The 144,179-nt window shown below is 35.0% G+C and overlaps 2 protein-coding genes and 1 long non-coding RNA gene across 10 annotated transcripts; 1 reads left to right on the top strand and 2 right to left on the bottom strand.

Annotated features, from left to right (window-relative positions):
* The first annotated feature begins 43,773 nt into the window (after positions 1–43,773).
* Positions 43,774–95,305, top strand: LOC131935683 (TELO2-interacting protein 1 homolog). Of its 4 annotated transcripts, none has more exons than XM_059292209.1 (26): positions 43,775–43,955; positions 62,227–62,436; positions 63,885–64,036; positions 64,751–64,829; positions 64,934–65,085; positions 65,512–65,630; positions 66,637–66,739; positions 68,671–68,860; positions 71,990–72,201; positions 72,409–72,465; positions 74,979–75,110; positions 75,585–75,710; positions 75,966–76,073; positions 81,183–81,240; positions 83,110–83,293; positions 85,215–85,351; positions 85,486–85,651; positions 85,821–85,934; positions 87,188–87,472; positions 89,376–89,481; positions 89,614–89,696; positions 89,816–89,931; positions 90,260–90,347; positions 93,086–93,172; positions 94,304–94,423; positions 94,635–95,305. In XM_059292209.1, the coding sequence occupies exons 2-26, from the start codon at positions 62,243–62,245 to the stop codon at positions 94,758–94,760; spliced, it is 3,294 nt and encodes a 1,097-aa protein (XP_059148192.1). In that variant the 5' UTR covers positions 43,775–43,955; positions 62,227–62,242; the 3' UTR covers positions 94,761–95,305. The 4 variants fall into 4 exon arrangements, 3 of the variants coding, with proteins under 3 accessions (XP_059148192.1, XP_059148194.1, XP_059148193.1); XM_059292211.1 differs by having other exon boundaries at positions 75,966–76,075; positions 81,191–81,240; XM_059292210.1 differs by having other exon boundaries at positions 43,775–43,971.
* Positions 74,263–76,984, bottom strand: LOC131935685 (uncharacterized). 2 transcript variants are annotated; one of them, XR_009385969.1, is made up of 3 exons: positions 76,819–76,984; positions 75,390–75,500; positions 74,263–74,635 (listed from the first exon to the last, which is right to left on the bottom strand). It is a non-coding gene; the product is annotated as an uncharacterized LOC131935685 (long non-coding RNA). The 2 variants fall into 2 exon arrangements; XR_009385970.1 differs by having other exon boundaries at positions 76,828–76,984.
* A 16,409-nt stretch (positions 95,306–111,714) lies between the features above and the next one.
* On the bottom strand, positions 111,715–138,804 carry LOC131935682 (synaptobrevin; the record flags this gene model as incomplete). Of its 4 annotated transcripts, none has more annotated exon segments than XM_059292207.1 (7): positions 112,890–113,060; positions 118,931–118,982; positions 122,421–122,472; positions 122,804–122,883; positions 130,521–130,599; positions 131,215–131,299; positions 138,763–138,804. In XM_059292207.1, coding segments are annotated over 7 exon segments (415 nt in total), but the record flags the coding sequence as incomplete, so codon positions are not given.
* Between the last annotated feature and the right edge of the window lie 5,375 nt (positions 138,805–144,179).

The following is a 144,179-nucleotide window of genomic DNA, read 5'->3' as shown; positions in this document are numbered from 1 at the left end:
CTATTCTATTTTAAAAAGTTTAAGTATTTAAAAATGGATTAAAAATCATAACTATATCCCGAATTCCCATCCCCTGTTGTTTTTATATAAGAACATTCGAGAAAGTTTAGGGGAGATCACTCCCGGTTTATTTTTTTACCATATTTGTACTATTTTTCAAAGTTTTATATAGTCTTATCTAATATCTAAAGCTCGTACGTATTATGTGACTCTGTATGTATGTATGTATGTGACAGCGGACCCTTGGCAAAAGAGGTAGGTCAATAAGGTAAAAAAAACTTGACTTAATCGCCATTGTGTAATATTTTAAAAGCGTTTAATTTATTATCTAATTGAGTGACTTAAAAAAATTAATATGGATAGTTTTGTAAAATAAAATGGTTCTTTTTTTTCAAACGTATCATTTTAATTAGCGTCAAGTTGAAAATTGAATAAACAAAGTAAAAGAAGACGTATCATCTTTTCCAAAAATTTAAACGGTCTAAAAATTACTTCACCTTATTCCTTTATTGCCGATTACATCCCTTGATAGATAACACACAATTGTTTAACTTCCTTTAAAAAAAACATCGGAGGAAAAAAAATACTTTTTATTAGTTTTGGTGATAGAAAAAAAAAATATATAATTAGCGTGGATTGATAAAGTGCAATGTCGTAGGTAAAACAAGGGTATTTTAAATACTGCCTTTTTTTTTATTACTTTCTCGTATATACGAAGTATAGAGAAAGTCTTGTAATCGTGCAAAAAAAAATCGAGATTTTTACAAATCTCGACGTTTTACACCTCACTGATACGGAAAAACATAATTTTGCAATCTTGTCCGTATGTCTGTGTGTCTGTCTGTGTGTCTGTCTGTCCGTGTGTAAACACGATAACTTGAGTACCGTTACTGCTAGGTTGATGAAATTTCATATATTAGTATTTTATCAAAATCGTAGATCCCTATCAACTTTTGAGCGATTTCCGATAACCGAAAGTGGTACTTTGTATTTTTCAAAAGCCTATAACTTGAGTACTATTTCAGATAGATAAATGAAATTTCACATGTAAGTAAAAGATCTAATTCTCTACCTTCTGTTAAATTTTGAGTAATTTCTGTCGACCGGAAGTAGTAATTTACGCTATTTCCGATTTCTCAAAAAACAAATGTAAATTTTTAAATTACTAATACTATTGCGCACTATTATGCACTTTTTTATTTGGCGTTCACTTGGTGTGCAATTAATTTGTCTACGAGATTTTATTCTATTTTTAAAACTTTAAGTATTTAAAATGGATTAAAAATCATGTCTATAGCCCGAGTTCCCATCCCCTGTTATTTTATATAAGAATATTCGAGAAAGTTTAGGGGAGATCACTCCCGGTTTATTTTATACACTGAACGTACTGTTTACGAATTATTATTTTTATGCAATAACAGTTAAGTAGCAGCTCCAAAATGATTACTTCTATCTTTCAATTTGCGGACAAGCTGCGGATATTAAAGTCGTTTACTAAATTGAATCACGCACGTCCGCCGGCATCCCGGCAGGGTACAATTGGCGCCCTGGGCTATCCTGTGAGCGCAGTGGCGTGCAGAGGGAGGGGGCGGAGGGGGCCCAGGCCCCGGGCATCCACATCCAATGGGGTAAAAAAATATTCTTAAAAATATATATATATATTTTTTTAGGAAAGTTAAAAGTTTTCTAAGGTTTGTCTACCTAGGCAGAATTATCAATTTGCCGAATTCACCGAAATGTGTATATACAATCAACAAATGGCATTGATATAGTCATCGTACAACGTTCAGGGAGAAAGGGGCATCGGTGAAGGGTAGTGGTGTAGTAGTTATTGATATTCCACGAATAAATGTATGCAGTCTTTCAATTAATAGAGTATCTGATTCTTAATTAGGTATAGTGTAGGTTGCGGCATCTTTTAGAGAACATGTCCATTATCATTTTATACACTTATGGTCATCCATAGAGTATTAAAGCCCATGATTATAATTTACACACTGTAGGGGCATCTTTAGTGTAATTTTGCTTATATTCATATTAATACCTTTGAAGGGCATCCAAACAGTAATTATGCCCTCATTCATTTTGTATATCGTCAGGGCATCTTTAAAGTAATTTACTTGTATTCACGTTTGTATTTATATAATTACAGCAATTATGCCCATATTCGTTTTATATATTATCGGATATTTATTATGCTTATATTCATTATTGAATGTCTGAAGGGCATCCCTACAGTAATTATGCCCTTGTTCGCTTTATATATTATCGGGGCATCTTTATTATGTTTCTATTCATTGCATAATGTTTGTAGGGCATTCGTAGAGTGATTGAGCACATAGCCTATTGTTTTTTTAAAATTCTAATGGTATCTTTATACTACTAAAACTCAAGTTTGTTTACATGTTTACATTTATTTGTTTGTTGTTTTTTTTTTGTTTGTCTGATTGGCTAATGGAGAGATTCTGCTGTGTGTATAGAACTGTAAAATAGTATGTAGGTAGAGAACATTTTTTGTTTTCAGACAGACTGTTAATCACAAATTTATTTTAAGAAGTTAATTAATTTATTGATTTATTCATTGGTAGATTGACCACATTTATTTTAAAAGTTTAGAAAAACGACTTTACTTTGAGTGAATAGTGACGTCACATGATTTGTTTACTTTTTAGTACAATAAATGGCGGCTCCAATACAAGATTTCGTATCTTATTCAGATCTTTAACGCGTTATAAAGCTAATTTTCTGTCGGCTATAACTTTAACAATACGTCCGTTTGCTGTTTTTATTACGTTCCAACACTTATATCAATTTTCAACTGTTTTTTTCCATTTAGTTTTACAATAAATTTCTCTAGCCCTACAATCTGTCTAAGAAAGTTATTTATAGATCTAGATCTAGGGCAAACCAAAGATTAACTAGTTAAAAATACAATCCATTTTGAAATAATAATACACTTTTAGTTTCTTTATTAAACTACTGAGTGTGTGGCTAAGCGAGGTCGGGTGTCACCCTGTGCGGCAATTAATGGTGTCATCCCGGGAAAAAATTTTAAATTTTAAATTGCACCCCCCCCCCCCCTCAAACTTTTGATTTGTACCCCCTAAACTTTTTCTCTATATAGTTTGCTCTTTTTTGCCTTGGTGTCACCCACCTAAATGGTGTCACCCGGTGCGGTCCGCACCCCCGCCCCCTCCCCCTCGCTACGCCTTAGACTTTAGTCCTTAAATACTTGATATCAATCTTTGTGATTTATCTATCTAGATCTAGAATAGGTCTAATCTAGATCTAGCAAGAGCTACGCAAAAACTAGACTTAAGCAAACCAGTCGTAGAATATAGACAATTCTATCTAGATTTAGATAATAATGAGTTTCTATATACTAAACTATTTCAGACCTTTATTATTTTATATAATCTTTGTTTATCTATGGAATTGGCTAATTTAAGATAAAATTTAATTTGAAAATTATTAGACTTAGATCTAGATAGGGCCTATGCGCGTAAATCAAGTTGCATGAGGAGACTCAAAGTATTATTATATAGCACAAAAAACATCAGTGACGTTACTAGTCTAGATAGCTAAGTTGTTAGTGTAATAGGCTTTCGTGCGGGTGGCACGGGTTCTACACACATCACGTCAAAGTTAAAAAAAAATTCAATTGACGTCAGTATATGAAGGGATAGTCTGGTCAGACCTATGCTCAGTCGAAATCGGTGTTTTTTAAAAATAAAAAACGTCTTTTTGAATGTGGGGGTCTGGTTATTTTGTGATGATAAGTGACGGACGTGATGTAATTTATGGATGACCCCCGAAACCCACAGTTATCCAAGGGATGACCGGGTAAGTCTAGTTCTTTATAATATTCATGGCCATTTGGATTTTTGTGTACGGTTAAATACAAACTTTAAAGTCCGTACTGTTTTAATACACTGGACCGAGTTAACTTCATTCTAAAATTGTCTCACACGTCTTAATTACCGGCATTCGCGGCCGCCTGGTCGTACCGTCGAGATACACATAAATAAGGTGCAGCTGGCTGTCACTTGGTTCCCTCCCTAACTTTAGGCACAAACCTCCTATTGTAAGACCGGTAATGTAATACCTGGACGCTCTATTGGTACGGTTAGAGATCCAGTAATGTAGTACTCGAATCTGGAAATTTTTTTTGGGTTTCCATCCCATAACCATAAATTTAAATGCACAGTCTGCGTGATCCTTTACCTCACCCCACCAACTTTCACCCACCCCAAAGCATCTACTGTCACCCACCCCTAAATCCCACCCTACCGAGCGTTCTTATTACATTTGAGAGACATTTCTCTTGGATTCTATAGCCGAAAACAGTGGTTTTTTTCCACAATTCGAGCTAAGTGTACAAATCTGTCAATGTTTTCCTATTTGTTTTAGTTTTAATCACTTCAATGCTTGTTGATACTGTAATTTGTCTAAAATTGTGTGCTTACTAACACTGTCTCTTTATTTAATATACTTAAACGCATGACTTTTATATTAACCACTGGCCATTGAACGAACAATTTAAACCACTTTATTGCCTCAGAGCGATTTTCGAAAAATTTTTTTTTATTTTTGCATGTGATTAAATTCTCTTTAGTGATTTGTTAACTTGCCAAAAGTGATGTAATATTTTAGTAAACAGCATATCACATTAAGTGAGAAGTTTCAACTTTGACGTAAATTATTAACAAAACAATAAAACTAATTACATCTTAATTTTTTAAGGTCCGCTACTTTTTTTTTAAAACAGTGTATTGGGGGACATATAAATAAGCAGGGAAATAGTATATAAGCTGCCCTAATTGCCGATAATTTGAGTTGACATAGATCTAGTAAATTTTAACAAAATTTAAGCAATATGAAGAAAGTACAACCGAGCGGAGCACAGAATAGAAAGAAAAAGAGGACCAGAGACGAAACTGAACACCTTCAAAGAGGCACATTAAATGCATGGATCAAAGAAGAAATGTTGATGTAGAAGTAAGAGGTGATGCGTGTTCAGGACAATCAACCTCACACGATTGTTCTGATATAAATCCTTGTCAGCCTGAACCAAATGCAGTCTCTAGCGCGAATAGTGACACTCGTGAGCGCGATGATACGGATCTGTGCATGTTTTTGAAAGAAAATGATTTTGGCCATTTGAGAAAGCATATTCCAGATCAGCTAAAGATGACAATAGTTGAATTTGGCCCAGAAAAATATCAGCGCAAAAATGATCCATTTCGCCCAACATGTGACAAAGATGACAGATCTTTTACCAAACAGTGGTTTGAGAAGCGCTCGACAAATGGCGAGGTTGTGCATAGAAAATGGCTGTTGTACTCTCCACATAAAAACATCTGTTATTGTTTTGTTTTTTGTTTTTTTTGTTTTCAAACGAGCAGTAGTCGTCAGCATCAAATTTAAGCCTAGAAAAAGGTTTCTCCACATGGAGAAAGCTGAATCCCCGTACACCGGATAACGAGAAAAGTCCATCTCATAGAGCGTACATGAGGGAATACTTAAACCTTGTTGTTCGACTTGTACCACAATAGATGCTAAGCTACAATAGCAAATATCTACAGAAAAGAAAAAAATGGGTAGCCATAAGTGAAAGGATTGTCGAAATAATTTCATTCATGACCAAACAGAACATGGCTTTTCGCGGACATCGAGGAGAAGGAATGTTGGCTTCAGCAAAGCTAGAAGAATCAATCAGTGAAAACACCCGGAATTTCCTAGCAGTAGTTAAGCTTATGTTGTTTTAGCTGATCACCTGCAGAGAGAGAAAGACAAGCTCTTATAAACTCCAATACATGTATGTATTATAAGTTATTATAACATATATATATATATATATATATATATATATATATATATATATATATATATATATATCCTTTCCTTTATATATATATATATATATATATATATATATATATATATATATATATATATATATATATATATATATATATCCTTTCCTTTATATATATATATATATATATATATATATATATATATATATATATATATATATCCTTTCCTTTAGTTGCCCCAGGCATCTACACACCTCTGTACGCCACTGTGTGAGCGTTATGGTGCAAAGATTCGTTTTAAAGAGTGCGATAGGCTGTGAATAAAAAGGGTTACTATCAGTGTTTCGGGGGGTCGGTAGACTTTACGGGGGTTGGGGGGGACACTGTTAAAAGTGCATGTTTTCTATATAATTTTCATTTCGTTCGGGGGGTGGGGGTAGACTTTCTTCGGAGGGGGGCGAAGAGATGCCTGGAAGAAAATCTGGTTACTATAGTCGTAGACTAAATCGAATCCAGGTTGTCATCTGGCGCCCCGACAGGGTGCTATTAGGCGCCCCGGGCGTTCCCGTGAAGGCTATGGCGCTTACGTTCGGTTTAGTGAGTTCACTAAACTATCGATAAGATGGGGTATTAAAGTCGTTTACTAAGTTGTATCAGGTGCAGGGCCGACGCTAACTATAAGGCGAACTAGGCGGCCGCCAAGGGCGCTACCCATAGGGGGCGGCGCAAAAATGTGTAGTCGCTATAATTAAAAAGTACCTAATAATTAATAACTTTGCGTTGCGATCTATTTCGGTGCTTAGGACGAACAATCAATTTGGCGCCCATCTTCAAATTAGGCCTATAAATAGTTATTCGCGTTGATAAAAATGCGCCCCTCCCCCATCCCAGTTCCCTTATTTGGACAGGCCGGGGCGCTTTTTACCAGTCACTTTGCCTTTTTAAAATTAAATTTTGGTGTCCCACAATTGATATAGAAAACAATTAAGTCCGAAATGCCAAGTAGCATTCAACATTCTTTATTTCGACTGTATATAATTCAGTAACGAGCTTTTTCATATTATTATCTACCACGTTTGGAGGCCGCGTGCAATTTTGATTTTTAATAGGGCTTGTAATTCTCGTTTTCACTCATCTTGAATTAGAAATCTCGTTAGCCAGGGAGAGATTTCGATTTTCAAACTAAATTAATTATTGGCACCACAAGATTTTAAACTGAATTTCAAAGTAGAATTCTACCACACTATCTTAGATGTGGGTATATAGTCTATTAAAGAGAGATTCCAACAATTAGAACATTATATTCTATTTGGCATCTTTTATGAAATATACAATGTCAACAAAAAGACACCTGCGGATATGCTTACTGACTGCAAATATTTTGAAACGTCGTTGACACATAACGCTAATAAAGATATTGAGCTTCAAATAGCAGCTTCATAAGCATGCAGTAACGACCTTAGGGGGCGCCAAAATGGTTGGAAAAATAAATTGAAAGGTTGAGGGGGTGCAAATCGAAAGTTTGAGGGGGGGGGTGCAAATCGAAAACTTTGTCCCCGGGCGCCGGGAAGGGTCGCTACGCCTCTGTAAGCATGTCACCATCAGATGTGCTTAACTATATAGTACAACTAAAATTGGAAGATTATTTACCAAAGTTTGTTTTCTTTGAGTTTACAATTAACACTTCCAGTGTCCGTTACTAGTGGAGATTGCAGTTTTCCACACAAAAAAAATAATTACATTGTAGGAACTACTAACAGACTTTTTTCTCCGGGGGTGCACTTGAATTTTTTTTGGGGGGGGGGGGGGCGCAGAGCGCAGACAACAATTGCCGCGGGGGCGAACTTTCTTCGGAGGGGGGGGGGGGGCAGAAATTAGTTTGAGCCTATCTCTATGTGGCTTGTTGTCTCATGGTGGATATATTTTGCAATGATAAAGGTTAAATAAAAGGTTTTATATATATATATATATATATATATATATATATATATATATATATATATATATATATATATATATATATATATATATATATATATATATATATATATATATATATATATATATTTATATATATAAAAGTTTTTTTTTGACGGGAAAAATGTCTTTTTGTTATCCTCCGAGGTTGGTCTACGACGTCACAAAATATTAGGGAGATCGTTCGTCAATTTATTTATATAGGCCTATATCTTATATAATGAGAATTTCAGTCGCGGTCACTTTTTAACCCTCGTCGAGTGCTTAGAGTCTGACCACCATTTTTTGCATAAATCCTAGTAATCTATAGAAGTGCATGCAAAAAATGGCCAGATAAATAGAGTTTGAGTATCCTAAAATTTATGTTGAAATTACCCTGTTTTGCCCATAAAATGCAAAGATTATAAAGGGAATTACGATTGGTCAGTTTTGACCCATTAGCAGATTTTTCCCGGACGTGGCGAGTTTTTTCTGACAACCCTAGTGTGGTGATGTAATGCGTATGAAAGGTGAATACGTGGAACGGATCACTGCGTGTGTGTATGTATCATGTAGTGAGACGCGAGGCCGGGTGTGTTGATGTGTATGTTGTTGTACGGAGTGAACGAGGGTACAAGGGAAGCGACTAGTCGGGTGACAGTGGCTGTGTTGTAAGCGAGAGAAAGGTGGTGTGTAGGGATGAATGCGGAGGACAGTTGAAGGTTGAGTGTCAAAGCAAGGAGGTGGATTTTGGGACTGGAGGCACGGGAGATAGAGAAATAAAGAATACTGTAATAGCCTCAATCGTGTTGTGCTTTCTTTGAGATTCAGACGCCCTCACAGACTTGGTGGAGCTGCGGCACCCACAGTTGGGTAATAGACGTTTATCTCTTGTCGAACCAACAGACCTCCTGTAAGTGGCACTTTTTGAATTTGTGAATTAAATAAATTATCTAACAGAATCATGGAGGAACCAGTTAGTTTAGCAGATATGTATAGCCTGGGCAGAAGCAACGGATACGAGAGGGAGAAGTTGGACGAGTGGGTGGAGAAAAGACTGAATGAGAATGAAGAAAGGAGGGACAGATGGTGCAGAAGGGAAAGAGAAAAGATGGAGACAGAAGCAAGGTTAGAGAATGAAAAAATGAAGATAGAACAAGAAAAAATGAAGATGTTGACAGAAGTGTAAGCCCTGCTGGGGGGGGGGGGATACCTAAAATCCCTCTAAACTGTCCGGGTCAGTGCAACCGTGGTGAAACCCACGGTGGTATATCTTATCCTTAGTCTAAATAAAAAACTACTAAAATAAAACAAAAACTTTAACAATTAATAAATTTTATTTACCAAAAATATGGAACCAATGAAAAATCACAAAAAAAAGAATAGATAAAAACTAAAGAAACTCAACGGGACAAAACAATATATATACAAAACAATTTAACGTAACAAAACATTACGTTCGACTATTTGATGGTGCTGCACCGACTTATGATGTCTAGGATGGTCCAGGCCCTGACACACAGAAACCTCCCTTCATCCATTCTCGACATCCAAAAGTCCACACCAAACAAAACACTACGTAAAACCACTACGTACAATACGTTACGTACAATCAGTAGCGTACGCAGGGGGGGAGCAGGGGGAGCGGCCGCTCCCCCTCTGGCCATTTTCAGCAAAGTGGCGCCTTTTTGGAAACTTTTTAAACTCAAAGTTTTAAACAATGATATTAGTTAAAAAAATATTTTTGGTCGGCACATCTATGTAAATCACAAGATTTCTTTTCATGCAGCAATTAAGCATTATTGTAATAGTCTAGTAGTGTCTACGTTTACAACACGTATTAACATCAGCATCAGTTTGCCATTCTAAAAATAACCATTACGATGCATTGCAATGTTTAAAAAACCTCTACGGGTAGTACCACTTGGCAAGAGGGGTGTTAAGTTTAAGGCAACTGTATAATGCATTTGCTTACGAATAATTGAATTAGAAAATGTTATAAATAAAACTTCACACATAATTACTGTATATATACAGTTTGAATCGTGTGATTAATTTTTTAAAAATTACAATACAGAAACAAATTATTGTCATAATACCACTGCTACTTATTTAAATCTATTTCTGTAATATATATTTGTGTAATATATATTTGTGTAATATATATGTATGTTTAGAACAGTCATCTAAAAACTGACGCTATGTTCACTCTGAGTTGGTTATCCCCCCCCCCCCCCCCCACACACACACACCTCACCACCACAATTGTGTAGAGCGACATTAATGTCACACCTAGGTATACACTGGGTGGGATAATTGTCCTAAAGTGACCGGACAGTGGTGAATGAAGTTAAACCTACCCCCCCCCAACCCACCCCAACTGATCTGTTAATTAGCTTTTTAAACGTAAAAATCTGTGAATATTGTTTTTGCAATTACCAGTAAAAAGGTGTGTGATCAATACAGTGATCTAACCCATACCTATCACTGTGTTAAAAAATGATCTTTAAAGAACACAAAGAAGCAGTAGTTAATTAAAAATATATGATGTAAACTGAAAAACAAATATTTTGTTAAATGTAGGCTGTTATTCTTAATTAATATATTTCTATATTATCGAAAAGTGTGGTTTTATACCAACTCTGATTTTAAAAACTTTCATTATGCTGTAATACTTTAGCATTTATGATGACAATATATTAAATTCTGATTATAGACAAAAACATTTTGTAAAAGCCAATAGAGCTAAACAATTTCATTATATCCTAAAGTAATTGTTTATTTTATTTGACATTTATAATTAAATGTGTAGATATATACATATTTATATTAAGAGAGTGATTATTTCCCCTATTCCACTTGTCTTAAATAATTTCCCAGGAATTATTATGTAAGAAATTTTTTTTACAAGAATTACAAAACAGATTGTGTTACGATCATTGATTTTGGTTGTAGTGTGTGTAAATATATATATTTATTTTTTTTGTTTAGATTGATACAATTTTTGTTTTGTCGGCCTACATTGTGTGTTTTTTCTTATTTCTTCAGAGTGCTACTTTCAATTTATTTTACTTCATAGCGAAGTAATGACATACAGCTAGTAATTATATATATATATATATATATATATATATATATATATATATATATATATATATATATATATATATATATATATATATATATATATAATAATACACGTATATAGAACGTGTTAAAAATTCGGCGCCTTTTTTTGCTCTTTTCGCTCCCCCTACAACGAAAACCTGGATACGCCTCTGCGTACAATACATTACGTAGAAAACAATACGTACACAACAAACTTTTTACACCAAACAAAACAATTCATATATAACAAAACACCCAGCCAAGTTGCTCAAGCAACCTCACTGGAAGGGGGGGGGGGGGGAAGAGAAAAAGAAAAGGAAAACATAAGAAAATGCATAGTAATGGCAGATATATACATAAATATATACACAAGTTCAAAATGCTACCTACTACTACTATCTAGCTAAAGCCTAGAGTAAAACTAATCCTTAATATACAATTCTAAAAGCAATGGAGGCGAGCGAGTTGACGAGATTCCTTCCATAATGTTGTTGTCATGGAATAAAAACGTGCTTTTTAGATTTAGACCGTAAAAAAAAATAAAAAATAAAAACTTAAGCCTAAAATTAATTTAGAAATTTTATATTCTTAGAATAAATGCTATAAAAGTTGCAAATCCAGAGAACTTGAAAATAATTTGTTGAGTTTAAGGCTACATTTCTATTTATTTTCATCAAGCCTAAGTTATAACCGGATGTTTCACTTTCGTAAGACAAATATTGATTGGCTGTACAGTAACTTAGTAATCGATAACTATTTGTTTACAAAACTTTGCAGATCAAGTTTTTAAATTACAATGCAAATTTAAAACCCCATAACCTAGTTTTCTATTTTTAGCTTACAATGTGTACAATAAAATCTATGGCAGCCTATCCAATAGCAGGATGCCATGTTTATGTCGCCATTACACGTGAAAACCAAATTGTTTTTGCTTTTTTTTAAATTTTTATTTAGTTACCGAAAATATTATAAACATCAAATACATCCAATCTTTAGTAAAGTCCGAAAAAAACCAGACAGGCAGGATTTTATAACCATATTAATTGTAAATACGCTGTGCATGATTTTTTAATGAATTTATACACCTCTCAAATACCTTTGAGACTTTTCTCGCTGGTGTCCATTCTCAAAAACAACTAACCACTGTCTAACCAAGAACTAGCAACTTAAAAATAACGTGTAAAACAAATTCATTGTAGAACCAATCTTTCCTACACAAGGAGCAGCCCGAAGCCATTGGTCTACCTAAACAATATCCATATTGATAACATTAAAGTTAACACACTCCGCTAAGGCCCCAAATGAAGGCAGACACAAAGCAAGCGATACTCAACATGACGTTGCACGAAACAGCACACACATTAATTTTAAACAACCTAAAACTCGAGGCAACTAAAATATGCTAATCTAATTACTGTCTAAAACAACTGACTATTGATTTGACAAATCCTAGTCATCGTGGGGAACCCACAATAACAACACATCATAATAAGGTAGAACAAGTAAATGCACACACGCATTCGCACCAGTTTAGGAAACATTCCTAAACACACTGACCTAAACCACGTGGTCCGAAAACACACGCCAAGGGTTTAGAAAATACACAAATACATTTTAAATCTTTCAAAATAACACACCACGTGCATCCCAGACATGCCGATGCTCAACTATCTCGTTTTAGACGAAAAAGAAATAAAACGAGAACACATCGGCAGTCGCATTCCTACAAATCACATAAAGATAAAGTATAAAAAACAAATACCTCCACGCGTGCGGTGCGCCACGCGCCCACACAGAAACCGACACTATCTAAATCTTGCCTCGGGTCAAAAGAAAGAAAATTTATCCGAGCGGTAAATTTATACTGACCGCTTCGGGCGGAAGGGGGACCCCGTGGCCGTTCCCCATTGGACCACCATGCACTCACAGATTCGCACCAAATAAATTAATACAAAATAAATAATCCATTCACCCGCTCACAGAAGCAAGGATAGAGAATGAAAAAATGAAGATGGAGACAGAAGCAAGGATAGAGAATGAAAAAATGAAGATAGAACAAGAAAAAATGAAGATGGAGACAGGAGCGAGAATAGAAGTAGAAAAAATGAAGGCGGAAGCAGCAATAAAACTTGAAAGGGTGAAGCAGGAGCAAGATATTGAAAAAGACAGGCAGGAATTCGAACTGGCACGAATGAAGCATGAAGGTATGTAAGACATACCACACATAGACATGAGCCATCAAAATATCCTATCAAAGTTGCCGAAATTTCAGGAAGATTCGGAAAACATAGATGCGTAAATCAGGAGATTCGAGACAGTGGCGAGGACGACAAGCTTGAGCGATACGCAGAGGGGAACTCAACTCCTTGTCTTAATAGGAGGGAAGGCATTGGATGCATGTCAGGGCCTGAGTGAGGATGACATGAAGGATTACAGAACATTAAAGGAAACCCTCCTTGAGTTCTTCTTACATAATGAAGACTCGTATAGGAAAAAATTCCACAATAGACTACCATCCACAGCTGAGGACTTCAAAACTACGTGCTGGATCTAAAAACCACGTTTATGAAGTGGCTAGAAACGGCTAGAGTGGAGATGAACGTGGAGAGTATAATTGAATTCATCTTGATTGATAAAATATCAAATTCAGTAGATAAGCAGTTACTAAGTTACATACAGGAAAGAAAGCCCACCACTCTAAAAGACCTTACTGACCACTGCCAAAAGTACATAATTGCACACACGGATAGACCAATAGCTAACAAAGAATCAGAGTATGAATCAATCTTCTATGCGAAGGCGACAGGCGATACAGCGGAGTACGTTGGGCTAGAGGCAGGAAACTACAGATATGACAATCTACGGCCAAGGAGATATGGAACGCAAACCAACGGCACAAGATACGTTGGGAGGTGTTTCAACTGCCAACAACCGGGTCACATGATTAGGAACTGTCCGCATAGAAATTCAAACGTTGGGGTCAATAACCAGGCTGTGGGTCAAGAATACCCCAGAGACACAAACACTCATGCGGCACACAGTTATTACAGCCAACAACATAGACCGAGGCAGGACGGAAATCATAACAATGATTACAACGACCACAACAGTAGCCCAGATAATGAGGGAGTAGAACAAGCACCGTTACTACAGATCGCACCGAAAATACCAACACTAATGGTGAATGTGGGAGCTCATACGGTAGAGGCGGTTAGAGACACGGGTTGCTCTACTATTGCTGTAAAAAGTAGCTACGTCGAACAGCACCAATACACGGGTGAATGGAAAATGGTAGAGGTGTTTGGTGGCACGGTCATACGCCTACTGATAGCACTGATAAACATTAAATCACCGTATGTGACGGGACAAGTCCGAGCCTTAGTATTCGAACTGGGATCATTCGACGCAATCATCGGGAACGATATCGGGAGAGAGACCATGCCACAAAACTATCATTCTAATGCAGTCTGGGACGGAGCACACAACAAGACGGCGGTGAGACAACACACGTGTAAGACATTTGGTTTACAATATACAGTATGTAGAATGGCGTCCTTCGACAAGTTGTACCGAAGGAGAGAAAAATCGACGTCGTATCCAAAGTTAAAAACAAGTACCGGTATCCTTTTGTTAAGTTTCTTTCGTATGTATGTTTACTGTGTTTATTGTTAATTCTTATATACGAGAAATATAAATGATGATGTTCTTGCAGAGACTGAAGGTGGATTGTACCCAACAAAAGTATGCTACTGGTGGTGCCGAGTCAACGATCGGTTGTCGTTTGTGTGTGATGTTTAAACATATTTCAAATGTTCTATACAGGGTTACTATGTTGCTATTCTCTGGAATGTAATATGTACATGATGCCCATGTCTTTGTACTAGGTGTGTTTTACAGAGTACAAGTTTGATATGGTGCGTCTGTTGGGTGTACTACAGACTTACGGAAAGTCATTGGAGGGATCACTCAACAGTCCCATTGCGGCTGTTAACATCGTAGTTATGTACATAGACATATTGCGTTGAGTATTGGTTTTCTTTGTTTTTTGTTAATTCCGCTGATTGCATCAGCTGAGGACAGATGGAGGGTATGTGGTGATGTAATGTGTATGAAAGGTGAATACGTGGAACGGATCACTGCGTGTGCGTATGTATCATGTAGTGAGACGCGAGGCCGGGTGTGTTGATGTGTATGTTGTTGTACGGAGTGAACGAGGGTACAAGGGAAGCGACTGGTCGGGTGACAGTGACTGTGTTGTGAGCGAGAGAAAGGTGGTGTGTAGGGATGAATGCGGAGGACAGTTGAAGGTTGAGTGTCAAAGCAAGGAAGTGGATTTTGGGACTGGAGGCACGAGAGATAGAGAAATAAAGAATACTGTAATAGCCTCAATCGTGTTGTGCTTTCTTTAAGATTCAGACGTCTCACACCTAGGTGTTCTCCTACCACCTCACAAAATATCAAGGGGGGTCGTCCGGCAAGAAATTTTTCGGTATATAGCTCAAACAAGGTGATTTTCACTCGCGGTCATCTTTTAGCCCTCGTCGAGGGCTTTGAGTCAAACCGACATTTTTCCCAAAAGGCCAAGCCATTTGCCTAGGAGATTGAAAAAAATTAGCCAGATATACTGAGTTTAAGTACCCTAAAATCCGCGTTGAAATGACTCTCTGTTTTCCCATAAAATACAAAGATTATATAGAAAAATACAACTGGTCAGTTTTGACCCCTTTACAAAGTTTTCCCAGATATGCCGAGTTTTTTGTGAAATCCCTGGGTGTTCTCCTACCACCTCACAAAATATTAAGGGGGTCGTTCGGCAAGAATGTTTTTCGTTATATAGCTTAAATAAGGAGTTTTTCACTCGCGGTCATGTTTTAGCCCTCGTCGAGGGCTTTGAGTCAAACCGACAGATTTCCCTAAAGGCCAAGTCATTTACCTAGGAGCATGCAAAAAATGAGCCAGACATACAAAAAGTAAGTGCACAAAAATCTTTGTTGAAATGACCCTCTGTTTTCCCCATAAAATACAAAGATTATATACGGAAATACGACTGGTCAGTTTTGACCCCTTTACGAAGTTTTTCGAGATATGCCGAGTTTTTTTGTGACATCCCTAGGCGATCTCCTACCACCTCACAAAATATCAAAGGGGTCGTTCGGCAAGAATTATTTTCATTATATAGCTCAAATATGGAGATTTTCACTCGCGGTCATTTTTTAGCCCTCCTCGATGGCTTTTAGTCAAACCGACAGTTTTCCCTAAAGGCCAAGTCATTTACCTAGGAGATTGAAAAACTAGCCAGATATACTGAGTTTAAGTACCCTAAAATCCGCGTTGAAATGACCCTCTGTTTTTCCCATAAAATACAAAAATTATATAGAGAAATACAACTGGTCAGTTTGACCACTTTACGAAGTTTTCCGAGATATGCCGAGTTTTTTTGTGACATCCCTAGGCGATCTCCTACCACCTCACAAAATACCAGGGGGGGGGTCGTTCGGCAAAAGATTTTTTCGTAATATAGCCCATATAAGGCGCCGGTCAGTCGAGGTCAGTTTTGACACCCTCTCCGAGGACGTTTCGGCCAACCGTCACCGGCTCTCGTGTTCTATCGTCCCAAGGCATCATCGTGCCAAATTTGACGCGCCTGCTGCGCCGGGAAGTGCCCTATCGGGCACTTGACCACTTTGCTTTATATATATACTAGCATACCCGTCCCCCGCGCGTTGCCGCGGGGATAGAAGAAAGTTTGACGAAATGTATTAGAAGGATTTCACCAACGCGTTACTAATCTCATATGTTCTTAGACGCGTGACCGTTATTTAAATGTAAACAATGCCTGCGCTTGGATCATAAATATCAGTACACGGGTTTACCTACACTACCGCATGAAAACATCGAGTGTACATTAATCACTCACCGAAATAATATGGTAGAACACACTTCGGTGACCGCCCATGTGTCAGAGACGTAGAGGGGCGCTCTCAGGGCCCCCACCCCCGATTACACTACCGCATAGGAGCGGCGTACGACCCCTGGCTCCTTAAACTAACAGGCGCCATCGTGCCAAATAGCATCCTGTAAATAATGATGCAGATTTCGTCATTCGCTAAAGTGACACAAATGAACAGGATTTTTTTCTTTAACACGTAAAAAAAGTGTTTGACGTGTTTTAGACATCAGTGTGACTTATGCAATATGCTAGCGTTACTAATGGTCTATTATTTGATGATCGATCTCAATTTCTGACTGGATTGTCTAATAATAGATGCTTATTGCATCATTCGCAAAGTGACAAAACTCTACAGTAGGCTCCTCATATTCAAAAAGTTATTTTTTCATTTTTGGCAAGGTACAGAAGGATTTTCTCGCGTTACAAAGCTATGCAACTTTGGGAAGTTGTTGTGAATATTCCTAGGGAGGTTTCTGCGGGAAAAAAAATTCGAATTCGCAGGGGTGGCGCCCCGGCAGGGCGCAATTTGTTTTTTCTATATTAAATACGGTATTTAAAAATGAAAGTCGATATTGGTTTGACATCGTTTATCCGATAGCCATGAGACTTTTTGGAGTTCATTATAACACTCTAGGGAACGGTTCTGTGAAAAAAATAATTTTTAATTTCGCAAGGGCGGCGCAACGGGAGGGTGCGATTTTTCTCTATATGGTATATAAAAAATAAAAGTGAATTGCAGTGACACCGTTCATCCGATAGGTATGAAACTTTGGGGAGTTCATTATAAAACTCTGGGGAAGGGTTCTGTAAAAAAAATATTTAATTTTGCAAGGGCGGCGCCACGGGAGGGTGCGATTTTTCTCTATATACGGTTTATAAAAATTAAAGTTGATTTTGGTGTGACACCGTTATCCGATAGCCATGAGATTAAAAATAAAAGTCGATTGCGGTCTCACAACGTTCATCCGATAGCTATCAAACTTCAGGGACTTGATTAGAACACTCCAGGGAAGGGTTCCGTAAAAAAATCATTTTTAATTTTGCTAGAGCGGCGCTATATACGGTATATTTTTTAAAAAGTTGATTGCGGTTTCACGGCGTTTATTCGATCGCCATCAAACTTTGGGGAGTTGATTAGAACACTCCAGGGAAGGTTTCTGTAAAAAAAAAGATTTTTTTTTATTTAGCAAGGGCGGCGCCACGGAATGGTGGGATTTTTCTCAATATACGGTATATAAAAATAAAAGTCGATTTTGGTTTGACACCATTTATCTGATCGCCATCAAACTTTGGGGAGTTCATTAGAACAATTTAGGGAAGGGTTCTGTAAAAAAAAAACTTTTTTAATTTTGCAAGGACGGCGCCACGGGAGAATGTGATGTTTCTTTATATACGGTTTAGAAAAATAAAAGTCTATTTCGGTTTCACACCGTTCATCCGTGTACCATGAAACTTTGGGGAGAAGATTAGATCACTCAATGGTAGGGTTCTGCAAAAAAAAATACTGTTTAATATTGCAAGGGCGGCGCCCCCCGGGGATGGGGAGCAATTTTTTTTTCTATACACGGTATATAAAAAATAAAACTCGGATGCGGTTCATCCGAGTGCCATGAAACTTTAGGGAGTAGATGAGAATACTCCCGAAAATATTTCTGCGAAAAAGAAAACTAAAGTTTCTTATGAGCGGCGCCATTTGGGTACAACTTTCGTCAATATACGGTTTGGCGCCCAGAGTTTTAGAGCGACTATGATGGCACTTGGCATCCGTTAATCGAGCGTCCTGTATAGCGAGTTAGGGGTACTACTATATTCAGCGGTAAAACGACAACAGGCTTCTAAAAATAACTTTGTACTTCTGTACAGTTTCGTCACCTTGCGAAAGATGAAAAAAAAATTTTTTTTGAATATGAGAAGCCTACTGTAGAGTTTCGTCACTTTGCGAATGATGCAATAAGCATCTATTATTAGACAATCCAGTCAGAAATTGAGATCGAGCATCTAATAATAGACCATTAGTAAGGCTAGCATATTGCATCCGTCACACTGATGTTTAAAACACGTCAAATAATTTTTTACGTGTTAAAGAAAAAAATCATGTTCATTTGTGTCACTTTATCGAATGACGAAATCTGCATCATTGTTAACAGGATGCTATTTGACACGCTGGGTTATCCTATGGGCACGATGGCGCCTGTTAGAATTATGGAGCCAGAGCCGTACGGTGCGCCTTTGCGGTAGTGTAATCGGGGGGGGGGGGGGGAGGGCGACTCCTGAGAGCGCCCCTCTACGTCCCTGACACATGGGTGGTCACCTAAGTGTGTTCTACCTCATTATTACGGTGAATGATTAATGTACACTCAAGGTTTTCATGCGGTAGTGTAGGAAAACCCGTGTCCCTATATTTATTATCCAAGCGCAGACATTGTTTACTTTTAAATAACTCACTTTTAGAAAACAAGGTCACGAGTCTAAGTATATAGGATTGGTAACGCATGGATGAAACCCTTCTTATATATTTCGTCGGACTTTCTTCTATTTCCGCGGCAACGCGCGGGGGCGTGTACGCTATGGTATATAAAAATAAAAGTCGATTGCGTTTCTCACCGTTCATCCGATCGCCATCAAACTTTGGGGAGTTCATTTGAAATGCAAGTACTTTGACGTTCATAATAGATTCTCTCAACACAAAAACAAATGAGATCAACATTGAGCGTTTGAATTGATGCTGGTTCGCTACAAATGCAATTGCTGGATTTGAAAACGACAGATTTTTCGAGCGGTAAGTTCACAGAACAAAAGAGCAAGTAAAAAGAGTTTTAGGTCCAGAAAAGCATGCACAAGTGGACAGTTCTAAAAGAAAAGCCACGAGTTTAGGCACTAATATTTGAACAGTTTTCCAGAATGCTACAGTGAGGTAAAGAAGTTGACATCTGGAGAGCTGACGATCTTTGGTCAACATATTCGTGCTGACAAGAGTTATTTTACATCAATATAATAAAAAGTTATGTAAGAAGCCAACTACAAATAAAAATCTAGAGGAGTGCTTGAAACTGAAACAACAAGTTATGAGCCAGATATGAACAATCTTTCATAAAGCATGCAAGGTCATTGCTTCCATGTAACTATGTAAATATTCAAAGATCATAGTTAGGCATATTATTTGGGATTAGCCCGTAGTGGCGAAACGAAAGTACAGATATTTTAAACTTGGCCGTACTGGCGAAAATCCCGCAAAAATATTTTAAAGTAATCGAACAGCTAGGATCGTTGCTTATTTTACTTAAATAATTTGCGATGCCGGAACTAAATCCAACAGAAAACATAATAAATCGATTTGGTGGGAAATATTAAGATCTTTTTGTAGGAAATAAAATAGATCTAGATCTACATCTTGGCACTGATTAGTAAATTACACAATAATTAGAATCTACATCCAGATTCTAGGACTAGATCTATAAGAGTAAAACTCCATTTTAACGTATTTTATTCCCAGAGGCGTAGCGACCCTTTCCGGCGCCCGGGGCGAACTTTTAGTTTGGCGGCCCCCCCCCACCCCTATATATATATGTGTGTGTGTGTGTGTGTGTGTGTGTGTGTGTGTGTGTGTGTGTGTGTGTGTGTGTGTGTGTGTGTGTGTGTGTGTGTGTGTGTATGTGCGTGCGACAGTCCGGAAAAAATTAATAATTAGCTGTATGATTGTCGTTCCCTAAAACTTTACCCCTTAAGATACTTTATCCTTAAAAAATGATGATTAGCAATGTCAGAAAAAATTTAAAAAATTGTAGCAGGTGCTAATTCTTTTGTGACAGTCTTTTTATGTGTTTTTCTTTGGAACAGTCTCTTTTATGATATAGTATATATTTGGATTATAAGTTTGTTAGATTAAGGTCATACAATTGACATACAATAGCAAATTATTGTACACATTGGAATACGATATGGGTATTTCGTTGACTGGTTGATTGTATAATGTAACAAGCTAGAGGAAACAAACTGGAATCAAACGGACACAACAGCTCGAAGTCTTGGATTTATTATATGTGCGCTGCCTTCTCGCACACAGTCAACAAAAAAATGCAGAACTAATTGTACTGATTGAAGAAGCCGTAATAACCGGTTTAATGATAATAGCTGGCGTCCATGACGTTCAGATTAGAATCAGCAGCGATAAAATGCGTATTAAGTTGGAGTCTTTGTAGAGGTGATGGATAATATTGCTGAATTTCAGAGGAGTTTCTTAGCGATTGAATGTGCAAATTTAATTTTTTCAATAGGTTGGCTTTCATGTAGAGATATTCTGCTATATATATATATATATATATATATATATATATATATATATATATATATATATATATATATATATATATGCATATATTTATGTTTGTGTGTGAAACTAAGGTGTAGTTACACACAGTCATATAAAATTAAAAACTTGTTAGATTAAGATGTGTATTAGAGATTGTCTGTAGCCATCAAATTTTTATTTATTCTGGAGGTTGTAGTTCACTCAATGTCATGTTACGGTATAAGTTTTAGTAGCCTGTTTGTGTACCTGTGGAAGGGCATTCATCTCACAGTGAAGTAAACATTTCTAGCATTTACTATGATTTACACTAGTATTAGTAAAAGTAATTCAAGAGAATTGCATATTTTTATGCATCTGTATTGGAAGATTAAAAAAATAAATAATTATGCACATTATCAAACTTCATATATATAGTTAACACATACATTAAAGTAAAGCAAAGCAGTGACGTCGCTAGTTCACGCCCTCGCTACGCCTCTGTAGCAAAGTATATATGATATATCCCACTGACAAGCTTTTAAAAATGTAGGATACCAGCACAGGCGACAATGTCTCAATCACTAGTAAATAGGCTTGAAAGTACTACATGGACTTGTACAACTAATTGAGCTGTAATCTGTTGCAAGATATGTATGGCTTGATGACACTGACAGGTGCTTAATAAAAAGCAATGGATTAATATACCCGTGTAGTTTTTATGTACGAGAAGTTTATGGGGGGTTAGGGCAAGTGTCTAATATCAGAAAGGGATGCTATTTGCGGCACTTCATGAACAACGAGAGCTTCATTTATGACAGGATTAATCAGGTTAATTTCAAACTTTTGCTGGGGCGGGGTGGGGGGGAGGGTGGATCACCTTTATTACAGAAGTAGGTGAGGATGTCAGATTTAGGGAATTTACAAGAGTACCCTAATGTTTGTTAGTAAACCGGTAATAAAATACTTTCTGGCTCTAACACTGATCTAGACTTCATGAACTTTATAAGTAGGTACTAGTTAGTTACACGTCAAGTACATTACTCGTTAACTAAAATAGTGTTGTACATGTTCACCCCCGCAATCTATTTGCGGCTCTAAAAGAATGAGTTACTCCAATGCCAACTTTCTCAAGTACATCCACTCTGGATTTAGCATTCATTCTGATCTAGAAGACGTACTTCTGATGCAAGGTGAGATACAAGAAACTGACGAAGAAAAAGTTTACTCGTGACCCAGAGAAAAACAAAATTTCACCTGGTCAGCCTCATTCACAAATATTGACAAACTTTAAGCGATTAGCCCCAGAATCCACGATGACAATAGTACAGAAAACAATACCAACGTAAGTCAAAGCTCGGCAAGGTGGGATGCGACTTCTTTATGATGGTTTAATCAATTTCAGAGAGAACAAATACAAGAACAAAGTTTCTTCCAGACAGAGTTTCTTCCAGGCAGAGTTTTTTCCAGGCATCTCATTCACCCCCCCCCCCCCGAACAAAGTGGAATTTATATAGAAAATATATACTTTCGACAGTGTCCGCCCCCCCCCCCCCCCAAAAAAAAAATCAAGTGCAACCCCGGAGAATAAAGTCTGGAAGAAACACTGCTTCCAGGCATCTCCCCCCCCCCGAAGAAAGTCTACCGCTCCCCCCCCCCCTTGAATGAAACGGATTTATATAGAAAACATACTTTTACCAGTGTCCGCCCCCCCCCCCCTCCCCGAAAATATCAAGTGGCCTCCTTGAGAAATAAACCGGGAGTGATCTCCCCTAAACTTTCTCGAATATTCTTATTCTATATAATAGTTTCGCTGTCTGTGTATCTATCTATCTATGTATCTATCTGACAAGAACGCTTTAGAGAAAACATAAGCAATTTAAAAACTTACACAGTGAAACGAAAACGAAATATGGCGTCATTTAGCATATAGAAGAAAATAATCTCAAGAGTGCACACCGTAATATGACGTCATTGATTCTCGAGTAAACATTGAATTTAAAAAGGCAATTTGGTCTAATCTTAAAAGTGGTTTGCGTGAAGAGTTTCATTCATACAATTCTTCGGGTCTAAGCCGCCCCCCCCCCCCCTCCCCCAATTAAAAAGAAATGTCGTTATTGATACTCTATAATAAAATTACCGCCTAATTAATGTGTCTAATCTAAAAAGTGGTTTTCTTGCAATTTCTTTAATGCGATTCTTCGGGTAGTGGCTAAGCGCGACACCAGTGTTTCTTTCAGACTTTTTCCTCTCCGTAGGGGGGAACTTTTTCTAATCTAAAAAGTGTTTAGCGTGCAGTTTTTTTTTCCAAGCATCTCTTCCGGTAGGGGTGAAGCCCCGCCCAGATTCTTTCTTTAGTTTGTATTATCTACAAATGCGACCAGTGTTTCTTTCAGACATTTTCCTCCCCGGAGAGGGGTGGGGTACTTGAAATTTTCGGGGGCGGGGGTAGAATTTTCTGGGAGGGGGTGGACACTGGAAAAAGTATATAATTATATTTCGTTAAATGGGACGGTAGACATGTTTTGGAGTGTGAGCGTGGTGGGGGGGGGGGGGAAGGGGGGGGGGGAGGGGGGGGGGCGAAGCCCCCTCCTCCCAAGTAGAGTTGCCTGAAAGAAACTCTTAATGCGACTTTTGTCATTGAGATTAGGTGCATGTTTTAGGGATATGCCTGTGACTATATTTTGAATAAATTAAAGTACCGAGAAAATAGACGGCACTATCAACCTAGCGCCCGTTGTATCCTCCCTCAACGGGCCATTTTTCTCGTCTATAATAATAGTTTCGCTGTCTGTGTATCTATGTATCTATCTATGTATCTATCTATGTATCTATCTGACAAGAACGCTCTAGAGAAAACACAAGCAAATTAAAAACACGCATAGTAATTCGAAAAACGAAGTATGACGTCGTATAGTAGAAAATAATATCAAGTCGGAGAGTGCACACAGTAATATGACGTCATTGATTCTCGAGTAAACATTGAATAAAAAGGCAATTTTGTCTAATCTAAGTGGTTTGCGTGAAGAGTTTCTTTCATACAATTCTTCGGGTAGGGGCGAAGCCCCACCCCCGCGTAAGAACGTCCCAACTCCCCAACTCAAAAGAAATTTCTTCGTCGATACTCTATAATAAAATTACCGCCTAATTAATGTGTTTAATCTAAAAAGCACTATCTACCTAGCGCCCGTTGTATTCTTCCTCAACGGGCCATTTTTCTCGTATAAAATAACAGGGGATGGGAACTCGGGCTATAGACATGATTTTTAATCCATTTTAAATACTTAAAGTTTTAAAAATAGAATAAAATCTCGTAGACAAAAGAATTGCACACCAAGTGAACGCTAAATAAAAAAGTGCATAATTGTGCGCAATATTATTAGTACTTTATAAATTTACATTAGTTTTTTGAGAAATCGGAAGTAGCGTAAATTACTACTTCCGGTCAACGGAAATGACTCAAAATTTAACAGAAGGTAGAGAATTAGATCTTTTACTTACATGTGAAATTTCATTTATCTGTCTTAAATAGTACTTAAGTTATTATTTTGAAAATTTCAAAGTCGGAAAAGTACTACTTCCGATTATCGGAAATCGCTCAAAAGTTGATACAGATCTACGATTTTGTTAAAATACTTATATATGAATTTTCATCAACCAGACAAGAACGCTCTAGAGAAAACACAAGCAAATTAAAAACATGCATAGTAATTCGAAAAACGAAGTATGACGTCGTATAGTAGAAAATAATATCAAGCCGGAGAGTGCACACAGTAATATGACGTCATTGATTCTCGAGTAAACATTGAATAAAAAGGCAATTTTGTCTAATCTAAGTGGTTTGCGTGAAGAGTTTCTTTCATACAATTCTTCGGGTAGAGGCGAAGCCCCACCCCCGCGTAAGAACGTCCCAACTCCCCAACTCAAAAGAAATTTCTTCGTCGATACTCTATAATAAAATTACTGCCTAATTAATGTGTCTAATCTAAAAAGCACTATCTACCTAGCGCCCGTTGTATTCTTCCTCAACGGGCCATTTTTCTCGTATAAAATAACAGGGGATGGGAACTCGGGCTATAGACATGATTTTAATCCATTTTAAATACTTAAAGTTTTAAAAATAGAATAAAATCTCGTAGACAAAAGAATTGCACACCAAGTGAACGCTAAATAAAAAAGTGCATAATTGTGCGCAATATTATTAGTACTTTATAAATTTACATTAGTTTTTTGAGAAATCGGAAGTAGCGTAAATTACTACTTCCGGTCAACGGAAATGACTCAAAATTTAACAGAAGGTAGAGAATTAGATCTTTTACTTACATGTGAAATTTCATTTATCTGTCTTAAATAGTACTTAAGTTATTATTTTGAAAATTTCAAAGTCGGAAAAGTACTACTTCCGATTATCGGAAATCGCTCAAAAGTTGATACAGATCTACGATTTTGTTAAAATACTTATATATGAATTTTCATCAACCAGACAAGAACGCTCTAGAGAAAACACAAGCAAATTAAAAACATGCATAGTAATTCGAAAAACGAAGTATGACGTCGTATAGTAGAAAATAATATCAAGCCGGAGAGTGCACACAGTAATATGACGTCATTGATTCTCGAGTAAACATTGAATAAAAAGGCAATTTTGTCTAATCTAAGTGGTTTGCGTGAAGAGTTTCTTTCATACAATTCTTCGGGTAGAGGCGAAGCCCCACCCCCGCGTAAGAACGTCCCAACTCCCCAACTCAAAAGAAATTTCTTCGTCGATACTCTATAATAAAATTACTGCCTAATTAATGTGTCTAATCTAAAAAGCACTATCTACCTAGCGCCCGTTGTATTCTTCCTCAACGGGCCATTTTTCTCGTATAAAATAACAGGGGATGGGAACTCGGGCTATAGACATGATTTTAATCCATTTTAAATACTTAAAGTTTTAAAAATAGAATAAAATCTCGTAGACAAAAGAATTGCACACCAAGTGAACGCTAAATAAAAAAGTGCATAATTGTGCGCAATATTATTAGTACTTTATAAATTTACATTAGTTTTTTGAGAAATCGGAAGTAGCGTAAATTACTACTTCCGGTCAACGGAAATGACTCAAAATTTAACAGAAGGTAGAGAATTAGATCTTTTACTTACATGTGAAATTTCATTTATCTGTCTTAAATAGTACTTAAGTTATTATTTTGAAAATTTCAAAGTCGGAAAAGTACCACTTCCGATTATCGGAAACCGCTCAAAAGTTGATACAGATCTACGATTTTGTTAAAATACTTATATATGAAATTTCATCAACCTGACAAGAACGCTCTAGAGAAAACACAAGCAAATTAAAAACATGCATAGTAATTCGAAAAACGAAGTATGACGTCGTATAGTAGAAAATAATATCAAGCCGGAGAGTGCACACAGTAATATGACGTCATTGATTCTCGAGTAAACATTGAATAAAAAGGCAATTTTGTCTAATCTAAGTGGTTTGCGTGAAGAGTTTCTTTCATACAATTCTTCGGGTAGGGGCGAAGCCCCACCCCCGCGTTAGAACGTCCCAACTCCCCAACTCAAAAGAAATTTCTTCGTCGATACTCTATAATAAAATTACCGCCTAATTAATGTGTCTAATCTAAAAAGCGGTTTTCTTGCAATTTCTTTAATGCAATTCTTCGGGTAGTGGCTAAGCGCGACACCGGTGTTTCTTTCAGACTTTTTCCACCCCGGAGGGGGGAACTTTTTCTAATCCTAAAAGTGTTTAGCGTGCAGTTTTTTTTTCAAGCATCTCTTCCGGTAGGGGCGAAGCCCCGCCCAGATTCTTCCTTTAGTCTGTATGATCTATACATGCGACCAGTGTTTCTTTCAGACTTTTTCCTCCCCGGAGAGGGGTTGGGGTACTTGAAATTTTCGGGGGCGGGGGTAGAATTTTCTGGGAGGGGGCAGACACTGGAAAAAGTATATAATTATATTTCGTTGAATGGGACGGTAGACATGTTTTGGAGTGTGTGTGTGGGGGGGGGGGACGAGGACGAAGCCCCCTCCTCCCAAGTAGCGTTGCCTGAAAGAAACTCTTAATGCGACTTTTGTCATGAATGAGATTAGGTGCATGTTTTAGGGATATGCCTATGACTATATTTTGAATAATTTAAAGTACCGAGAAAATAGACAGCACTATCTACCTAGCGCCCGTTGTATCCTTCCTCAACGGGCCATTTTTCTCGTATAAAATAACAGGGGATGGGAACTCGGGCTATAGACAAGATTTTTAATCCATTTTAAATACTTAAAGTTTTAAAAATAGAATAAAATCTCGTAGACAAAAGAATTGCACACCAAGTGAACGCTAAATAAAAAAGTGCATAATTGTGCGCAATATTATTAGTACTTTATAAATTTACATTAGTTTTTTGAGAAATCGGAAGTAGCGTAAATTACTACTTCCGGTCAACGGAAATGACTCAAAATTTAACAGAAATAGTACTTAAGTTATTATTTTGAAAATTTCAAAGTCGGAAAAGTACCACTTCCGATTATCGGAAATCGCTCAAAAGTTGATACAGATCTACGATTTTGATAAAATACTTATATATGAAATTTCATCAACCTAGCTGTAACGGTACTCAAGTTATCGTGTTTACAAACGGACACACACACACACACAGAGACATACGGGCAAGATTGCAAAATTATGTTTTTCCGTATCAGTGAGATGTAACACGTCGAGATTTGCAAAAATCTCGATTTTTTTTTTTTTTGCACGCTTACATGACTTTCTCTATACTTCGTATATACGAGAAAGTAAAAATGAGTACCGGTAACAAATTTTCTCTCAGGGAAAGAGTAAACAGGTTCTTAGCCAAATACCGCACAACTCCTCATATAACAACAGGTGTTGCACCATGCGAATTGTTATGTGGTAGGAAAATTAAAACTCACCTTGACCTACTATATCCAACTGCTCAAAGGTCTGTTTCCCAACATCAACATACACAAAAAGTAAATCATGACAAAACATCCATTGAGAGAGAATTTGGAGTTAATGATAATGTGTATCTGAGAAATTATGGGAGAGGGGGAAAATGGATGCCAGGTCAAATTGTTCAATGTACAGGACCTGTGTCTTATAAAGTAAAAACAAATGATGGACTTATTGTCCGTAGACATGCAGACCAGTTAAAAATAACTTGTGCAGATAATAAGTGTGAATCTATCAATCCCACCAAACCTGAACAGTTCACACCAACTCAGTTTGTTCCACAACCAAGTTCTGTTGATATGAGTGAACCAAGTAGTCTAGAGTCAGAAAATATAAATTCTGGAATTAATGATTTAGATCCTGGACTTCCTGAGCTAGAGAGTCCAGATGGTCAGAATCTTGAGTCACCATATCAAAAGCCACTGAGAAGGTCAAACAGGACAATCAAAGTCCCAGATAAGTTAGACCTATGATTTTAAAGGTCAAGAGGACTTTGACATCATTGTTTTGTATTTTAATTATGTTGTAGCATATTTTGCATTTGTTTGTAAGGGTGTAATCTACCAAATGATTCAAATCATATAATGTTCATGTTACAATATATTTGGTGATTTTAGGATACTATCATTTGTTCTATTGAGAGCTGTGTTTTGTTTACTAAGGGTAAAGGGATGTAATATATTGAGAATTGTGAAGTCAAGGGAACTCACTCTTCTTGTATTAGTCTTATATTTATAATGTTGTTTTGAGTGATGTCCCCTGGTTTTGTCATGTGTCTTCCGGTTTCGAATAAAGCTAGATATAAATCAACGTGGCTCTATCGTCCAGTGTGTAATAATAAAAACATCAATCCATTACAAAGGGCCTAGATATAAGCGAAATACTTAATAAATGGATGACGAAATAAAATAATTTTTTGCTCATTTTGTTTCTAACTCGTATGTGTTTCAATGAATTCATAAGTTACATTTTTAACAACTGGCAAAAAGTCTTTTTCCCGCTCTTTAAGCTAAAGGTAAACGAGATTCGCAGGCGCTTAAATTTGTAGCTCTTCGGGGAAACCTGCCATTGAGTATGCTCAAAATTCACATATTTTTTCATTTCATGTCGATCGGATGAAAGGTGTAATAATGCATAAAGGACCCCCCCCCCCCCTCACACACACAGACATTTTGTTGTTCACTTAATTTTGTGACCAAATATCGACCTAAGCCAAATCATGCATAAACGTGAAAAAAAAAAAACAATAAATTAAATTATCTCAATCGTTTTCTGAAACTAAGAGAAACTAAACGACTTAGGGGTCATCCATAAATAACGTCACGCTTTTTTTGACGACTTTTACCCCTCCCCCTCCACCACAGGCGTCACAAAAAGCCAGACCTCCACCCCCCTAAAATGACGCCACTCCTCAGCCTACAACCCCCTTCATAATTGCTGTTGAATTTTTCTTAAAACATCGATATTTTTCCAAACTCTTGTAGAACTCTGTCAACATAGAGTATTTTGATCAATTCCTATTACAATTTATTAAAACAGTTTTCTAAAATACGAAATAACGGCTAAAACTCGTTTTCTATAATTGCTTTTTTTATAATGCAAAAAGGTGACGTCACAAAATTACGGCCCCCTCCCCCCTACGAGTGTGACGTCATTTATGGACGACCCCCCCCTTATACAACGTTGAAAGCAAAACCAACCCATACTTTAAATTTACTAAACAATGCTTACAATCAACACCTTAACTAACCTAACTTTTCACCCAAAGCATAATCTAACACAACTCCAAGCTAATATATCAACGCGTATGATTATAATAAACATAATTAACTAAACTAAACTGAACTGAACTAAACTTAACTGAACTAAACTGAATTAAATTAGAATATGTAATCTATAGTAATGTATAGAATGCCTCTAACACACGATTAGAATAGTTGTAACTCTAAGCGAACCCTAACCCTAACACAACACCAACAGAGATTTTAACTGTAATATTTCACAAATCGTCACCCAACTTCAAATTAGGATTTCCCCACCCCTCACGCTCAAAGTGCTACATCACTTAGAATCACTTACAGATTTCCCTTCTTTTCCTTTTACACATTATATTTTAGTGGTCATCCATAAATGACGTCACACTCGTAGGGGGGAGGGGGGCAGTAATTTTGTGACGGTGTGTGATGAGGGGGAGGGGGGTGTTCAAATGGTGTGACGTCACACTTTTGCATTATAAAAAAAAGCACTGTTAGAAAACGAGTTTTAGCCATTATTTCGCGTTTTGCAAAACGATTCTTAATAAATTGTGGTAGAATTTATCAAAATACTCTATGTTGACATACATCTAGTTCTGACAAGATTTTGGAAAAATATCGATGTTATGAGAAAAATTCTACAGCAATTTTGAGGGGGGGGGGGGGGTTGTAGACTGAGGTGTGACGTCATTTAGGGGGGTGTCTTGATTTTTGTGACAATGTGTGACGGAGGGAAGGGGGGAAGCGTGAGGTCATTTATGGATGACCCCTTATTTTAAAATTGTAATAGATTGAGATAATTGTGAGGTCAAGGGAACTCACTCTTCTGTATTAGTATTATATTTATATTGTTATCTTGAGTGATGTCCCTTGTGCATTGTATTTCCGTCCTCTCTGTGTGGTACCGTCATGTAGTTAGACCCAATAAATGTTATATACAACCACATGCTTCTATCGTCAATCGATTATATCTGGCGACGAGGATGAAAATCTACTAGAAAGAGCACCTACTTACGCAAAAAAGAGGTTTGCTAGAGCTTATTGGCTAAGTATTTCTAGAATAATGGCGCTGTATGGCCAAATAAAACAATTTGATTCGAATGATGAAATCATTCAGGATTACCTAGATAGGTTAAGCTTTTACCTAGAAGCTAACGACGTGACGATAGAAGCCAAAAAGAGAGCTGTTTTGTTAACAGTCATAGGGCCTCAACAATTTAGGCTACTAAAGGACTTATGCGCACCAGCTAGTCTAACTACCAAGAGCTTTAACGAGCTGAGCAAATTGCTAACAGACCACCATGCGCCTACCCCATCAAAGTTTCTATGTCGAGCTAGATTTGACAGTAGGACTCGTCAACCAAACGAGTCAATATCAGAATATGTTGCTGCTTTACGTCATTTAAGTGAATTTTGTGAATTCGGCGATACGCTGTCTGACAGACTATGTGAAAAGTTTGTGACAGGTGTAAACAGCCCTGATATTCAAAGAAAGTTGCTGCTCGAGTCAGATCTAAAATTAGAAAAAGCAATACAACTTGCAACTTCATTCCAGCAGTCATCAGATGCGGCAAAATCTCTAGCACCTTCAGAGATCCATGCAGTAAACAGCAGGTTAGTCAATAAACATCAACCCCATCAGAGCATTCCAACTTATGCTAAACAGCCTGCTCGTTCAAATCCTAGATCTAAATCTAGTAATAATTATCAAAAATGTCATCGATGCAAAGGTCCCCATGCATCTCATCGGTGCAAGTTCAAGTTTGCAACTTGTTATAAGTGCAGTAGGCAAGGTCACATTGCCAAGGCCTGCTTTGCAAAGTCTTCGTCTGTTGCTAAATCTAGCCAGTCAAGACAGTACCGCAACCAAAAGCAGCACTATGTTAACTCTCACCAAGACTACCTAACCCAACCAATGAACCACTCTACCTGTGAAAATGCTCAAACTGATTCGCAGCCGGATTTCAACCTATTCTCTGTGAAATCAATAAGTCATGCTCCCATCAATGTACCAGTTTATATCAACGGTAAGAGCATCAGCTTCCAACTTGACACTGGAGCATCTCTAACAGTCATAACAAAGAAAGATTTTGACGCTGTCACAGGAGGATCAGTGCCTCTACAGCCATGTCACAAGTGTCTAACAACATACACTGGTGACAATGTTCCGGTAATAGGAGAGTGTATGGTTCATGTAAGTTATAATGGTCAAAGTGTTAAACTTCCTCTTCTTGTGGTTGAAGGAAATGGACCACCATTACTAGGTAGGAACTGGTTAAGTGATCTTAATTTAAATTGGGAGAGTATTTGTTCATTGAAGAATGTAAGAGAATCTAGTCTTACTTCACTAGATAGAGTTATATCTGAAAATAAATGTGTTTTTGGTAACTCTGGATTACTAAATGATAGAACAGTGAAGTTAAGCATTAAAGACACAAATCCAAGATACTGCAAAGCTAGAGTTCCACCTTATGCAATGAGGAATAAAATTGAAAATGAGCTAAGTAGATTGGAATCTAATGGCATCATAAAGAAGGTAGACTATTCCGATTGGGCAACGCCCATTGTGCCAGTGTTAAAGAAGGATGGTTCTATAAGAATTTGTGGAGATTATAAAACTACACTGAATAAGCAAATAGAGCTAAATAGGTACCCTATACCTAACATTGAGGAAATCTCTTTGAATTTGGCAGGAGGAGACAAATTCACTGAATTAGACTTTAGTCATGCTTACACTCAACTAGAACTGCATCCAGATTCAAAAGTCTATACGACAATAAACACACATAAAGGACTCTACCAATATGAAAGACTATGTTTTGGCATATCATCTAGCCCTGGAATTTTCCAAGCTGTCATGGACAGTATTTTTAAGGACATTCCAAATGTTTGTGTGTACTTTGACAATGTGTACATAACTGGTAAGAATGACACTGAACATCTTAAAACACTTGATAAAGTATTGAAAATTGTTGGTGAAAAAGGTTTAAAGATAAACAAAGATAAATGTCAATTCATGTTGACAGAAATTAGTTTTCTTGGTTATATATTGAGCAAACAAGGCATCAGACCTCAACCTGAGAAAACAAAAGCCATTAAAGAAGCACCCAAACCTGAAAATACCCAATAACTAAGAGCTTTTTTGGGCTTAATAAATTACTATGCAAAGTTCATAGGAAATCTGTCTGGTAAACTATCACCACTGTACAAGCTGCTACAGAAAAATGCAACTTGGCACTGGGGTAAACAACAAGATACTGCTTTTAATACAGCAAAAGAGGCTTTGTCTTCTGACACCTTACTAACTCACTATGACCCAGGGAAAAGACTTATATTAACATGTGATGCTTCACCAGATGGTGTAGGAGCAGTCTTGTCCCACATGGATGAGAAGGGTGACAGACCCATTGCTTTTGCCAGTAGATCTTTGAACCAGGCTGAGAAAAATTATTCTCAGTTAGATAGGGAAGGCTTAGGCATCATTTTTGGTGTTAAGAAATTTCATAAGTTTCTGTTTGGTAGGAAGTTTACCATCTTTACAGATCATAAACCATTGCTAGGTTTATTTGGAGAAAACAAAACCCTACCTGAGCATGCCTCACCAAGAATTCAAAGATGGGCTATCACACTAACTGCATACAATTATGAATTGAAATACAAACCTGGATCTGAGAATAGTGCAGATAGCCTTAGTAGATTACCTTTAAAAAACCAAAGCCTGAGCTATGTACCAGAAGATGTATTTGTTCTCTTCACTATCATGGATAACTCCAATATAAATGTGAATGATATTAAAAGAGAAACACAAAAAGATGAGTGCTTAATAAAAGCATATGAGTACTGTAAGAATGATTGGCCTAAAGAGTCTGTGAATGATGACTTAAGGCCATATACAATAAGAGAAATGGAATTAAGTCTAAAAGATGGAGAAGATGCAGTCCATTATCAGTCAGAGTTGCCTAAACAAAGTATTTGTAACTTAATAAATGATTATGGTGATATGGCAATTTCAAATGTTTTAAAGAGAATACATTAGTAAGAAGGAATGTGATCATCAAACAACTTTGCTAACATCATTAGCACTTATAAAAACTAAAAGGGTAACATCAAAAGAAAAGAAAAAAGATTTTTGCCATTTAATACACCCATTTCAAATACTGGATCACAGTTGCAAAGTGATATGGTCCAGAATATTACTCATAAACAGTATGTTTGGTTACCAGGAAAGCACTATCAGATTACCTGAGAAAATTGATCAATCAAAGAAATCTATGTCAATTAAGGATCTGAATAATAGCATAATACTTTCAGATGCCAATTCAAAAATAGCTCCATTAAATCATGACAAACATTCATTGAAAGAGAATTTGGTGTTAATGAGAATGTGTATCTAAGAAATTATGGGAGAAAGGAAAAATGGATACCAGGTCAAATTGTTCAATGTACAGGACCTGTGTCTTATAAAGTTAAAAATAACTTGTGCAGATAATAAGTGTGAAATTATCAATCTCACCAAATCTGATCAGTTCACACCAACTTAGTTTGTTCCACAACCAAGTTCTGTTGATATGAGTGAACCAAGTTGTCTGGAGTCAGAAAATGTAAATTCTGGAGTTAATGATTTAAATCCTAGACCTCCTGAGATAGAGAATCCAGATAGTCAGAATCTTGAGTCACCAAATCAAAAGCCACTGAGAAGGTCAAGCAGGACAATCAAAGTCCCAAATAAGTTAGACCTATGATTTTAAAGGTCAAAAGGACTTTGACATCATTGTTTTGTATTTTAATTATGTTGTGGCATATTGTGCATTGTTTGTAAGGATGTAATCTACCATAGTGTTCATGTTACAATATAATTGGTGATTTTAGGATACTATCAATTGTTCTATTGAGAGATGTGTTATTGTGTTCTAAGGGTAAAGGGATGTAATAGATTGAGATAATTGTGAGGTCAAGGGAACTCACTCTTCTGTATTAGTATTATATTTATATTGTTATCTTGAGTGATGTCCCTTGTGCATTGTATTTCCGTCCTCTCTGTGTGGTACCGTCATGTAGTTAGACCCAATAAACGTTATATACAACCACATGCTTCTATCGTCAATCTATTATAAAAATAAAAAGATTTCTAAGTTTAAACTTCGTCGGAGAAATCCAATTTGAACTGCATAATCATTTTACAGAAAAATAAAGCACGTGAAAATACCCTTTCGGACCTTACAGTAAGTAGGGCATACCTCAAAGAAGAGTTTTCCTGTTTCCGTGACCATGGAAGACCCATAAGAAATGATAATAATAATGTGGTCGGTTCTAATATGACCTTTATTAAACATAGTCAGGTACCCATCAGATCTGAGTCAACTCAGATACGTCCTAAGTACTTGAGTCTGGAATCTAAACTCAAGACCTTCGGATAGCAGTCAAACGCCCAATAACCAACCTTTTTATATAGACAGGTGACAGGAGAGTGGGCCATTTAACATATAGGCTACTCAATTCAAACTAGGCTCAGCTAACCCATCTAAATTTAGATTAGAATTAGAAACCTTGAAAAACACAATTAAAGTTAAATATTGCAGTTTGAAATGTTTTTGGGTGCCCGGTCGCAACAAAATGAGACTGATATAAATTAAATTTGTTGAATAATACTGATAAAAAATATAACAACTGTCTGTCCTAAAAAGAATAAAATAAAATGACTATCTTTAAACACAATAATTAATGCTCCACATAAACCAACTATATATAATATAAATAGAGCATGGGTCGCTGTATATTATGCATGGGAGAAGGGTGTATATGATACGGTCAAAGCCCGAAGTGCAGCCCAAACCCCGGATTGGCCGGCCAATGCGCGGATTGGCCGGCTCTCTTGGCCAAAGCCCGAAGAACTTACAACTAAGATCGTATTTCGTACATTGGCCGGCCAATGCGCGCACTGGCCGGGACGTACTGGCCAAAGTCCGAAGTACTTAAACTTGACACCGTATTTTGTACATTGGCCGGCCAATGCGCGCATTGGCCGGGATGTCCTGGCCAATGTTGTATCTAGACTAAGTCGTGATCGCGTTTTAATTATTCTGGGTGCGGTTTCATTGTGAGTAACGTATTGTTTAGCTCTTGTTTGTATAACATTCTATATGCAAGGTGACATGGATCAAAAAGGCCGTCAGACCAAGAGACAGACATAGCAAATGGCTGTCAAAAGAAAAAAATGTAAATTCATGTTAGTTTCCATGGCTACAGGACATTACCCCCCTGGATAATTCCCCCCCCCCCCCCCGGACATTTCCCCCCCCCCCCCGTATTTACCCCCCGGAGCAATTACCCCCCTGTCAATTACCCCCCCGGGGAATTACCCCCCCCCCCCCCCTCTCAAGTTAAAATCCTAACTCTAACTAGAATTTTATACCTATATACTACTTTAATCCAAACCTTAAGAAAAAGACCAAAACCTAAGCATCCACCTTAGCCTAAAACTTCACACAAAGCCAAAATCAAAGCTAGACACAACCCTAACCCTAACACTAGCTCTAACTTTAACCCTAGCCCTAACCCTAGCCCTAACCTAACCCTAGCTCTAACCCTAACGCTAACGCTAACCCTAGCCCTAACCCTAATCTTAACCCTAACCCTAGCCCTAACCCTAAACCCAGCCCTAACCCTAACTCTAACCCTGTCCCGGGGGGGGGGTAATGTCCTACTGGGCGGGGGGTAATTGACAGGGGGGTAATTGACAGGGGGAGTAATTACTCTGGGGGGTAATGTCGGGGGGGAAATATCCGGGGGGTAATTGACAGGGGGGAAATGCCCTGTTCCCAGTTTCCATATATGGGCTACAGCTGTATGTGACAGCCTCCTCCATGATGACGAGGTGAGACAATCATCAAAGAACAAAATCAAAGACAGTCGGCGTCACCGACCACGTGCAACAAGACGGAACGTTCAAAAGACTTTTCCGCGTTCCTAGATGTTTAAAACATGATGATGACATGGATGCAAACAAATGAATCAGCTCATTGGGCTGAGAGTCTCAAATTCATTTAATTTATGAAAAATCGTTGTTTTCATCAATGAATCCAACAATCACCATACGAAGCCTTGTTTGGATGCAAAGCAAAAGTGGGACTTAGCACTTCAAATCTACCAAGAGAGGCTCTCAATAAAATAGTTACTGAGGAAGATCTTGAGAACATTGAACAAGAAATGGAGGTTGCCATAAATGTAAGCCCTGCTAGGGGGGGGGGGGGGGGGGTAACTAAAATCTGTCTACCCTTCCCTAGGCTTATCTAACTAACTACAGTCCGGTCAGTGCAAGCCCGGCTAAACCCAGGCTGGTTAATAACCTAACCTTAGTCTAAATTAAAAACAAAAAACTTTAACAATAATATAAAATTTATTTCACAAAATAATAAATATGGAACCAAAAGTTATTATAAAAAAAAACAGAATCTAGATCTAGACAAAAAACTCAAATCATACAAAACAAACAGAACTCAACGAAACAAAACAATCCATATATAACAAATCATTACGTTCGACCACTTGCTGGTGTTGCACCGACTTATGATGTCTAGGATGGTCCAGGCCCTGACACACAGAAACCTCCCTTCATCCATTCTCGACATCCCAAAGTCACACACCAAACAAAACACTACGTAAAACCACTACGTACAATACGTTACGTACAAAACAATACGTAAACAACAAACTTTTTACACCAAACAAAACAATTCATATATAACAAAACACCCAGCCAAGTTGCACAAGCAACCTCACTGGAAGGGGGGGGGGGGAGAGAGAGAAAAAGAAAAGGAAAACATAAGAAAAATGCATGGAAATATATACATTAATATATACATGTTTAAAATACTACCTACTACTACTATCTATTAAACAACAGCCGCACACGGGCTACGAAATTAAAAGCACTGGAAGAATACACCGAAACGAACAAAAATGTAAAGAAACACATAAGGAAAGACAAACGGAGCTATTTGGAACTGCTGGCAAGAGAAGCGGAAGAAGCACTGTACCATGGTAATATTAGGGACGTGTACAATACAATTAAGAAGATATCTGGTAAGTACAGTAAGCCAGAGAGGCCAGTGAAAACCAAAGATGGAAAGACAATACCTGATGCGGAAGGACAGATGAAGAGATGGGTAGAACATTTTGAAGAACTACTGAATAGACCAACACCAGAGTGCACGCAAGACATACCACCAGCTGAAAGTGACCTCCCTATAGACTGCAACCCACCTTCAAAAGAAGAGATACATAGAGCTATAAAGCAGCTGAAAAATTGGAAGGCTCCAGGAATAGATGGTATACCGGCAGAAGCACTGACAGCAGATATAGAAACTAGCACCACACTACTATACACACTCTTCAAGAAAATCTGGGAAGATGAACAAATACCAGAGGAGTGGAAGGAGGGACTACTCATAAAGCTTCCAAAGAAAGGCGATCTTAGTGCATGCTCTAACTATAGAGGGATAACACTTTTGTCCATCCCAGGCAAAGTCTTCAACAGAATATTATTAAACAGAATGAAGGAAGCCATAGATCCCCAGCTTCGAGATCAACAGGCGGGCTTTAGGAAGGAAAGGTCATGCATAGACCAAATTGCTACCCTGCGCATCATCATTGAACAGACCCAAGAGTGGAACTCATCTCTCTATATTAATTTCATAGACTATGAGAAGGCCTTTGATAGCCTGGATAGGCAGTCAATGTGGAAATTGTTGAGACACTACGGGGTGCCACAGAAAATAGTCAACATTGTTATGTCTTCATATGAAGGTCTCAAATGTAGAGTAGTGCATGGCCAACAGACTACAGAGGCCTTCCCAGTACGGACCGGAGTAAGGCAGGGTTGCCTACTTTCACCATTCCTGTTCCTACTGGCCATAGACTGGGTTATGAAGATGTCAACAGAGAAAACGCGAAACGGTATACAGTGGACATTGTGGAGCCAGCTGGATGACCTGGACTTCGCTGACGACCTGGCTCTCCTTTCTCACACACAACAGCAAATGCAGGATAAAACCAACAGGGTTGCAAATTTTTCTACAAGCCTGGGTCTGAACATCCACAGAGGCAAAAGTAAAGTTCTCAAAGTCAATGCATCAAACAACAACCCTATAACACTGGCAGAAGAAGCCCTAGAAGAAGTGGATAGATTCACCTACCTTGGAAGTATTGTTGATAAGCAGGGTGGGACAGAAGCAGACATAAAAATAAGGACGGGTAAGGCAAGAGCAGTCTTCAACCAACTAAAAAATGTTTGGGGTTCGGGAGATTTAACCCTTAGAATAAAAATCCGGATCTTCAACACACTAGTAAAACCTGTTTTACTCTATGGAGCCGAGACATGGAGAATAACTGCTATAAATAAGAAGAAAATACAATCATTTATAAACGCATGTCTCAGAAAGATCCTGCGAATTCGCTGGCCTAAAACCATCAGAAATGATGTTCTATGGCAACGGACAAATCAACTGCCAGTGGAAGTAGAGATCCTCCAGAGAAAATGGAAATGGATTGGCCACACACTCAGGAAGCCTGTATCCAGCATAACAAGACAGGCCCTCACCTGGAATCCACAAGGCAGGAGGAAGAGAGGCAGACCAAGAAAGACCTGGAGACGTGACCTGGAAGAAGACACCAAGAAGATTGGATACACCTGGGGACAGTTGGAGAGACTAGCCCTGGACAGAGACGTCTGGAAAGCTCTTGTCAGCGGCCTATGTCCCAGTAGGGACGACAGGCAAACATGACATGACTACTATCTAGCTAAAGCCTCGAGTAAAACTAATCCTTACTATACAATTCTAAAAGCAATTCTCAAAAACAACTAACCACTGTCTAAAGAAGAACTAGCAACTTAAAAATAACGTGTAAACAAATTCATTGTAGAACCAATCTTTCCTACACAAGGAGCAGCCCGAAGCCATTGGTCTACATAAACAATATCCATATTGATAACATTAAAGTTAACACACTCCGCTAAGGCCCCAATGAAGGCAGACACAAAGCAAGCGATACTCAACATGACGTTGCACGAAACAGCACACACATTAATTTTAAACAACCTAAAACTCGAGGCAACTAAAATATGCTAATCTAATTACTGTCTAAAACAACCGACTATTGACTAAGCCAATCCTAGTCAATAACAACACATCATAAAACAATCAAGTAAATGCACACACGCATTCACACTAGTTTAGGAAACACTCCTAAACACACTGGCCTAAACCACGTGGTCCGAAACACACGCCAAGGGTTTAGAAAATACACAAATACATTTTTTAAAAATAACAAAATAACACACCACGTGCATACCAGACATGTCGATGCTCACTATCTCGTTTTAGACGAAAATGAAAGAAAACGAGAAACATCGACAGTCGCATTCATACAAAGCACATAACGATAAAGTAAAAAAAAGCAAATACCTCCACGCGTGAGGTGCGCCACACAGAAACCTGACCCGACCTACATCTCGCCGCGGGTCAAAAAAAAAAAAGAAAATCACTCCGAGCGGTCAATTTATACTGACCGCTTCGGACGGAAGGGGACTCCGTGGCCGTTCCCCATTGGACCACCATGCACTCTCAGATTCGCAACAAATAAAATAATACAAAATAATCCATTCACCCGCTCACATAAATGCAACGACATCCTCAGCTAACACATCTGCTGCCGTGGCGGAACGTCCAGACCAGTTGCGTGACAATAATGTGGCCAATAGATTCTGTATAGTTTGTGAAAAACATTGTAGTGCAGCTCATTCTTGTGGATCCTATGGCAACGATGTGCATGCTATTTGTGGAATACCCAATGAAGCAGACGAAGGGTACGGAGGGAACATTACCTGCAGATTGTGTCACAACAAACAAGACATCATGGAACACAGGTCAGCAGCTCATACTGGCTTGCAAAATCAAGGTGCTAAGATGCTTAAAACATCAAATACAAAATTTAAAGATGGTGAAGTGGGTGACAATGTAGGCATCCGTTTTCCAGATGTTGACAGAGGTCGCGGTGATCCCCGAAGCGTGATTGCAGTTGTCATGAGCGTCGAGGGCGGTTTCTACAAATTAGGAACGGAACATGGTGTTCTAAAACAACTGTATGCTAGAAGTGAGTTTTCAATTCTTCACGAAAAACTGCTCTTATTGTCGTCAGTTGGCACTGAGGAAAAATCACTACGAACCATCGCCTCTTCATTGCATCTTCACAATCATTGACTGGGGGCCAAGGCTACACTCGCTGCAATTGCACAACCAAGTGTACAACAAATCGCTGCAAGTGTAAAAATAACAAGCTGCTATGTAATTCTAAATGCCATAAAAGTTCAACTTGTTGTAACAAATGATAATATTGATTGATTGAGACTATAGTACAATAAAAAAATTGAATGTTTCTGTCATTTACTTTAATTAATAATCAATAAAGACTTTATTTCAGGATCCTACCGGCATAAAAAAAAAAACCAAAATCTGCTCATGATCTTCTAATTAAGACTTTGGCCGGTCCACCATGGCCAGTCCGCGGACTGGCCGGGACTGGCCGGCCAAAGGCCGAAATCAAGAGCTATTTCAGACTTTGGCCGGTCCACAATGGCCAGTCTGCGGATTGGCCGGCCAAAGGCCGAAATGAAGCAAAGTTTCGGACTTTGACCGACCTATGGGAGGCGATATTGGCCAATGCGCGGATTGGCCGGCCAATCCTAGCATTGGCCGACTTCGGGCTTTGACCGTAACATATATATAGTCACGAGCAGTTATGTAAATATGGTGCAATATTATGTTTAAAGCTAATAATTTTTTGTCATTATGTTTTAGTTCTAGATTCTAGATCTACATATTTTTGTGCAAGCATATATTTTGTTACTATTTACGTTTTTCTTTTTTAAAAAAGGCTTATATTTATTATATATAGGCCTTAAATTATAAGTAAGGCCATAGAAGTATTTAATTAATTTTAAAAAGGAACGAAACACCTCTAATTATGTCAAAGTTCGTGGCACATTGCATTATCAGATCTTAACCTAAGTGACATTCAAGTTTAAACCCCATCGGTTCGGGTAGAATTTGGTTTTTTGTTAGCAAAGTTTCCACCCAGGCCAGTGTTTCTTCCAGACTTTTTTTTCACCTGGGGGGGGGGGGGGGGAGCGGACACTGATATAAAATCCATTAAATCCCCCCCCCCCCCCCCCTGAAGAGATGCCTGAAAGAAACTGACTCAGACATGAGAGAAATAGCACGAGGAATCAAGTTAAATAAAAGCTTGTAAAAATGCCCTTAACTGAGTTTTTAAATGACGATTTCAGTTTTTGTAAATTCAAAAACGAAGAAATATAATATTTTATTTATTTCATTAATTTTTGTTTTGGTTCTTGTTTTAGACATTTTTTCCCCATATAATAATCGAGTATTAACACGTACGATTATTTTGTAACACCGATTTACGCTGCGATTATTTTTTTTTTAATACACAAAATTACATCAGGGGCGGAACTACAGTACCGCCAGACCCCGCAATGCGGTGGGGCCCACGCCATTTAGGGGCCCTTAGCCGACCACAATAATTTTTTTTTATTATAAACAAAATACTTATTATCTTTCATTCTTGACTTGATGGTTGTTTTGTAAAAAGATTCCTGTTGCTGCGGTTGGATTATCTTTCTTCTATAGACACCACACCCACGCTCTTGTATATTCTTTTTCCCTTTGTTTTTAAAGCCGAGTCCTCTTTCTCCTACAATCAAACTTATCAAAGTTAAGCAAACGTTCAAACCACTTCCATGACTTAACTCCCTTTTTTAAATAGTCAAATAGGGTGCTTATAAGCTCCTTTTAATAGATTTGTTCAAAACAAAATAAAAAGCAATTACTTCCTTAATTATTATTTTATAATAAATTACTTACTAAAGAATGACATTGTATATAAAGGAGTGTATTTAAAATTAATAATATAAATAAAAAAAACATAAAAATAAACATAACACGAGACACCATTACTTATACAAAGCTTTCATGTTTTATATTCTCTTAACCACCCAGATGTTATGAGGTCTTGTAGCAGAGATAAAAATTAAACTGATTTTCAAAATTAGTAAAAAAAAAAACAGACTAAAGCACTTACTCATATGACATGATATAATTTGTTTAAATTTAAAAAAAAAAACAATTTTATTTTTCAAAAACAACAGGCCAGCAATGAGTATCCCATGTTCGTATTTTGTGTTTGTTGCCCCCCCCCTCCTATATATATATATATATATATATATATATACATATAAATATATATATATATATATATATATATATATATATATATATATATATATATATATATATATATATATATATATATATATAGGAGGGCCTACAATTTTTTTTGCGGGGTGGCCCTTTTTTCTAGTTCCGCCACTGAATTACATATTGTATTTGTGATATATTTTGAGGAAATCAAAAACGTTTATAACTATAATCAATATCAAATATTTTAAATAGCAAAAAATAATTTCGCCAGTACGGACAATACTAAAATTTTTGTACTTCCGTTTCGACCCTATTATTTGATTACTAATTTTATTATTCTAGCAGAGCTAGCTAAAATACTTTAATATTTATTAAATTATTTAATATGTTTTGTGCGAAACGTGTATTTTTTATATGAATAAATATTTTTTTTCAAATTTAAAACTATTTATTTAAATTATATATAAATTCTATGTATATATATTTAAACATAGATCTATACCTAGTCTAAGTATTGAAATATAAATGTTAGTGGCTCTTTAAAAACTCGTAAATTTTGTAAATGGTAACTTTTGGCTCTTCCGTCTCAAAAGGTTGCCGACCCCTGATCTAGGGGAAACTACTCTATAGGCTAACAACAACAAAAACAGCCACTCGGAGAATTAGGCGGACGGCTTACCTCTTGGATAGTAGAGTTAGAGAGTAACTAGATCTAGATCTAGGTAGAATCTATATCTAAATCTAGATCTATAATCTAGATCTAGATTCTAAGTTGACTAAAAAGATCAAGATATCAAAATATAATCAATCAGGATAATTAAAACTCGACTCTGGTAAGAGCTAAAAAAGGTAATCAATCGTTTTGGGTAGGCCTACGTAAAATCGCCCGCGACTAGATCTAGCTACTAGCTAGCTCTAGTAGCTAGATCTAGAATCTAGTAATGTACGAAAAAGTTACCTCATTGTCAAATGTCAAGGCTTTAGGCCTAATAAAATAATATTTTGATATATTTGTGTCAAATATTATAGATAAATGAATAATAAACCTAAATCAATAGCTAAATAGTAAATATATATAATATATATAGGCTAGGTTTAATTATGGATTTTTTAAAATAAAATATTCTGTTATTTCAAATACACTATTAAGTTCCTTACCCCTTAAGAGAACATTTGACACCACATTTAAATATCTAGCTTACTCAGTTGACGAGAAAAGAGAGAATTTTAAAATTTGTCTAGAATGGAAAATGAATGACAAAACCCACGTTCTCGATCCCTGCCGGCATGGCATGACGTCGTGAACTGGTGTGCACAAGTTTTTTAAGGGGTGTGTCAACTTAGGTTATTTACTCACCGGAAAATAACAAAACAAAAACCAACTGATTGATAATAAAACTAGATCTAGTTATTTATTAAATTGGTAAAGGAAAATGTACATTACAAATTCTACTCTACATGTTATTCATACCATTTTTTATGAAATAATGAACACTTGCATAACTCAAATTACCATAAAAAATATTTTTATTTCAAATTCTAATTTTATTAAATATGCTTAAAATAATATGATTGTTATGATAGTCTATAAATACAAGAAATAGGCCTAACTCAATTCACATTATATTGAGTCAACAGTGTGGAAGCTGAAGTTCATACACTGTATTAGTGTCTTTTTTTTTACATTACATTTTTTTTCATATTGAAAACGTGACTTGTGATTTTTTTTTTAATAAAATCTCCAAACATCGTCAATCGCGTGATTGCTTGCTTATGTTTACTATCCCGCGGGTGAAAAATCCCACCACGGTCGAGGGGTCACTGTGCGGTCAGCAGGCCTGTAGTACACGTCATAGAATGAACACGCGTACTCGAGATCGTCGGTGTCTTCACTTCTCGCTCTCTCTCTCTTTCCCCCCCCCCCCCTTCTTCAAGCAAATTATAATAGAGTAGAGCCGAATGGATACAAAACTAAGACTAATTTTAAAACTTAGCTTAATTTTTTTTGTCTACTCTCTTAAAAGATAAAGCAAATGTAGTTTAATATAGTAAGGTAAAGTAATTTAAATATTCACTATCAACTTGAAGTCGATCTATCTTGATAAAATCTGTCAAGAAAAAAAAACGATAAAAGATCTCCATCCTGAACTTAAACCAATTGTAATTTTAACAGACGAAAATGATGCTCGCGCACATTTTTTTTTAACTAGATCTACGTCTAGCTTTAAAAATAATAAACACATAAACGCTTAAAATGCCCGTAAACAGATTATTTAGCGCCAAAAAAAAAAAAGGCCGCTGAACAAGCATTGTTTAAAATACGCAGCAATGAAAAAGGCTAACGGCCTATCAAATAAGTCTGAAAATCGCCCGAAATTAGGCCTAGCTCTGAAAAAGGCCACTGAACGAGCATCACTGATTATATAAACGAATAGGCCACGCAGCGTTGACGAGGTTAACCACCGGTCACGAATTAAATTCAACGCAGCTACTGTCGGCCCACAGTGAAGAAAAAAAATCAATATAGGCCATATTTTAATAAAATTACTAATACAATAATAATTTCCACAATTTTACTTTTTCTGCACACGCTACAGTTGAATTATAATTAAAATACTCGACTTAAAGGTTCATTCCGCAAAAAACAAAAACTAGTTGTTTCTGTGAGGTAACTAGCGTAACAATGACGTCACGATAGTAAACAAAGCGGACAGAAATTTCTGCATGGGTACCTCATCCTCATATTCGATTTTTAAAAAATGTATCAACATATCTGTAATTAATCATTATAAATATCTCAATTATATATTTCTGCATTTGTACCAGGGGGTTTCGACCATGTACTGGGCCGTTTAAGGCGGCAGTTCAGTTTTTCCCAAGAGTACTCGACAAAAATAGCGTGTATTAATTAAAACCAAGTATCTCGTGAATATTTCGAACATTTTAAGGCATGGCGTCCATTTAGTTAGCATCTCACATTAAAATAATGATGAGATTTTGCGATATTAGCAGTTTTTTCATTTGTCGTGTAACGGACCCCTAAAAAAAAACGCAAAAAACGCAAAAAACGACGAGTGACGTTTCAGGGTCAGAGGTCATCCCGTCATCTCAGCCAGGAGACGATCTAATATAGGCCCTATCAATAAATAGTAGGTTGAATTATGGATTTTTTAAAATAAAATATTCTGTTATTTCAAATACACCATTAAGTTCCTTACCCCTTAAGAGAACATTTGACACCACATTTAAATATCTAGCTTACTCGGTTGACGAGAAAAGAGAGAATTTGAAAATTAACCAAGAATGGAAAATGAAAGTCATAACATCGTTTTTGCCCCTCGACCGGCATAACATGACGTCGTGGACTTGGGTACACGAGCTTTTAATTCCCGCCATGGTAATTGCGTCAGCTTAGGTTATTTACTCACCGGAAAATAACAAAAAGCACCTGGTTGATAATAAAACTAGATCTAGTTATTTTATTTATTAAATTCTACTCTACATGTTATTCATACCATTTTATGAAGTAATGAACACGTGCATAAATCAAATTACCATAATAAATATTTTTATTTCAAATTTTAATTTTAAATAATAAATATGCTTAAAATAATATGATAGTAATAGTTAAGATAGTTTATAAATACAAATACATTTTACACTCAATCACATTATAATTGAGTCAACAGTGTGGCAGCTGAGGTTCATACATGGTATTAGTGTCTTTTTTTTTTTTTTACATTACATTTTTTTTCATCTTGAAAACATGACGTATGTGATTTTTTTTTAAAAATAAAATCTACAAACATCGTCACTCGCGTGATTGCTTGCTTACGTTTACTATCCTGTGGATGAAAAATCCCACCACGGTCGCGGGTCACCGTGAGTTCAGCAGGCCTATAGTACACGTCATAGAATGAACACGCGTACACGAGATGGTCGGTGTCTTGACTTCTCTCTCTCTCTTCCCCCCCCCCCCCCTTCTTCAAGCAAATTGAAAAACAGACCTACTTTCCTACTTCTGGTCATTTTTTTAAAAAGTTTGGTCATTTTTTTTAAAGTTCACATATCAGTCAGGCATGCTAGACAGCCAGCTGTATAAAAAAAAGAATTTTTAACTAGATCTACGTCTAGCTTAAAAAAAATTAATAAATGAACGCTTAAAATGCCCGTAAACAGAGGCGGAGCGAGGGGGGCGGGACGGGGACATAGGTCCCCGGGCGCCGACCTTAGGGGGGGGCGCCAAATTGAAAGTTTGAAGCGGGGGGGGGTGCAAATCGAAAGTTTGTCCCCGGGCGCCGGGAAGGGTCGCTACGCCTCTGCCCGTAAACAGATTATTTAGCGCCAAAAAAAAAAAGGCCGCTGAACGAGTATTTTTTTAAAATACGCAGCAATGAAAAAGGCTAACGGCCGATCAATTAAGTCTAAAAATCGCCCGTAAATTAGGCCTAGCTCTGAAAAAGGCCACTGAACGAGCATCACTAATTATATAAACGAATAGGCCACGCAGCGTTGACGAGGTTAACCACCGGTCACGAATTAAATGCAGCTACTGTCGGCCCACAGTGAAGAAAAAAAATCAATATACTAATAAAATTACTAATACAATAATAATTTCCAAAATTTTACTTTTTCTGCATACGCTACAGTTGAATTATAATTAAAAAACTAGCCTTAACAGTTCATTCCGCAAAAAACAAAAACTAGTTGTTTCTGTGAGGTAACTAGCGTAACTATGACGTCACGATAGTAAACAAAGCGGACAGAAATGTTTGCATGGGTACCTCATATGGAAATTCGATATAAAAAAGGCGAATCAACATAACTGTAATTACTCATTATAAATATCTCAATTATATATTTCTGCATCTGTACCAGGGGGTTTTGACCATGTACTGGGCCGTTTAAGGCGGCAGTTCAGTTTTTCCCAAGAGTACTTAACAAGAATAGCGTGTATTAATTAAAACCACATATCTGGCGATTTTTTCGGTTATTTTCAGGCATAGCGTCCAATTATTTAGCATATCGCATTAAAATAATAATGAGAATTTGCGATATTAGCAGTTTTTTCATTTGTCGTGTATAGGACCCATAAAATAAACGTAAAAACCGTCAGAAAACGACGCGTGACGTTTCAGGGTCAGAGGTCAATCCAGCCATCTAAGCAATAAGGCTGCCTAATCAATAGGCCTAGGGCCTATATAATATATAGATCTAGTTAGGCCCTAGGGCCCTATAGGCAAGAAATTAACTTTTAACAGCCGTGTTTGCGAGCAGGATTTCCTATTATATAAACAGCAGCCATTTGTAAAAATAGAGTTGCCTTCCCCTGACTGAATCTCGCGCTATAAGTTAACAACGAAAGATGGCTGCTATAGTAAATGAGCATGGTTGCATCTGTTGGAAACATCGCTAGTCTTCATTTATTAGGCCTACTGAAAAGTTTTAATTCAATTGTTTGAAAACAGGTAGGCTACATAAATGAAACAAGGGAACATTTCTGTATTTTTTCAAAACATAAATCCTCCTCAAAATGTGAAATAATTATTAAAATTTAAGGAGTCACCTGTTTTTCACATTACTAGTCGCGGGCGATTTTACGTATCTAAAACGATAGATTACCCTAAAAAAATATCTAGAGATCTATCAAAATGTGTGGTAATCTATCTTTTTAGTTAGAGTTAGGTGCGTAAAATGATGACAAATCACCCGCGTCTAGATCTAGACTCTAGATCTAGTAATGTGAAAAACAGGTGACTCCTTAAATTGTAATAATTATTTCACATTTTCAGGAGGATTTATGTTTTGAAAAATACAAAAATGATTCCTTGTTTCATTTATGTACCTACCTGTTTTTTAACTGTTGAATTAAAACTTTTTAGTAATAATAAATGAAGCCTAGTGGTGTTTCCAACAGATGCAACCATCCTCGTTTACTATAGCAGCCATCTTGTTTATTTTTTTCTATTGTAAACTTATAGCGCTAGATTCAGGGAAGCCACTCAAACTTACGGATGGCTGCTTTTTATATAGCAAATCCTGCTTCCGAGGCGCCGCCCTTGCAAAATTAAAAATGATTTTTTTTTTTACAGAACCCTTTCCTTAATTGCTCTAATCAACTCCCCAAAGTTTGACAGCGATTGGATGAACAGTGTGAATCTGCAATCGACTCTTATTTTTTATATACCGTATATAGAGAAAAACAAATCGCGCTCTGCCTGGCCGCCACCCCTGCGAATTTGAATTTTTTTTTTCGCAGAAACCTCCCCAGGAATATTCTTAACATCTTCTCAAAGTTCGACGGCGATGTGATAAGAGGTGTGGTAAAGCATGAAAGACACACACACACACACAAATTGCTTTTTATGTATATAGATAGATAGATAAGGTAACTAGCCTAATCATAATGAATATGGCTTAATATATAATTATGAATAGGCCTAGGCCTATATTTTTGTATATTGTACTAAAATACTAGGCCTAAAGATAATTGAGTAAGGCTGTTAATAATTAAACCACAGTTAAGGCTTAAGTTAAGGGTCAAATCAATAAAAAAAATTCCTGAAATTAATATTTAACAACAATGTTCCAGATACTAAATTTGCTATTAAAAACAGCGACCATCTTAAGATCTTAATACAATATTATTTTGAGTGATTTCCCTTTAATTTCTATTAGTATGGAGATGTATTGCAGCTATTGCTAATTGCTGTTAAATACGATTGTCTTGTTTTAAAATAGACTTACAATTACAAAGTATTTTTTTAAATTCTTTAAACGATTTAATTGACTGACAATAAACATCATAATTTCTAGAATTGTTATTATGATAATATTATGAGATACAATTTTTATAAATTAAGGAAGTCCCGAGTTTTGTAGAGCTACTACAACTAAATCTAATGTGTATTTAAATATTAGTTTGAGTTTACTGTTGTTGTTTGTTTGCCATTTTCATTTCATGTTTTTTTCCCCCCTTTAATTAGTGATTTAATCATAAATGGCGTCTTGTTTTTTTACTTCTCATTGCCTTAACCCCCACCCCCAATTTTCACTGTCACAAAAAATTTGTATTGTCAAAATTTTCCTTTTTGCCCTGTCTTCTAAGAAGTCAGGCCATAATTCTAACAAAATAGAATGTTTTAGGCATTTTTGTATTAGTCAAAATACGTAGTTTCATGTTTCTTACCCCTCCCCCTTCCCATGTAAAACGTCTCTCAAAAACCAGTTACTCCACCCATTAAGTGTGTGATGTTATTTATGGTAGATCTCAAGTCCTAACCTTTCAAACACATTTTAAAGAACCTTTGTTGTCAAACTGTTAATACCAAATAAATACCAAAAATGAACTATGTCACATATGCTATGCTAATGTGACGTCAACTTGAGCAGAACCGCGTGAGGTCAATTATGGAAGACTTCTATAATGCTATGCTCAATGAAAATGAGGTACATAAAGCGTTAGTTTTCATGAATACCTTTGCTCATAGCAAATTATCATAACTATTGCAAGCCTGTTGTCTTGATAGGTGTTAAAAGATCAATTCTCAACAACTTCCCAAAGTTTCATGGCGATCAGATGAAAGGTGTTGTAATCCATAAAAGACAGACAAACACACAAATAAACACACATACATTGCTTTTTACTTTTTCGTATATACGAAGTATAGAGAAAGTATTGTAATCGTGCAAAAAAAAAATCGAGATTTTTACAGATCTCGACGTTTTACACCTCACTGATACGGAAAAACATAATTTTGCAATCTTGTGTGTGTGTGTGTCTGTGTGTCAGTGTGTAAACACGATAACTTGAGTACCGTTACAGCTAGGTTGATGAAATTTCATATATAAGTATTATATCAAAATCGTAGATCCGTATCAACTTTTGAGCGATTTCCGATAACCGGAAGTGGTACTTTTCCTACTTTGAATTTTTCAAAAGCCTATAACTTGAGTACTATTTCAGTTTCAGATAGATAAATGAAATTTCACATGTAAGTAAAAGATCTAATTCTCTACCTTCTGTTAAATTTTGAGTAATTTCCGTTGACTGGAAGTAGTAATTTACGCTACTTCCAATTTCTCAATAAACTAATGTAAATTTTAAAAGTACTAATAATATTGCGCACTATTATGCGCTTTTTTATTGGGCGTTCACTTGGTGTGCAATTAATTTGTCTACGAGATTTTATTCTATTTTTAAAACTTTAAGTATTTAAAATGGATTAAAAATCATGTCTATAGCCCGAGTTCCCATCCCCTGTTATTTTATATAAGAATATTCGAGAAAGTTTAGGGGAGATCACTCCCGGTTTATTATAGATATGGATTATTGTGAGGGTGGGGATTGTATGATGCGGAACGAATGAATCCAATAACACACAGTTCAAGTTCAACTATAATTGTTCTTTATTAAAATGATATATATGTTCAAGTTTCTACCTAACTGATCTACACTGTACTATTTACTTCTACTACTGACTGTTCACTATACTACTAACTCCCACGACCAATCCTAACACTATCTACATTCTACAACCTAACACCTTCTCTACTCTTCGCTATCTAATCATGATCTCCTAACTATCTACATTCTCGGCCGTCTCTGACCGCTACCTATCCCGTCCTCGCCTATCGCTCTCCTGCCCCACGCCTCAGTGGTCAGCTGACCATACCACGTGACCGGTCAGTCTCTGAATTTCCATTGGTCTACCTCTGACTAACACGCTAAAGCCTATTTCTGCTATCTACCTGGCTTCGACGCAACATTGCGTCATCACATATCTCCCTCCCTTTCTGTAGCTGACAAATTATATTTTTCAGCGTCTGCTACTAATCTAATACATCAACAACTATCTGTCTTACTACTCTATTCTATCCCTAACATCAATCATATAAATCAAATACAAAATGGGACAGCACAGTTTACAAAAACATAAAATCTTGTGTCTGTGTTCCTGAAAAAAAATGTCATTGTTCTAGTTTTTGTGTAAGTATCCTGACGTCTGTGGTGTCTCTGCTTGATAATGTATGTCTATGTTATGGTTTGATTGAATCTAATCATGTGTAACTCAGTTCTGGTTAGGTTGTCGTGTACTGGCCTTGAGCCAATCTTAGTAGCAATGTGTAACTGGTTGAACGGGCTCTGCGAGCAGTGTAAGTGTATGTGTAAGTGTTATGTAATTGCTGGCGTTCCTCTGTGGTGGGTGGTTGTGGCGAGTTTTGATGTAAATTCCCATGAGGCGGGTGTATGCGTAACTTCGTTGGTCAATGTGATGACGCAACAATCTCATCTCAACGCTGGTTGAGACGTCCACGTAGAGTGGTTATGCGATGAACTGGAGCTGTCTGATGCGGTGGCGAACAACGACGTAACGTTCCGACGCTGGGAACTTGGACGATGGGTCGTCTACCCTTTGTATGTGCCGACGTAGGTGTACGTAGCTGGCGGTCTGTTATTCAACTCCAGTGCGGGGGCGAAGCGGTGGCGATGCGTCCGCTATCTTGACCAGGGCAATTCGCTGTTCGGCAGGGCTGTTCGCTGTCCAGGTAACTCAACGTAATCAGGGCTTCAGGTGGCGGCATTCTTTGAAGTGTCTGCTTCATCTCGTCTCATTCTGAATAAGCGTAGTGGGTCTGAAATTGTATTACGAGACCATGAGCAATGGTTTTACGTGGACTTTTTATTGCCCGCGCAGACAAGTATTCAGACAGAGGTACCTTCCATTAAAAAAAACTCAATCCCAAATTTTATACGTGCTGAACATTTGTCTGGCGGCATAAAAAACATAAAAAAATAACATTACAACATAACCAAATAAAAAAAAATCAGTACACTCTAATCTAACAACAATCTGTAAAGCCTAATAAACTCAATAGACGTAAACACTACTAGAGCTTAGAAATAGCTTCACAAAAAGAATAGACATGTAAGTGTATATAATTAATCGTGCCATTTCAAATCAACATTTGAATACGTAATCATATAGTGGAGCAGCTCTCACTATCTGACTTCTGACAAAAAACTGGCTGGCTTGACTTAATGACTGACTTCACTTATGACTTCAGTAACTCGACTTATTTCACTTTAACTGACTTCAGTAATTTGACTGACTTCAATTTAACGACTGATTCCACTTTGACGACTTCAACTACTTCAACTTGACGACTAACTTCACTTTGAAGACTAACTTGACCTCGACGACTTCACTTCAATTCAACTTAAAAGACTTCACTGACCGACTTAAACTTCGACGACTTAAACGTCTTCACTTTGACTTCAAAGACTTTTCCTTGACTTCAACGACTTCAATATGGCTTCAAAGACTTCACTTTGACATCAACAATTTCAATATGACTTCAAAGACTTCACTTTGACTTCAACAACTTCAGTATGACTTCAACAATTTCAATATGACTTCAAAGACTTCAACGACTGACTTAAATTAACCTTACTTCAACTTCAAAGACTTCAGTTCTGACTAATACTTCACTGACTTCAATAACACAATTGACTTCAGTTTGACTACACTGACTTCGACTTCAACTATATCGACTTCACGCCGATTTTTTCGACTACTTAGATTAACACAAAAAATACTCGACTTGACTTCACAATTATGTCCGTTGTTCAAAATCATTTATGGGGACGGTCCGGGTCACATTCTTGGTCATGGGGTTGATGTTCTTGGGCAGTTGCGTGTTATCTATGTGCTGTACTTTCCGTTTCTCTAATTCTAACCCTAACTCTGCTTTTGTTCTTGACGTGTTTTACTATCTTGACTATCTTGTTTCTTAACTTATTCTCTACAAATGTTTCAACTTCTTCTCCTGTTTTGTCTAATGGTATGCCCTGTTTATAGCATTGAAACTCTGCCTCCATGGTTGTGTATGTGTATGTGTGTGTGTAGAGAAAAGTTAACAAAACTAAGACAACAGGGCGTAACATAAGAATGTGTGAGGCAGAAAAACCGCTGGCACAAGCTATCCAGCACGGTCCAAACCCAACGTTAAAAAAAAAAAATTTGGAAGGTACTTATCTTTGTGAACATGGTGACAGTTCCCTTGTGTTGTTAATCCAAACTCGGTCCGGTTGAAGAAACCCGCTGTTGTGATGAGTTAGAGATAAGCAATACACCAGTCATACTCCGTCATGAATAGCTGATATACGTTCTTTCCCTTACTCGACCCGCGCTCCACCAGATGTGAGGGTGGGGATTGTATGATGCGGAACGAATGAATCCAATAACACACAGTTCAAGTTCAACTATAATTGTTCTTTATTAAAATGATATATATGTTCAAGTTTCTACCTAACTGATCTACACTGTACTATTTACTTCTACTACTGACTGTTCACTATACTACTAACTCCCACGACCAATCCTAACACTATCTACATTCTACAACCTAACACCTTCTCTACTCTTCGCTATCTAATCATGATCTCCTAACTATCTACATTCTCGGCCGTCTCTGACCGCTACCTATCCCGTCCTCGCCTATCGCTCTCCTGCCCCACGCCTCAGTGGTCAGCTGACCATACCACGTGACCGGTCAGTCTCTGAATTTCCATTGGTCTACCTCTGACTAACACGCTAAAGCCTATTTCTGCTATCTACCTGGCTTCGACGCAACATTGCGTCATCACAATTATGGATAGGCCTATTGCAAAAATATTTTGAATGCTATTGATAAATTATGAAACGGGTGGTTCTTTTATGTAAATTTGCATTAATAACTGTGCAGGCTTGTTTCAGTTTGATGGCATGCCATATTTTGAAAAATTTTACCATGACAAATTTAGTAACAAGGTGTCTATTCCCACTCGACTGAGAATAGCAGTATTAGGGGTATTCACAGTCGTGACTGTTTTTAATACATTTAATGTTGAAAACATCAAACATGAAGCTGTGGGGTCGAGTGGATTTGTATGTGTCTCTGGTGCCAGATATTGCGGGTTTCGAACCCATCAAATCCCTTCATACCTTTTGGCATTCAATTTGGCCTATTATTCACATTTTTTTTTCAGTCATTCATGAAAGAGTTACTTTCATTATTATTTTTTCTTATGTTATGTGGTTGCAAACATACTTGCAGAAAAAAAAAATTACATGTTTTGCTAAAAGAAAAAACAATTTGGGAAAATTGCGATGAAAACATGAATTATAAATAATAACTAATTAAAAAAAATTTAATTAAAAGGATTTGCTATTTCACCTGTTATTTATTCGGTGTGAATTTTAAAATGGTATCTAGTTAGATAACTGTGTGTTTCGGGGATCATCCATAAATGACATCACGTCTGTCACTTATCATCACAAAATAACCAGACCCCACATTCAAAAAAGACGTTTTTTATCTTTTTAAAAACACCGATTTTGGCTGAGCATGGGTCTGACCACACTATCCCTTCACATACTGGCGTCATAGGTGACCTACTCAACTCTACCTCACCTGCCCAGTGCCCCGCCAAGTTTAAAAAAACTATTCCGGCCGAGCATTCTCTGACCACTATATCCCTTCATATTCTGAGGACAAAGAAAAGGAGAACTTTACTTCACCTGCCCTCTATCCCGCCAAGTCCCGATAGACAACTTTATCATTGACATCTAAAAAATTTTTTTTTTAACATTGACATGATGTGTCTAGAACCCGTGCCACCCGCATGGAAGCCTATTACCTAGTCTCGTGACATCATTGACGTTTTTTGTGCTATCTATTATAATAGTTTCGCTTTCTGTGTATCTATCTATCTGACAAGCCCCGCCCAGGTTCTTCCTTTAATTTGTATGATCTACAAATGCGACCAGTGTTTCTTTCAGACTTTTTCCTCTCCAGAAAGGGGTGGGGGTACTTGAAATTTTCGGGGTCGGGGGTGGAATTTTCTAGGAGGGGTGGACACTGGAAAATTAATATAATTATATTTCGTTGAATGGGACGGTAGATGTGCTTTGAGGTGTGTGTGTGTGGGGAGGGGTTGGGGGCAAGCCGAGTCGCCTAAAAGAAACTCTAAATGCGACTTTTGACATGATTGTGATTAGTTGTGGTATTTATTTAATTTGTTTATTTATTTATTTATTCAATAACGGTAACATTAGTATAAATGTGCAGTAACTACTGGAGATCAAGCTTAAATCCGATTGAAGTACCGATTCTGGATAAAAATCCGTTTTCAATGTCATTTTTCGTTTCCGGTTAAATTGAATTAAGGTGGTGATTTTGGTTTTAGTTTAAAGAAAAATTAGAACCGTCCCGCTTTTTCCCCTAAAAAAGTTTTTTGTTCCGTCATTCTGAAATTGACTTAGTTGCTTACGATTTTTTTTTTTTGAAAAAAAAATTAATAAAGAAAGGTAATAAAGTAAATTGAAAAAAAATGTCAGGAAAAAGCGATTATCTCCCTTTGGCACACGTTTCTGTTTCCTAGTTTACTTACAATATTTACCAGTATCATCTAATACTAGATCTAGTTAGTAGTATATCTACTACTACTAGATCTAGAATTGTAACTAGATCTACTAGTAGATAATGAAATAGTGAATACTGATCTATCTTGTAAGTTTAACTTAATTAGTAACTACTATTATGAAGAACTTAGTAAGAAGTTACTAGGAGTTTTACTTAATTACTAGGTAGATCAAGGGTCTTTGCTCATAACTTATATTATAATATACGAGCCGACCCGCTGCGTATCATACGCCGCTATTTAGTTGTTGTTTTTTTCTACTTTTAAGTAATTCATAATTTGTGAATTCGACAGTACTAATGCTGCCACTGAAAATATTTGCTTAAAAACACTAACACCCCCCCCCCCCCCCCCCCCCCATGTGATAGCAGCCTCCTCTTAGTTACCTCCTCTAAGTTTAAAATCGTTTCAAACTAAATTATTTGCCCCTAATAGCCGTCACCAAACCTGGCTCTATGATTGTAAAATGTAAACAGCGTGAGCTTCAGCTCACCAGACCATGTGGAAAGGTGGGGGGGGGGGGTAGCGATAGAGAGGAAGAGAGGGAACTGTACGGCGCGCTTGCAGCTTGTTTTCTATTATGTCTCCCATAAGAGAATTATATATATAGATTACATATGATGAAGCCTTCAGCCTTCATATAGCCTAGAACATAGCAAGACATAAATAATCAAATCAATAATGTTATGTCAAAGCTATGATTTTTATTCGGGGGGGGGGGGGGGGTTTACTGGTTAATTTATTTTTTAAAATGTAAGCTGACATTAAGCAGTATTTAAATGTATCCTAGAGACTAGTTATATAGGACTAGAAGCTTACTAATGTCATTAGAGTAATTTTTAATTATTTTTATTTTTGACTTAGTAAAGTTGCGCCTGCGCGTATGTTCCTCTTTTTGGCTTCAAATTCCTCTTTTTAGGCATAACTGTTCCTACTTTTGGCTGACAGGGGTAGGCATGTCTGATCTAATTCTCTACCTTCTGTCAAATTTTGAGTAATTTCCGTTGACCGGAAGTAGTAATTATCACTCTTTCCGATTTCTCAAAAAATGCATGTGAATTTATAAAGTACTAATAATATTCCGCACTATTATACACATCTTTATTTGGCATTCGCTTGGTGGGCAATTCTTTTTTCTATGAGATTCTATTCTATTTTAAAAAGTTTAAGTATTTAAAAATGGATTAAAAATCATTACTATATCTCGAGTTCCCATCCCCTGTTGTTTTATATAAGAATATTCGAGAAAGTTTAGGGGAGATCACTCCCGGTTTATTTTCTAATGATTTCACATTGTCATCTTCCCCTAACTTTTTGTACATTATATTTTTTATTGTGAATTATATTGTGTAGGCTGTACAACTTACGACTGCTAACCCGAAAGTCTTGAGTTCGGATCCCAGGATCAAATCTGTAGGACCTCCATATGTACAGTTAGCTCTTATAAGTACCTGATTCATGTTAAGGAAACTAAGGCTGTTGGTCATCATAGTACTGACCACACTTTCCTATGTATTCCGTGGTCGTTAAAACATTAACTCTACCTCATCTGCCTCAAATGTCTTGGGCACAAACAGGAATAGATATCTTAAACAAGTTAATTAAAAAGTCTAGTGACAATTTTAGCGCAATTTCCTTATGTTATCTAAAAATAGCTCTGATGTATAATGCTGGGGTGCGTTCAAGCTAGGAGAACGATCGGTTTGTAGGTGTTTATGTAATTTTAAAATTTGTGACCAAACGAAAGGATATTTTTGAAAACTTTCCTCGGCAATATTGTTCTAAATTATGGCAGGAATCGATTGGTAAATGTTTCAAGTCGCTAAGTGGTCTGGTTGCCGAGATATGGGCCAAAAACTGCATTTTTTTGAGGTTTTTTGGCTTTTCTGTGAAATCCAGGAAGGAATTCCGGGAATTTTTTTGGCCCACTATCATCCTCGGAACTTGCTTAACAAATTTGCTTTTGGAACTAGTCCTCGATATTGCTTCGTTGAGGAGGAGATACGACTTAAAGCTGCGAACACACATCCATCCATTCCCAGAAAAGACGAGTTAATAAACGCAATTCTCCAGAATGGAAATTGCGCTAAAAATCTATACTTATTTAAGAAATATCTATATATATATAATTATCTTCGTGGACACCACCACAATGTAAGCCGACTATCTAACCCTCCTTCTGCCCCCTCCCTCGCTCTCCAGGCATGCGCAACAGATCATATTGCTATGACCCCCACCAGTCTGGTGAGCTGTGGCTCACACCGAATGTTTACAATCATTGAGACTGGTTGAATTAGTGACAGCTATTAGGGGCAGATTATCTAGTTTTTAAACTATTTGAAACTAAGGGGAGCTAACAAGTTCTGCTTGATCTTTTCATTGTCGTCTGTAAACTGTCATCACGGATGGCTGCTTTCATGGGGGGGGGGGGGGGGGGGGGCGGCATGAAGGTGGTGTTGAATTCACAAATCATGAATTACTGAAAAGTAGAAAATAAACCAATAAATCAACTACGAGCGGGTAGGCTTATATCTTATAATAGTAATTGTTCAGTACTACATTTTGAAGAACATTTGTGATAAAGCAAAGAAAGAAACAAAATAGCTAAAAATCAGCGTTACTTTCTTTTCTCTAAACCAAGGGTTCCCAACCCCGTGCACGCGGGCGCTATGGCGCCCGCCGAACGATTCGTATTTGCCCGCCTCTCACTATTTGACAGAGACAGAATATTTTTCATAAACATTATTGAAAGGTTGAAGGGGATGGAAATCGAAAGTTTGAGAGGGGGGGTGCAAATAGAAAATTTGAGGGGAGTGCAAATCGAAAGTTTTGTCCCCGGGTGACGTGAAGGGTCGCTACGCCTCTGGAAGGAGTTTGTCGATTTAAAATAGGTGGTGCCCGCCACCCTACCGATATTTTAGAATGTGCTCTAGAGTAAAAAAAGGTTGGGAACCCCTGCTCTAAACCAAATCAATGTTTACACTTCAACCCAAATGTAAATCTAAACCTCGGAACCAGAACTGTAAATCTATCTGGAACTAAAATTTAATTTGAATCGAAATATAACATACAATGGAACTCTATCCAGAACCACCTTTTTAAATGGTTCCGGAAATTCAACCAAAAGCTAAATTTTTACCAGAAACTAAAATATAACTGAAGCAGAGCTTTACCCAGAACCAGAAATTAAACTGAAATCTTAACCGTAATTTTTTTCGGAACAGTCATGACCTGATCCGGAAATTTAATAAAATGAAATATCAGTTTAGCCGAAAATGATATTTTAACTGAATACAAAATTAAAAAGCGGAAACCTATACATTTTTTCTAGAACCAGAAATTTTAATGGAAATAAAATTTAATCTGCAATGGAATGTTAACTGGAAATGAAAATGTGACCAAAAATTCTGAGCTTTATTCATAGACAGCATTTTAACCTGATTCGGAAATTTAACCAGAATAACCTTATAACAACCCTAACCTTTAACCTAACTACATATGTTTTACTTTTGCTGTTGTTTTTTTATATCTAGCTACTCTTCTAATATTAGATGTAACACATATGGTTAACAGCCAAGCCCCCCTTGGCTGGTAACCATATGTGTTACATCTAATATAAGAATAAAGTTTTAATTCATTGAGTTGTGGCCCCTGTGGGGCCGTAGCCCTGTTGATGTAGTTGTTTTGCATGCTCTTCTGTGAGCGATTTTTACCTGGGTAGTTCATGCCTAGCCGTGTCAGTCACACGCAAGGCTGGTGGCTGTGGACACGGAGGGTGAAGGTACCAAGAGGTAGACATAACAATCTAATACTATAATGGGCCACGTTCGCACATCTCTCTCTCTGTCTCTCTGTCCGCAAAAAATTTTCGCCGGACATCACGTCAGAAACGGCAGCAATATATGGAGAACTTTATACGGACTTTTGTTGAAAATAATATGTTAGATGTTTTAAATGTATAACCACAATTTTATTTAAAGAAGAAAAATATAAAATAAAGGCGTATTCGAATATAGAGAAACAGTATTATTTATGCAACGGGAAAAGCATTAATAGATGTGTAAAAGAACGCATAAAACTGTGACGACACTATTGCTTACTAATGACGTCATCTGCCGTGTTTAGAATAAAAAAGAAATGAACTATTTCATTCAAATTTGATTTAGATCTACGTACACTATGAAATGTATACAATACAATTTTTCCGGCCTAAACTCATAACATTTATTTATACAAAATCTTTGTTTGGAACTGGCTAATTTGGGATAAAAAAATTAATTTGAAAGAATAGGCATATTCGCGTAAGTTAAGATTTTAAATTACGTCTTTCATTCTCTGTATTTTATAAGGTGCCTAAATAGCGGAGATGTTAGTGTACTATAAACCACGCAGGTGGTGCGGGTTCGAGACCCACCAAGTCAACTTGGTTAATGTATTTTTTTTTAATTTTGCTCGGACTAAACTTAAAAAAAAAAATTCAATTAGGAATCTAGATCTAGATTGTCGGGTGTCCGATAAGGCACTTCCCGGCGCCGCAGGCGCTTCAAATTTGGCAGGATCTTGCCTTGGGGCGACAGAGCACGGGGGCCGGTTGGCCGAAAAGTCTACGATGAGGGGGTCAAAACTGACCTCGACTGACCGGTACCTTATATGAGCTATAAATCGAAAAAAAAATGTCCACGGAGGAACCTCTTCATAACTCTTGAGGTCGTAGACCGACCCTCGGGCAAATTAATTAAGCATTCAAATTCTCAATGTTTTCGAAAGCCTAAGCGAAGCTGGGCAGCATGCCTAGTGTAGACCTAATGAAGGTAGTGTGGTTATATAAATTATGTTTATTGTTAGAATACTTATTTGTGTATTCCTGCTAGTGCTGCATGTTGCACAGTAGTTAGGTTGAGTAGTTATTCAAGTATTTATTATTGTACTACTTATTGGTACTTATTGGCAGTACTGTGTACTGGCCGCAACATATTTTATTGCACCCTTGTATGTTTGTAGCCTACACGTGGTGTTATCATTGATGTAACTTTTTGTTTACATTTGTTTTAGGGCTACAGTTCTTCTTTTTTCTACTTTTGGTTTGTTTCATTATTCATCTCTAATCATCGTACTACTGTTGTTCTACATCGCCGTCGTGGCTCGATGTACTGTTGAATAAAGTCAATTAGTGGACAACAGCGTAGCTTCAATTTGTCCTTAATCTCAGGGTCAGCCCGTCTTAACCACAACACCTCAGTGGGTAAAAGCATCCCCACTGAGTGAGGGTTACATAGACAAATAAATAAGGTGTCTCTATGGTCAATGACGTCATTAGTATTGTGTATCATTTTCAAAATTTTATTGTTGATTCTAGTTTTTATTCTATTTTCTATTTGATTTTAGTCATACCCGCGTATAGCATTAGTATAGTTACACCTATTTAAATTTATTTTTTTTACTTTTTAGTGCATTTTATTCATTTGTGAGATTTATTTTTGTAATAATATATCAATTTAAAGCTGCACAAAATACCTGTAACAGTAGTACTTACTTAATGTCAGGTTCTAAGTACTCAAAGCTTAGATGATAATAATGTATTAATGCAATCAAGGATTAAATATTAATCATTTTATGCTTTTTTTTTTTATCTTACACAGTTACAGTTGTATCAAAATGAATGATCAAGAGAATGAGAAATGTGAGGCTGTGAATGAGTTATGCCCTTTGACTCTTGCACTTTTAAAAGAAATCACCCATCAAAATGCCAGAGACCTCACATCAGTGTTGCTAAAGCTGAATGAGAAGATTATTCAAGAATTGCAAAGTTATATAATTTTTCCAATACAAGTGTGGTTACAAACAGAACTGTGAGTATAAAGTTATGCTGTATTGTATTTAGAATTGAAATTGTAAATTTGTAAATAAAGCAAACTTATACAATATTTTTTTCATTTAGGAATTATTTAAGTACCTTACTGGCTGTCACATCAATTAAAGTGTTTAATTTATTTTAGATCAATTTTTTTTTTTAGAACTAGTTGTTTTTTTTTTAAATTTTAATTTTAAAATTGATACTTGTATGTACGTGTATTGAAAATCTCCAAGGTAAGCCAGGTACTCCTCACACCTGGGTGGAGGGATAAATTAATTTGCTTCTTTGTAGCACAGAAATTTCTGGCTGCAACAGTAAATTTGTTTAAATTATATTTTATAATTACCTGTTTTTTTTATTAAAGTCTAAACTGGTTTAATGCAAAATTCTTTAAGCCTTAAATATTTCATTAAAACGTGTTTGTGATTTAATGAAGGAAATTATTAGTAATTAATAAAAAAATATTTTTTTAGTAGATAGAAGTTATACATTTAACAGTGTGTGCTCAAAAATTCAGTTGAGTGCTAGCAATTAGGATGCTTACTATGCTTCGACACATGCACATGTGTCTGAAAAATCAGAACATGTCTGATGTTTTTGTACTCAGCTACTCAGAAGATGTGGCATTTACGCATAACATCTATATATATAATTCTCTTCTGGGATCAGTTAGAAAACAAGCTGCAAGCGCCTCCTTGCAGTCCCCTCTCTTTCTCTCTATCACTATCACTCCTCACTACCATCCCCCACCCCACCCCAACATTGTCTGGTGAGCGGTGTTCACTCTAAATTTTTACAAAGCTAAATGTTTACAAATCGTAGAGCCGTAGTACAGCTGGGTTTCTATTAGTGGCAGATAATTTAGTTCGATTTTAAACTTACAGGGGGTAATTAAGAATTAACTAAGAGGAGGCTGCTTTCACAGAGGGGGGGGGGGGGGTGTAGGGTCGGGGTTAGGGGAAAGAGGGGGGGGTTAGTGTTTTAAAGCAAATATTTTCAGTGGCAGCATTGGTACTGTCGAATTCACAAATTATGAATTACTGAAAAGTAGAAAATAAAACAACTAAATAGCGGCGTATGATACGCTGCGGGTCGGCTCGTGTATAGTATACATATAAGTAGGTCAAGTATAGTATATCTGTTGAAAGTGTAAATGCTGTGCAAGTTCGAACGCTAAAGTATACATTGGGAAAAATGTTGACTTATAAAATTAACGTGTTGCAGGTTTTGTGTTTATAGTATACTTATTCTTAGAGCAAACTCAGTTTTTACGTATAAACACATAATACTTAATTGTATTGGAAGAAATTCCCTGCAATATTACAATTAAGAACAAAGAAAAAGAAAATAGTTAATTGACTGTCGTTTTACAATTTAAAAACCATGTGAACATGTATTGTTTAAAGATTTTATTATATCTTTCTTATATTTATAAATTACTAGATCTGACACATCGCTGATGACATTGTGTGAAATACTAATGGCTGTTCTAAGAAAATCCAAAATTGTTAATTTAGCAATATTGAAGAGCATCTTCAACAATCTTATCATTAGATTGACTCACCCAGAACAGACAGAATGTTCAAGATTGCATGGTAATAATACTTAACTATAAATATTTCACTGTTAAAAACAGGCTTGTTGAGCCACTTTTGTAAAGAACCATTTGTATGTGAAGTTAATTATTATTATTTTATTACAATAAAATGTTGCTCTTTTAAATTTTTAAAGAAAACCATAATCTAAACCTTTGTAATAAAAACTAAGAAAGAAAAACTACATTTTCATTAGATGTAAAAGTAAAAGTTTGCCTATTATGCATTACTACACCTTTATCTAATAGGCATGAAACTTTAGGAAACTGTTTAGAATACTCCTGAGGAGGTTTCTGCAATTTAAAAAATGTTTGTTGAGGCTTCACCCTGGAATTATGGTGCTATTTGGCAGCTGCTAACTTTGCACCTGGGATCTGTTGACTGGATGTCCTTCGCATGTGGTCAGGGGTACTACTTGATTTAACAGTCAAACTATACTTATAAGTACCGTCAGGGTTAAGCTACATGGAAATTGAAAATACAAGAACACAACACTGAATTCTAGGTGAAGCTGCACATTTCTGAACTGTAAAATACATACCTATGTTTGAATTTTTAAAAAATCATGTTTTATTTTTCCTATTAAGAAGGGTTTGGTGATTGTGTACATGAAGCTGAAGGGAGTTCGGTACCTTTAAAAGGTTAAGAACCACTGATATAGAATGCATACTAATAATCAGATTACTGTTGCATTTTGATATGTTATACTTTCAGATTCCGTTAAGGTATCAGAGCAAACTGCATTAGTTGTTATCGAAACAATCATACAGTTAATAAATGTGACTTGTGACAAGTGAGCTTTTTTTTTCATGTTTTATAATGAGACACTGGAAATTTAGTGGCATGTTTAATTTGTTGGACTGTGTACATTACATATAGTTTGTTTTTTTTTTTCAGAATACTGGATGAATTCTATATACTTGACAACATGCCATCATTAGCTCAGCTTATAACCATTCTACTTAAGATAGCTAAACTTGAAAAATCAAGAGAATATCAAAGCTTGGCATTAAAATGTTTGCTTGTGCTTATGCAAACTAATACCAAATGTATGAGTTTTTTTTTATATTTCATCATATTATAGCCCTCAATTTATTATTTATGATCTTGTATGTGAAACTGAAGTGCCAAAATATAGGCCTACTAGTGATGTTATTCACTTAGAAGTACTTTTTGTGTGGTTTTGCTTTATTTGTTATTCTTTCTTTTCTGTCTTGTAAAAGTAAAGTTCCTTTTCTAACCTTACAGTCCAGGGAGTAGGTGAGGTGAAATTCACCTGTTTTAGTGACCTGGCATATGAAGGGATAGTGTGATCAGCACTAAGCCCAGCTGCATTTACTTTACCTTACATAAGTCAGGTACTCATAAGAGCCAGGATCCGAACTTGAGACTTTTGCCATTAAACCCCACTGTCCCACCATCTATGATTTAGGTAAATAAATTATTTTAAAACTTTTAAATTGCATCTTTTATAGTTGGTGAGGATAAGGCAGTTGAACTTGGGAATGTGTTTGCTCATTGCTTGCCTGGCATTGTTACTGGCATGGTGATTGTTGTTAAAAGAGATGCTCAACAAGGGCAAGGTGTTATTGTGGTATGAAAAGATTTTCAATTGACAATAATGTTGAAAAATATTCTTTTAAAAAAGATCTATAGCTATTACAGAGGATTGTATAAAATATGACTTGTTAATCACTGCTTAAGTTCTGAATTACTTCTGAATTGTACTAAACCAACTTTTAATTGGTATTCAAGTAGGTTGTCGCATGACCTACTTTATTTTATCATTACTTTGGTAATCATGTCATCCAAAAAAGAATTTTACAAAGTTTAGTGGTCATTTCAAATATATATGATTAAATGAATTTTATTTTGCTTAATCTACTTCAATACTTATATAATTAAGCAATGAATGCTAAGTGTTTGTTGTGCAATAGTTATTCGTAATTTAGTTGTCCAACATGCTGGGTAAACTTGAGCAGAAGATAGGTAAGAATTACATTTAAATATGATCTAAAATCATTGATGCTTTCCACCTAAACATTATTGCATTGAAAGGTAATCCACAATGATCCTTCATACCAAAACAATATCCATCATTAACAAATAAATATAAGAAGAAAAACAATTTGTAAAGAAAATAAATTTGATGAGGCTGCCGCCATAAAAGCCACTCCCATTAAGCATGCCATGTCTTTGAATGGGACAAATTATAGCAGAAAAAAAAATTTAAACTTGTAAACTGGGTTACAACAACACCTTAAAAAGGGAACACAGTTTTACAAAGATATAGAGCTTTGGTAAAGCAGCCATTTAATAATAAATGTGCATTTTGAAAAAGTGTTTTCTAGCCTACCGATTAACTTTGATAATTGAACTTCGTATCAAATTAAAGGTTGAACAGTGTAGTTTTTATTTGTTTAAGTGTTATTAGATAATAATAAAATTTAAAATCGCAAGCGACACCCTAAATTCAAGCATTCAGTAACCTAGAGAATAAGACTAAATTCAATGTATAAATTAAGTGGTTTTATAATATGTCTTCATCGTGCTTTAATAACAAAATTTGGACAACATTCATTTCTTACATTAATTTTCAGAAAGCTATTAAAGTATGCCAGCAAATCCTGCTGTTATGTATGTCAGATCACCTTCTTGTTAAATGTCAAGTTAGACAAGAGGATGAAAAATTAAAGAGCAGAGGTATCAGCAAATATTTAATTTTTGTTTTACTTCCTACTTAAGTCTTATTTTTTTTTTATTTTAGTTACCATTTGCAGTATTGTATTATGTTACTTTTCTGGAAATTATTTAAGGATGCTGTTCACAAAATTCTTGAAAAAACAAATCTAGGTTCCTCCCAATTTCTCTCATATAATTATATGTGTTGGTGTGTGTGCTACTGCTAAAGATAAAAGTGCTGGCAATTTGACACAAAATACCTGGTGGATCTTTATGTGTAGTGTTTGAAAAAGAATATAGTTCAGCCCATTCTGGTGAATCCTAAGCCAACGATGTTTATGCAACATACAAATAACTAATAAAGCAGACATAGCTGTCTCAAGTTTGGATCCTGGATTAATCCATACGTCGTCCCTGAGTCCACCCCGCTCTAATCAAAATCAATGTTTTCCCAAAGCATAACGTTTGACATCTCCCTGAATCTGAAAAAACTTCGTTTTGCGATTTTGTCTGTGTGTCTGACTGTGAACGCGATAGCTTAAGTACCGTTATAGCTAGGTTGATGAAATTTCATATCTAAGTATTATGTTAAATTAGTAGTTTTATTTCAACTTTTTTAGTGATTTCCGGTACTGGAGGTGGAAATAATTCTACTTTCAGTTTTTCAAAATCCTAAAACTAGTGTACTTATATCTGATAGTCAGACAAATTTTCACATAGATCTATAAGTAACTGATCTAATTCTCTGTTTTCTATCAAATTTTAAGTAATTTCTGGTAACCAGTAGTAGTACTTTATGCTAAATTCAGTTTCTGAAAAATGCATATGAATTCCTCTGTGTATTGTCCATCACGGTCAGAAAATTGTGAAAAAAATTTCAAACACTTCTACCAGACCGAGTTATTTTTAACTTTTCATGTCGGTTGGAGATAATGTATTGTGACATAAAATGTTGCTTAATTAACTCTTTGAAAATTAATTTTTTTCTTTTTAAATTACTAATGTTCAGCACTTTTATACATGCGTTGTTTGCTGTTCATTTGGTGCGCAATTCTTTTTTTACAAGATTCTATTATTTTTAGTTTTTTAAATTTAGTATTTAAAAATTGATTACAAATCATGTCTATATCCCGAATAGCCATCCCCATAGTGTTATATAAGAATATTTGAGAAAGCTTAGGGGAGATCACTCCCATCACTCCCGCTTTATTCATCTGCGCAATCGACCACCAGGTTCAGTACTTGAAAGGAGCACAAAATGCTTTTTTTGGGGACGCTATCTACAAAAAGAAGTACTAAACATCTCAGAGGAGAATTCAAAGTGCACAGTTCATGACTCAATAGTTAGGATGGAGTACCCAAGTGTATGTTGGAAGACCAATCATTAAAAAGAAATACACATACTTACATTGTTAGACACTATCTTTAGATGGAGTGCACAAACTTACATAGGTAAACACTATCCTTAGATGGTGTACCTAAACTTACATTGGGAGTCACTATCCTTAGATGGAGTACACAAACTTACATTGGTAAACACTATCCTTAGATCAATTTTTATTACAATTTTTTTTAAAGTTATTAAACATTAAATTTCTAAAATTCAAGAATATTTTTCATAAATGTAAATTACACACTGCCTGGGCAAGGAGGATGCACATGGTTCAATTTAATAAACGATTATAGTAGCCCATCATATCCATAATATATTGTACTCGTTAAAACAAAAGTAGGCAACATAGTGCTCACTAGAGAGCCCAATTCCAAAGCAGCCCCTTCAAAATAATTTATTTTACAGGAACCCTTCCAGGAGTATTCTCCACAGCTTCCCAGTTTTATGCTACTCTAATGAAAGGTGTAGTAATGCATAAAGGACAAGCAGACAAACTATCATTAATATATTTATATTTATAGATTACTCTGAACATTCATTTTTTTAACTCTCTGTCCAGAAATGCAAAAGAAATTGTCATGTACAATTCAATCATTGTATATAGAGCGATCTCAGAAATGGGTTGAACATTCATCTCAAAATTTGGCAAAAGTGGTTGATGTCTTTTGTTCAATGAGGACTCACAGTAACTGGAGAGTAAGAATGTCAATAGTTGAATTTGTAGAACTATTGCTTGCAAACTGTAGTAAGTAAGTAATATTTTAATTCTTTTTTTTTTTTTAAATTTCTTTAGCTGTATCCATAGAGGCCTCTTTAAAAAAAAATGGACCCTTCTGAGTCAGATTTTGAAAAACTAAAAATAATTATTATTATGTTAAATGGTGCTTGTCGATTGCAGTATAAGGACAGATCAGATCAAGTTAAAGAAAATTTTGTAAAATAGAGATGTTATCTTGGATAAGAAATTAAGACCAGAACAGGCAGGTTTTTGCCAGAACATGATATGTACAGACTACATAGCTACTATGCACATAATTATTGAATAGTCTATTGAGAGGCAATCGCCTCTCAACCTGACCTTTTTTGATTTTGACAAAGCAGAGATATCATTTGGAGGTTGAACCACCATGGGATCCCTCCCATCATTATCCAACAGCTCTATGAAGATTCCAACTGCCAGATTATCAACAACAAGTTAACGAGCCCATTTTCAGTGACAACTGGAGTGGCAAGGCTGCATGCTTTTGCCAATGATCTTTTAAAGTCTTTGACTGGATTATGAGAAGAACATCCTCAGACCTAAAAGCAGGAATTCTATGAACCCTTGCTAAACAGCAGGAGGACCTAGATTTTAAGGACATCATCAGCCTCCTGTCACACTAACAACAGCATACTCAGTCCAAGCTAAACAAACTCTGTCAATAAGCACTTAAGACAGACTTAAAGATCAACTGGGGGAAAATGGAGGCGATGAGAGTTAACATTAAAATAAGCTCCCACTTAAGATGCAAAAAAGAAGACAATTTTCAAGTGGAAAATTCACATACCTAGAAAGTGTGTTGTGTATTAAGCTAGGGGGAGCCGATGAGGTCATCAAAAGCTGCATCACCATATGTCTTGTACCCATTCAGCACCCTCCACACAACATGGACGTTAAGAACATTGTCTATGCTCTCCAAAAGACGACTGTTTTACAGCAATCTTTTATTTGTGCTCCTATATGGTTCTGAGATGCATAGATTAACTTCAGACTTTCATTAAGTTGTGGAGGCCCGTGTTGCTTATTGAACATCAGGTGGCCGAAAAATATTGCTAATGACAAACTGTGGAGAAAAACTGGGCAAAGAAATACTAATGTTTAAATGGGGATGAATTGGACACACCTTGTATAAACCATCTAGCAACATTACCAGACAGTTACTAGAATGGAATAACCAAGAAAAGAGGAAAGTAGGTGGGCCAAAAACAAACTTGGAAAAGATCAGTTGAGGCAGGAGCAGCTGGAATTTTGTGGACCCAACTTTGAGGAATCACCCAAAACAGTACAATGGAGAGGTTTGGTTACATACCGATGCTTTACATGAGGTCTTTTGGAATGAGGATGATGATGTTAATGCTCCACATGGGGTGCACATGAATGAAGATGATGATGTTAACTTGTGTTTATAAGAATCTTATCAAAACTAAAATGGTATATTGGATGAGTCATCCAGAACACACCAAAAAAGATGGAGTTCTTTTGTCGGCATCAAGCTAGTTGTAAACACAAGATACTTTTTCACCAGGAAGCACAGCATCAATGCAAGCATCATATGAAGCCGCATTAGAATTTGCCAAGTAAAACAAACCTCACACAATAGGAGAAAATCTCGTCAAACCTTGCATGTTGCTGTTGGTGTTTGCAGTTGCTTGGTTTTGTGAACTACATTCAGATGATATCAAAGAAGATTCTCTATTTTGTAGTGAACTTGAAACTACAGCAAAAAGTGAAGATATCATGGAGAAAATAAATAAGTTATTTGAAGCTGTCTGTGGGCTATTTACTGATGAATTTAACTCCCCAACAATAGGGAATCCACTGCATGATTCACCGGTTAGACCTCGCCAGCAAGACTCTTCCAACTCCTTTGCTAGAGGCACTTCATTCGATAATAAAATAAGTAAGTTACATTAAATATGGAGCCCTAAACACCCGTCTGATTAAAGAACTGTTCAGATACATTAATTCTTATCACGAGGTTCTGCTTTTCTATACTACAGTATGCTGGATGTCTAAAGGAAATCTGAATCATGTTTTAGAATTGAAAGATGAAATCAAGTTGTACTTGGAAGTGCAAGGGAAACAAGACCTCTTGATAAACTTTAATGACAAAGAGTGGTTGGAGAGAGTAGCATACCTAGCAGATATATTCGAACAGAAAAATAGGCTTAACCTGAAGCCTTAGGGAAAACAAACGAATATGATCTGTTTTCAAGATAATCTCGGGGCATTTTTTATCAAAGCTGTAAAATTGGCAAAGAAAAATATATCTTGGAAATATTGCCGTGTTTTAGAAACTCTGCAGTGTAGTAGATGAATCTGATTGTGAGATACATATAATGTTAACGAGGAGATTTCTGGGCATCTTGAATCTCTTCAAAACAAACTGCAGTGTTATTTCCCTGAGCTGAAAGAAGAATCTGCATTGACACTGAAACTATTCTCTGCTTCCCTTGATGTTGCCAGCATTCCTGATGAATTACTAGATGAATTCTTGGATTTGCTGAATGATTCTGCTTCATGTTTTGTGTATAATAAAACCTGCTCACACAATTTTGGTGTAGTATGCATCATTCATACCTAAAAACAAACTTGACATTGATTGCCTTTTGACTTTTAGTTCCTTTTGTGTCTGCATATCTTTGCCAGAGTGGATTTTCAACAATTCCCCAATTTAAAACCAAAAGAAGAAATAAATTGAATGTTGAGAATGACATGAGGTTGGCGTCAACAAAAACTCATCCGCGAATTTTGAAGCTAGTTAATAACATGCAATTTCACCCTTCGCGTTATTACAGTTATCAAAATAATTAAAATTATACTAGAAAATCTTATTTTGGTGTTTATTAATTTCCTTACTTCGACTTTCGAATTCTATGGGGTCGTGGATCACTTTTTAAAAAAGAGGGTCCCCACTCGAAAAAGTTTGGGAACCCATGCACTAGTGTTACAAACCATTTAGTAAATATATTAGACTTTAGTTGTTGATAGAAGTTCCTTAATTATCATGTTGTGCTTACTTTGTCTTCGCAATTCCATTCCTTTTTTCCCTCCCCCCCATTTCCTTATAGACTGAAAAAAATATTTGGGCATCAATGTGTTTTTCTGTGTTCTTTAGGTCACTCTCCAATTGTTTTGGTACAATGCTTGAAACTTTGGTTGGACTAAGTCAGGACGAATATGAAAGTATATCTAGTAAAGCAAGAAGTGTTCTTGATTCTTTTTGCTCATCTAACATAGGAACTTCAGGAGAGAGAACACTAGCTGAAATACTGGAAGAAAACTTGTTCACTCTTACTGCTTCACTACCTAGATTAATAAAAACAGCTTGTATGTAATTATTACTAATTATTAATTCAAAATAGCTTTTTGTTTTTACTGTTTTAAGTTCCTTATTTAAATCCCTTAGTGATAGGAATTTCTGATAGATTTTAGATCGATAAACTTTATTTTTCCATAAGCTTATCTATTGTTAAGAGAAAACTTTTTATTTATGAGCATCCGTCAAATATCTAACATATATTTTTATATTTCTAGGTGAAGAAAACAAAATTTCACTAATAGATCTGTTGAATGGATATATCTCACTTCTAGGTACTCTCTCATAAAACAAAGAATACTCATTTGTTATTATTAATCAATGTAAATGACTTATTTAGAAATGTGAATGGGTTGGCATATAGCTCTTTAAATGTGGCTAATTCATTTGATAATCACTTTAAGCACAATACTTATTTACATTAGCAATTGAGGAGCAAATGGGAGGTGGATCTCAAACAAAATGCTCACTCATAGATAATACTCTTGTTCATACTTGTCAACTCAAATGTAACTATTGTCCTTCTTTTTACAAGCTTTTATTTAACTTTCTTCTTTGTCCCGTCTGTCTGTCGGTCTAGATCGAAACACCAGAGTGAAATTACGGACACTTCTGATAGATTTGGTTCAAAGTTGGCACGTGGTTAAGACATTAAGACAATGCAATCTGACATTAAATTTGACTCAATTGGATGCCTAATTAAGTTTTTATTAATTAAAATCTTACCCAACGATTCCGCACTATTATACACACGCTATCACGTTCATAATGTGCGCAATGGCTTTTAGTCATGCAACTCCATTATAATTAAAAAATGTAAAGTGCAGAAAAAAAATTCATAAAAAATGTTTTAATGACAAAATATGTAATGAAAACAAGTGGAGTGGCAATTTGTGGACAGGCTAGAACAGATTAATGGCATTTCATACAATTTCAATGGGAAAAATGCTTTTAGATACAAACAATTTAACATACAAGCAAAAACTTGTATCTTGCAGTACCACTGTAATTTTTCCTAAAAACTTTGCCAATTAAAATTTTAAATTCAATTTTTCTTTAAACCACATGACCTAGCTCTGTTAATTATGTTCACATTTTCTGTGATAGAATGTAAACAGCCAAATTGTTTTTGCCTTTTTTAAAAATGTGTTTAGTACCAAAAATAGTAAAACATCAAATACATCCAATCTTATTCTTAAGTAAAGTCATCAAAAATCAAACAGGTTTTTACAACAATAATTATTTTAATAACATCGCACCAGATTTTAAAAATATTCTAATTCTATACACCATTTTTAGATTATTCACAGATCTATATAGTCTAAATTCAGATACTATTAACTTGTACTGGGTGGCTTATCTGGAGCAGTGCATGGGAGGGGGGGGGGCAATCCCCACCAAGTTTTTTAGGACAAAAGGTGCATCCTTCAGAAAATAAAAATGTATTAAAACAAGCATTTTTAAACAGTGGCGCTTTTGGGAAATGAAAATTGAACAGGCTAGAACTTTCAGTGATGAGTAACTAAATAAATGAAAATGGGGCAGATCAAGTAGTTTTCATCTGTGTTTTCCTATAATTTTAAGGGCTACAGGACATTACCCCCCTGGATATTTCCCCCCCGGACATTTCCCCCCGTATTTACCCCCCAGAGCAATTACCCCCCTGTCAATTCCCCCCCCCCCCCCGGGAATTACCCCCCCCCCTTCTCAAGTTACAATCCTAACTCTAACTAGAATTTTATACCTATATACTACTTTAATCCAAACCTTAAGAAAAAGACCAAAACCTAAGCATCCACCTCAGCCTAAAACTTCACACAAAACCAAAACCAAAGCTAGACACAACCCTAACCCTAAAACTAGCTCTAACCCTAGCCCTAATCCTAACCCTAATCCTAACCCTAGCCCTAACCTTAGCGCTAACCCTAGCCCTAACCCTGTCCCGGGGGGGTAATGTCCTACTGGGCGGGGGGTAATTACTCTGGGGGGTAATGTCGGGGGGGGGGGGGAAATATCCGGGGGGGGGGTAATTGACAGGGGGGAAATGCCCTGTTCCCAATTTTAAGGCTTTTCAAGATGTGTTGCTTATTTTACATCATTAATGAAAATAACATTGAATTAACAATATGGGAATTATAAGGGTAAGAAGGCATATTGATACTGAACTTGCTGTTAGCTTTATCAAGTTAGTTTAAGAATAGCAGAATAGTGTATTTTATTAAAAACAAATTCATGTATAAAATGAAACTGGTGCTTTTTTTGTGCTCTCGACGATCTCCCTACCCTGGAAACCTGCATACGCCACTGCTTGTCCTGGACAGTTTCTGATTTTTTTTCTCAATACCATATCTTCAGCTTGTTCAAGTCATTTTCTGCTAACATGCCAGTTTTCACACTGAAAAGACTTCAAACATTTAGAAATGGTGTTAGAAAAGACTGCTGTACCTGTGAATCATTTGTTACTTCTCACTTGCACATACTTAATTTAAAACATTTTTCAAAATGGTAACCATCTATAGATATTGTTATCCAAAATCATTTGGTATCTCCCAGAATATTCATTATGATCTAAAATAGGCATGTTAAAATACCCATCAGCTTTCAATTTTTCATACACAAATATTTTTAGATTTTATTTCATTAAATCCATTAGTTTTTTTTATCAGGTCTTTGTTTTGTTAATGTAATGCATTATTTATATTTTAATTTAAGCACAACATTAGTCTTGCCTAAACAGGCATTATTTTGTGGTTTTATTGGGTGATATTTCCATGCCTTTCCTCTTTAGGTACTAAAATTAAAAGTGTGATTTATTCCACACCTCATGTCAGACGATTCTGCTTGGCATTAATACAGATTCTTGAAATAGATCTAACAGATACTAAAATTATGGAACAAAGAGAATGTTTTATTGGAAAAGGTACAGATTATTTGTTAGAAAAATTGTTTAACTCGTGTATAAAAGAAACTAATCTGTAATAAATAACAATAAACAGTATTATATTATTTTGAAGTAAATACAGTAAAGGTTTGTCTGTATAAATTTAAGACAGAATATAGTTGTACTAAATGGTTGCAGATTATTGCTACAGATTAATATATGAACAACATATAATATATGATGTCAAGCAAATTTAGACATTGCTTGATATGAAGTTATTACGCTCACTGAAGTAAATGTAAAAAAAAAAACTTTTACTTTCAGACAGTCAGTAGGGCAGATAAAGCAGAGTGCTCCTGTTTCTGTGACATCTGCATTGAGATTTTGTTCGTTTCTATCCTCTGCTGCCCTTTTAAGTCTGGTAACCATCTGAATTGGGTGGACAGGCAGAAATAAATCATATTATCAATAAACTTTTATTAATAATTGCATATATTAACTTTTTTTTAATAGAACTGTTTGATCCTTTTCACAAAATATCTCAACAAATTTGGAGGCCTCGGAAATATTTCTCACATTTCAAAGGAGACAGCATTTTATCTAAATTGATTTCAATTTGTTGGAAATTGGGAAAGTATGGTAAGTCTTACTTACGTGATATTGGGTTTTTAAAAACAATAATGCTGAAAATTGTATTGAACATAGATAAAAATCAAGTCATGTTTAATAGCTTAATATATTTATTATATATTTATTAGTGTTACTTGCTTGTTATGAAAACCAGTTACTCTATAAAATGTGCAGCAATAAAAGGCAAAAACCACATGACATCTAACATGTTAATCCACATGTTACCATATTTACATTTTTACTTAATGCTGTTTCTAATTACAGGTGACCTATACATATTAGTTGATACCTTCCTTGAGTTGAGTTATGAAAGTGCTACTTATCAGTTGTCTGCAATTTTTATTATAAATGAGCTTGTGTTAGGAACATCAAGTAAGTATTTTTTCATCTAGCAATATAAACTTACTAAACATATACAATACATAACTGCAGCTGTCATGGTTTGCGTGTTGAGTTTTGGATCCTAGGGTGTGTCTGTGATGACAGGTGCCTGCTTAGTTCTCATATACAGACACTTTTTAATGCAACCATTTTGTCATTTTGTATCAACGCCAGCTTCATCATCCTCATTTCTTCATTTTACCTGCTTATTTCAGTCAAAATTGCAAATATTCTTCAACCTCTACTCGCAGTCCTTAGTAAAAATGCTACCTAATACTAAAACATCCTAAGATCAACTATTCTTATCATAATCTGTCTAATCAATAATCTTTATTAGGAATTGATAAAGAGATACTTTTAAAAGAACTTTAAAAGCAAATGAGCTCATTAATGATACATGAATTAAGAGCTGTAAAAAATTGTTTTCAAAAGCTTTGTATTCTGTTTTTCAACTACAGCCTTTTTTCTGACAAAATTTATTTACTGTTTATTTTATTTTATTTATAAAAAACAAAATATGCAAATATGCTCTAGTGAGTCATACCGCACATAAATATAAGTATAGCCGCAGCTACAAAATGACTTGTGTGGCCTAGGGTTGTCTCGTTGGACAAGATACCTTAATAATTAATATTGTATTTATTAATAGTTATTTAATTATTATTGCCGCGTTGCCAATATTTGGCTTAGTAAAAGGTTTTAAAATTATGAGTCAATAATTAACCAATCATTTAACTTTTAATACATGAAGTCGACTGGTCTTCAGGGCGGCGTGGTCACACTTGCTCACACAGACCTCTGTATCGTCTAAGCGTTAGCCCCAAGCTGGCCGGCTGTAAAGACATTTGACAATCTTCCTAACATATGTGTGCTATAAACATTCATTCAGACGTCAGACATACAATTTTATTATTGTAACACAGATAATACTACATTTACGTTAGCCTGACATAGGGCCTACAATCAGAGCCGGCGTTAGGAATACGCGGGGCCTAGGGCCAACCATCCGCGCGGGGCCTTTCCAGTATATATATATATATATATATATATATATATATATATATATATATATATATATATATATATATATATATATATATATATATATATGTTTGTATAAAGGCCTATATAATGTGATGTACACATAATAACACAAATGTTTTGGAGTTTATAAGCTAATGTCAAACTTTCCACTATAATAACAGATTTTTATCTCTCCCATGTATTAACCCAATGTTCGTAGTTTTTTTTCCTTTGCTAAGATATTAAATCACTTTTAACAGTTATGTAATTCATACCAAATCACTTAAGAAAATTTAATCACGTGCCGAATAATTAGGAAAATAAAGTTTACAATACAGCGAACTCGGCCTGATGTATCAAAACAGTATAGACTTCAAAAAATGTATTTAGAATTCATACAATATTTTAAAACCAAAATCATTATTGTCTTAATTATTGAACGGGTGAATCCTTAAGGCAGGGGTCTCCAAACTACGGCCCGCGGGCCGGATGCGGCCCTCGAAGTCCTCTCATCCGGCCCGCGGAGATCTTTTTGTCCACGGAATAATCGTTTGTTGCTCATGGCTGAAGAACTTTGCCCAGAAAAATCAAAGACATGCCTGGAAGAAACTGGCCCCCGAACTGAAATTTGATTGTTAATGCGGCCCTCGGACTGAAAAGTTTGGAGACCCCTGCCTTAAGGTGACACAACATAACAACAGTTTTAACTTTCTTCCAAAAAATAATAATAAATCACTCTGTTTAATGCCGCCTGATATAGATCCTAAGCCCCCCCCCCCCTTTTGTTATACCAAGACAAGTAGGCCTACGTATAGAGTTTCTTCCAGGCATCTCTTCGGGGGGGGGGGGGGGGGGGGGAGGGGGTGCAAGCCCCCGAAAACGAAATGAAATTTATATAATTTATAGGGAAAATATATACTTTTAACAGTGTCCGCCCCCCCCCCCCCCCCGAAGAAAGTCTACCGCCCCCCCCCCCTCCCCCGAAAATTTCAAGTGCCCCTCCCCCCCCCCCCCCCCCCGGAGAAAAAAGTCTGGAAGAAACACTGTACATATACGACATTATACGACATCTACAACAAGAAGACTAGAGTTCATCGGGTCACTAACTGTCTACTATAGACATCCCGTCTGCTCACTAAAAGGAAGTCTTCATCGGTCCGCATACAATAGGGTATCTCTTTACGTCGTGGGCTAATTCTCGACTGCCATCTCCAGTCAGCTCAGGTCAAATGCCAGGCGACCGTACCCTACACAAAGGGTAGGTGTGACACTATTTTTGTATCGAATTACGGCCTGTCCCAGTTCAGGTGGGACTCACCAACATAAACCGTGGCCTCAGTTATAACAATCAACAACGTCGGCATTCGACCATTTAGTTTTTCCCAATTGAATTCAGCAACAATTTTTTTTTAAGTTTACGAACTAATTCAGATAACAATGACATTGCTGAAGCGCGGGGCCCCTTCAAGCGCGGGGCCTATGGCGACCGCCCCGTTCGCCACCCCCTTACGCCGGCTCTGCCTACAATAAACAGTAATAAAAAAATATCCTTTTCATCCATACATTGTTTTATACACAATTCATACTTTTCTATATATATATATAAAGCAATGTATGTTTGTGTGTGCGTGTCTGTCTGTCTTAGATGCATTACTACACCTCTCATAACATCGCTGTGAAACTTTGGGAAGTTGTTGTGAATATTCTGAGGTTTCTGCTGGAAAAAAATTCAAATTCGCAGGGGTGGCGCCCCAGCAGGGCGCAATATGTTTTTTTCTCTATATACGGTATATAAAAATAAAAGTAGATTTTGGTTTGACATCGTTCATCCGATAGCCATGAGACTTTGGGGAGTTCATTATAAAACTCTAGGGAAGGGTTCTGTATCAAATCATTTTTAATTTCGCATGGGCGGCGCCACGGGAGGGTGCGTTTTTTCTCTATTTACGGTATATAAATATAATAAAAGTGAATTGCTGTGACACCGTTCACACGATCACCATGAAACTTTGGGAAGATGTTGAGAATATTCCTGGGGAGGTTTCTACGCTTAAAAACATTTTCAAAATTGCAGGGGTGGTGCCCTGGCAGGGTACAATTTGTTTTCTCTATATATGTGGTATATAAAAATAAAATTCGATTGTGGTCTCACAACGTTCATCTGATAGCCATCAAACTTCAGGGACTTGATTAGAACACTCCAGGGAAGGGTTCTGTAACAAAATAATTTTTATTTTCGCAAGGGTGGCGCCACAGGAGGGTGCGATTTCCTCTATATATGGTATATATAAAATAAACGCCAACTGCGACTTCACTGCGTCATTCTTATCGCCATCAAACTTTGTGGAGTTGATTAGAACTCTCCAGGGAAGGTTTCTGTAAAAAAAACAATCGTCTTTTTTTAATTTCGCAAGGGCGGCGCCACAGAATGGTGGGATTTTTCTCTATATACGGTATATGAAAATAAAATACGATTGCGGTTCGACACGGTTTATCCCGATGCCATAAAACTTTAGGGAGTTGATGAATACTCCCGAGAAGGTTTCAGGGGTGGGAGGGGGAATAGGGGTGGGTGGGGAAGGGGGGATTTAATTTTGCAAATAAAAATGTCTGTTTCGGCCCCCAAAGGGTCACATGGGCCGCTGAGGGCCATGTAATACGTTTTATTTTAATAATCAGAAAAATTAACCAAGGTTAGATTATTAACTGGGATGTTTCTTTTTGTCAGTAAAAAAAAATCCAAACAGTTTCGTCATTTTGCGAATGATGCAATTAGCATCTATTTTTAGATAATCCAATCAGAAATTGAGATCGAGCATCTAAGAATAGACTATTAGTAACGCTAACATATTGCATCAGTCACACTGATGTTTAAAACAAGTCAAATAATTTTTTTACGTGTTATATAACAAATCCTGTTCATTTGTGTCACTTAAACGAATGACGCAATCTGCATTGTTAACAGGATGCTATTTGGCACGATGGTGCCTGTTAGTTTTAAGGAGCCAGGGGTAGTATGCCGCGCCTATGCGGTAGTGTAATCGGGGGGGGGGGGGGGAATGGGCTCCTGAGAGCGCCCCTCTACGTCTCTGACACATGGGCGGTCACCGAAGTGTGTTCTACCATATTATTTCGGTGAGTGATTAATGTACACTCAAGGTTTTCATGCGGTAGTGTAGGTAAACTCGTGTCCTGATATTTATGATCCAAGCGCAGGCATTGTTTACATTTAAATAACTCACTTTTAGAAAACAAGGTCACGGGTCTAAGAATATAGGATTGGTAACGTATGGAACCCTTCTTATATATTCCGTCGGACTTTCTTCTATTCCCGCGGCAACGCGCAGGGACGGGTATGCTAGATTATATTATAACAGTACAGCTAATAAAAGTAAGTGTTAATTACCTTCCAATGAAGCCACACAATCCTCTATACACGTTGCCAAACGTACGTTTAATTTCTCCGTGGATAACAAGTGCCGTAGCACCAAAATAAGTATAATGTAATAGTGGCTAGTGCCTTAGCACCAAAAAGCGTGTACCTCCGAAGAGGGGAGAGAGGAGAGTGACCGGACTATGGCCTCCCTACCCTACAGGTCACAAGACTCAGGCTCCGCCCTCGTGACCGCAGTCCGAGGTCGAGGCGCGGTCATCCTTACTATACCGCTGGACTCAGGTTCAGGTGTACGGTTACCTGTGGGGTAGCAAGAAGGGGGGAGAGGTGGAGACACCATGATAGATATTTATAATCTATCATAACATTCGTGATAAATGTTATACATAAATTACTTTTAAAAAGTGTGTTTTCCAATTTCTACAGACTCTTAAAAGTACTCAATTCTATTCTAATGCTGCCAAATACAAACTTTTAACAACCGCTACTACTTGGGCTAGCCCGCCAAAGTTTTTGTTTATAAAATCCAATATAATACTATGCTCAAGATTAAAATACAAAACATTTAAGTTGCATCTTACTTTGCAGCCCTGGTCTCATAAAAAAATGACTGTTACAAAAATGAATTTTTAGTAGATTTAGTGAATGTTTCAAAATAAATCAGGATTAACTGTTTCAAACAGGTGATTTTGATAAAGCAAAAAGTAATCAAGGGAAGCAGTTGCTAAATGATGTTATTAAGTAAGTAATTATTTTAGTATTTTGCTTATATGGGAAGATGTATCTAAGAATTCTGGAGCTCAACCTAAAAATAGGTTCATTTCACATTATCTACTGAATTGTTTTAGTGTAAGTTTTTAAGTTGGCATTCTGAGAATTTTTTACTATTTATGAGCTTTCTTTTAGATCACATCTGTCCTCCTGCCTGTTTGTGGCAAATTTTGTTACTTAATTTTGACCCTTTTCTAATTTTGTCCCTGAAGACATTGCAAGATTATGACATTTTCAAACTAACTCAACAGTCTATAGAGGTATTAATTTAAAAATTAAAAAGGTAAGGTAATAGAAATTGTACCTTCAGCATCCTGACTTTAATAAGGGGCAGATTATATCTTTTTGAGTTTAGATCAAAATCTACCAATCAGGATTCTAGTTCTAGTTGAATGTGCTGTCGGCTTAATTAAGAATGAACTGAATGCAAAAAATAGGGTTCTATTTTTACTTTCTCGTATATACGAAGTATAGAGAATTTTTAAAGTACTAATAATATTGCGCACTATTATGCACTTTTTTACTTTCTCGTATATACGAAGTATAGAGAAAGTATTGTAATCGTGCACAAAAATCACTTGAAATTTTAACAATTTTCACCGTATTACACCTCAGTCCTTCATCACATACGAAGTTTAGAGGACTTATTTTAATCGGGCAAAAATTATCAATCCAGATTTATCAAAACTAAGAGGTTTTATGCGTAATCCAGTCTGAAAAACCGGGCTTTGCAATTCTGTCCGTATGTCTGTGTGTGTGTCTGTGTGTGTGTCCGTGTGTAAACACGATAACTTGAGTACCGTTACAGCTAGGTTGATGAAATTTCATATATAAGTATTTTATCAAAATCGTAGATCCGTATCAACTTTTGAGCGATTTCCGATAACCGGAAGTGGTACTTTTTCTACTTTGAATGTTTCAAAAGCCTATAACTTGAGTACTATTTCAGATAGATAAATGAAATTTCACATGTAAGTAAAACATCTAATTGTCTACCTTCTGTTAAATTTTGAGTAATTTCCGTTGACCGAAAGTAGTAATTTACGCTACTTCCGATTTCTCAAAAAACTAATGTAAATTTTAAAAGTACTAATAATATTGCGCACTATTATGCGCTTTTTTATTTGGCGTTCACTTGGTGTGCAATTAATTTGTCTACGAGATTTTATTCTATTTTAAAAACTTTAAGTATTTAAAATGGATTAAAAATCATGTCTATAGCCCGAGTTCCCATCCCCTGTTATTTTATGTAAGAATATTCGAGAAAGTTTAGGGGAGATCACTCCCGGTTTATTTATTTGGCGTTCACTTGGTGTGCAATGCTTTTGTCTACTATATTTTATTCTATTTTTAAAACTTTAAGTGTTAAAAATGGATTAAAAATCTAGTCTATAGCCCGAGTTTCCATCCCCTGTTGTTTTATATAAGGATATTCGAGAAAGTTTAGGGGAGATCACTCCCGGTTTATTTTAAATTAATATTTTTTGTCATCATAATAAGAGAATAAACCAACTACAAAAAATCTTTATAATAATAAGTTTTTAAATTCCCTGAAAATGCGTTGACATTTACCAGTGCTTTTAATTTATTAATTTTCTGTGTATTTAAAAGCTTGTAAAAAGGTTTTTTTTATATTTGTTTTGTTAAATCTTAAAATTGTTACATTTTCACTTCATTTAATTCCATTTTTATCACAAGAATGGTTTGTTGACATTCTAATTAAACAAAATTTTTATTCATCAAGAAATTTGCGATCTCAAGTTGCTACAACCTTGTTACGCCTCTGCCTTTTATAATATTACTCTTGATAGATTTAAGCTGAATGTCTTTTAATTTCAGTATGCTGCTCCAAGAGTATCTCGCTCCTGCTAATCTTGAAGTTAATCAGCCTAAATTGAAAAATAAAACTTTAGCAAACACTGAGATTGTTTTACAAGGCACACAAGATAACAAGCTTGTGAACAAAAAACAAGCCATTATGCTCACTTGCTTATTTATAGAGGGTATAGGCAAGTTTGCAACTGTAAGTTGTTTTTTCTTTATAATTTCTTTACTGATTTTATAGTAAAGAAGCTCAATTATTGTTATTCTTTTTAAATTTTTCTCAAAATTGATAGTTTTTCAAAGGCTGGACAATTTACATTGTAGTTATACCTCAAAACATCTAGCCCACTGATACCCAACCTATTGATCGTGACCCCTAGACGAGTTGCAATAAGTTTCTTTGGGGTGGTCAACTTATAATGGTACACTAAAAAATATTTATTTTGATGCACTTTTTATTTTTAATTGTCTTAACCCTTTATATGCTGACGGTACTTATAAGTACCACTTTAATTAAGCTATAGCAGATTCAGTCAAGAGAGTGTCACTAAGGAATAAGGGACTATACCAGTCGGTACATTTTGATGTGTTTGGCACACAATCAGGCAGTCTATGATGTGTTCCGATAGTAAATCTAGTAAAAGTCGTACTCAAAATATACTTTAGTGATGTGTTTATTTGTGAAAATTATAAAAAAAAAGATTGTTATAATGATTGCCATGTTATTAGTTAATAAATTGTATTGTTTGTTCCTGTTTTGTAATTTTTTTTATTTTTTGGAAAAAATGTCCTACATTCCTGACTGTACTTATAAGTACCCATATATGTTTGGGTCATTAAAAATAAACTAAACTAAATTTTTCCTCGACATATGCTTTAAGTGTGCCAAAAGCAATATGGTAACACAATGTTTAAGAAAAAATTTCATTCCGAACCTAATTCCGTAAATAAAGGGGTTGCCAGCAAAAAAAAAAAAGATTAGAACCAGTGATCTAGTAGATTATGTTAACCTATTTATTTTGCGATAAACTTATTTTTGCATTAGTTACATTGGTAAACAGCCCATTACCAATTTTTTATGTCATTCAGAGCTTGATGGTTTCAACTTTAGCATTTGACTTTTTAAGACAACTGCTTTATTTTTTCCTAGAAACTCTTAAAAGGCAATAGCACATCAGGTAATAGTTTTTCAAAAATTCCTGAACACTATTTTAAAATAAGGTTAAACAAATTTAATCAACTTTTACCTGCAATTGATTACATGACTTTAATTAGTATTAAAAATGTTATTGTATTTTTTAAAAATAAAGATATATTTTTACTTTCTCGTATATACAAAGTATAGAGAAAGTCTTGTAATTGTGCAAAAAAAAAAAAAACAAGATTTTTATAAATCTCGATTAATCCCCGCTAATTATGTAATTATTTTTTCCCAACACTTAAACAAAGTAACAAAAATAAATTCTTTTCCACCCGATATAATGGGTTTTTTTAAAGGGAAGTAATTGTTTTCCTAATTTATCAAGGGAAGTAATAAGTGCTAAAGGACTAAATATAAATAATTTTCAGACATAATTAAAAATGCTGTAAAAGATGATTTTTTTTTTTAATTTTGTTTAATGAACAAGCCAACAATTATTACTATCAGTATAAAAAATGAAAATTATTTCAGTATTAATTTTTTAAACTATGAATTTAGATGATGAACACTTTAGACATTTAACACTTGAGGCAATAGAAGTATTATTTTTTTTCTTTTCTTCCTTTGAAATATCCTTGGTTACATACATACATACATACCTACATACATACTGAATTGAACTATATATATATTAGATTAAACCAGGGGTTGGCAACCTTTTGAAGCGGAAGAGCCAAAAGTTACACTTTTCAAAATTTCCCTAGTTTTTAAGAGCCACTAACATTTTTTTCATTTCAAATATTTTATTTTTTATTAAGATTATTAGTATTTGTTCAAGGAGCTGGAGAGCATCTTGATATCAAAAGAGCCGCATGCGGCTCGCGAGCTGCAGGTTGCCGACCCCTGGATTAAACCATTTTAAAGGTTTTAAAGTGAAACTGGATTTTCGATCAGTCATTAATATACCTTTTTGTAACAGGTTCTAGGGGATAACTTCAGGAAGCATCTTGTTCGAACTTTGTATCCATTAATTGAAAGTCTAGGAAATGAAAATGTTTTTATCAATAATACAGCTTATTCATCTTTGGTGGAGGTTGCCACTGCTTGTGGCTACAGGTTTGTACTTTCAGTATGTTATAAAATTGTTTCAACCCTTAGAAGATTATTTGTAAACTGGACCATATTAAAATGTAATACATGAATGTGAGAAGTATAGTAACTGTGTCTATCTTTAAATAAAATTGAAATAGGTCTTTAGATCAACTATTACAAGAAAATTCAGACTACCTTGTTACAAGTATTTCTAAGAGACTTCGACATTTCCATGAAAGTAGCAGAGCAGCACAGGCACTCTGTGTCATGATGAGATATTGTTCTAGCAATATGTTATATCTTATTGATTATAACATTTCCCAGGTATGTGAAAAACGATTTTAAATAACTGAGATTTTTAGTCCCCAAGTATAAACTGCAATTTTATAGTTGTATTAGGTCAAAGGCTGTAAGCTTTGAAATTAAAGTGTGTACACATGAATTGGCACTTTTGTTTATAACCATTTTTAACACACTATTTTGTTTATCTTAGATTTTTGAAAGCCTTGATGATTCATACACTGAGGGGTTCATTATATTTCTGCCAATTCTTTTGGAACTGGTAATATCAATTAAACGCTGGTTCCCAGAGGAAAAGACAAAAGAGGTGAATTTATCTTTAAGGACTTAATGCATCTCATTGGTTAATGTAGTTAAATTTGAACCTTATACTTTGGTGACAAGACTCGGGATGTCATGCATATTTGTTTTTATAAAGTCAGATTCATGTAACTTGGTGTTGTGAAAACTGAAATATTTTTCCTTTGCTTTCCAACTTAACCTTTCTTGATGAATATTTGCACAAAAATGGATTTTGTATTTTAAAAGTTTTTGTAAGAGTGACTATTGATGAGTGTTTAGGGAATTGTAAAACATATTTTAGTTTTATTTTATACAGTTCTACAATAGTTTTAAACATTTTTTAGTTTTACGGATTGCTTTAAGTCATGTAAGACATAGCTTGTGTATTACTTAATATATTAAAAAGTCAATTTTGTTCTTTTAAAGTAATAATTAAAACTTTTAAATTGTAAACTTTTAAATGCTACTCAAAAAAACTTTTTCTAAGCTTTATTTGTCAAAGCACCAATTCCTGTAATTTATTGAAATATTGACTGACCAAGTCATTTCTACTACAATTAAACAAAAAAATGTTTATTTTCTTATATATTTTACACAAGACCTTGTGCTTTGTCTCTTCTGTCATAGTCTTAATCTAACAAATCAATTAGTTTCAAAATTTGAGATGTAGATAAAGATCTATAGACAAATAACTTGACAAGAACTGTGACATAAATCAGATAATTAATTAATTTTTTTTAAAATAGCTACATATATTATATAGATCTATATATGCACATATTGAGAGAAAAAATTTATGATATCTTAAAAATAACTGTTTTGCTTTCAACCCTCAATTTCTAAGAACTTTGGCAGTGTATGAGATGTTTTCATTTGCTTGCTGCTTTTTGTTCAGTCACATGGAGTTAACCCTAAAAGGGCCCAGGATATACTAAATAACTAAAATTGTTTTTTTTCTGGAAGCACAGTGACAAAAAATTTCAACACCATGCATTTATAGCCTGAACCATATGTATATCTTGTTACGCAGTTTATCAGTACATGTATCATAGATTTTTACTTTCAGGTGTAAAGAAAAATATTAGTTTAAAAGTTAATAATGTTACTAAAATAAAATAATATATTTGGAAAAATGTGTTCAATGTATAATAGTTTATTTGTTCTCCATGCTTCTAGTATTATGTTCCTTCAACATTATGACCACTTAACTATAACACTTTAAAAGTTATTTTTTATATCAAATTAAATCTCTTTGATAACTATTTTTTATTTCTTAAGGAAAAGATTAGTCTTCCAATTTCAAGTACTTTAGAAGTCCAAGATATAGTTTCATCTCTAAATGATTATGTGAAAAATAAAAGAATATTAGATGATGAGCTTAGTGAAGAAATAGTGGATCTTAATGCACAACAGGAAGCATCATTAAAAAATATTGAACTTGGTTTAAATTCATGGTTGTCTACACAAGCTCATGATACAAAAAAGCATGAGTGCAAAGAGACAAGCTTGTTGAAAGATGACCAAAGGAAAACTACCCCGAAACATATCCACATCATTAAAGAAGTAAGTTCACATAGTAAATTTTAAGGTGAAATAGATATTTAAGTTTTGTCTAGAAAATATTCAATTACACATTTTGCCATTAGTATAGTTAGCACAGTTATCCATGAAATATATTGTAAATAAGTTAAATTAATACATAATTTATTTTAATAAAGCAGAGTAAAACAACAATTTGGCTTAAACACTAACTAAACTAACACAAAACCCAAATCATAAAAAACCAATATTAATAAAATCCCAAATATTTCTACCTGTTAAAAGAATTTCATGTTAAATGATGCTTAAAAAATATACTCACCAAAATTACATTATTTTGAATAAATTAGATTCACTATTAACATTTCAAATCATTACACAATAGATCTAGCAGCAAAGCCTGTCGGAAGACAGGTTAAAAAATAATTTGTTTTATTAAAATTTCATTTTTTTAGGTCAGTTGCTAAGGATGGAAAATGTGGTATAAAAATTAAATGATTTTATTGTCAATTATTTATTATAAAGAAACAAACAAATTTATAATAGATACCGCTCTAATATTTATTATATTAGATGCATCAAGCCACAAAAACCACTCTCTCACCATGTCCACCCCCTATACTGTTCCATCCTGGTAATCACACCTGAACCACCCCTTCATAATATAACACAAACCTACCAAGTCAAAAAGTGCATTTTGTTGCAATGATTCCTAGTTAGTTTATTGTGACTTACCAATTAAAAGAATGTTATAGTAGTAGGCCTGTTAATATAAGAAAATTATTATCATCAGTTTTTGCGTAGTGTTGAATTCTAATATTAATGAATTTAAAGTTTGTGATTTTCATTTTGATATAGCCACGAAAACCTTAACCTGGTTCATTGCAAATATCATAATCTTACCCTGAAAACTAATTTAACAATCACAAGTAAATTAATACAACACAATCAGCAAGAATTAGTAAAAACAAATATGTATTAATCTATTAGTTATTATTATTAGTTACCACAAAGGTCTGACTATCGGAAAATAATAAACATAGTATTAAACCTTTAATCTACATAAACTTAGTGCGCTTAGCACTTAAAGAAAAAAATGGAAACTAAATAAAAACCAGAGGCGTAGCCAAGGGGGGCGGATGGGTACATATGTCCACGGGCGTTGACCCTAGGGGCGCCAAAATGGGTTAAGAAAAAAATGAAAATCTCATTTTAGTTGCAGTTTTGAATTATAAAAAAAAAATATATGGGCTAGGGGGGGCCAAATTGAAAGCTTGTCCCTGTTGCTGGGAGGTGTCGCTACGCATCTGATATAAACTTACATTGCTAAGTTAATAATAGTACATTTATCTCTCATTAAATTACCTCCCTTACCTTAAAAAAATTAATTAATTGTATTTACTCCACCAATATTAATATTTAATGTTCCATGAGGCTAAGAGAATAATTTTGACATTGAATAGTTCAACATTTTCTTAATCATGTTGACGTATGCAATATTTCTCTTTTGTCAAATATGCAAACAGGCATAAACTTTGTTGACAACCAAAAGTCATGGCAGTACATGATGGTCATACGATGCTTGCAAGACATAGCATTTTTTTGTCTCTATTTAAGGCACATTTGAGTTACTTACTCCTATCAGACCTATATAGTTATTCACATTAGCAAAAAAGCACCCACCCAAGGTCGGGCCTGGTGCAGCCTCCCATCCCCCCTTCCCTAGCTACGTCTATGGCTCCCACTACAGACAAAATAAACTGATAATTTTTATTTTATTAATAAAATCTCTTTTGAATTTACCACAAAATTCTGCATATATCACTGTTTTCTTGATTTATTCACTCAGACACATTTAATAGTCAATAGATGTATTACATCAATGATTTATTCTCTCAAATAACACTGAAATTTTGATATTCAACAGATTTTTTGCAGGACGAGAAACCTTTTATCCTGCCAAGAACTTCGTTTTAGAATTATGGCATTAGATATTATTATTATTGGCTCTCAAGTTTTAGATGCCTATGAAAGTGAGACTAAAATGGAATTTTTAAACTTAATGCCTATAACAATAAAAAACTAAGCTTAGTTAGCAATTTATTTTTGTAATAAATAATTAAATTATTCAGGTTGATGCTATTGCAAAAACTTTTTTAAATCAGGTGAAGTTCTTCCCCTTGTACACAAGATATGGCCTGGAATGGTTTTACAGTTTTTCCAGGATGAAACTATTATCACTATTAAGGTCAGTTTAAATTGCATTAGTAATTTATATCTGGAGTATTTTATATATAACCACTCTAACATTCATTATTTCCATTACCAATTTACTAATAATTCCAAAAAATTATTTATGTTTTATAGGCATTAAAAACACTACTAGAATTGACAAAGATAGCTGGTGAATTCTTAAGGCAAAGAATATTGAAAGAAGTTTTACCAATTTTACACTCATTTATGGAGAAGCAAGCTCATGCTAGGTTAGTGCATCTTATTTATATTAAAAAAAATTTTTTAGTAATTTTTAACCAAAGCCGTTTAATATATTAACATTCAAATTGAAAAAGATACACTTACTTTTATTTTTTAGAGCAATATTACCCACAAGGCCAATAAAAATCTTTTAAAGGTCTGATTTTACTATAGAACAACAAAAGTTTTTAAATTTTGTTTTGTATAAGTCATGTTAATTTTCACCAAAAAAATAATGCACCAAAAACTAGCTATAAAAGCAAATTTAAAATAGACTCAGTAGTTTTACTCTTAATAAACAACTTAAAACATAACGTAATATCATTTTATTTTTAGCTGTGAACAGACACAAAGTTATCATCTGACACGCAATTTCAAGCTTCAGATTTGTGTGCTAACCATACTTGGCCCTATTGCAAAAAATGTAACTACATCAATTTTTACTTAGTATCTCAGTGGGTTTAGTAATTTTATGTAATAAATAGAGAGAATTGTATTGATGCTGTTCTAGTTATGTAGTTGCAGCCTCTCTTTTTCTCTGTGTAAATATATATATATATATATATATATATATATATATATATATATATATATATATATATATATATATATATATATATATACACTAGCGTACCCGTCCCCGCGAGTTGCCGCGGGAATAGAAGAAAGTCTGTCGAAATATATAAGAAGGGTTTCATCAATGCGTTACCAATCATATATTCTTAGACGCCTGACCTTGTTTTGTAAAAGTGAGTTATTTAAATGTAAACAATGCCTGCGCTTGAATCATATATATCGGACACGGGTTTACCTACACTATCCCATGCAAATTTTGAGTGTACGTTAGTCACTAACAGAAATAATGAGGTAGAACACACTTCGCTGACCACCCATGTGTCAGTGATTTATAGGGCGCTCTCTGGAGCCCCCGATTACACTACCGCAATGCTGCGCTTACGGCCCCTGGCTCCTTAAAACTAACATAGGCGCCATAGTACTCACAGGATAACCCAGAACGCCACATAGCATCCTGAAACAATGATGCAGATTGCGTCATTCGCTAAAGTTATACAAATCAACAGGATTATAAACATCAGTGTGACTGATGCAATTCGTTGCATTACTAATGGTGTATTTTTAGAAGCTTAATCTTAATTTCTGATTGGATCGTCTAAAAATAGATGCTGATTGTATCATTCGCAACGTGACAAAACGGTTTGGACTTTTTTACAAATAAAAGGAAACAACCCAGTCAATAATCTAACCTTGGTTAATTTTTCTGATTATTAAAAAAATATTTAACAGGGCCTTCAGCAGCCCATGTGAGCCTTTGGGGGCCGAAACTGAAATTTATGTTTGCAGCCAAATTGGACCCTACCAGGTCGCCGGTGGACACGCCTGATTCAATTAAGTAAGCGACTGTAGCGCCCCATCTTACCCATTGTCTATCATACTGTTTAGAACTAACGTAGTCGCCAAATTGCATCCTGCCGGGGCCGCCCGTGCAAAATAAAATCTCCCCCCCCCCCCCCGAAACATTCTCCAGAGTAGAGTATTCATAAACTACCTAAACTTTCATGGCGATCGGATGAATAGTGACAAACCACAATCGACTTATATTTTTATACACCGTATATGTAGAGTAAAAACAAATTGTGCCCTGCCGGGGCGCCACCCCTGCGAATTTGAAAATGCTTTTTGCTCAGAAACCTCCCAAGGAGTATTCTCAACATCTTCCCAAAGTTTCATGGCGATCGTGTGAACGGTGTCACTGTAATTCTTTTTCACTTTTTTTATAAACCGTACATAGAGAAAAATCGCTCTTGCAAAACTAAAAATGACTTTTTTTACAGAATCGTGCCTCAGACTGTTCTGATCAACTCCCTAAAGTCTCATGGCTATCGGATGAACGGAGTCAAACCAAAATCGTTTTTTTTTTTATTTTATATACCGCATATAGAGAAAATAATCGCGCCAAGACACACACACATACATTGCTTTATATATATATATATATATATATATATATATATATATATATATATATATATATATATATATATAATGCAATGAATGTGTCTGTTTGGGAGGGGGGATTTAATTTTGCATGGGCGGCCCCCGGCAAGATGGTCTTTACCCCCTGAGCGTTATGGCAACTATGTTTGGTCTAAATAGTGTGATAAACAATGGATAGGATACTAAATTGAATCCGCCGGCGCCCTGATAAGGTGCGATTTGGCTGCAAATAAACATTTCTGTTTCGGCCCCCAAAGGCTCACATGGGCCGCTGAATGTCATGTAATACGTTTTATTTTAATAATCAGAAAAAATAACTAAAGTAAGATCAATAGACCATTAGTAACGCTAATATATTGCATCAGTCATACTGATGTTTAAAACACGTCAAATAATTTTTTGTTAAATAAAAAATCCTGTTCATTTGTGTCACTTTAGCGAATGACGCAATCTGCATCATTGTTAACAGGATGCTATTTGGCACGATGGCGCCTGAGGATTGAACTACTTGATCCAATAATATATTCAAATACCACTACCATTTTATTATATCTTGCCATTCAGTAGTTCATCTTGAAACTCGACGACATTAACGTATATAAATGATTCGACAGGACGACCTTGTTTACTGTTTCTGTTTATTGCACTATAATATATACATCGGACGACTTGAATAAACGATACTAGACTGGACCACATTACAACAGGCAGCGCCCCTCTACGTCTCTGACACATGGACGGTCACTGAAGTGTGTTCTACTATATTATTTCGGTAAGTGATTAATGTACACTCAAGGTTTTCATGTGGTAGTGTATGTTAACCCGTGTCCTGATATTTGTTTACATTTACATAACTCACTTTTAGAAAAACAAGGTCACGCGTTTAAGAATATAATATAGGACTGGTAACGCATGGATGAAACCCTTCTTATATATTAACTAATGGATTTATTTTGTTTTGATACGAATGTATTAGAAAATGTTTTTTAAACTTCAGATGGATTTATTGAAATGCATAAATTGTGTCTTATCCAAGTGGATGATGGATGCATCCTATTAGCATTTGGTGTTCCATCTTATTTGTTCTTTTTCAAGCATTTACTGCTTTAAAGTGGCTACGTAAATAACGGATAATTTTATTTTCAGATGCAACTTCTTGATAATGAATTAGATCTTGTGCTAAAAGTGTATCTTCCATATTTAAACGATAAGCAGCCAATGCCTCTCCAGAAGGTAAATTATTTTGGTTTTAAACTGGATTTTGGACTTCATTTTCTAACAAAAGCATTTGTCCTTTTTATACGTTTTTATTTAGTTCAGAATGTCTGTTCTTTGTGGATTTGATGCAAATCTTGTAAATCAATTGTGACCAAGTAAAATGCACCGATTTTGCTCAAACTTTCCAGATACATTGATTTGATCTCCGATGTCAATACAAAATTATTTATTTTTAAACTAATTATAATTAAAAAGTTACAAATTTCAATCATAAAGGGGGAGATGTGATTAAATACTAGCGATTGCACATGGCTGTTTACAGTTTGGTCAAGGTTGGTTTGTTTCTAGCCTGAGCGGAGCCCTCCTTTCCCCCCCCCCCCCCCCGGAGAAAAAAGTCTGGAAGAAACACTGTAATTATGTATTTCATTTTTTCCCAACACCAAAACAAAGTAATAAAAAGTATATTCCCACCCATCTTCCAGATGTAATTGTTTTTTAAAGGGAAGTAATTGTGTTTTCCTAATTTATCAAAGGACTTTAGGACGTAATGAGTACTAAAGGACTAAATGTAAATCATTTTCAGACACAATTAGAATTTATGTTAAGGATGATATGTTTTCTTTAATTTTGTTTAAAGCACATGCTGTAAATTAACACTATACGTTTTTATTTAGTTCAGAATGTCTGTTCTTTGTGGATTTGATGCAAATCTTGTAAATCAATTGTTTTAAAAATGAAATTTGTTTTACAACACATTCAATATTAATTTTTTATTTTATTCATTTAGACGAAGAGCACTTTAGATATATAACACTATGGCGATGAAGTCTTTTTTTTTCTTCTAATCCTTTGTAATAATGGATCCGCTGTCCTCCACATACGTACAGAATTCAACATTATATATTAGATGTATTATGTGTAGAAAAAACTTTTATAATAATAAGCAGTCAAATGCTATTCAACTAAGAAAATAAAAACAAACTTGCTTTAGTGGCGCATGAGATCTCTTACATAAACATATTTTAGCGACCAAAGCTTTATTAAAGTTAGCAAGTTAGCTTTTTTTTCATATTTTCAGTGCCTTTTTAAAAGCTAACTAGTATAAAGTTTTGTTTTGTTTTTTAAATTTTATTATTAACCTTTCAGGCAGCCATGGAAGCAATTACTTCCTTCATATGTTGTAGTCCTGATTATATGTGGCTGAAGTTAAATCAAGCTTGTACACAAGAGATGATTCATCCAGGAGAAGAATTTATTTCAATCGAGGTCGGTAATTATGATAGTTTTGGGTTTAACTGCTAGTGTCCACCATAATTAAGCTCATATCAAATGATAGTGATACAAAATAGAAACCTTTGATGTTACAACTAATCATTGTCCTTTTGGTGGTGAATTTTTATGGTTTTATACTTTGTTTATTCCAAATGTGTCTTTAGAATTTCATGCTTTACATGTTACAAATTTTCTTTTCCTGCAGTTTATACCTGAATCAGACCACATCACTGCTAACATTAAAAAATTGTTGAAATTATATGATGAAAATAAACCAAATCTGGTAGACCTAGATATCGCACACAATCAAGCAATTTCAAAGACAATCTGAATTTTAATACATTAGTGGCTTTTTTTTTACTGGTAAATTTGTTGTCTCTATAAAATAATTTTACTTCACATGAACCATGCAGGCAAAACATACTGAGTCGGCCTATATGAATAAAATGTTTGGATGATGTAGCTTATTAAAAAAATATTATGTATGGATACATTGACCAAAAATATAATTATAAGAAAAAAATTAAATTAAAGATGAAAAATGATATAAATACAAAAGTGGCCCCTTATTGTTCTTGTGGTCAGTATTGTTACATGTTAGAGAGTGGGTGTAATGCATTTGGAGAATAAGCGTATTAGTGTTGTGAAAGAATAATGTGTTTGGACTCTTGTAGAATTAAAGCCGTTAACTTTCATGTAAGACTTGTTGCTGGAGTAAAAAAAAGATCAAGTCCAGAATTTGGATAGTTGTATTTTATTAGGTTGTGTGGCAGGAGAAAGTCTTGTCTTAGTAGTTGATGGAAAGTGACCTTGATTTGTATGACAATTTAAATCGCCATCAGATCTACAGTAATAAACCTTTACTGTAACTCTTAATGAGCCTTTGTTAGTGTTAATTAGTTTATCATCTTGGTTGTGGTGTTCTAAATAGCAGTCTATGATCTCTCAAAATCTATATTGTTTGTTTTTGTATTTATGTGTTATTAAAACGGATGGTGAAATTAGACTTTTAGAGAATGCTGGAAAGGCTCCCTGATTTTGCAGGATGGGCTATCCTGTGAGCGCTATGGGTTAGGATTAGCCTCAGGCTATACTGTGAGCACTATGCGTTTATGTTTGCACTTAAGTTTGTGTTTATGTAATGCATTGTTGTCTGAGTTTAGGTTTGTGTTTAAGTGTTGGGTTTGCATTAGCATTTGTGATTGCTTTTTTGGTTTGTGTTTTTTTTTTTTTTTGCATAGTGTTTGCATTTGTTTACGTTTGTGTGTTGTGTTTGCGTTTTTTATTGTGTTTTTGTGCGTTTGTGTTTGCATTGTGTTTTTGTTTTCTTTGGTGTTCGTGTTTTCTTTTGTGTTTGCGGGTTGTTGTTTTTGTTTGTTTTTTTTTTTTGCGTTCGTGTTTGCATTGTATTTGTGTTTTCTTTTGGGTTTAGTTTTGTTCTGTTCCAAAGTTGATACAGAGAACGGGTAGGCAGCTAGTATTATATATTAAAGCCCATGTGCGCACAGCCGATGAAACACTATTATCTGGGATCCGGACAAAAGGCCAAGGGAGGCAATCTTAAAAGAAATTCAACTCACGCTAATTAAAAATGTGAATGCAAATTCTGCGGACGTACAAAAGGACATTGTTAGAATATTAAAATTAGCATGGATTGATAACATGCACCGTGGTAGGAAAAACACGGATAGCTAAAATGCTGCCTTTTGTTTATTTTATGAATAAGTTAGGGTATTATAGTCGTTTATTAAGTTGAATCAGGCGGCTCCGCCGGCGTCCCCGCAGGGTGCGATTTGGCGCACCGGGCTAGACTGTGAACACTATTCGTTTATGTTTGCATTTAAGTTGTGTTTATGTTATGCGTTAGCGTGTGTGTTTGCGTTTTGGTTTGGTTTTTTTTTGTATTATTTTTTTTGCATTGTGTTTTTGTTTGTTTGATTTTGTATTGTGTTTGTGCTATCTTTTGTGTTTTGTGCTTAGTTTTGTTCTGTTCCCAAGTTGATACATTTAAAAAAGATTCACCGTGGCGGAGCACAGGTACGCAGCTAGTAATATATATTAAAGACCATGTGCGCACAGCCGATCAAACACTATTATATGTAATCCGGATTAACGGCCGACTGCTAAAAGGTCGACATCCAAAAGGCCGACAAGTTTTATATAAAAAAGACTACAATTACATAAATGTTTAATATTTATTGAAAACCAGTTTTAATAATAAAGTTATATTACAAAATAGAAAATAATAGGGCCTAGTATGGTAAACTGCATGCTATGCCACTTAGAAATTCAAGTCTAGTTCTGTTTTTACTTTCTCGTAAATACGAAGTATAGAGAAAGTATTGTAATCGTGCAAAAAAAATCGAGATTTTTACAAATCTCGACGTTTTACACCTCACTGATACGGAAAAACAATTTTGCAATTGTGTCTGTGTGTAAACACGATAACTTGAGTACCGTTACAGCTTGGTTGATGAAATATCATTAATAAGTATTTTATCAAAATCGTAGATCCTGATCAACATTTGAGCGATTTCCGATAACCGGAAGCGGTACTTTTTCTACTTTGAATTTTTCAAAAGCCTATAACTTGAGTACTATTTCAGATAGATCAATGAAATTTCACATGTAAGTGAAAGATCTAATTGTCTACCTTCTTTCAAGTTTTGAGTAATTTCCGTTGACCGGAAGTACTAATTTACGCTATTTCCTGTAATAGATTGAGATAATTGTGAGGTCAAGGGAACTCACTCTTCTGTATTAGTATTATATTTATATTGTTATCTTGAGTGATGTCCCTTGTGCATTGTACTTCCTCTTTCCATCATGGCTGTAAATAAAGACTGTTAACAACCAATGTGGCTCCTCGTCAGTGTTTGCCAATCTATCACATATTGGCGACGAAGGATAAACATCTACTAGAAAGAGCATTACTTACGCAAAAAAGAGGTTTGCTAGAGCTTATTAGCTAAGTATTTCTAGAATAATGGCGCAGTATGTACAAATAAAACAATTTGATTCGAATGATGAAATCATTCAGGATTACCTAGATAGGTTAAGCTTTTACCTTGAAGCAAACGACGTGACGATAGAAGCCAAAAAGAGAGCTGTTTTGTTAACAGTCATAGGGCCTCAACAATTTAGGCTACTAAAAGACTTATGCGCACCAGCTAGTCTAACTACCAAGAGCTTTAACGAGCTGAGCAAATTGCTAACAGACCACCATGCGCCTGTACCATCAAAGTTTCTATGTAGAGCTAGATTTGACGGTAGGACTCGTCAACCAAACGAGTCAATATCAGAATATGTTGCTGCTTTACGTCATTTAAGTGAATTTTGTGAATTCGGAGACACGCTGTCTGACAGATTATGTGAAAAGTTTGTGACAGGTGTAAACAGCCCTGATATTCAAAGAAAGTTGCTGCTCGAGTCAGATCTAACATTAGAAAAAGCAATACAACTCGCAACTTTATTCCAGCAGTCATCCGAGGCGGCAAAATCTCTAGCACCTTCAGAGATCCATGCAGTAAACAGCAGGTTAGTCAATAAACATCAACCCCATCAGAGCATTCCAACTTATGCTAAACAGCCTGCTCGTTCAAATCCTAGATCTAAATCTAGTAATAATTATCAAAAATGTCATCGATGCAAAGGTCCCCATGCATCTCATCGGTGCAAGTTCAAGTCTGCAACTTGTTATAAGTGCAGTAAGCAAGGTCACATTGCCAAGGCCTGCTTTGCAAAGTCTTCGTCTGTTGCTAAATCTAGTCAGTCAAGACAGTACCGCAACCAAAAGCAGCACTATGTTAACTCTCACCAAGACTACCTAACCCAACCAATGAACCACTCTACCTGTGAAAATGCTCAAACTGATTCGCAGCCGGATTTCAACCTGTTCTCTGTGAAATCAATAAGTCATGCTCCCATCAATGTACAAGTTAATATCAACGGTAAGAGCATCAGCTTCCAACTTGACACTGGAGCATCTCTAACAGTCATAACAAAGAAAGATTTTGACGCTGTCACAGGAGGATCAGTGTCTCTACAGCCGTGTCACAAGTGTCTAACAACATACACTGGTGACAATGTTCCGGTAATAGGAGAGTGTATGGTTCATGTAAGTTATAATGGTCAAAGTGTTAAACTTCCTCTTCTTGTGGTTGAAGGAAATGGACCACCATTACTAGGTAGGAACTGGTTAAGTGATCTTAAGTTAAATTGGGAGAGTATTTGTTCATTGAAGAATGTAAAAGAATCTAGTCTTACTTCACTAGATAAAGTTATATCTGAAAATGAAAGTGTTTTTAGTAATCCAGGATTACTAAATGATAGAACAGTGAAGTTAAGCATTAAAGACACAAATCCAAGATACTGCAAAGCTAGAGTTCCACCTTATGCAATGAGGAATAAAATTGAAAATGAGCTAAGTAGATTGGAATCTAATGGCATTATAAAGAAGGTAGACTATTCCGATTGGGCAACGCCCATTGTGCCAGTGTTAAAGAAGGATGGTTCTATAAGAATTTGTGGAGATTATAAAACTACACTGAATAAGCAAATAGAGCTAAATAGGTACCCTATACCTAACATTGAGGAAATTTCTTTGAATTTGGCAGGAGGAGACAAATTCACTGAATTAGACTTTAGTCATGCTTACACTCAACTAGAACTGCATCCAGATTCAAAAGTCTATACGACAATAAACACACATAAAGGACTCTACCAATATGAAAGACTATGTTTTGGCATATCATCTAGCCCTGGAATTTTCCAAGCTGTCATGGACAGTATTTTTAAGGATATTCCAAATGTTTGTGTGTACTTTGACAATGTGTACATAACTGGTAAGAATGACACTGAACATCTTAAAACACTTGATAAAGTATTGAAAATTGTTGGTGAAAAAGGTTTAAAGATAAACAAAGATAAATGTCAATTCATGCTGACAGAAATTAGTTTTCTTGGTTATATATTGAGCAAACAAGGCATCAGACCTCAACCTGAGAAAACAAAAGCCATTAAAGAAGCACCCAAACCTGAAAATACCCAACAACTAAGAGCTTTTTTGGGCTTGATAAATTACTATGCAAAGTTCATAGGGAATCTGTCTGGTAAACTATCACCACTGTACAAGCTGCTACAGAAAAATGCAACTTGGCACTGGGGTAAACAACAAGATACTGCTTTTAATACAGCAAAAGAGGCTTTGTCTTCTGACACCTTACTAACTCACTATGACCCAGGGAAAAGACTTATATTAACATGTGATGCTTCACCAGATGGTGTAGGAGCAGTCTTGTCCCACATGGATGAGAAGGGTGACAGACCCATTGCTTTTGCCAGTAGATCTTTGAACCAGGCTGAGAAAAATTATTCTCAGTTAGATAGGGAAGGCTTAGGCATCATTTTTGGTGTTAAGAAATTTCATAAGTTTCTGTTTGGTAGGAAGCTCACCATCTTTACAGATCATAAACCATTGCTAGGTTTATTTGGAGAAAACAAAACCCTACCTGAGCATGCCTCACCAAGAATTCAAAGATGGGCTATCACACTAACTGCATACAATTATGAATTGAAATACAAACCTGGATCTGAGAATAGTGCAGATAGTCTTAGTAGATTACCTTTAAAAAACCAAAGCCTTAGCTATGTACCAGAAGATGTATTTGTTCTCTTCACTATCATGGATAACTCCAATATAAATGTGAATGATATTAAAAGAGAAACACAAAAAGATGAGTGCTTAATAAAAGTATATGAGCACTGTATGAATGGTTGGCCTGAAGAGTCTGTGAATGATGACTTAAGGCCATATAAAATAAGAAATTAAAACCCTTTGTGAAGATAATATAAAAGATGGAGAAGATGCAGTCCATTATCAGTCAGAGTTGCCTAAACAAAGTACTTGTAACTTAATAAATGATTATGGTGATATGGCAATTTCAAATGTTTTAAAGAGAATACATTAGTAAGAAGGAATGTGATCATCAAACAACTTTGCTAACATCATTAACACTTACAGAAACTAAAAGGGTAACATCAAAGGTAAATACCAAACAGAAGAAGCTAAATGTGACAATGAAAGAGTAAACAGGTTATTAGCCAAATACCGCACAACTCCGCATATAACAACAGATGTTGCACCATGTGAATTGCTATGTGGTAGGAAAATTAAAACTCATCTTGACCTACTACATCCAACTGTTCAAAGGTCTGTTTCCCAACATCAACATACACAAAAGTAAATCATGACAAATCATCCATTGAAAGAGAATTTGCAGTTAATGATAATGTGTATCTGAGAAATTATGGGAGAAAGGAAAAATGGATACCAGGTCAAATTGTTCAATGTACAGGACCTGTGTCTTGTAAAGTAAAAACAAATTATGGACTTATTGTCCGTAGACATGCAGACCAGTTAAAAATAACTTGTGCAGATAATAAGTGTGAATCTGTCAATCCCACCAAACCTGAACAGTTCACACCAACTCAGTTTGTTCCACAACCAAGTTCTGTTGATATGAGTGAACCAAGTTGTCTGGAGTCAGAAAATGTAAATTCTGGAGTTAATGATTTAAATCAGGGGTCTCCAAACTTTTCAGTCCGAGGGCCGCATTACCTATCAAATTTCAGTTCGAGGGCCAGTTTCTTCCAGGCATGTCTTTGATTTTTCTGGGCAAAGTTCCTCAGCCATCATCAACAAACGTTTTTTTCCGTGGACAAAAAGAGCTCCGCGGGCCGGATGGGAGGACCTCGCGGGCCGCATCCGGCCCGCGGGCCGTAGTTTGGAGACCCCTGATTTAAATCCTAGACCTCCTGAGATAGAGAATCCAGATGGTCAGAATCTTGAGTCACCAAATCAAAAGCCACTGAGAAGGTCAAGCAGGACAATCAAAGTCCCAAATAAGTTAGACCTATGATTTTAAAGGTCAAGAGGACTTTGACATTATTGTTTTGTATTTTAATTATGTTGTAACATATTGTGCATTGTTTGTAAGGATGTAATCTACCATAATGTTCATGTTACAATATAATTGGTGATTTTAGGATACTATCAATTGTTCTATTGAGAGATGTGTTATTGTGTTCTAAGGGTAAAGGGATGTAATAGATTGAGATAATTGTGAGGTCAAGGAAACTCACTCTTCTGTATTAGTATTATATTTATATTGTTATCTTGAGTGATGTCCCTTGTGCATTGTACTTCCTCTTCCTCTTTCCATCATGGCTGTAAATAAAGACTGTTAACAACCAACGCGGCTTCTCGTCATTGTTTGCCAATCTATCACATTTCCGATTTCTCAAAAAAACGCACGTAAATTTATAAAGTACTAATAATATCCCGCACTATTATACACGTTTTATTAGGCGTTCACTTGGTGTGCAATTCTTTTTTTTACGAGATTCCATTCTATTATAAAAAGTTTAAGTAATTAAAAATGGATAACAAATATTGTCTATGTCCTGAGTTGCCATCCCTCGTAGTTTTATATTAGAATATTCGAGAAAGTTTAGGGGAGACCACTCCCGGTTTATTTGTTGTTGTTTTGTTTTTAATGGCTCACCAAGCAATATTGCCCCCATCTCTACTTCCACTCTTCCTTGTTCCTGTTTTATTTTTGTAACAAACTAAAGACTCCAGTGTGGTCTTTTCCGACGGTTATCTGCCACCTCAAATGTGTTTTTGGGTCCTTGAAATCCCATTAAGATAATTGTCATGGTTTATTTTATTCTTTTTGCAAAATATAGTGGTAACGCCATCAATCTGTTTTATATCCTTCGTAGACTCCCGTCATCCCGAGTCTCATGGACCCCATTGTCCACCTTATAAGGATCGCAACTAGCATTGTCGCTTGGCGTTCCACCTTGTTGCATGTCGGTGATGATGCTGGTGGCTTTTGACTTGGTTCTTTGAAGGTTATCTCACCTCGTTGACATAGAGGGAATAAAATTCTCCGGGGCGGCCGACACTGGTAAAAGTAAAGTGTTTATTTTCTATATAAAGTATATTTCGTTTGAGGGGGGGGGGGGGGGGTTAGACGTTCTACCGTAGAGGGGAAGAAGATGTCGACACTGGTAAAAGTAGGCAGTCCAAACTGGCTAAAAAAAGTGCGTTTTAGGGTCAGTTTTTGCGGTTTTCAAAATAAATAAAAAATTCACTACTTTTAGTTGTCCTATAAGAATAAAAATTATGTCAATAAAGTTTAAGGCTTTATCTGTCGTAATCTGGTATTTTTACTTTCTCGTATATACGAAGTATAGAGAAAGTCTTGTAATCGTGAAAAAAAAAAATCGAGATTTTTACAAATCTCGACGTTTTACACCTCACTTATACGGAAAAACATAATTTTGCAATCTTGTCTGTGTGTGTGTGTCTGTCTGTGTGTAAACCCGATAACTTGAGAACCTTACAGCTAGGTTGATGAAATTTCATATAAATATTTTATCAAAATCGTAGATCCGTATCAACTTTTGAGCAATTTCCGATAACCGGAAGTGGTACTTTTTCTACTTTGAATTTTTTAAAAGCCTATAACTTGAGTACTATTTCAGATAGATCAATGAAATTTCTCAAAAAACGCATGTAAATTTAAAAAGTACTAATAATATTGCGCACTATTATGCACATTTTGTTTTGGCTTTTGCTTGGTGCGCAATTCTTTTTTCTACGAGATTCTATTCTATTTTTAAAAGTTTAAGTAATTAAAAATCATGTCTATATTCCGAGTTATATAAGAATATTCGAGAAAGTTTAGGTGAGATCACTCCCGGCCAAGGAAGACATGGAGAAGAACGGTTGAAGAAGATGCGAAAGCAGCCGGGCACACATGGGCACAGATAAAGGGGGCAGCCAAAAACCGAGTCCAATGGAGATATGTGGTTGCAGCCCTTTGCTCCCCAGGGGCCACAATGGAATGATGATGACTCCCGGTTTATTATATCTGTAACACATGTTTGAATGTGTTATATATTTGTTTGAAAAGTATCAGTTACGTCAACAAATTTCACCGTTTTGCGAGTACCGATCGACCCCACACTGTTTCATTTGGTTGCGGCTTCGCGACAAAGCATTGTAGAAGCATAATCTTAATGTCCTTTTAAAGAGCGAATTCTAATATATCGTTTGATGTATAAATTGAAAAAATAACTTGCTTATTTCATTTTTAAAAATCAGTTTTTAAACTATAAATGACAATATATACACGAAAACAAACTAATTCTGTTTCAATTTTTACACCGATGTAAAGTTCACTTTTATAACTACTTTGTGTTGTAAATTCAAGTATTTCTGATTTACGGTCGCGAAGCCGTGCCCTCAATAAACATATAACCCTCGAGTGAATTTTCAGCCCCGAGTGAGTAGCTCGTCGAACGGTTTTAAAGGTTGACGACCGATGATGCTATTTGATGCTAAACGGTTTTTACCCTTGCTAGAGCCTTCAAACAAGTTGTAAGTATCATTTTTAAAGTTTCATTTCCATTTTAATGAATGAATTTTAAGTTTGAATGTCTGTTTGGTTTAATTAGTACACGTTATTTTATCAAGTATAAATTACTTTTAACAAAAAGGTGTTTTCAGGTTTTTTCAGATCATATGTTTCCAGCTACAGTCATAGGACAAATAGTAGGCCTACACAATAGGCTAGTAGTAAGTTTAATTTAAATTTCCCGACCCATCTGCCCAACCCACGTTTTTTGTCAGTCATCACAAGAATCTGCACAGCTCGAGGAAGCACAAAAGAAAAATTTATTTTCTACTTTTTAGTCCACAAGAAAAACGTGTTTTTTTTTAAAGTTTTTTTTTAAGTATTTTATTTTCTCCTTTTTAGTCCGTTGCTACACATTAAAAACGTGGTTTTTATAAAAGTTTTTTATATAGTTTATTTTCTACTTTATCTAATGACTTGATTAAGTATGACTTGACTAAGTGTTTATAAATACACGGACTAAAAATCTTGAGCGACCAGGATTCGAACCTGGGTTGTCGCGGCCACAACGCGAAGTACTAACCACTATACGATCACGGCCAGCGCGCTCACATCGATTGGGGCCGAAGTAACTGTGTCAATAGGCCTCCAGTCTTGTCGGTATCTTTAGAAATCATGTCCTCAATTTTATGGTCCTTGGGGCGTAATTAAATTAAGCTAATTACGGTCTCTAATTGCTAGTTTTTATGATTGCATCTGAAATTGTTAGGCGAAAGTAGCCTGCATGCCAAATTTCAGATCTCTAGAGCAATCAGAAGTGGGCTAATTTTCGATGTCAATTTTAACAACAAACATCCAAACAACAAAACAAACAAACAAATAAACGCGAAGCTGAGTTAAGAAAAACGTGTTAAAAAGAATATAGAAGAGCGTGGGTTGGTGTCTATAGAATAAAACGTGCGGCGTCAAAACGGCCAATGACAAAACAGCCCCGTCAAATCGGCCCCCACATAAGCGCCCCGTCAAATCGACCCCGTCAAAAGGGCCAGCGACATATAGACCCCGTCATTTAGGCTCCCGACATATAGGCTCCCGTCATTTAGTTTCTCGACAAAACGGCCCCCTTCTTTACGACTCCCGACAAATAGGCTCCCGTCTTTACGACTCCCGACAAATAGGCTCCCGTCATTTTGGCTCACGACACATAGGCTCCTGTCAAGTTGGCTCCCGACTAAAGGACCACTGACAGTACGGTTTCTATAGAGACTAAGTCTCCCAGCAAAACCCCCTTCATCAATATTCTTTAGAGTAAGCTTATCCAACACTCTTTAAGTAATACAACGTATGCATCTCTTGTTCGGCAAGATAATAGTTTATCTATTATAGGAAACTAGCCGGCCAGGCCCTGCACTGGCATCTCTGAAAAACGTATCTGTAAAGAACCATAACTTGTGTTTAGTAATCAGCATTTATCCGGCATTGCCCACCCTAACCACAACCAACCAAAACACACAAAAAACGCAAACACAACACTAACACAAAACAAACACAAACGAAAACACAAAAACAAACGCAAAGACAAACCCAACCACAAACACAAAGAAAACACTAACACAAACAAAAAAGCAAACGAAAACAAATCCAAACACAACCAAACAAAACCAAAACACACACAAAAAAAGCAAACATAACACAAACGCAAATACAAGCACAAACGAAAACACAAAAACAAACACCTTCACAAAGACAAGGAAAACAAACGCAAAGAAAAAAAAGCAAACGAAAACACAAACGCAAAGAAAAAAAGCAAACGAAAACAAACCCAAATTCAAACGCAAACACAACTGCAAACCCAAACACAAAGAAAATTCAAACGCAAAGATAAACTCAAAGTGTCCACAGTCTAGCCCGGGGCGCCAAATCACACCATGACGACGTGCGGCGTAACCGCCTGATTCAACTTAGTAAACGACTATAGTACCCAACTTATTCATAGTATTTTGAACTCACGCGAACGTAAGTACCATAGCGTACACGGGAAGGCTTGGTGCGCCAAATAGCACCCTGTCGGGGTGCCGAAGTACACCCGGATTTGATTCACTTAAAGACTATAGTAACCTTTCTTATCCATATTCTATCGCACTGTTTAAAACAAAATTATGCAGCATAGCGCTCACATGATAGCCCAGTATTTTGAACTCACGCGAACGTAAGTACCATAGCGTACACGGGAAGGCTTGGTGCGCCAAATAGCACCCTGTCGGGGTGCCGAAGTACACCCGGATTTGATTCACTTAAAGACTATAGTAACCTTTCTTATCCATATTCTATCGCACTGTTTAAAACAAAATTATGCAGCATAGCGCTCACATGATAGCCCAGGGCGCCAAATCGAACCGTGCAGGGGCGCCGGCGGACGCGCCTGTTTCAATTTAGTGAACAAAATTATAATACTCCAAGCTTATCCGTAATGGAAAGAAATAAACATATAGGATTTGTAGGACCTGGCTTATTAACTGTTATTGATTTAAAAAAATAATTAGTGAACAGTATGTTCAGTGTATAGAATAAATAAAAGGCAGTATTTAAAAAATACCAACGACATTGCACTTAATCAATCCCCGCTAATTATGTAATTTTTTTTTTCTTAACACCAAAACAAAGTAATAAAAAGTAAATTCTTTCTTCCCCCGATTTAATGGATTTTTAAAGGGAATTAACTGTGGTCAATACATTTCAGACACAATTTTAGAAATTTTATAAACGTTGATATACTTTTTTAAAATTTTATGTAATGTTCATGATTGAAAATTATTATTCTAAGTATATAAAATGAAAATTGTTTTTAATGACTTTCAATAGTAGATTTTTTTACTCATAAATTTAGACCCTGAGCACTATGATAATCTAACACTTAAACTTAAATCCATCGAAGTATCCACGACAAACATTTTACATTTTACAAACATGTTACATACATAATTGAGCTTTATATATTAGATGGTATCTATTACCTCCATAAGTGAGTCGGTTATAGGCTGTTCCAACTCATTGTGCGGGGAGAGGGGTCCCTGGTCATCCCTACCTTCAGTATGCTTGTAGGGGTTCCATGACAAATGATCTCAGACAAAATATCTCACGGACAAATGATGTCGGGAGCCTTATATATCGGAACCTATTTGTCAGTAGCCTAAATGACGGGGTTCATATGTTGCTTGCCCTTTTGACGGGGCTCATATGTCGGGGTCGTTTTGACGGGGGCCGTTTTGTCATTGGCCGTTTTAACGCCGCACAAAATTAATTTTAGGCTTAAGTTTTAATTTTTAAAATTATTTTTACAGTCTAAATCTAAAAAAAAAGCACGTTTTTATTCCATGTCAATATTGTTAACAACATGATGGAAAGATTCTCGTCACTCGCCTCCATTGCATTATTTGCAATGCCAAGTTGAGAAATTCCTAGTCTAGCACCGACAAAAATTCCTTGAGCTGCACAGAGATGGAATATACAAGAACACGTCGCTCGCTGAATTCAAGATGAAGCTGACAGGTGTCTGATAGGCAACAATAGAAGCCATACAGATTAGCTGTGCACATTCATTGTTTTTATTTTATGTGAAAAGCATATTTTTAGAACCATGCTCTAATTAGTATAGACAAAGTTGTACTGTTCTAAATAGTAAGGACACTGGGTCATCCATAAATGACGTCACGCTTTTTATCTCCCCCCCCCCCCAAATGACGTCTAACCTCAGCCTACAACCCCCCCCCCCCTCAAAGTTGCAGTTAAATTTTTCTTAAAATGCGATTTTTCCAAAATCTTGTCGGAACTCTATCATCAACATAGAGTTTTTTTAATCAAATCCTATTACCTTTTATGAAGTTTTCTAAAACGCGAAATAACGGCTAAAATTGTTTTTTGATAACGCAATAGTGTGACATTACACCATCTGAACCCCCCCCCCCCCCACCACAAAATTACGGACCCCTCCCCTACAAGTGTGACGTCATTTATGGACGACCCCTAAATAGCATGGACATTGTTATACTTATAACTTATAGAGAATAATATAGACTATTTATGTGAAAAGTGACATTTTTAGTGTTATGTAATTTGTCTAATATTCATAGGCCTATGTAGTATACAGTTTACCCATACTGATGTAAAAAAAAAGAAGTATAAAGTAAGAGTATGTTTGTAAAACAAATTTAACTTGACTAATAACCATTATATCATTCATTTCTTTTTAATGTTTATAGACTTAAAAAAAATACATAACTGAATATTTGTATTATTCAATACTTTTTAAAATGCTATCTTACTATATTCTTGTCAATCGAATAAATAAAATGGTAGAACTGAGTTGGTCTATAACTAAAATGTTTTGCAGAAAATTGTTGCAAATTATACTAAGAAAGAAAATTTCCTTAAAAGTTAAATGATGGATAATGGAAAATGCATTTCAACACAAGTTTTTATTGTTCAAACGATAGAGTTAGGTAATGCATACGATGCTTAAATATCTTTCTAATATCCTGAAAATACACTTATCTGTTGTAAAAAATACTTATTTTAGTATTTTTAGATCCCACCAGACCAATTTTCTAATCAATAATTTAATGATCTAAAATTTTTGGAATGAAGTACAAAATTACTGTTCTGTCAGCGCTTTTAAAATCCTTTTCAAAAAGTCCTACTTATTTCAAGAGATGTATAATGTAAGTTAGTAACACTAAGATTTTAAATTCTCTTCATTTTTTACTTCATGAGATCTTAGGTGGGTGAGTAATTAAAACTAAGGTACAAAGAAAGAGAAAATAATAATTCAAAACTCAATACATTAATAAAATAATATAATTAATGGCATGAATAAATACACATTTTATTATTTTTTTAAAGTATTATTGGCACCACTAGCACTATCCATGTTTAAGTACTATCAAAACGTGCTCATATTTAAAATACTTTAAAAAGTAAATTAATTTACACACTATTATTAAACTTGACACAATCTATTACAAAGTACAATAAGAAAAAAACCACCATATTTTTACACTCAGTACATTAAATAATGGTTGACGTTAGCTGATAGGATTTACCCACAACTTTCTATTTCTAAATATATTCATTTACTATTTTTTTCAGCTGTGCATAGTCTTTGTGCAGAATACAATACAAATCAGGTTCTACACTAAGCTTACAATTTTACAAAGCAATGTTTTCTTTTAAATGAAATTTTAAAAAACTTGTTTTCACAAGTAAAAAAAAACACAAGAAAATGGAATTTTTAAGATATACACCCAAAAAATTATCAAAGGGTTTAGTTTTGTTTTTTAATTTAAGCATTTCTCAACATTATTACTTAGATAAATCTAGCTAAACAGAAACATTTAGTGAAAAATATATACATTTTTCTACCAAAGCTAAACAGTCTAAAATATGTTTTGCCCAAAATCTGCACATGTAGGCTATCTGGAATGATAAAGAGATTTTCCACTGGAGGCAAAAACATAAGTAGTTTATACAACAAAAAAGTTTTGGTGTGTAACATGTAAACATGAATTTCTCAAATAAAACAAGGTAGCTTTAAGGGCAGTTAAACTATTAGGATTCTTATAAAAATTAGTTCTTAAATTACTTTTTATAAGACTATTTTTAAAAGCAAGTAATGTTGCAAGATATCAACTTTCAACAAAAAAATTTGTTAAACATTCACTGATTACAAAGGAGACTAAATAATAATTAGAAAAAGCTAAGAGTAATTTTAAAATTACAAAACAACTAATGTAATTAAAAAGTCACAATTTAATAATTTGAATTAATAATATTCATAGGGTCGCAAAAGTTGTAAACGTATTTAATTCCTAAAAAAACTGAATGAATAAAATATCCTACGCATACAATGAGGACATACTTCTCAAAAAAAAGAAAAGGTTAGAATAAACAATATTCACAAATTGTGAATGATATGGACTAGAAACTAGAGATTACCATGGCAAGGTAATGACAATCATCACATTTTTAGCCATCAGTGAAAATTAATTAGAACACAAAAAAGAAAATTTGCTTTTCCTCTTACAATGCTTATAATTTTCAATCAATCAGGACCCTAAAAGTAAAACATCACTTTTAATAAATGTGCATGTTTATATATAGGCCTAAATATTTAAATAATTATATACATATCTTTGTAATAGACTAAGCGAATTTCGGCTTAAGCATATGTACAAATACATCCTCTTATATCTTACCTAAGCATTTTGCAAACTGACTTCTTTATTAATGTGGATATTTTGACAAAGGTTTACATATATACATAAGAAGACTACAATTTTTAAAATACAACATGCGTTCTGGCTCCTTTTTTAAATATGATAACGTACACTGCACATTGTAAACTAATCCTTCTGAGGATGTTAAAGAGCATTATGTTAAAAATTAGCTCTATTCCATAGGGAACCTTTCAAAAGGCAAAATTTAATTAGAGAAAACTTGAGAAGCAACATTGTTTATTGTATGATGACAATAAATTTACATTTATTGACCTGCTTACACTAAAAAATTGTTAAATATTATTTCTATTCTGTTTAAAATTATATTTTTAAATTCCCAGCATAATAATAAAAAATACTGTGTGAATTAAAAAAGATACAAATAATTGAAAACAAAATGTTGTCAAACAAATTTGCTACAAAAAAATTGAAAATGAGATTCTCAAACCATAAATGAAAAGTGTGATGTACATTTCACCAAAACATTGTTATGTGTGTAATTTATTTTAAAAATTGCTGTCACTAAGACATTGATGAAAAGAAATCAACTGGTGATTTAAAAGTGTACTTTTAAAAGTTAATTTTCAAATTTCTTTAATTCATATATAAACAAAGACACATTATTTTTAGCAATAAATATATTTTGTTGCTAGATGAAGTTTTTAAAAAAAATGTAAGACTTTACCCCAAAAAAAAAATGCTACTCTAGGTGAGGTTACTAGTACAAGAAACTGTAATTAGTGATGCAGTATTGTTGTAATTAATACCTTTCTATGTATATACTATCCATGTTAACATATACAGGCCCATTTATACTCACACAACTACACAGAGCAGTTACTTTCTTTATATCACCAGTAATATGTCACACATTGGTAAATGATGGGCCACTTCTAATTTTACCTAAAAAACTTGTATGTGTGTCTGTATATATATATATATATATATATATATATATATGTGTGTAACTTGAAGTATATGTACTTGTATGTTTATGTATATAAACATATATGTATATAAATATATGTATGTATATATATGTACAGATATATATATATACCTAAATCGAGATTGCTTACACAGGACCACACTGTTCTAACTAACTTTTAAACAAATTAACAAAAAAAAAAAAAGTTTATTGTCTCCCTGAGCATGTGTAAAAATGGATATTGCCAAATATTTTTACTGTAAAAGTTTGGTACATTTTGAAAAAAAAGATGTGTAAATCTCACTACAATAAGCTAAAATTGAGTTAGAACAGTATGATTTTCGGGGTAGTAAGTTTATATATATATATATATATACACATACATACATATATATATACATACATATATATATACACATTTATATATACATATAGATATATACACATATATATGTGATATTCATATATACACACATATATACTTATATATATACATGCATATATACCTATATATACGCATGTATATTTTATATATATTTATATATACACGTATATACCATAAATAAACATATATATACATATATTTATAAATATATATACACACACACATATATACAAATACTTATATGTATAATTGAAAAAGTAATGAGACTTCAGTTAAATTGTAAATTTATTAGCCATTTACCTATTAAATCAATTTAGAACATTTATAAATAACATGACCATTTATTAAAAAATTATTTTAAACTCAAACTGACTAAAATGTTAACAAAGAATTTTGAACAACAAATTTAATTATGTTTTCTCAGATCAAAATTTGCCATTATTAACCTTTTACAGCTTTCTGCAGGTACTATTGCCAGAGAATTTTCTTTCGTGGTACAGTCGTATGCGATCTTTTTAATTTAAGCATAGAGATGGAAGTTTCAATGGTAACAAGATTGTAAGGATACCAGAAGAAACAGGAAATAATAAGTTCAAATTACATTGTTTTCTTCTTGTTATTCTATCACTAGTTTCATTTTCTACAGCTTTTTAATGTTAAGCTTGTTTGTTTGAATTTGTTTGAAATTGCGGGCAATATTATTAATTTTTTAACTAAATACTAAGTAAAGTGCCTCTGCTGTGAATCAGGGCTTTATTTGTTATGTAATACAGTGATATTGTTTAATTTTTTTAAGCATTTAAAATATATAATTTTTATTGCAATGATTTTAAAAGTTGTGTGTTTATGTTTTAGTGGAATTAATATTTTCATCGATTAAGCTTTTAAACATCCTCACTACACAATAAATTAAGAACCGTTTTCTTTTTAAATGTATTTAGATATTTATATTTTAATATTCATTTTCAATAACAGTGAGGTGGTTAAAAATGTAAGTCTTTTTGTCTGGATGTACAGTTAGTAAATTTGTTTTAAGTGCCAGGGTTAATCATATAACCGCGAAACCCTGTTTTGTAATAGTTAGTTCAGCTGCAACTTTTCCATTACAATATAAATATGCTTATCAAACTTAGATTACTATTATGCTACAAATTTCTTTTCTACCTGCTGATGATTAAAACTGGTACCAATTCAATAGCATTGTTTTTAAATAAAAATTAATCCGTCAAATTAAAAATAGTTGACTACGAGGATAGTAATAACAACATGTATTCATGTATGTGTCAATGGTTATTTTTATGTGTAAATGGATATTTGCTTATTTTATATATATATATATATATATATATATATATATATATATATATATATATATATATATATATATATATATAACACAAGCAAATAGCTAACTGCTTCAGTTAACATGACAAATTAATATGTTAGCTTGAACATTTCTGCCGTCAGTCACCTAAGTAAAGTCTTGTTCTTGCACACCTTGTCCTATATATTTAAGGATTCCCTTTGGCAGTAGGTGCTGTTGGGGGTTGTGATGTTGTTATGGGTGGAGCTTGAGTAGTGGCTGAACTAGTGCTACCTTGACTTGTCACGATCCACACTAAAAAATTAAATATAATAATATTTACATGGAATATAGTGATTCTAATAAACAAAATATAATTTCAATGAAATATATATATATATATACATATATATATATATATACACATATACGTTTATATATTTATATATATATATATGTAATTGTGATAATATCTATTTATGAGATCTACAAACATAAATTTTTTGAAATTTCTACCCCACCAATACATTTACGTGCAAGTCTACATAACCAAAAACAGCTCTCTCAAAATTTAATAATATGTATTAATTGTGTGCACTTGGCAGCGCTTATAGTGTTTCAAATGTTATTAAATATTAAAAATAGTTCCAGTTTTCATTAACTTCATTTCCAATTGACACATTTTGAATGTAAGATTAACTATTGTGGTTGTTTTAACCTACACTTCTACTGATGTTTTAATTAATTTGTGGATGTCCACATGGACCTGCTTATACCCAACTCCATTTATAGATCATAAAATGAAAAACATTTATCTATATTTTATATATACATAAATATGTACATGTGTATTCATTTACAAAAATTATACATAATGATAGCATAATACAAACTGATATACTTAAAAAGAATAGAATATTTGAAAGTAAATAAATCACATGCTATTTCCTTATGCAATATCTCAAAGTGCATATGAGCATGATACAATCAGACTTATCTTGTCAAATAATAAATGCAGTACTGATTAACTATAACTTTATAAAACAAAACATATCCTGACGATCTATAAAAAAATTACTAATCTGAAAACTGATACATCTAAGGTATATCAAACAAGACATCAATAATCATGTGCAACAAGCTGTTTTATACAGGGTTCGTACACTATTTTGAAAATAAAATTCCAGTTGTTTTTTTTTGGATAAATTCCAGATTACAGATAAATTACAGATAATGTGTTAGCCACAAATTTATAAAATGTGTACTTTCATTGTAAGTACAGTATTGTGACCTTTATTTTAGGAAACTTATGAACTTTCTCTAGCCAAATTGACTTTTCTAAGGTTGCCCAAAAGATTTCATGAAAGAAACTGCATGCAAACCACTTTTAAGATTAGACAAATGGCTTTTTAATTCATTGTTTACTCGAGAAATAATGATGTCATATTATTGGGTGTACTTTCCCGGCTTTAGACTATTTCTTACTATATGTTCCATGTTACGTCATGTTTTATTTTCCGTATTACTGTGAATGTTCTAACTTTGCTTGTGTTTTCTCTATAGTAAAAGCATTCCCAACAGATACATAGACAGATACACAGACAGCCAAACTATTATTATAGATGTTCTGAATTTTCAGAAGAGTGCGCATCATTTTAGAGTCAATGTTATAAAAGTTGCAAAAAACAAGATAAAGAAAGGGTTAGGGTTACACCTAGGGTTAGGGCTGGGGTTAGGGTTAGTGTGGGGGTTAGGATTAAGCTTAAACTTATTTCTACGGTTCGGGTTGGATTTAAATTGAGGTGAATGCTTAGGTTGAGGCTTTTGCTCAAGGTTTGGTTTAAGGTAAGATTAGGCCTATAGTTAGGGTTAGGTTTGAGGTTTGGTTGAGAGTTAGCTTAAATTATAGTGTTGGATTATAGTGTTGGATTTAGGGGTTAGGTTTAAGATCAGGTCTTTCAAGCTTGAGGGAACGGGGGGGGGGGGGGGTAATTACCTAGGGGGTAAATATCTTAGACCGGAGATTTAGTGGTGATGATGCAAACAGATAAGCAAAATCCAAAGCCATACGTTTTACAGCAACTGGAATTTAGTTTCTTTAAAAAGCTTTCAGAAACAGCATTAGACCAGGTTAAAAAGTTGGTGATCCCACAGTGAGCAATGTTAGTATGCTTTGGTATCACCCTGATGGTACTCTCGAATACAAACTTTTTAGAGATTCTTGTGACTGGAAAGCTTTGCCTACTCATATAAAAAAACATCCTGAAACCTGTAGAATGGCTCCCCAGGTACATAAACAGTAGACTGATCAGCAAAAGAATGTTTGCTGATCTATGAAGACTATTTTGCGTTAAAGATGTTCATACATACCATGCCATTTTATTTGAATAAACGTTGACATTTTTAATAAAATATATTAGATACTAATAATAATGTAAAAATAAAAGCTGTAAGGCTATTCACATGTTATCTCTATCTAGTATTATTTGTATTATCAAGAAAAACTATTGCCTTAATCAAAATAATTTTTTTTTTATCAGCCAAGTCATTTGCGAAGTAATTTATTTAGGATATCTTTTGCCTACTACGTATCTATATTAACAAAGTTTTTTTTTCCTTATTAGACAAAGTCGAATAGTACCAAAATGTACCATAGTGACATAGCAGAAGTAATACCAAAGTTATTCAGTTTTTTTCAGTTTTCTCAAAACATGAAAAAATGACTTAGGCGTTTGTGTTATGACCGTGACGATATTTGTAATAAACTTGGCAGATGCAAATTTTTCAAAGAAATCGGGCCATTCATCAGACAAATCTTTAACTCTGTTCATTCAAATCATACAAGCTGTTTCTGAAGAATATAAACAAGAGAAGTGGTTTACGTTCTAAACCAATATCTTTAAACGCAAATAAAAAGCATTGTAACAATACATTCCTCTCCAACCAAGTAGCGAATAATGTCATTTTTAATTTTTTAATGTGGAAATGATGAGAAGGTACATCAGAAAGCTAAACCTTTCTCCAGTTACCATTTTGGGTGGGTCACACACTGTGAAAGGCTCACACAAATGTTACACGCCTAACGCTTGAGTGGAACCCCCAGGGAAAGCGGAAGAGAGGGCGCCCAAGACAGACCTGGAGGCGGAGTCTTCTTGAAGAACTGAAGCCAACAGGGATGTCTTGGGAGATGTCAAAATTAATAGCCGAGGATTGGAAGAAATGGAAGGAAATGGTGGAGGCCCTATGCTCCATAAGGAGCAAGGAGGACTAAGTCAAGTCAAGTATGTCAAGTATCGTAAAGTGACAGCTAGCTGGGGAAATGGCTACCATGGGGTTGTGGTGGAGAGGGAAGGGGTGATAGTACTGCGGGATGGGAGTGAGGTAGTAGCAGGTGGGTAATGTATTAGACCCGTCCTATTATACATAGGTTTATTTCTAGGTTAGTTGCTGACATGCCAATAACATTTCTTAAATGTTGCATGTTCTCTAATTTTTAGATAATTTATTGTTGCATTGTAGGCACCATGGCTACACCATTGTCCTTTAAATAATAAAGCTGCGCGACTACTATCTACGATAGGCCGTTTAAGGGGGTAAAAAAAACTTTTTTAATACTGGTTAGAAAACAGTTATTTCTTTACAGCTTTATTAAAATACATCCGCATATGCATTTCCACTAAAAAAATTGTGGAATGATCTGGGTAACCATGATAACGGCAGCCATCTTGAAAAATTAACCCCCTCATAGGTTTTCCACCATCCATAAAATATTATATTTTATGCCCAATAAATAATGAATTTATAATCTTCTTCCATATTTTGGGGTACTCAGCTAAAAATTTTAAGTGTATATATCCTTCAAAATAATTTATTATGAATTTTCAAAATTTGTGTCCGTTCAAAACACTAAATTTTGGGAATTTTGGGGCAAACTAGTGTTTTTTATGGACCCACAATTTGAAAATGCATAAAAAAATCGTCAGAATTCCAAACTTTTGTGGATGTTATAAATGGATGACCAGTTAAGTAGGCCTATAAATGTATAAATGTTGTGATAAGTGGTAAATAACAAAGATGTCACTTTTATTACTTTTAAATTAATTTAGTTTTTCTCTAAGCAACTCTTCTTGGAGATAAATAATAATTGAATTTAACTTCAATTAGAGAACACGAGCCAACCCGCGGCGTATCATACTTTTCAGTAATTCATACTTTGTGAATTCGACAGTACCAATGCTGCCACTGAAAATATTTGCTTTAAAATACTATCAGGACGTTAACCCCCCCCCCCATTTCCCCCAACCCCTACCCCCCTGAAAGCAGCCTCCTCTTAATTACCTCCCCTAAGTTTAAAATAGTTTCAAACTAAATTATCTGCCCCTAGTATGATTCACTAAACCCGGCTCTATGATTGTAAACATTTAGTGTGAACCACAGCTCACCAGACCATGTGGGGGTGGGGGAGGTTGATTTATGCCTAGTGAAGAAGAGAGGGGACTGCAAGGCGCACTTACAGCTTGTTTTCTAGCGTCTCCCAGAAGAGAATTATATATATAGATATTAGTTACAGATAAAAAATGAAGAATGTATCCAAACCAAATTATCTATAACAGACATTAAAACTAAAAAGTAAAAAGCAAGCCTGGTAAGGATGTAATTCATTTTCACAATGGAAAACGAGGAAGAAAGCCTCAAGTGAAACATTACTATACAAATTAATATTGGTAACAGACATATAATTTTTTTTTTAAGTAACTTTTCTCAATTATTTTAGTTGTTTCAGTTGAAGACAGAGATAACCATATGCAATCATTTAACAAATATTTTGTGGAATACTTAAAACTGACAACAATACCACTGAGAATCAAAACATACTTTACACAAAAAGCCTGTGAAGCAACAGGAAATTGGTTAGCCTTGTGTCACCCATACTGTAAGCATATTCAAAGCAATGTTAAGGGGGGAGGGGGAAGAGAATAATATTTAATAAATTTCCTTAACACTACTAATAGTCACTAGTCTTGATATCTTGCTTTACTTATGTACTTTTTTGCTGGGGCTTATATTTTCAATTGAAATTGTTATTTACAGTAATGCTTTATATTTTAAAAATCACATTTGCATTTTAAAATATTGCAAAAAATAATCAGTTCCTGATTAATTTACTTTTGAACTTTATATGTCTTTAGACACCATTTCAAATTTTATTTACTTACGCTTTTATGTTACAGTTAATAGAAATTTAAAGTTTTTGAAATCAGCATTATTAACACGAAAGAAAATATCTGAAAGGTAACTTTATTGCACTCCTGCAACAAAGCAATAAATCTTTTAAGTAATGCACTTTACATTTATACCTCTAGTTGAAGTATAAACAATTGTACCATGACCATTTTATTAGTCCTAAAGCAAGATGCAAAAAACAAAAAGGCCACTTCCATATACCTAAATTTAACACTAATTTAACATTCGGATACCATATGTCACGAACACAGACAGGAAAGAAAGAGCTGATTAAAAATTATGTATTTGGAAATATCAATTGAATATGAATTATGGGGACGTAAAAAAAAATATGATTTATTAGCACTGCTAATGGAAGCACATTAAAACAAAATTCTAAATCAAATTCCTTCAGAAAATTGTGAAATATTTGAACAACAGTTTAATAAGCCAATGAAGTAAATTTTGGAAAGATCTCTTTCTCATTCGAAAGTCATTCTGAAAAATATTATTTAATATCTAAACAAAAATACCAAATTTTTCCACTGCTGGAAAAAGGATGCAAAATCAGAGATATCATTTTCAGGTTTTTCCAGGTAGAAAGTGTGCTTTTGAAGGAGATTTTAAACAATCTGTTTTTAGAATTCACTACAAAATAATTTTTGTGGGAAATAAAACAAATACAAAAACCATTTAAATTATAACTTATAAATTAAATGCACTAAAAATGAGAAAATGCTTTCTTTAGAACCATTAAAGTTAAAGAAAGCAAATTAGTTTATTTTCTTATTTTCTGTGCATTAAAAAGTTTTTTTTAAATTTGTTCTGTAGAAGTAGAACCCATTTTAATTTCTATCCCAATAAAATAACAAACTTTTTTTTATAAAGTGAGTACAATAACATTTTAAATTTTTATGAAGCAAAGGAGAAAAAAAAATAAAATAAAAAAAAACTACACTTACCAACAATAATGATAATAATGACAACAACTACACCAATAAGAATAAGCCACATCTGCAAAGATGAAATTTATTGAGCAAAAAAAAAAACAAAAAAAAAACATGCTAAACATAAAAATATTCAACAAAAATTTGGTGTGAAATATATATATCTATCTATCTATCTATCTATATATATAAAAAGCAATGTATGTGTGTCTGTCCTTTATGCATTACTACACCTCTCATCACATCGCGGTGAAACTTTGGGAAGATGTTGAGAATACTCCTAGGGAGGTTTTTGCGCAATAAAAATGTTTTCAAATTCGTAGGGGTGACGCCCTGGCAGGGTGCAATTATTATTTTCTCTATACGTAGTATATAAAAATATAAGTCGATTGCCGTTTCACACCGTTCATGCAATCGCCAGCAAACTTTGATGAGTTGAATAGAACACTCTAGAGATGGGCTCTGTAAAAAAATCATTTTTAATTTCGCAAGGGCGGCGCCACGGGAGGGTGCGATTGTTCTGTATGTACGGTATATAAAAATAAAAGTCAATTTTAGTTTATCACCGTTCATCCGAAAGCCATGAGACTTTGGAGAGCTGATTAGAACACTACCTGGAAGGGTTCTGCAAAAATATTTTTTAATTTTGCAAGGGCGAAAGTCATATGCGGTTCGACACCTTTCATCTGAGTGCTATAAAACTTTAAAGAGTTGATGAGACAGAGAATACTCCCGGGAAGGTTTCTGTTAACAAAATAATTAAAATTTGACATGAGCGGCGCCCAGGAGGGCGCTATTTTCATCAATACACAATTGATGAGGTGACAAGGAAATCCCCATGCTTCCACTGAGAACTCTGGCTCCTACTTCATTTTCAAGAGTGAAATACATTAAGGACAACTGGCTACTATAATTATTCATTAGATAGGTGCGTGACCTAAAGCATCTCGAGCTATCCGTAAGCACTTTGTCGCCTACATTTGTTTAAAGAGCACCCTGCAATAGGGACACTGTGGCACACGACATTTGGCTAAACTAAACCGGAGACGCACTCAGTGCCCCTGTAGTAGTACAGCTATTAACTGCCAACAATGCCCCTGACACCTGGGCAGTCACTGAATTGTGTTCTACCTCACTATTATGGAAGGTGATTAACGCAAGCTCAACTTTTTTATACAGCATGCCCTGGGGCGCTTGGGTGGTAGTATGGACTTATGCACCCAACACCTCTGATCCAAGAAATAAAGCCCAGGCTTTGTTTATATTTACATGACTCTGTGTTAGAAAAACAAGGTCAAGCATAATAATTAGTATTGTGTTGATGAAATCCTAAAAATCTTGCGTCACTGTGTGTGCTGAACAAAATAGCAAACAATGTGTGTATAATAGTGTGGAATATTAGTAGTTTATAAATTCATGTGTTTGTTTTTTTTTTGAGAAATCGGAAATAACGTAAAGTACTACTTCCGATCAATGGAAATTATTCAAAATTTGATAGAAGACAGAGAATTAGATCTTTTACTTATAAATGTGAAATTTCGTTTATATATCTGAAACTGTACAAGTTATATGGCTTTTGAAAAACCAAACGTAGAATAAGTTCCACTTCCGGTTACTTGAAACAAGCTGAAAAGTTGATACAGAACTACAAATTTGATATAATACTTTTATATGAAATTTCATCAACCTAGCTGTAATGGTACTCAAGTTATCATGTTCACTGACATACACATATACATACACACGCAAAGACGTACAGACAAAATTTCAAAACTATGTTATACCGACGTCAAGATTTTTGTAAATCTCTATTTCAATTTTTTGTATGAATACATTGCTTCCTCTATACGAGAAAGTAAAATTTAAACATGAGAACTGTAAATTGAATGTTGTCATGATGACTGTCATTGAATTTCCTTTCTCTTGAGATCACAGAAACCAATGACGGGTACGCTAGTACAATTATATATATAATTGAATGGATGCGTGTGTGTCTATTATGCATTCGTATACCATTCATTCCATTGCCATGAAACTTGGTGGTTTCTGCCATTAAAAAATATTTTAAATATCAGATTGGCGTCGCATCACCTGTTGTGTGCACATGGGGTGTTACTTGAATCAATGGTAAATCTGCTCCAGGACATGTAACCCCTAGAAACCTGCGTCTACGTTAGTTTTGAAAAGCACCTTTCACTTGAGTTGAGGTGGGCTACTACAATCAATGCCTAAATTGCAATAATGTAACAGGTGGCTCCCAAAAATATTTAAAGGGCACCTGGAGACTATTCTGGGTAATGGCCATTGACAAAAAATTCAAATTGGCTGATGTTTTTAGTTTCCATTATTATTAATACAATAGGGGCTCCAAACACATGGATTTTTTAACGTTATTTCCTTAAAAAAATTTGATGTTAATACATGTGCATGCTTTTTTAATTATAAATTAGAACATTGAAAAGTCAATTCATCTATATATATAAAAATTAATGTGTGTGTGTGCGTTGAAAACTTTGGGAAGGTTCCTGCGTAAAAAAAAATATTTCAATTTCGCTCAGGCGGCGCCCCATTAGCGCTATGATACCTATGTTCATTTTAAACAGTACAATAGACTATGGATAAGATTGGGCATCATAGTCGTTCAATAAACTGAATCAGGAAGTCCACCAACGCCCAGTTAGGGTGTGATTCTGTGCACAGGGCTATCAGTTGAGCGCTATAGTGCCTACTTTATTTTAAAACAGTGCGATAGACTATGGATAAGATTGGGGTATTATAGTCATAAGTAGATTAAATCAGGCCGGTCCGCCTGGTGCAATTTGACGCCCTGGGCTATTAATTGAGAATTGTGGTGCCTATGTTCAGTTTTAAGGAGCACCCTACAATACTGACACAGTGACGCACAACATTCATTGATTAAACCTAGCGCACCCTGCGGTAATGTAATGGACTCCCGGGGCATTCACCTGGTGTGTTCTACCTAACTATTGCAGTGAGTGATTAACATACACTCAAGGCTTTCATAGAGCCATGGGGAGGGGGGGGGGTGCTGGGCGGTAGTGTAGGTAAACCTGTGCCCAGACAATATGATCCAAGCACAGGCATTGTTTTAATTGGTAATGCATTGATGAAAACGTAATAAATTTCGTCAGACTTCCTTCTAACATGCTAGTTGTAAGATAAAATTGAAACTTGCAATAAAGAGAATATGAATGTGTCATTTTAAATTACAGCAACAGATCAATACTAATCTCTAATAATCTGTTAAGAGTTGAAATTTTGTTAAGTGAAATATTTATTTATTTATTTAATATATTAAATGAAATATTTATTGAATTTCTATAATTATTTTAATCATTTCTTACTAAAACAGGATAAACAACAACAAAGCTAAACTAGTATTTGAAGAAACACATAAAAAGGCCACTACAAAAATATAAACCACAACATTGCAGACAAAAATGTGATAAAATGAAGGCGACAGGAGCTATGCACCTCCACTCACCAATGATTATAATGACAATAATGCCGATGATGGCTCCCAAGATTAACATCATCTGTAGGTGGTTTTATAAAACAAGTTTAAATAAATTATACGGTTTATAGATAAACACTACTTTCAATGAAGGCATAGTCGGATAGTAGAGCAAAAGACTGCCGACCAGAAAGTTCGGATCTGTAGGATGTCTTTTGAGTCCACCCATTTCTGATGGGCACTTGACAAACAATAGGGAAAGTAGAGGTGCAATGGACAGGTTCAAAAGGGAAACTTATAGTTATTTTTAATAAATATATGTTCCTTCTTATTTTTTTTATTTTTAGAAGTAAAACCAGAATCTTGGCTAAATACGAGTGTTGGAAGTAAAAGTAATAGATAATTTTTCTTACCTTGCAATTTTTCCACCAATATTTTCTTTTCAACTTTCCAGCACTTGCTTCAAACTGAGATGCTCCAGCTTGAAGTGCTTCTGAGAAAGTAAAAATAAGTGATCAGTGTACTTTTGGTAAACATTAATGTTTCTATAAATATTGGTATTGGATTTCATAATTTTTTTTATTATTCACTTCTCAGGATAAAAACAAAATATTTCACCAAATAATGACCTTTCATAATCTACTAGTGTACCAGTTGCTCATGTAGCTGCCATATCTGAAGAAAAGGACACTTGGTATATCATTCAATCGATTCCAATGATGTATTTCTAAATTTGTGAGATAACTTTCTTCCCACACCATCAGTGTACAATTATCCCCTTCAACTAGGGTGAAGTAGAATACCCCTTGTGAACTGCATAGATGTACAGAGTGTCGCAGGGCTTTTATAGGTTTTTAGTTTTTTTTCCCCCACAAAATCTATGGTGAAGAGGGTTCTTTAAATTTTACAATCTATATTATCACTTGTTGCAACAAGTTCAATGACATTTATAATTACACTAGTGTGCCATCCCACGCCGTCTGAAAAAAGTCTGACAAAATATATAAGAAGCGTTTCATCAATGTGTTACCAATTGTGTATTTTTATACATGTGACCTTTTTTCTAAAACTGAGATTTAATTTTAATTGTAAACAATGTCTGCACTTGGATAATATTTATCGGGGCACTGGTTTACCTACAGCACGAAATCCTTGAGTGTACGTTATTCACTCACGGTAATAGTGAGGGAGAACACCATTCGGTGACTGCCCAGGTGTCAGGGACGTTGAGGGGCGCTTTTGAGAGCCCCCAGTTACACTACCAATGGGCTTTTTAAAACTAACATAAGCACCCTGGTGCTCACAGGAGAACCCAGAGCCCCAAATAACATGCTGAAACAATGATGCAGATTGCACCATTCGATAAAGTGACAAATTAACAGGATTCTTTCTTTACCACGTAGAAAAAATAATTATTTGACATGATATAAACATCAGCGTGACTGATGCAATAGGTAAATTTTGCTTTAATAATGGTGTATTATTAAATGCTCGATCTCAATTTCTGATTGGATAGTTTAAAAATAGATGCTAATTGCATCATTTGCAAAGTGACTAAATTGTACAGAAGTATTTCCTCACGTTACAAGTTATTTTTAAAAAGTGTGACATTTATATTTTAGATTTGAGCTGCCCTCCGACACTTCAACTTTATACCGAAATATTTTCATTATTTTGAGAACTGTAGGCTTTGGAATATTTTTATGGACAAAATGAAACAACTCAGTTTATCTAACCTTGGTTAATTTATCTGAATATCCAAAAAAATATTATTGCAGGGCCCTCAGCGGCCTATGTGAGCCTTTGGGGGTGTAAATTTTTGTTAGCAGCCGAATCGCACCCTACCAGGGCCCCTGGAGGACATGCATGATTCAATTCATTGTTTATCGCACAGTTTAGAACAAGCGCAGGCACCATTGTGCTCACGGGAAAGCCCAGGGCACCAAATTGAACCCTGCAGGGGCGCCATGGCACACGCCTGGTTTGATACTGCGCATGATTTAGTGTATAGCCTTTTTTTTAAAAAGAACTTAGGCGCCATAGTGCTTGTAGGTGCTTTGGGTCATGCAATCTATGGGGCGCCAGTTGAAGTTTTAATGCTGAATATAGTAGAACCCTTACTGGCTATACAGGATGCATGAATGACGGATGCAAAGTGCTAACATAGCTGTTCTGGAACTCTGGGTGCCAAATTGTGTATTGACAAAAAGCGCACCCCCGCGGGTGGCGCCCATATAAAAATTTCATAGAAACCTCTTAAACTTCTTAAAGTTGCATGGCACTCAGATGAACGGTGCCTAACCATATCCAAATTTTTTTTTATTATAATCTGTATATAGAGAAAATTTGCCCCCTCCAGGGGCGCCGCCCTTGCGAAATTTAAAAATGATTTTTTTACAGAAACCTTGCCTGAAGTGTTCTAATCAACTTCCCAAACTTTAATGGTGATTGGATGAACGGTGTCAAATCATGATCGACTTTTATTTAAAAATACCATATATATAGAAAAACAAATCGCACCCTGGCGGGGCGCCACCACAGCGACTTTTTTTTTAACGCAGAAACCTCCCAAGGAGTATTCTCAACAACTTCCCAAAGTTTCATAGGATGAAAGGTGTATTAATGTATAAAAGAGACAAACAAACACACACATTTCTCTTTATATATAGATATATATACTAGCGTGCCCATCTCAAATGTTGCTGCGGTCTTTAAGTTTACTAAAAATTAAAGAAACACATTATGAAAGTTATGACACAAGCTGACCCATGGCGTAATATACCCAGCTATTTAGTTGTTTTATTTTCTACTTTTCAGTTCTTAATAGTTAGTTAATTTGACGCTATCCTCCCATTTATGGTGTCTCACATGGTCCCCATGAAGACAATTATATATCTATCCATATATAAAAGCAATGTATGTCTGTGTGTGTCTTTAATGCATTACCACACCTCTAATCACATCGCCGTGAAACTTTGGGAAGTTGTTGATAATATTCCTGGGAGAAATATCTGCGGGAAAAAAATTTCAAATTCACAGGGGGTGGTGCCCCGGCAGGGGGGGATTTTTTCCTCTTTATACAGTATATATTAAAAAAGTCCTTTGCGGTTTGACACTGTTATTTAAAAAAGATCCTTTTTAATTTTACAAGGGCGGGGCCCCGGGAGGGTAGATTTTTCTCTATATACGGTATATAAAATTAAAAGTCTATTGCGCTTTGACACCGTTCATCTGATCGCCATCAAACTTTGAGGAGATTAAAACATTCCAGGTGAGGTCTCTGGAAAAAAATTTTTTGTAATTTCGCAAGGGTGGCACCCCAGGAGGGTGAGATTTTTCTCTATATATTATATATTTAAAAAAAAATGAAAGTTGGATGCGGTTCGACACTGAATACTCCCGAGAAGGTTTCTGGGGGGGGGGGGGGGGGGGGGATTTTGACAATATATAAGATGGGCCGTTACAGTCGCCCACTGAATTGAATCAGGAGTGTCCGCCGGTGCCATTTGGCTATGAACAAAAATTTCAGTTTCAGCCCACAAAGGCTCTCATAGGCCGCTGGTGGCCCTGTAATACACTTTATTTAAAAATCAGAAAAATTATTAACTGGGATGTTTCTGGGATGTCCATAAAAAAATCCAAACAGTTTCGTCACTTTGCGAATGATGCAATTAGCATCTATTAATTTTGCTGTCTCCCAAGACATGCCTGTTGGCTTCAGTTCTTCAAGAAGACTCTGCATCCAGGTCTGTCTTGGGCGCCCTCTCTTCTGCTTTCCCTGGGGGTTCCACTCAAGTGGTTGGTGTGTAATATTTGGGTGAGCCTTTCGTAGCGTGTGTCCCACCCAGCGCCACTTCCTGAGCCTCCTTATTGGCACAGCCATAGGATCCAGCCTTGCTTTTCTCCATAATTCTTTTCCGTACAGCAGAACTGCCTTGACATTTGAGTTTTATATGTGGTAATGGAGATGGCAGAACTTTTCCATATGGGTCGCAGAACTGTGAAAGCGCAGCAGGCTCAATTAATTTTAGCACGCATGTCCTCCTCTGTGCCTCCCGATTTGCTGATCTTGCTGCCAAGGTAGACAAACTCTTCCACATCATTTACCTGTCTTCCGTCTATTGTCACTGGGGCCTCCTGGTTATTGATAATTCTCATCACTTCTGTCTTTTCTTTGTTGATCTTGAGACCTACGCGCTGAGAGATGGCTCCGAATGCATCAACTTTTTCTTGCATGTTTTGTAGCCTGTGCAAGAGTAAGGCAAGATCATCTACAAACTCCAGATCCTCTAGTTTCCCCATGAGAATGTACATTTTTACTATAACATATTTATCATTGTAATATGGAAATATGATTAACATTTACTCGAATCACTTCACATATTAATTAAGCGAATGTAATGCCCCATGTTATCCATTGTTATCCAACAGCATGCCTGTTGGTATTATTGGAATTCGTGGCAACAACACATGTTCACCCTTGAATTTTCCAGTCATCATTGTGCATTATTTATTTTACTGCAAGTCTTGTACCGGTGCACAGTCGTGGTGGATTTATATTTCTAAGGAGAATGATAGGCACACCAAGTTTCAGAATTAATATATGCGATGGCATACCTGGCAAATCCAATGAATTTAAGAATTCTGTCGGATAACTGACAACTTCTTGATTTATCACAGTGTTATTGAATGGTGAAATTGATGGCGTTGACATCGCTGTTTGTAGCAGCTTATATACCTCGTTCACTAAACCACTGATAGTCTTCAAACTTCTGTGAGATATTTGTGAAAACATTTTCAATAAATTCGTCTTGACTTGATGTCATGTTGCAAAAATTTTCTGGCAATGTGATATATTGTGACAATCTGTCACCTGTCATCTTCCTATTCCCAATATCTAGAAATTGCTTTGCGAAACGTTTGGCAGATGCATCATATTGAAGTTGAACATGCATGTTGGTTTTCAAGGTTAATTTCTATACATTTTGCCATAGAACAGATGATATGAGCTGTGCATTAAGCTCATTTGCGGATGTTGAGTGTGGTATAGCTGTCATAGTTTGTCTAAAATTAGTGCTCCGCCAAAGGGCTGTCCATTTTTCCTCAAATCTTGAAGTGTGTGGTCAAGCACTTCCAATGCTTTTTTTGTGCGCCCATTCCAGAATGTTTAAAATATTTCATGTAGGCGCCTCAATGGAACGGTAATTTTAGTGCTGAATGAGCTGTTCGATCAACATCCAAAAGTGTTGTTGTAATTCCAGATTATGCAATTGCCAAGGCAATTATATTTCTGATCGAACATACCTTCATTTCTCAACGAAAAGACTGCAGTTAAAGTTGTTTGCGGTGGCGACAATGCTTTTGTATGAACATTTTTCCATTGTAAAACACACACACTGTCCATCTTGAAGATGAACTGCCAAGTGAACAACAGGTGGATGACGTTCATGACTTGGAAATGAGAAAATCCGCCAAATACCTAATTTACTAATATAGTGTTCAAATTGAAACCGTTTCATTTCATCCATTGGTGCAGATGGATTTCCCGCTCCAAAAACGGCCATATCGCTTACTTTGTTCACATATTTGCAAATATATTTGATAGATTTCACTGAATTGCATTTATGTGTCCTTAAAAGTCTTTGAGAGTAAAGGGTAATACGACACAATCCAACGATCATCAACAATGTCATTGTTGTGCAATTTTAGAATGATGACGTTGACACCATCCTCAGTTACTCGCCGACGATATGTAGGATAGTCATCATTTCTGGTGATACCCCGGCGTGTAAGTCTTTTGGATATCGTTTAGTACCATCCTTTATGCACTGAGAAGTGTTGTTGATCGCACCACATGGACCATGTTTTTTGAAACCAATTCGAATAAACCTGGATCAAGGTTGATATCTGGAATCTCTGCTGAAATTATTATGTCAATTTTTGTCAATTTTGTCGGGCATAATCAACTAATCAAAATATGCTAATGTTGCAAGCCCCTTTTCTGCCATTCAATTGAATACATCCAGCAGCGTGTTTCCCCATTAACATGATGTTTGACGATGAAATCAATCAAAGATTTCAATTTTTGTTTGAAGACACGTGCGATGATGTCATGACGATCAGCAGGTGATGAATAGGTCTGGACGGCCTTATGCGCTAACATAGGTCATCGCATCCTGCATGTACTCATGCAAGTGCAGTGGGCTTCCTGTAAATGTAGCTGGCAAAATGACCATTTTCCCAATATCATTGTGATTGGTATCGGTGGTAATTGCGTCATGTAGATAGGTGTACTCTTCTGGGCAAAGTTTGGCTTGATTCAGTAGAATAAACAGAAGACGTTTTCAATTTTAGCATACATGTCGACAATGTACTGATGAAACAATTGCCGACATTTTAAAATGTGATTATCTTGATTTTTCTAGAATCATTAAATGATAAGCATAGTACTTCATAGCACTATTTTTTCTATTTGTCTCTTCATTTGTTTCGGGATTTATCATTACTTTCTTGTATATACGAAGTATAGAGAAAATCTTGTAATCGTGCAAAAAAAATCGAGATTTGTAAATCTCGACGTTTTACACCTCACTGATACGGAAAAACATAATTTTGCAATCTTGTCCGTATGTCTGTCTGTGTGTGTGTGTCTGTGTGTAAACACGATAACTTGAGTACCGTTACAGATAGGTTGATGAAATATCAAAATCGTAGATCCTGATCAACTTTTGAGCGATTTCCGATAACCGGAAGTGGTACTTTCTCTACTTTCAATTTTTCAAAAGCCTATAACTTGAGTACTGTTTAGGATAGATAAATGAAATTTCACATGTAAGTAAAAGATCTAAATCTCTACCTTCTGTCAAATTTTGAGTAATTTCCGTTGACCTGAAGTACTAATTTACGCTATTTCCGATTTCTCAAAAAAAACGCATGTAAATTTATAAAGTACTTTCTATGAGATTCTATTCTATTTTTAAAAGTTTAAGTAATTAAAAATCATGTCTATATTCCAAGTTATATAAGAATATTCGATAAAGTTTAGGGGAGATCACTCCCGGTTTATTTTGATATTGAAATGATACCTATCTTCCCCTTGCCAAAAATTCATAGGGTATTGTAAAACATCATAAGTTGGTGCATTATATTGTACTCATTATGTTAATTAACCCTAAGCCCCCAGAGCTAGAATAGTGGATATCTTAACTGGAAAAAGGTTCACAAGAAACTTGAGACTAGTTTTGGGCGCCTTAAAACTAGACCAATAGAATAGGTGAGATTAGGCTAGATTTATGCATAGTCTAAAACTCGCGATATTTGAGGAAAGAAAAACAAATTCCCAGCTATTACGAAGATTTCCCGCTTTTCCAGTCCAGGAAATTTTATTTAAAATTCCTGTTTTATTCAGGTTTCCAGACTCTGTGGGAGCCGTGCTATTTGCTTTATTTATAGGTTAGTAGGTAGGAACAAATCAAAAGATGTAGTCAGACCAATAAGAGAAGCAAGTCATAGAAAGTTTAAATTAGAGAGCATCGGTAGTCAAGAATCTGAGTCAGTCGAATATTGAGGTTATAGTCAGCAGTTAGATAGCTCAACAGTTGAGATAAAGTCTCAGATCAGTAACGAGTACCTGATTAGAAAACAGTGTCGCAGAATATTAGATAGAATAGATTGATGTGATTTGTGAAAAATAATCACTATATTGTTGCCATGAGTCTCGAGTTGCTTATAATAAGTAAACAAAATAGCAGACTTAAGAAAAAGTAAACAATCCCTGTACATACATCTTTTGAGCACCACAGATGTTGCCATATCAAATGAGATCTACCAGAAATAGATTTTGGAGTGCATTTTCCTGACAAACTAAGTAGGTTGTTTTACAAATATCAACTGGTTTTCTCATAAAATATCAGATTGGTAGTTGTTTTAATTATAGGAAGCTTCAAAACTGCATATAAAACAAAATCAGAGAAACATGCACAAGCTGTGAAACAGTAACAGCTGAAAAGTCTTAACTACTGATTTGTATTGGAGCACAAAAATGGATATGCCAGTGCTAGATGTAAAAAACATTTTTTTACAAAGTGCTACACTAAACTATTTTACAACAAAGAGGGCTGATTTTATTACCTGCTCTATCATCAAGTTGTGAAATTTTCTGGTCTCTATCCAGAACTTTCTCTACATTCACTCGCATTATATCTACCACCTGTAATACACAGAAAATGTGTTTAGTGCCTATTAATATTAAAAAATTATTCATTCAAATTACTTAAACGATTTCAAACATGCCAGTATTGTATAAAAAATGTGTCTAGGTTGGAGACTGAGTTAATATATTAGAATAACATCACAGGCTCTGAAAGGCATTGTGTCTTTTTCAACACATAACTGACTGCCCATTTGATTAGTAAAACACAGCTGGCCAGGTCATTTATTAATGATGTCCACACTGGTGCAAATGAGTTTTACAACTGAGAGAAAAAAAATCAAGGATTAAAGCGGGAATACTGCACCACAAGAACCAGCAAGACTAATTTTTTTTTACAATCAAAGCCCTAATAGGCCTATTACAGTACCATTCCTGGTTGGCATGTGGGTTCACAGTAGACTTTATATTTCATCATCGCAGCATAAAAAAGGATTTCTAACTAGAAAAAGCTACCCATCAGATTCTAGCCTAGATACCAAACTCAGTACTTAACCAACCACACAATCCACACATTAAAAATGTATAAAAATATAAGATATGAAATTCAAAGACTTGATGATTTTTTAAATTTTCTGTTGATCCACCTAGCCTTTTTACACACACTTGACTGACCTCATCTACTTGTGCCTGTGTCTGTTGCAATCTTTTACTTTGCTCTCGAGGAGGCTGCATGCCTGGGCCACCTGGTCCCGCTGACCTGGATGAACAAAATTTGTAGTAAACAGCTCTAAAACAATTCTACACCATGAATGTAATATCATGCTAAATACAAACTTCTCCAGCTTCAGTGGCAATAAATCCTCCTTTAATAGTCATAAGACAAAAATATTTTTAACTACATGTCAAATAATTTGTGAGTAGATTTAGCTATTTAACACATTTTGTTCTTTAACCTGCTACTAAAATGATTGCCTATTACATATGGATATGATCAATCAAATTGTAAATTGGGATATGAAAAGTACATTTTTAGATAGTATTATTTGAATCATTATGGTAAGTGACCAAGATTATAAAAAGGTATAGATGATGTAATAAAAGATGAATTGCTATACATTAAGATAACAAAAAAAGAAATTTTACTGCACAAGAGTTGACAAAAATATGTTAAACAAGTCTATGTACCCTAGCCCAGGCAATAGTGGTAGATTTTGAGTATACTTTGTTAAGTTGAATGTATTAGTTTTATGAATATGATACTGCAAAACATACAGAAATTGTAAACTGTGATAATAAAATTCATGTCGTGTGTAAATACATCCAGCAAACAGAATGTTTATTTTACTATTCCTTCAATATTTTATAAATAAATTTTTTTTAGAATACTTCTTTACAAAGTACTGTGTTCGTGTTTTTAATTTTTAAGTTGTCTTAAATGCCATTTTCTCAGAAGCTTCCTTTTTAGTTTTTTTTTTAATTAAAAATTTTGATTATCATATTTAAATTAGATCAGGAAACATTTACACATGTGAAAAAAGCAATAAGATATTTTTTCTGATTTAGCTGAACAAGTCTGCTAATGGCAAGATGGGAGACTTGTCTGCATTTGGATAACGGCGTGCAAAAAACACTACATTTCAAATATAAGGGACACTTTAGAAAACTAGTTATAAAATAAATAGCAAGTACAATCAGTTCACTAAAAAACGTCAAATTTGCAAAAGAGTATAGTATTCGTCACTAGCCACAAATTTACTAAGAAATTTTTAAATTTTTTTTTATCTTGAAATAAATATTTGAAAATTATTGTATGCGACTGCAGGCAATCATGTTTATAAATGTCAAAAATAAATGGACTATTTATGCATATATATATGCATACATATATATATACGCATATATATATATACGCATATATATACGCATATATATATACGCATATATATATATACACGCATGTATATGCATATATATATATATACGCATATATATACGCACGCATGTATATGCATATATATATATATACGCATATATATACGCATATATATAGGCATATATATATATATACGCATACATATATATGCGTATATATATATATGCGTATATATATATATGCATATATATATGCCTATATATATATATGCATATATATATGCCTGCATATATATATGCATATATATATACGCATATATATATAGGCATATATATATATATACACATACATATATATGCGTATATATATATGCATATATATATGCCTATATATATATATACGCATATATATATATATGCCTATATATATACACACGCATATATATATATATATATATATATATATATATATATATATATATATATATATATATATATACACGCATATATATATATATATATATATATATATACACGCTTATATATATATATATATATATATATATATATATATATATATATATATATATATGCATATATATATATATATGCATATATATATATACGCATATATGTATAAATATATATATATATATGCATATATATATATACGCATATATATACGCATATATATATATATATACGCATATATATATATACGCATATATATAGGCATATATATATATACGCATACATATATATACGCATATATATATACATATATATATACGCATATATATATATACATATATATACACGCATATATATATATATATATATATATATATATATATATACACGTATATATATATATATACAACTATATATATATATATATATATATACATATATATATATATATATATATATATGCATATATATGCATATATATATATATATGCATATATATATATACGCATATATGTATAAATATATATATATATATATGCATATATATATATATACGCATATATATATACGCATATATATACGCATATATATATATATACGCATATATATATACGCATATATATACGCATATATATATATATACGCATATATATAGGCATACATATATATACGCATACATATATATACGCATACATATAGGCATATATATACGCATATATATATATACGCATATATATACGCATATATATATACATATATATATACACGCATATATATATATATATATATATATACACAAGCATATATATATATACACGTATATATATATATATATATATATATATACGCATATATGTATAAATATATATATATGCATATATATACGCATATATATATACGCATATATATATATATATATATATACAAGCATATATATATATACAAGCATATATATATATATACAAGCATATATATATATATACACGTATATATATATATATATATATATATACACATATATATATATATATACATCCAATCATGTTGAACAGTTTTTCTACAAGGTGAACCAACAAAATTATGACACCAAAAAAATTAATACAGCTTAAGATTTTACACACAAAATGACCACAACATTTAAAAGGGGTACTTCCCAGTTGAGACAAAGCATTACTTTTTTCTTGTTTGTCACTAATTGCAAATCTTTTGTAAAAACAATTCATGTTTAGGCAAAGGTAGTATCAGAGATATGACAAGATATTGAGAAAAAAGGATTTTTTTTTAGACAAGTGCTCAGTATGTTCCACTAATTTAATGTTTAATATAGCTAATATTTTAAATAAAAGAAGTTTGTTACTATAAAATAACAATGAATTATGAAGACCTGTCTAATTGCAATTTAATGTTTACTTTTTAAAAAATATATTGTATAATAAAACCAAAGTGGAAATGAACTTTTATTTTAACATTAAGCTGAAAATTTTAGTAAATGGGATGGAAAATGAAGTTCAGATTAGCTGCAATTAAAATGGGGTCTGATGTTTATTTTTAAAAGTATTTTGGAATACTTGGAAAACATTTGAACCAAAATTAATCATTTTGATAGCCAAGCCAACATTTTTTTTAAAGCTTTTCAAATAGCTGAAGATTGTAATTTTAAAAAGTTGCATTTTTCCTTCAATTAACAAGACATAGTGGGGGTCATGGTGAGTTCAATGTTAGCTTTAAAACATTAGTAGGCCTATATAGCATACTACCTAGAAGAAACATTTCTATTTAAGATTTACCAAAACTTAGAAAATTGTTTTGCTCTTGTTCCTGGATTAATGGCATACTTCAACAACACATTATAAAATGCAATCATCTTCATGTTGTGAGCAAAGTGTCTGATAATTATGGGAGCAGGACATTTCCCCCAGAATAATTACCCCCTTATAAATTAGGACATTACACGCAGGTCTTAGCTTAAGGTACAGTTAGGGTTAGGTTTTAGGTTAGAGTTAGGGCAAGTGTTACTGTTGGGATTAGGTTAGGTTTAGATTTGTCTATGGATGGTGTGAATACTTAGGTTTAGGCTTTTGCATTAAAATTAGGGTTAATGTCTAGAGTTGGGGTTAGGGTTAGCTTTAATTATCGGGTTGGAGTTTGGGGTTAGGTTAAGGGCCAGTACTTGAGCTTGGGGGAGGGGCGAATAGACGGGGGTATTGTTCTAGGCCCAATCTATCTATCTATATATATATATATAAAGCAATGTATAAGTGTGTGTCTGTTTGTTTGTCTTTTATGCATAATTACACCTTTCATCCGATGGCCTGAAACTTTGCGAAAGTTGTTGAGAATACTCCAAGGGAGGTATCTGGGAAAAAAAAAAATCGCGCGGGTGGTGCCCAGTAGGGCGCGATTCGATTCTTCATTCGATTGCCATGAAACTTTGGGGAGTTGATAAGACCACTCTGGGGAAGGTTTCTGCAAAAAAATCTTTTTTAATTTCGCAAGGGCGATGCCCCAGGAGGGGTGATTTTTCTCTATATAAGGTACATAATAAATAGAAGTTGGATGCGGTTTGACACCTTACAGAGAAGATTTCTGTGGGAAAATTTTTTAAAATTTCCTACAGACAGCAACAGGAAGGGTGCGATTTTCATCAATACACGGTTTGGCGCCTGAGCGGTTATGTTGGCACTTGGCATCAATTAATTGGGCGTCCTGAAAAGCGGGTAAGGGGTTGTTGAGAATTGTCATGGGTAGGTTTGTGACAAGAAGAAAAAATTTCAATATCGCATGGGTGGCTCTCCAGTAGGATGCAGTTAGGTGCCTGCGTTATCCAGTGACCACTATGGCTCCTAAGTTCATTTTAAACAGTGCGATAGATTATGGATAAGATGTAGTATTATAGCTGTTTATTAACTCTTTAAGACCGTAACGAAGCTCCCAGCGTCTGATAAAATTTTCTCTATTTAATCAGTAGTTTTTAAGAATACAAGTTTTTAATCATAAATCTAGGTCATGATAACGCTAGAGCAGCCATTTTTCATCGAATTTATTTCTTGTAGTTTTCTTGTTATGTTGATTTTGTATTTTATAGAATTTTTTTATTGTAAAACCACTAGCAAAACTGCATTTTTTTAACATTGCAAAATGCTGCTCAGCGGCTGCATCCGAGCATTTAGGTCGCCACGTAATAAAATTAACCAAAATTAAAGTATTTATACTAAGACTAATCTGATCCATGATTTTTGTAGAAAAATGGACATACTTTCGTTTCCTATTAATTAGAACTCATGAGAAAAAATTCTTATCATTAATTTTCCCAACAGAAGCAAATTTTTTGCCGGAAAAAATCAACTCTTTATTTTTTTCTTTTTTAATACTAAGTAATCATCTTTCTACAATAAATAAATAATTACTTAAAATGTATAACAGTGTGAAGGGCCATTCAATTACGATAAATTTTTTAAATAAATAATGTGTGTAAAAAGACACTTTTCGTTTAGCTGCAGGGGTACTGAAAAAAATGAGTGAAATTTTTTTTTCGGTAAAACGTGAAAATAATTACGGGCTTAAATTAATATTGTCACGGTGGCACATGACATTTGATGATGAAACCCAGCTAGGGACTGTTTGAGTCACCACCATGGTAACGTAACCTTGGCTGCCAAGAGGGCCCCTCTATGTCCCTGACATCTGGATGGTCGCTGAAGTATTCTACCTCACTATTATGGAGAGTGATTAACATACACTCAAGGTAGTGTAGGTAAACCTGTGCCCCGGCAAATATGATCCAAGATATATAGCACAGGCATTGTTTACATTTAACCCTTTGAGCCCGGGCCCCCCTGGCCTGATTTCTCCCAGGCCCAAACCAATTTTCACTTATCTGCTTCTAACTTTGCCTATAACTTTTGATATGTTTGCGATAATCAAGCCACATTTGAGATCAAGGCTCAGCATCAAACAAAAATTCAGCAAGATTCGTAAATTCTTGTTTTTTTTACAAATCCAAGATAACGGATGGCTGCCATCTTTGATTTCTTCAAAAGCCTACAACTTTTTAACCGTTTGAGATATTTTGGTATCCAGGCTTTATTTCTTTATTTTTTTTACAATGTATGAACATAACAATGTATATAAAACAAACACTGTTGATGGCTGTTGCTCAGTTTTTCGATTCGGCAGCATTGCTTAAAAAAAAAATTTAAAAATAATTTCTAAAACAAAAGTTTGAACTTATAAAATATTTATATACCGATAATTGTTTTATATACTTACTAAACATAATGACAAAACCAGAGTAACTTACCTATTTACTGTTATAATAATAATAATTATAACCGAATAATAAAATATAAGATAACAGATTTTTTTGTGTTGACAATGTACTTTACAAAATGCAAACACTTGCACCTTTCCCCAAAATCTATTTTTAGAATCATAATCCCGCACTTTTGTCTAATTTTAAAGCCGATTTTCTGGCTTGTCGGGCTCAAAGGGTTAAATAACTAAGTTTTAGAGACTAAGATAATACGTCCAAAAATATTGGATTTGTAACGCATTGATGAAACCCTCTTAAAATGTTTTGTCAGACATTATTCTAACCCCGCAACACACAAGGAAAGGCACGCAAGTAATTATATAAATTCTACAGCTATTTACTGTCTTTGAAAAATTCTGATAAGTGGGTGATAAAAAAATTGACAAACATTATGCATGCCAGTGTGATGTGTATGTGATGGTGTTCTAATAATACAATGATAGACACATTCAGGGAACAATGCTTATGAATAATTATTTTTTTTTCTTTCTACAAAAATATGTGGATTACACCCATAATATACCCAAAGGTTGGTAATCACTATGTATGATTACAATAGGCTAGAGATTTTTGTGACATTTAAACATTGGTATAGTAGTATCTCAACATACTAGATTTTTTTTAGATATAGATTGAAATGTTTGTCAATCCAAGCAAAACTTGAGATTGAGGAACCAGATCAGGTGGTTTCTCAGTTTGTTGAAACACCTCTTTAAGGTCCAGCATCAGAACTATTTATTGACACTTGCTTAAATCATTAATGTAACGTTCAAGAAAGAGCAGAAGAAAAAAATCTACGACAGGAGAAAGTGAGGAAAGTATGTGAAAAAGAGACCAGTAAAGAGTAAAATTTCCTCAAGCTTACTAAATATAAAATCATTGAAAAAAAGTTATTTTAAATAAAAATAATGACTTCTCATTAAGAAACAAATGGGAATTAGATGGTTTTATATAACCTTTCCATTCTCAATGCATGAAAACAGCTTAAAGTTCTACAACAGTTGGTGTAAGATTGGAAGATTGGATCAAACATTTTCACGTTATTTTTTTAGTATCAATTATTTTCTATTTATAGACATATGAAAACAAATGTTACATTCTTGGCCTAAAGGGCTATTATACGTCATCAAACATTCCATATTAAAACTTTGTTAAGTTGTACATGATTAATGAGAAAATGTTTTCCTATTTAAGTATATTTTTGCTATTTTGTCAGGGAGAAAGGGTGATCACTGGAATCTTGATAATAATTCTTTGAAAGACAAAACAACTTAATTAAAAGTCTTTTTTTTATACAGAGAACCCGGAAATGTTTTTAAAAAATTATGTAAATCAGGAAAGTGAAAAAATATGTATATATGTATATTGCAACTCTATATACAGAAAAATCTCTATACACAGAAAAAGAGACAATAAGATATTTTATAGATAAATATATAAAATGAACAACCACTGGTGATAGTATTTAAAAAATTGCATTCCACATTGTACAAGACTTTGAAGCATTCACAGAAACAGATAACACCATAATAAATTGGTTTTAAAAACATTAGTTAAATACTTACGGTGGGCCACCAGGCCCTGCCTGAGGGTTAATTGAAGCAGCCCTTTGATCAATTAAAACTTGAATTAATTTTTTTTTTAAATTAATGTTAAATTCAATTCAATTACTTTAATTAAAAATGAGTAGTTCAAAATGACAAAAATACTTTTTAAAAAAAATAATTTTAAAAGTTTTTTTAACACATTCATCACAAAAGCCTGCTAGTACCAATTGCATAAGAAACATAAATTAAGGGGGTGTGCGCAGTAAAAAAAAATCACTTAAACCTTGATTGTTCATCATACAGGGTTTCTTGCACTTTTGGATTCTTAGTCCATTTTTGTATTAAGAAAATAATAACTTTAAATTCTTTTTTAATGTGTTTAAAACAAAATTGTAAAACCCCATTCATTAAAAAATCAGACATGCCTACCCCTGTCAGCTAAAAGTAGGAACAGTCATGCCCAGAGGCGTATCCAGGTTTTCGTTGTAGGGGGAGCGAAATGAGCAAAAAAAGGCGCCAAATATATATATATATATATATATATATATATATATATATATATATATATATAAAATTACTAGCTGAATGTCATTACTTCGCTATGATGTAAAATAAATTGTTATTAGCACTTGAAGAAATAAGAAAAAACACACAATGTAGGCCGACAAAACAAAAAATGTATCAATGTAAACAAAAGATATATATATATATATATATATATATATATATATATATATATATATATATGTATATGTGTATATGTATATGTATACGTGTATATGTATATGTATATATATATGTATGTATGTATATATATATATATATACACACACTACAACCAAAAACAATCAACGCAACACAATCTGTTTTGTAATTCTTGTAAAAACATTTTTACACGAGAAAAATGGCCCGTTGAGGAAGGATACACCGGGCGCTAGGTTGATAGTGCTGTCTCTTTTCTCTAAACAAAAACCACCCCCCCCCACACACACCACCCCCACCCCCACCACCCCAACCCCCCACCCCACCCCCCCACACACCACCCCCCCCCCACCCCCACCCCTACACACACCACCCCACACACACACCACCCCCCACCCCCACCCCCCCCCCAAAAAAAAAACATGTCTACCGTCCCATTCAACGAAATATAATTATATACTTTTTCCAGTGTCCGCCCCCTCCCCGAAAATTCTACACCCGCCCCCGAAAATTTCAAGTACCCTCACCCCTCTCCGGGGAGGAAAAAGTCTAAATTAAAACCACCCCCCACTCACCCCCACCCCCCCACACACACACCACCCCCCCCCCCCCACCCCCCCCCCCCCCCCAAAAAAAAAGCATGTCTACCGTCCCATTCAACAAAATATAATTATATACTTTTTCCAGTGTCCGCCCCCTCCCCTAAAATTCTACCCCCGCCCCCGAAAATTTCAAGTACCCCCCACCCCTCTCCGGGGAGGAAAAAGTCTAAATTAAAACCACCCCCCCCACACCCCCCCCCCCCTCCCCCCACCCCCCACCCACAACCCCCCCCCCCCCCCTAAAAAAACATGTCTACCGTCCCATTCAACGAAATATAATTATATACTTTTTCCAGTGTCCGCCCCTCCCCGAAAATTCTACCCCCGCCCCGAAAATTTCAAGTACCCCCCACCCCTCTCCGGGGAGGAAAAAGTCGAAATTAAAACCACCCCCCCACTCAACCCCCCCCCCCCCCCACCCCCACCCCCCTCAGACGTTCTTACGCGGGGGTGGGGCTTCGCCCCTACCCGAAGAATTGTATGCAAGAAACTCTTCACGCAAACCATTTAGATTAGACAACATTTCCTTTTTTTCAATGTTTCAATGACGTCATTACATTACTGTGTGCACTCTCTGGTTTGAGATTATGTTCTACTCTACGCTAAATGTGTCGACGTCATATTTCGTTTTTCGAATTACTGTGCAGGTTTTTAAATTCCTTGTGTTTTCTCTAGAGCGTTCTTGTCAGACAGATAGATAGATAGAGAGACAGCGAAACTATTATTATAGATAATAATTCCTGGGACATTAATTAAGACAAGCGAAATAGGGGAAATAATCACGCTTTTAATATAAATATGTATATATCTACATATTTAATTATAAATGTCAAAACAAATCAATAATTACTTTAGAATGTAATATAGTTGTTTAACAGTATTGTGTTTTCAAATTTTGTTTGTCTACAATCAAAATTAAATATATCGTCATCATAAATGCTAAAGTATTATTGCATAATGAAAGTTTTTTAAATCAGAGTTGGTATAAAAACACGCTTTAAATATTATAGAAAATATTCCGGAATAATAGCTTACATTTAACTAACTTATCGGTCTTTTAAAGATCATTTTTTAACATAGTGATCAGGTATGGGTTAGATCACTGTATTGATCACACACCTTTTTACTGGTAATTGCAAAAACAATATTCACAGAGTTTTACCTGATTCAAAAGCTATGATTCTGGCGGCATGGTACTTTGGTACATCGTTAGGCGTTTTCCCAAATGTACTTAACAGATCAGTTCGGGTGGGAGGGGGGGGGGGGGATTCAACTTCATTCACCACTGTCCGGTCACTTTCAATTATCCAACCCAGTGTATACCTAGGTGTGACATTAATGTCACTCTACACAATTGTGGTGGTGAGGTGTGTGTGGTGAACAGAGTGAACATAGCGTCAGTTTTTAGATGACTGTTATAAACATACATATTCAATTACACATATATACTGATTCAGAAATAGATTTAAATAAGTAGCAGTGGTATTATGACACTATTTTTTTTTACAGAGGGGTCCATAGGGGGAGGGGGGTTGTAACTGTTTCATATAATTTGTAATCACTATCGCCCAAACTGTCATAATACTACTACTTCATTGTGATGACGTTGTTGATCTTGTCAAAATGTCCCCACCACTACGCAGTATGCCCATAAGTAAATTTATAAAGAGGTGCCACATCAGTTGTATTTGTGTCTTATTGTAATTTTTTTTAAATTAATTACAAGATTAAAACTGTATATATAAAGTAATTATGTGTGAAGATTTATGTATAATATTTTCTAGATCAATTATTCTTAAGCAAATACATTATAGTATTTATACAGTTGCCTTAAACTTAACACATTCTAGCCAAGTGGTACTACCCGTAGAGGTTTTTTAAAATTGCAATGCACCGTAATGGTTATTTTTAGAATGACAAAATTGATACAGCTGTTAATACGTGTTGTAAACGTAGGCGCTACTAGAATAGTACAATTCTGCTTAATTGCTGCATGAAAAGAAATCTTGTGATTTACATAGATGTGCCGACCAAAAATAATTTTTTAACAAAAAACATCGTTTAAAACTTTTGAGTTTAAAAAGTTTCCAAAAAGGCGCCACTTTGCTGAAAATGGCCAGAGGGGGAGCGTACGCTACTGGTCATGCTTAACAAAGAGGAACATAGCTTGAACGCCACTTTACAAAGTCAGAATTAAAAATAAATAATTAAAAATTAGTCTAATGACATTACTAGGCTTCTAGTTATATATAACATGTCACTAGGCTACAATTAAATTAAATACTGCATAATGTCAGCTCACATATAAAAAAAAATTAACCAGTAACCAGAGACCCCCCCCCCCCCCCCCAATAAAAACCTTAGCTTTCACCTAACATAATTGATTTGATTATTCCTGCAATGTTCTAGGCTATATGAACAACAAATGCTAAAGGCTTCGTAAAATCGTATGAAATATAAAATATAAGTTAAGAGACCTAGATCTACCTAGTAAAAAGTCCTAGTTTCTAGATAGTAGATACAACTAAGATAGATCTGTATCTTCTATCTAGATCTAGTAGATCTACTATCTAGATCTAGAAATTAGCGTGTTAGTCATGATTTTATTGTACTTTTCTCCCTACATATTAGCTAAGGCAAAATTTAAATCTAAAATTCAATTGCTAATACTAATAAACCGGGAGTGAACTCCCCTAAACTTTCTCGAATATTCTTATATAACTTGTAATATAGACATGATTTTTAATTACTTAAACTTTTAAAAATAGAAAAGTGGGTCGGGCAGATGGGTCGGGAAATTTGATGGTGAACGTACCCACGTTTTTTGTCAGTCATCACAAGAACCTGCACAGCTCGAGGAAGCACAAAAGAAAAATTTATTTTCTACTTTTTAGTCCACAAGAAAAACGTGGTTTTTTAAAAAGTTTTTTTTAAGTATTTTATTCAAATCTGTGTCATGGGCAAACCAGAAGGGGTAACAACATGTGTGAGGTTCTAAATATAGCCATATGCTTTTAGATGCATGGAAAGTATTACAGCTGTGTACTTGATACTTGGGTTTAAATTATTCCTACAGTTTGGGTCATTTTTTCCCACGTTTTCTTTAACTTGCTTTCGTCTCTGTTTGTCTTTCCAATCAAATCTTGCGATCGAAATTTCTGGCACTTCCCAGTTAGCTAGCGCGCTGAAATTTTCAGGGAAGCTTTGTTTTGGATGACATTAGAATATTCAATTGTTATTATTACTAAATTGATCCATGGAAACATTTTATTGAGCATTTTAGACCGCTATATAATCTATATAATCTGCGAGCCATTAGAAAACAAGCTGCAAGCGCCTCCTTACAGTCCCCTCTCTTTCTCTCTATCACCATCACTACCACCCTACCACACCCCCACATGGTCTGCTGAGCTGTGGTCACGTTAATGTTTACAAACCGTACAGCCAGGTTTAGTGACGGCTATTAGGGGCAGATAATTTAGTTTGAACCGACTTTAAACTTACAGGAGGTAACTAAGAGTAGGCTGCTTTCACGGGGGGGGAGGGGTGTAGGGTCGGGGTTAGGGGAAAGGAGGGGGGTTAGTGTTTTAAAGCAAATATTTTCAGTGGCAGCATTGGTACTGTCGAATTCACAAATTATGAATTACTGAAAAGTAGAAAATAAATCAACTAAATAGCGGCGTATGATACGCCGCGGATCGGCTCGTTGTAGTAAAAACGTGGGGAAAAAGGGACATAACCCAGTAAGTGTAATTTGTGTACAAACAACCGTAACAACTGGTGGCCAGTATGGGGGAGACGATATGGTCGAGTGGTTGGGCACACGATTGCTATCCCACTCGACACGGGTTCAAATCTATGTGTTCTAGTCAGTAACGTATTCACACAACATGTTTTTTACGAGTTGTCTTTTTACGAGTTGTCTTCGTTTACCCAAAAAAAAGTGAAAAGATAAAATCGATAGCAAGATTTTAATGCAAACAAACAGACAAAGACTAAAAAGTAGAAAAAATAATAATCATTAAAAAAGTTTTAAAAAAAACCCCACGTTTTCTGATTGAACAAAAAAGTAGAAAATAAATGCTATACATCACAATAATGCAAGCGATCACTCTACTATAAGCGATCAAA

The sequence above is a fragment of the Physella acuta genome, unplaced genomic scaffold, assembly GCF_028476545.2.
Source record: "Physella acuta isolate Inbredline_101_S28 unplaced genomic scaffold, ASM2847654v3 ptg000153l, whole genome shotgun sequence".
Lineage (NCBI taxonomy): Eukaryota > Metazoa > Mollusca > Gastropoda > Physidae > Physella > Physella acuta.
Note: the sequence above shows the minus strand (reverse complement) of the source record. Positions and strands in the feature narration are given on the sequence as shown.

What these genes read in the sequence shown, in the direction of transcription:
- LOC131935683 (XM_059292209.1), top strand. Translation starts at nt 62,243, where the DNA reads ATGAATGATCAAGAGAATGAGAAATGTGAGGCTGTGAATGAGTTATGC. An exon ending in GTATAGGCAAGTTTGCAACT is followed by an intron (nt 83,294 to 85,214) that starts GTAAGTTGTTTT and finishes TTTTTGTAACAG; the next exon opens with GTTCTAGGGGATAACTTCAG. An exon ending in AAGAATTTATTTCAATCGAG is followed by an intron (nt 94,424 to 94,634) that starts GTCGGTAATTAT and finishes CTTTTCCTGCAG; the next exon opens with TTTATACCTGAATCAGACCA.